The 133,131-nt window shown below is 36.7% G+C and overlaps 11 protein-coding genes across 21 annotated transcripts in view; 5 read left to right on the top strand and 6 right to left on the bottom strand.

The window, feature by feature from the left end:
- Positions 1 to 8,222, bottom strand: part of LOC106660604 (hemicentin-1-like) — a 17,168-nt gene extending 8,946 nt beyond the window's left edge. For both annotated transcript variants that reach the window (XM_014383666.2, XM_014383667.2), the window contains exons 1-3: positions 7,565 to 8,222; positions 6,092 to 6,217; positions 1,546 to 1,727 (exon numbers count right to left, since the gene is read on the bottom strand). In XM_014383666.2, coding sequence (XP_014239152.1) covers positions 1,546 to 1,727; positions 6,092 to 6,185 — 276 coding nt within the window. In that variant the 5' untranslated portion in view covers positions 6,186 to 6,217; positions 7,565 to 8,222. The remainder of the gene's footprint in view (positions 1 to 1,545; positions 1,728 to 6,091; positions 6,218 to 7,564) is intronic.
- Positions 3,634 to 5,934, top strand: LOC106660602. The gene is made up of 4 exons (XM_014383662.2): positions 3,634 to 4,199; positions 4,269 to 4,538; positions 4,615 to 4,911; positions 5,421 to 5,934. Exons 1-4 carry the CDS (start codon positions 3,924 to 3,926, stop codon positions 5,817 to 5,819), a joined length of 1,242 nt encoding a protein of 413 aa, XP_014239148.1. The 5' UTR covers positions 3,634 to 3,923; the 3' UTR covers positions 5,820 to 5,934.
- An 11,764-nt stretch (positions 8,223 to 19,986) lies between the features above and the next one.
- On the top strand, positions 19,987 to 27,340 carry LOC106660601 (neuroendocrine convertase 1-like). 2 transcript variants are annotated; one of them, XM_014383661.2, is made up of 14 exons: positions 19,990 to 20,739; positions 20,808 to 21,006; positions 22,782 to 22,886; positions 22,980 to 23,150; positions 23,790 to 23,954; positions 24,027 to 24,362; positions 24,430 to 24,642; positions 24,830 to 24,930; positions 25,006 to 25,071; positions 25,142 to 25,294; positions 25,602 to 25,780; positions 26,188 to 26,321; positions 26,447 to 26,581; positions 26,704 to 27,340. In XM_014383661.2, the coding sequence occupies exons 1-14, from the start codon at positions 20,732 to 20,734 to the stop codon at positions 26,803 to 26,805; spliced, it is 2,067 nt and encodes a 688-aa protein (XP_014239147.1). In that variant the 5' UTR covers positions 19,990 to 20,731; the 3' UTR covers positions 26,806 to 27,340. The 2 variants fall into 2 exon arrangements, with proteins under 2 accessions (XP_023314045.1, XP_014239147.1); XM_023458277.1 differs by lacking the exon at positions 26,704 to 27,340 and having other exon boundaries at positions 19,987 to 20,739; positions 26,451 to 26,575.
- A 122-nt stretch (positions 27,341 to 27,462) lies between these two features.
- On the bottom strand, positions 27,463 to 31,944 carry LOC106660445 (chondroitin sulfate synthase 1). The gene is made up of 5 exons (XM_014383413.2): positions 30,215 to 31,944; positions 29,973 to 30,113; positions 29,206 to 29,320; positions 28,784 to 29,116; positions 27,463 to 28,712 (listed from the first exon to the last, which is right to left on the bottom strand). Exons 1-5 carry the CDS (start codon positions 31,010 to 31,012, stop codon positions 27,796 to 27,798), a joined length of 2,304 nt encoding a protein of 767 aa, XP_014238899.1. The 5' UTR covers positions 31,013 to 31,944; the 3' UTR covers positions 27,463 to 27,795.
- Positions 31,945 to 34,177: 2,233 nt separating this feature from the next.
- LOC106648009 (heterogeneous nuclear ribonucleoprotein 27C) lies at positions 34,178 to 50,276 on the top strand. 3 transcript variants are annotated; one of them, XM_014364624.2, is made up of 8 exons: positions 37,538 to 37,858; positions 38,466 to 38,673; positions 38,748 to 38,934; positions 39,906 to 39,988; positions 40,401 to 40,788; positions 41,319 to 41,522; positions 42,281 to 42,436; positions 50,009 to 50,276. In XM_014364624.2, exons 1-8 carry the CDS (start codon positions 37,821 to 37,823, stop codon positions 50,212 to 50,214), a joined length of 1,470 nt encoding a protein of 489 aa, XP_014220110.1. In that variant the 5' UTR covers positions 37,538 to 37,820; the 3' UTR covers positions 50,215 to 50,276. The 3 variants fall into 3 exon arrangements, with proteins under 3 accessions (XP_014220108.1, XP_014220110.1, XP_014220109.1); XM_014364622.2 differs by lacking the exons at positions 37,538 to 37,858; positions 41,319 to 41,522 and adding an exon at positions 34,178 to 34,380; XM_014364623.2 differs by lacking the exon at positions 41,319 to 41,522 and having other exon boundaries at positions 37,548 to 37,858.
- Positions 50,277 to 50,530: 254 nt separating this feature from the next.
- On the bottom strand, positions 50,531 to 53,123 carry LOC106660280 (serine/threonine-protein phosphatase 6 regulatory ankyrin repeat subunit C-like). The gene is made up of 6 exons (XM_014383212.2): positions 53,036 to 53,123; positions 52,371 to 52,443; positions 52,176 to 52,303; positions 51,824 to 51,922; positions 50,889 to 51,734; positions 50,531 to 50,819 (listed from the first exon to the last, which is right to left on the bottom strand). Exons 2-6 carry the CDS (start codon positions 52,390 to 52,392, stop codon positions 50,607 to 50,609), a joined length of 1,308 nt encoding a protein of 435 aa, XP_014238698.1. The 5' UTR covers positions 52,393 to 52,443; positions 53,036 to 53,123; the 3' UTR covers positions 50,531 to 50,606.
- A 235-nt stretch (positions 53,124 to 53,358) lies between these two features.
- On the bottom strand, positions 53,359 to 61,686 carry LOC106648080 (tetratricopeptide repeat protein 14). 6 transcript variants are annotated; one of them, XM_014364756.2, is made up of 14 exons: positions 61,409 to 61,686; positions 61,108 to 61,320; positions 60,912 to 61,036; positions 60,762 to 60,838; positions 60,567 to 60,689; positions 60,263 to 60,477; positions 58,434 to 58,574; positions 58,167 to 58,358; positions 57,231 to 58,092; positions 56,340 to 56,626; positions 56,083 to 56,180; positions 55,716 to 55,839; positions 54,254 to 55,613; positions 53,359 to 53,990 (listed from the first exon to the last, which is right to left on the bottom strand). In XM_014364756.2, the coding sequence occupies exons 2-14, from the start codon at positions 61,269 to 61,271 to the stop codon at positions 53,853 to 53,855; spliced, it is 3,906 nt and encodes a 1,301-aa protein (XP_014220242.1). In that variant the 5' UTR covers positions 61,272 to 61,320; positions 61,409 to 61,686; the 3' UTR covers positions 53,359 to 53,852. The 6 variants fall into 6 exon arrangements, with proteins under 6 accessions (XP_014220242.1, XP_014220243.1, XP_023314032.1 ...); XM_014364757.2 differs by having other exon boundaries at positions 54,254 to 55,610; XM_023458261.1 differs by having other exon boundaries at positions 53,918 to 54,039; positions 61,409 to 61,685.
- A 1,533-nt stretch (positions 61,687 to 63,219) lies between these two features.
- Positions 63,220 to 68,905, top strand: LOC106660458 (tetraspanin-33). Its single transcript, XM_014383427.2, has 5 exons — positions 63,220 to 63,611; positions 63,687 to 63,890; positions 67,540 to 67,713; positions 67,772 to 67,906; positions 68,263 to 68,905. Exons 1-5 carry the CDS (start codon positions 63,525 to 63,527, stop codon positions 68,497 to 68,499), a joined length of 837 nt encoding a protein of 278 aa, XP_014238913.1. The 5' UTR covers positions 63,220 to 63,524; the 3' UTR covers positions 68,500 to 68,905.
- A 4,205-nt stretch (positions 68,906 to 73,110) lies between these two features.
- LOC106648091 (trithorax group protein osa) lies at positions 73,111 to 100,951 on the bottom strand. Its single transcript, XM_014364769.2, has 14 exons — positions 99,973 to 100,951; positions 95,340 to 95,459; positions 93,568 to 93,765; positions 91,193 to 91,325; positions 90,822 to 90,997; positions 87,775 to 87,816; positions 85,981 to 86,178; positions 84,481 to 84,700; positions 84,232 to 84,402; positions 79,074 to 79,233; positions 77,668 to 77,896; positions 77,174 to 77,336; positions 76,304 to 76,596; positions 73,111 to 75,373 (listed from the first exon to the last, which is right to left on the bottom strand). Exons 1-14 carry the CDS (start codon positions 100,564 to 100,566, stop codon positions 73,178 to 73,180), a joined length of 4,893 nt encoding a protein of 1,630 aa, XP_014220255.1. The 5' UTR covers positions 100,567 to 100,951; the 3' UTR covers positions 73,111 to 73,177.
- Positions 100,952 to 102,074: 1,123 nt separating this feature from the next.
- On the top strand, positions 102,075 to 115,974 carry LOC106660389 (alpha-soluble NSF attachment protein). 2 transcript variants are annotated; one of them, XM_014383335.2, is made up of 6 exons: positions 107,240 to 107,421; positions 107,500 to 107,648; positions 112,076 to 112,272; positions 114,558 to 114,823; positions 115,484 to 115,657; positions 115,732 to 115,974. In XM_014383335.2, the coding sequence occupies exons 2-6, from the start codon at positions 107,566 to 107,568 to the stop codon at positions 115,879 to 115,881; spliced, it is 870 nt and encodes a 289-aa protein (XP_014238821.1). In that variant the 5' UTR covers positions 107,240 to 107,421; positions 107,500 to 107,565; the 3' UTR covers positions 115,882 to 115,974. The 2 variants fall into 2 exon arrangements, with proteins under 2 accessions (XP_014238820.1, XP_014238821.1); XM_014383334.2 differs by lacking the exons at positions 107,240 to 107,421; positions 107,500 to 107,648 and adding an exon at positions 102,075 to 102,604.
- Positions 115,975 to 120,111: 4,137 nt separating this feature from the next.
- The window catches only part of LOC106660372 (disks large 1 tumor suppressor protein-like), a 24,549-nt gene continuing 11,529 nt past the window's right edge, over positions 120,112 to 133,131 (bottom strand). Inside the window, exons 9-19 of the mRNA XM_014383312.2 lie at positions 132,757 to 132,970; positions 131,871 to 132,016; positions 131,252 to 131,498; positions 130,398 to 130,494; positions 126,730 to 126,771; positions 126,423 to 126,530; positions 123,269 to 123,418; positions 122,396 to 122,568; positions 121,675 to 121,784; positions 120,748 to 120,839; positions 120,112 to 120,269 (exon numbers count right to left, since the gene is read on the bottom strand). Of these exons, the coding sequence (XP_014238798.1) occupies positions 120,163 to 120,269; positions 120,748 to 120,839; positions 121,675 to 121,784; positions 122,396 to 122,568; positions 123,269 to 123,418; positions 126,423 to 126,530; positions 126,730 to 126,771; positions 130,398 to 130,494; positions 131,252 to 131,498; positions 131,871 to 132,016; positions 132,757 to 132,970 (1,486 nt within the window). The 3' untranslated portion in view covers positions 120,112 to 120,162. The remainder of the gene's footprint in view (positions 120,270 to 120,747; positions 120,840 to 121,674; positions 121,785 to 122,395; positions 122,569 to 123,268; positions 123,419 to 126,422; positions 126,531 to 126,729; positions 126,772 to 130,397; positions 130,495 to 131,251; positions 131,499 to 131,870; positions 132,017 to 132,756; positions 132,971 to 133,131) is intronic.

The following is a 133,131-nucleotide window of genomic DNA, read 5'->3' as shown; positions in this document are numbered from 1 at the left end:
TCGCGAAACTTAATGTACATTTTGCGTAAATTTCTGCATTCCGCACAGTTAATATACACTTCGTACGAACTTTCGTTCATACAACTCGCTAAACTTTGCTTTTTGTAACTTGGAACTTTTTTCCAAGAAATCAAAAAAAAGTTCGTCTCGATACGATGAATATAGACAAAGATAGATAGAAGCATTTGAAAATTGACAACATTTTGATGAAACTTTTTTTTCAATACTTTTGTTGAGTAGTGTAGCATGTCCCGAACAAAAATTGTTTATATGAAAAATCGTAAATATTTATAAAAAACTAAAAAATTACTATAAATTACAATTAATGAATGTCTGATTTGCCTTTTTATTGGTTTTCAGCTTCAATAATAACTTTTTCATAAATATCTTATTTTTGTGACCGATGTAAATTACGCACATGGCTCAATTGGTACCGTTCACGACTCCCACTCTCAAGGACACAGGTTCAAATCCTACCCGCGAACTCTCCCAAAAAAATCTTTAACACAAAAAAATCTTTTAAATGCCTGCGAAGTTTTAATCGCTTATCTAATTCTTCATTAAGCCTACACTGGAAGCTAAGAAATGAATAATTTTTTTTATTATTTATTAATGCTTGAAATGAAAATTAAACTTTCGCGAAACTATCGCGAAAGTTTCGCCAAACTTGCACTACTTGAAGTCACCGAAATCAAAGTTTGGCGAGTCTCATGGCCCAAAGTTCATATGAAGTTTAGATCAACTTGCGGATTTTAAGTTTCGCAAAAGTTTCGCGAAACGTGAATTTTTTTTACGCGGGATACGTATAGCTATGTCAGCTGCACTGCCGTACGAGCTGTACGTTGACGTCGTTATAGCGACGCACTTCTAGTCGAGTCAACGAAATAAGTGCGCAATTAATGCCCTCGCATCGAGACCGAGCGGCGTCGTGGCTGCACCAGTATCGTTATATAGCTCCGAATCGTTACACTCTGTAATTATACGACGACTGCACGAATTCGGATTACGAAAAAAAAAGAGTCGCGGTCAATCGATGGATGAAGACTCCCTTTTGCTTTGCTTGCGTCTGGCTACTATAGCGAGCTCGCAACGCTCGAGCTGCTGTTGCTGCGACCTAGAGACGAGGATCGTGCCGTACACGGGCTTGACTAGATTTTGGATTAAAGAGATGTCTTTAGCGGATCCTTGCGCTCAAACTCATCCGCACCTACTTAATTATGTATACAGAGATGTCGTCGGCCGCCAACTCCAAAGCTAGCCCGCGTTATCATACGCATTAATTAAGTCGCCAATATTAATAGCAATAAGCCGCCGTATGGATTATACGCAAAATCGAGTCGCGAACGTCCCGGCCTGCCTTTAATTAAAGTAGACCGCGCGGCTATATATAAGACGCGTTCGAGTCGGTGGATCTTTGGCTCCGATAGGCGTCGCGGCCCGACTAGTATGAATTCGATAAATCATCGCGAACGGGAGCTGCTCCCGATCGTTAGATGGGATTTCGGCTGCTGCTGCCGAGCCATATAAAACGAGAGAAGTACTTACCGTGCGATCCGCTGGATGCTTAACGTGGCAGCTGAGCTCGGCTGTCTGGCCGACGACCGTCGTGACGTTGCGCGGCGACACGTCGTCGAAGTACGGCTTGTCCCAGGACGATTTGGCTTTGCTGATGCTGCTGCCGGATGCGCTGCTGCCCGACATCACCAGGCTGGCCAGGCTCGAGCCTCCTGTCGCACAACATGCAGATCGCAATTGTTATTATTATAATCGAGCACAGCAGTTTGATTTTTTTTTCTCCCTCGCTTGTATCCCTCTAGCTGCTTATTCTTCGGCTCGTCTTCGTCTAGTCGTTTATACTCGGGAATAGGCGAGGGACGAAGGGAGGGGGAGCGTGCATAGGCTGCGAGAGAAGTTTCCCCGAGTCAATTTAACAACTATGCGCTGCACTCTCTCTCTCTCTCTCTCTCTTGCACTCGGAGGATAATTGCGTGCTTCCCGGTGCGTTTTAGACTTTAGCGTTTAGATCCTTCGGGAGAGTAAGAGACAGACCGAAAGAGGATATCAGCAAACTTTGTCGACCCCAAAAATTTCCAGACTTTGATTTACTTGCCGCGACGCGACGAGCTACTTCCAAAAACTTACATTATTGTAATTTCTCTTTCTCTCTCTCTCTCTCTCCCACGTCCTCTCGCTCGAATGAAAGCAGCCCCCGGCAGCTTCCCAGCAAACTTTTCCGCGCTCGTGTGTGCCTGTGTGTGGGTAAAATAAGGCCGATACAACGGCGTGCGGTCACCTACTCGCATAGACGGGGAAGGCTCTATTTTCCGCAGCGCGAGGCTATCTCTACAGAGGCGGCCGTGTGTCGAAGGCAAGCAAAGTCGTTATCTCGGCCCATCCTCCCCCCTGGCTCGAGCTACGTCCAGCTCCGCGTCCGGTTCTGTCTCAGAAACTATGTCGTGTGTGTGCGCGCCTATACGCTAGCCCATGTATTTAGATATATCGCTGGGGCATTTGTTAGCGCGCGAATTCCCCTCCTCGAAGTTGCGCTCCCGGCGAATTCGGAAGCCAGACGTGCTTTCGGCGCTTTGTTTGCAGGACTTTTAGCACGCGCGCAGCTATACCTCCTGTACACACACACACGGAGAGAAACTCGAGCGGAGCAGTGGTTTGGCAGCCAGCGTACACGGCTTCTATAATCAGACCATTGGATGCCGATTGTCTTTTATCGATCTTTCGACGTCGTACATTCGTGCATTTTACGCTCGAGCGAGTCCGAATCTCGCGGAATCCAAACAAGATCCTACAAAGGAGAATCGAGCTAATCGCCATCGTTCATATAGCCATTCGACGATCATCGCTTGGGTAATTTTTAGCTCGCAGCGTCGTCGGTTGGCGCAATCGCGCGGAGATGAGCCAGCTGGAGATGAGCGTGTAAGAGGGAAAATAATGGAGCTCGAGCATAAGCGACGATAGCGGAGCGATGGCTTATAATGCGTGCGCGCGGGGCCGAGCGCCGAGCGGCCCATTGAGAAAGTTGGCTATCGCAGGTGAAACAAGTTTTCCGCGGTTTATAACAGCGATCGCGCACGGCTCGGCCCGAGAGCTCGAGACTCGATACTCGAGACTCGAGAGCCAGAGCTGCAAGCTAGGAGCTCTTGATGCGGCCGCGTCGCATCCAGCGATATATAGAGCTATACTGTAAGCTACGCAGATATCGTGCTAATCTTGCCTCTATTCAAGCTCGAAACTTTCGTCTCGGCGCGCCACGCCGAGCTTTAAAGCTCAAATTAGCCGATATGAGCGCGATGTACGCCAGTTCCAAAGACGACGTGTCAACTATTCGCAATAACACAGAGTTTTAACGCGCGACGCTCGCCCGGATATATTCTACTACGTGACGATCGTGCGACGAGTCATCCGTTCGAGGCCTTTTGTCAACTAAAAGCGTAAGGCCTTGATCTTCCGGCTGGGAATAATCTATTGCGCAACGCGACGCAACGACAGAAATTATACCTTATGCGCCGTACTCTAGCTGTGACTGCGATAAGCTCCACTCGAGATCGCAATATGCGGAATTCAATCGCCTTTAAATAGATGTTATGGTTGCAATAATAATAAACGACGTCTCGAAGCCGTGTCGTATCGCAGGATGAACGCGGAAAAAGCTCAATTAGCGAGCTGCGAGCTGTGCGAGCCGTGAACGCGGTGCTCAGTGCAGATGCAGCCGTATAGTCACGCGAGCCAACGACTCGGACGCGTATAATAGAAGCAAACGAGCGTCAATGACGAGGCAGTAGCTGCGACGACTCGACGAGCTAGCCGCGCGCACGCGGCAACGATTGCACGCCTCGCACGCTTATACGAGCGCAGTTTTTCATATAAAAGGCCCGGATCGCCACGAAAACAGCTTCACTTCCATCGTCATGTCGTCGGCCGAGCAGGAGGCGAAAAATCTTCTGGCCAAGATCGAGAGGATCGTCGATCGGGCCTTCTGCGAGATGCTCCTGAGGCAGCTCGAGGCCCACGAGGCTCCAATCGAGGTCAAGGCCTTGAGCATCAGGCCGGCCACGAACAAGGGCGACAATTACACCAGCGACATGTTCCGGGTGAGCCTCGAATACGTCAGCGGAGGCCGAGAGAAGAAGACGAGCCTCGTCGTCAAGTCCGAGCCGTTGACCGACGGCATTCACAAGGACATGGTACTTTTTGTCCGTTTAAGCTGATATTCTTCGACACCAAATAGATTAACTCGTAATTTCTCGATACAGATCTCGAGGTCGACGCTCTTCTCCACGGAGATACGCATGATGTCCGACAGCCTGACGAAAATGAACGGCTTCCTCGCTCCGGGCCAGAAGCTCAACGGCCGAGGCTTGTACACGCAAAAGAAGAATCCACCGATGCTGGTGATCGAGGACCTTCAGCCACTGGGCTTTCGCATGGCCGATCGCGAGTCGGGCCTCGACTATCCTCACTGTCTGCTCGCCATCAAAGGATTGGCCCGTTTTCACGCGAGCTCGGTCGCCCTCTGCGAAAAGGTACCGAGTAGGCAGCCGATGATGTTGCAAGCTGCAGTATAGAACAATTCAGTGATGCACTTGTGTCTGCTCGCAGGAGCCCGAGCAAAAGGACTGGTACAGGCGGGGAATATTCGTCAATCAGCCGGACGAGGTGAAGCAGTTCTTTACTCAGGGCGCCCGGTCGCTGGCCCAAGAGGCCGCCAATTGGCCGGAGCTCGACCAGCGGATAGTCGAGAAGATCGGGCGGATCGCCGATGACATCTACGAGCGAGGCAGTGGCGTCTCGGACTGCCGAAGCCACGAATTCAACGTCATCAATCACGGTGACTTCTGGGTCAACAATATGCTCTTCAAGTACGACGCGAATAATCGGCCCATCGGACACATTTTCGTGAGTTGCTCGAGCCACACTTACTCACACTGGTATTATACTCTACGTGTGCACTGATAACGCAGACGGGTAATGCAGCTCTCGAGTCTTGTTCGGTTTGTGCAAGAGAGAGAGAGAGAGAGAGAAAGAAAAAGTTTCGAGATAAAATCTCGCAGTCGATGACGTTCTTTTTTGCTACGTCCGTGTGCCGTCGACGGCGAGATTTCATTTCCAATTCAATGCGTGTCGTTTTCCTCTTTCTCTTGCTCTCTTTCTCTATTTCTCTCTCTCTCTTTCTCTCTCTCTCTCTCTCTGTCTCTTTCTCTTGCGCGCACAATCCCATTCAAGTTGAAAACTCGCAGGCTGCAAGTCGGCTCTCTTTGCCACTGTCGTCGCTGATCTGGAGCGCCGAAAATAATTAAAACTTGCCGACGACTGGGACAATTTGTGCAGCCGATGTAAGAATCGCTCTGATCTTTACTTTTTTTTTGTTGTCTCCAATCGGGGGTCAATGATCGTCCCGCGCTCAGGTGGACTTCCAGCTCAGCCTGTACAGCAGTCCAGCTGTGGATCTGCAGTACTTTTTCAACACGAGCCTGAGCGACGACATGCTGTTGGCCAAGGAGTCGGCCCTACTGGAGGCCTACCTGGCGGAGCTCGAGGCGGTAATGAAGGCGGCGGGTTGCCGGACTCGGGCCCCGAGCATGGCCGAGCTCCAGCGGATGATGCGCGAGCGAGCGACCTACGGCATGGTGGCCGCCTTCACGGTGCTGCCCCTCGTGCTCGTCGAGAAGTCCGAGGTCAAGAGCTTGGACGAGATGATGAGCAGCGACGGCACCTACGACAATCCGGCCTATCGGGGCAAGGCATACCGCAAGGCTATGGTGCGCCGCCTGCCGAAATTTGACCAGCTCGGCTTGCTCGATTGATCGCGCTTGGCCGCACTCTTCGATCCGAGGCCAGCTTATCTTATCACATTTATCGTATGTACACAAGAGATATAGCTATCGATTCGCTGCCTCAATAAACATTTATGAAAATCAAGCTGGCCTTCACGAGTAAATGTGGAATATATAATAAATACGTGGCCGTCTCACCCCATCTAATTTCCTTATAAGATAAATAAGGCAAACGAGCTGTCGTCGTTTCCGGCGCGATTTATGAGTCGGTTTACTCGAGGACGGCTGACGAGGCCACTTACCCGTTCTTTTGTGATTCACGGGCTCGGCGAGTAAGCGTCGCTGTTGCAGTAGCATGAGCACGAGCAAGACGTCGACTAGCACCGTCAAGCCCATTATCCTCGATCCAGTCCCATCGACGGCGATCCCTGCAATCATTATTCGCAGCACAATGCATACAATTAGCTCGACTTGATACTGCGAGGAGGAAAATGCACGTATAGAGATAAGCCGAGGAAAAAGAGTAAATATGGAGGAGCAGTGGCACGGAAAAAGATAACACGTCGAATCGACGGCGCGGCTCTCGCGGATGATTTTTGTTGCTTCTCTCGCGATTCGCCGTGTTATTTTATCTTGGCTGATTCGGGCGCGAACGCGTGATTGCGATTTTCGGTTAACGTACACGTCTGCAATCCTACACGCGCGGAGCTCGAGAAATCGAGCATTAGCCCAGCCACGAGAAAAATCGAATGAAAGTCTCCTTCCAGTCCGTCGCCCGATCGCAAAGCTCCGGCAGATTCGGAGCTGCCTATAGATATATATCCTTTTCTCTCGACGTCCCTTTGACATAAGAAGCCGGAGGCAAAGTAGACGACGAACCTCGTGACACGCGTCAATGAATCACGAAAAAGTTGCAATTTTCATGGCTCGCCTCAAATTATTTTATCTTGTTTTTTTTTTTTTTTTACTTTTTTATAATTGGCCTCGAACTCGTTATACCGAAAAGGTGCGAAAGCATAACGAAGTTAAAGTGTCGCGGAATACTAGGCCAAGAAGTGCCGAAAAGAAACGCAAAGAATAACAAGCGAGGCAGCTGCGCTCTCTTGACTTTTTCTACTGTGTAGCACGTGTGTACGAGTGTACGAGTGTGTGTGTGCATGTATGTTGTCGCGCAGCCAGCGAGCAACTGCATTATGTATGTGCGTTGAAAAGCATCTTTGGCCGCGGTGTCGACAATGCGAATGTAGGCTCTTTCTCGGTCTGCTCGTCCCCCGAAAAAGACGGGGGGCACGCGTGAAAAGAGAGAGGGAGGCAAAAAGCAAAACAAAGGCACGAGGCAGCGCGTGGAAAGCGAGTAACTCGCGTGTCGCTCGATTGAAACGGAAGCTCCGTGGAAAGATTAAAAGCTCGCAAAAAGAGCGAGCATCGAAGCTCGATATCGACAGGTGCGTGGGCACTACGTTTGATTCGTATTGCACTCGTATCGCGTATGTATCGGAGTTGTATAGTTCACACGAGGTGCGCGCTTAGCTCGTGCCGCGGCTCGAATCTCTATCTCTCTGTCGCTCGAGTTGCACATGCATCCATCATCGCAAAGAGAGAGCACGCGTCGAGCTTTTGTTTTGATTGACGCCTGTTATACAGCTGCGGCGGTGCTTTAAAGCTCGTTCGACCGACGGGCCGAGGGTAGTTCTCGATCGCTCAACTATATGTGCAGCTCGTTACAAACGAATACATATACGATATGATAATAATAATAAAAAATTGTCAGTTACCTCGGTCGCAGCTTGGCGGCCTCTTGCAGCTATAATGCACGATGCGGCGGCAATCGCACTCGGCTTCTCGGCTGCTGCTGCTGCTGCTACTCAGCTCGTGCCCGCACGCACGTACATTATCCGAATTGGCGAGTCGAGTCGAGTCGTCGTCGAGAATCGATATCACTCGGCCAAGTACATTGTGCTGTACAAAGAAAAGGAAAAAAGAAATCGCGAGGAAGGGGAAAACTGGTCCACGAGGGGATCGAAGTACGAAAATTAGTCACACGCACGCACGCATCCACTGAGAAAAGAAAGAGAGAGAGAGAGAGAGAGACACTGAGCTAACGCAGACAGGTCGGCTGAGAGCACACGCGCTCGCCGATAAACGCCTACGCAGCGATATTATATCGGAGCTAGGTCACGTTAGAGCGCACATGAATTCAGCGGCTGCACTGCTGCGACTCGTGCCAGCAGCCCCCACAGACACATCTCGTCTATATGTGTATGTATACTACAGTAGGTGCGTGTGCTGCTGTGCGCGAATATACGCTGACCTCGCGGGAGCACAGTCGAAGCGAGAAAAGAGCGATAAGCACCGGCTGGAAGCCAGGCCGAGACTGCACCAGCGGCACTGGCTGCTGGGCTTAAGCTGGAGCTTTCTCTCTCTCTCTCTCTAGCTTGGTACATAGCAGCGGGGGTGGATGGTCCAAATGACTCCCACCTCTCACGTCGTCGCTGCTGCTGCCGCCGCCGCCGCCGCCGCTACCCTCCTACCCCCAACCACCCGCGCAGCCACCCGCTAGCTGCAGCAGCTCTCTCGTACACCCTTCTGCGAGACAACTGCAACTGCTGCACCCTAGCCGAGTCTCAGTTTCCGCGCGCGCGAATTATTAAGCCTTGCGCGCCTCCTCCCGTGCAGCTCCTCTGTATGTACTACCACTACTACTACTCGTTTCTCGAATGAAAACAACACAAAACGAGAGAGAGAGAGAGGAGCGAAAAAAATGCACTGCAGCAGCAGCTCGGTCACGGAAGCGCGTGTATTTTAATGTTCGATCCGCAGCGCGACGAGCTTTTTCCTTTTTTGCCTCTCTCGCTCTTTGCCCTTTCTTTTTTCTTTTGATTTTTGACGCGCCAATGTGGCCCGCCGATGCGCGTTGGATTTTCTCTTTCGCTCTCGCTCACCCTTGCAATTTGCCTCTCCACGTACTTGGCAAATCTCTGCATGTGTATGTATGTACGTACGTACGTACGAACAGATGCTTCGACGGCGCACCGCCAGACACAAGTCGCCTACTAAAATTGAAAAGGCAAGATTGTACATAAGACGACAGCCGAAGGGATCTATACCGTTCGCTACTCCCCGAGTACGACAAAACAATCTTTTTCTCTCTCTCTCTCTCCTTATTTCCTCGGCTTTCCGTATATACAGCTATATAGTTGTATATACGTACTTGTCGTTGACTGCGAGCAGATCTGTAGACCAGCCGCAGCATTACAAAGTACGAGCGAATGGATCTCGAGCTTTCTCTTCCCCCCCCTTCGTATACACGAATCTCTCTCGTTTCTCAGCGTACTGCACATAATTTTCTTTTTCCTCCTCCTCTCTCTCTCTCTTTCTCTAACGGCTTTGAAAATGAAAAGTTGCTAAAAATGTTCTACCTTTAGTTCGAAGGACGCGTCGAGCCGTTAACGTTGTGGAAAATATAATTGGACAGCTCGTGCAGCTGTCTCGTGGAGCTTCGCGACCCGGCGACCGTACTTTATTACAAGCCGCTTCGCCGATGTCCAGTAATGTCCAGTAGTAGTAGTATACACACCGCGTCTTGATTTCGCGCTCTCTATAGCCTCGACTCCCCCGGCCTTTATAGAAATGCCTTTGAGGAAAAGCTCGTGGCTGGCTATCGATCGCGCGGCCAGTCGTTCTGGCCATTTTTACCTCGAAGTATTTTCACCGAGTGCAGTCGCGGTCAGCGTCTACCTGTCAACAGCTAGCCAGCTTCCAACCCGCTCACTCTACTCGTGTACATTAAGTGACAAGTTTCCCTACGGCAAGGCACCTCTAAATTACCCTTCCGATATACGCTATAGCTATGGGAGCTGTGTAGAGCTACTAGCTACTCAGCTACTTTGCAACAGTTACGCCATTTACGCGTACGTGCGGACGAGAGGAGCTCGTTTGTTCCGCCAGATAAGTATCTGATTCGATCGATATTACAGCTTAAATTGTGCTCGAGCTACAGAAGCTCACCCGGGCCTCGCCTGTAATATGTTTATCGCGAGAGAGGCAACTTTCCTTCCTGCAACGCTTCGTCTAAACATTCAAACATTCAAAGCCAGAAGAGAGGGAGAGGGAGGCTGGCTGCTGCCTTCCTCCCTTTCGCCACCCTCCAACACACACATAGACACACATAAACACGTACGAGTTATTAGTTTTTGGAACGATAATTAATTGCTACATACAGAGAAATAGCTTTGAAACATTCAATGAATCGAACGGATTTAATGATCGCTCGAGCGCGCCTTCCGCAATCGACCAATCATCCCGAGCTTTGCAGCTCCTAAGCCGAGGCCAAAAACCTGCGACCCAGTATTTTCCCGCGTAAACCCGCTAAAACGTGCATTTGTTCGCCTTTTTTTGTCTCTTTTCCTGCGCGAACTCCTGAGAGCCAACTTTTCGACTTTGCTGCTTTTTTTTCAACTTCTCTGTTAGTGCGCTATTATTTTGGTTTCTCCGACAAAAGCAAGTAAGATTACAAATTTAAAAGGATGATGTTTAGTCGAGCATTGACGTAATTCTTTCTCGGCTAATATTATACAAAGCAAATTGCACCGGAAACAACTTCATTTACGATACTTACATATCGTTTTATTGACTTTTCCTGAATTCCAAGCTCGCATTCATCGATGTTGTTGGTACTGCTTCGGGTCAATCTCTTGATCCTTGTTGCTTCGACAATAATTCCAATTGAAAGCTCGTGACACAATTGATAAAAGTGCCTTTTATTATGTTGCCGTGTTGCTATGTTGAAGTTTAGATTAAAACTCGACGAAAAATGACGAAAAATCCCTGCGAAATGTTTTAATTGACATTTTCCTCGTCAGAATGTTTCATGCCCCCCGAGAGTAGCAAAGCTATGCGAAACTCTTTGAAATTTTATCCGCGCTGGCGGATTTTTAACGCCGAGTAAAGTTATCCGAGAAGCGAGAGTTCAATTAGCTTATTTGCAAAAAAAAGCACCAGTGCAATAAAGGAGGCGCGCGTCGATCCAAGCAGGTGAAGGCTGGATCATAAAAGCTACTGTTTGCGATACTTTTTCGAGTGTCGAGTGTTGACGTTTCTGAACCATACACGTACAGATAATGAATAGGCTGCTGCTGCGCCGGGGCGAAAGCAAAGCGCATATAGAGAGAGAGAGAGAGAGAGAGCTGCGAAAGAAGCCCGGAGTTTAAGGAGGTAAGCTTCAAAGGATTACGAAATTGAGAGATGAGTCTTGAAGCCTCGCTACTTTGCTGCATGCAAACTCGATTTTCAACGTTCCCCCTTTGCTGCAGCGCGCCCGTCTCTTGTCTTTCTCGCGCGCCTCGCTACCTCACGTTGTCGAGCTGCAGCTGCCAAAGCGCAGGGCTTTTTTTCGCGTTTCCTCATTTTTCAGCTTCGCCTTTCCTCCGATCCAATTATACGATATCGCAACGGTAATTTGGCATTCAGCGATATTGCAACGCGTATACATTCATAAGCGTGTAGAGAGCCAGGCAAAAAGATGCAAGAAAAAGAAATCGTCCGTCCGTGTCTGCGAGCATGTACAAAGTTTGAGAAAGTCGCGGGTAAAGTCAAAGTTTCGCTGCGGCGGATAGAGACAAGAGCCGGGCACGATAATGCTGATGAAATTGTTGAAAGAAAGTACCAAGTTGCCAGATGGAAGGAGAATTCTTAATATCCATAAAAAGACTTTTCCCTCTGCGGCGCGCGGCAGCTGACGATGATGTAATTTCGTGTAATTGGCTTTGGATCCGCGTTTTTGGAAATCAACACAGACTCTCTCGTGTTACCGCGGCGGTATTCTCGAATGGAGAAAATTTCGAGGTCTGTCTGCATATAGTCGAGTTGAATCGCGCACATATTATATTTTCTCTATATTATATTGTTGAGCGCGTCAAAGCATTATGGCCCTGCCTCTGAAATAGTGCAAAGAGCCAACGTCGAACGAGCGAAACGAGCGCACCAGTAATAATTCCACGAGGGAAACGGCTACACGCAACGATGCTCGTATTTACGAGGATCGTTACAGGAATCTCGGGAGCTGCGGGGACGGCCTCCGAGACTCGTCGTTTGAAATCGTCGTCACACCACATCCAGGCTCGAGCACGGATAAGCCACTCTCTGATACTTTGAACTTTATTCCGATGTAAGTACGAGAGCTAGCTGCTGCTCGCTGCAGTTTGCCGCGTCGAGGGCCAAGCTGAAGAAGCCCGGCCGTCCACGTAGTAGCTGCTCTGGCCCATTAATCTTTGCAAAAGGACTGCGCGCGGCCTATTCGCGATTTGCAAATAGCAACAACTCGACGCGAAGCTCAAGTGTACCAGCGAGCTAGTGCAGACGCGTGGAAAACGCCTCGACCCGCCCCTAACGTGTAGCGCTCGTCTGACGCTGCGTCAGCGTATTTCTCCTCGCGGCTAATATATAGCCGAATTGCTGATCGCGACTAATTCTTTTAGTCTATTCTCTTTCGTGCAAACCAGTCAAGCCTCGTGCTGCGTCCGAATTTTCGTGGAAAAATTAGCCCTTCCAACGAGAAACGGAAGCGACGGAGCAAAGATGCCCGTGGAAGCGCTGAATCGAGCAATCGAATATCACAGTTGCAAGCTTCTGTGCCATCTGTGCGATTTTGTCCTTGTGAGCGCGTAAATATGCCAACCACTCGATTCTATGCTGCTCGTGACTTTCTCTCACAGATTCAATGACTTATACATTTTTATGATCAAATTCAGCAATTAAACTGTAACAGGCAAGTAAAAAAGACCCTTGATCTATTTTTATTCATTGGATATCTTTAAAAAGTCCTGTGTCGGGTTCGCGCTTGTTACCTGTCGAAAGAAATTTTGATAAATTGCTTCCATGTATTGAAATATGAATATTTACAAATATCCAAATGTTTATTTCGTCATTTGCCACTTTATGAAAATTGAATCACAATTTCTCATGTTTTCGAAAATAAAATCATATTTCATCTTATTAAATCCAATTGAACAATTGAATGGTATAATACGATTCAATAAACTGAGTTTACAAAAAATTCTTACTATGAAGATTCTTGTATTTTAAAGAACACACGTACGTAATCTGGAAGCCTTTACCCAATGCGAAATATGTGCTGAGGTGCCGAGGCAGAAATTGGCCGGATACTGAACTTGCAATCGTCAAGTGCAAATACATACGCTCTCTACGGAGGGCAACGTCTTCGTTTGGGTACTCGTAGGTAGAGGTAGATAGGACCAACGAACGCACAAGTTGCTCTGTTTACATTAAGAGGAAAATCACAACGACTATTCCGGTGCTTGATTTTTGAGGGTCACCGGTTAGAGGATTCAGTCGGAAGAGGTTCAATAAAACCAGATCATACTCGCAACGTTTGATAAGCATCGCTTTAGCTTATTGCGAGCAATTGTACTTTGCAACTTTGAGGATAGAGAAATGAGATTTCGAGCTGCAGAAACAGCAATTTGCTTTTTTGTTTAGCGTGTAACTATTTAATTTAATTGGCTCTCTTTCTTCTTTTCCAAGGGTACGCGCGTTGAAAATGCTTTGGCGTTGCGAGTATAAATCTTGCTCCAAGAGCAGTGCAGCCCCGCGACCAGTCTATAGTGCGTCTAGTCTTCAAGAATTTCGTCTTCCTACAGCTGCACAAATTCACTGCTTGGAAGGGCTGCTGCAAGCTGCAGCTTAAAGAAAGAGAGCGAGAGTTATACGCGGAAGATAACGAGATATCCGATATCCGTTTCTCTTGCTCCCTCTTGAAGCTACGCACGCCCACAGCGCTACTCTGGTTTCTGATCGAGGTTCTTCTGACTTCCTCACCTCTAATGACGTTGCCATTTTCGAGCGTTAGCTGCATCTAATGAGACGTCGTTGTCGTCGTCGTCGTCGTCGTCGTCGAGCCAGTCAGCTGCGATTTTTCTATTTTTCATTTTCCATTTTCCATTTTCATCCGAGCCCAGAGCTATATGCGCGCGCATCTGTCGATTTTCCTCCTCAGGACAATGACTCACTTTTATTAGTTTTGCGCGCTACTGCGAATTAAAATAAACAAGCGAGTCTAGCGTTGGGGAGCAGCTGCCCCATGCAAAGTCAAACGGACTTTTTTCCCCTCGTCTCTTCGGCTCGCTGCAACTGAATTAAACATTTATTTTATATTTAAGCCCAGGCGTATATAGCCGCCGCGCCGACGGCCGCTGCGTTTTTCTCCTCTGCTTTTTTCGCTGACCTAATAAAATTTTATATACCTTTTTAAAAAGCAATGTGACACATAAATTTAAGCGTGAATCATCTTGAGAATTTTTCTGTGCAGTAGTATATATTTTGATACTTGTATATCGCACAAGCTAAGAGACTCGGGCTGTTTTTTAAAGACGAAAGCAAGCAGCTCCACCACTTGTACTTACACATATACAAAGAAAGAGAAAAAGGAGAAGAGAGAGAAAAGAAAAAAATAAAAGAAGCTCTGCTGTGCAGTCGTGCAAGTGAGTAAGTAAGCGAGAGAAAGAGCGAGATAAAAGTGAGGTTTGCGCGTATCTACTTGTGCGTTTCGCTGACATAATTAGCGATTCGCTGCGCCCTACTTACACACACACACACACACACACACACACACACACACACAGCTATCAACTATACGCCGTTGATATACTTATATAGCTTTTGACTCGAGTCCGATTAATTAGCCTCGAGCCCAGCTGATTTTATCCCCATCGAGGGAGCGAAAAAGTCGTCGTCCTTACCTTCGAGAAAAAAGGGAGAAAGTAGCGGATTTAAATTTTCATCGAATGCTCCAATACGGGGGAGCGAAAGTGATCGAAGCTAACGTGCGCGCGGACAAGCACCGAACAATGCACTATAATAGATACTTATGAGATTCTACAACAGTTTTCAACCAGACGCTTGAAAGTTTTTTCAATCGGAAACAGACATTCACCCTCCCTCTCTCTCTATTTTTATTTTTCCTTAATATTCTTCCACGATGCTGAAAAACATAGCCTGCACGAGGCAAGTACTCACCGGCCGAATCGCATTGCGGAAAGTACGTCCATTGAAGAAAATGTACGCTCCGAGTGGAACATTGTCCTGGAATCGTCGGATGTAAATGCGCATAGCATAGCATCACTCGAGCCGTGCTTAGAAAGGAGGCCAAGTCACGAGCGCAAAAATAATGCCGATTATGTATTATTAATTGCGAGTCGCAGTTTGTCCGCTCGCGAGTCGAGTTAGTGGACGTAATTCTTCCGCATCGAATGCCCCAATTGATTTTGCCACTTTCGATTCTCGCTCGGACTCATTAGTGCTTTTATCGTATACGATTGCATAATATTCATAGGTGTTTGCATTTGGCTAATGGGAAAAGGGCCGCATTGAATCTGGAGACACGGGCTCGGCCATCCGTGGCTTCATCCAAGCTCTGCATCTACGAATGAATCTTGCGGTGGGCGACCGCAACTCGAAGCCGAGCTGAGATTGAAATTGCATCGATAGCTGAGCTGTTTCCATCGACGACTGCTGTGCCTCGAGCTCGTAATTCTCTCGGATAATGTGCAAACTTGTTGAGCATAAAATTTCCGAGTGCAGGCAGCAGCAGCTCTCAGGACGACGACGCACTTTGAAATTCGAGTAAATATTTCCGCCCGGCAAAGACCGTGTGCGGCAGTTGGAACGAATTTTTCCCCCGCCCAAAAAATGCATATTCAAAAATGCAGAATACTTGCGCTGCTAGGACGTGGATGCGTGGTAGTAGACGGGCGGCGCTCGGGCCAGTGCCCGCAGTGGCAACTTTCCAATACATTATACACGCGTCAACTTTTTGGCGGAAACTTTTGCGAAACGACTCGTCTCTGCTGCGAGTGGCCGTTGCGAGCTCTGTCACGTTTTATCCCCTCCCTCCCTCGTATCGACGTCGTTACTCTCCGTATGCAGTGCTTCTTCGTACCTTTACATAAATAATATTGTTCCACGTGTCATTCAACGGGGGCTGGCACAAAAGTTGTAAACATACGTAGACATCAGCTTTACGTACTAGAATAGGGAATTTTCCGAATAAACGAAAAAAGCATAAAAATGAAGTAAAAAATAAAAAAGGAGGCTTAATGCCTCAAAGAGTAAGTAGAATCGAGTTTACGCATACTTGTCTGAGCGCGCGCGCGAGTTTTTCAAAGAGTCATCGCTCAATGGCCTAATGCTCTTTTACTGGCAGCCCAGAGCACGGGGGGAGGTACATCATTGTTAGTAGATAACAGCCGCTGCTCAGCCGAAAAAAAGTAATGCCGTAGACTTTCAAATGGCCATTATAAGAGATATAACTTAGGCCACTCGTGCGCGCACTCGAAAGAAATCGAATATTGCTTTTCTTCTTTACTGCGCTCATCAAGTTTGCGAGGCTCCGGCGACGTGCGCGTCGGCTCGCTCTATCGCGCGAAGCAACGTAGAATGAAGCAACGAGAGACCGAGGCTAATGCATCAAAAGGAGAACGAAACCTATCGATTTGCGAGTCGAGTTATTTTACGCTCGGCAATCGAGCTTTTCTTCGTTGCGAATCAATGGAAACTCCTTGACAAATGTGATACATTTAATTCGAGCTTTTTCTTGTAAGCAAATAAGGAGCTGCGGACTGCGTTAGCTGCGATTCTCGAGCGAGCATCGTTATGACGCGCCGAATTTGGGCAACTGGAAAATTTCTCAAAAGCTCCGAGCGCGAGTTTCGGGGGCACGCATTGAAATTTTCAAATACGAAGGAACGACACGAGCCACTGCTGCGAAAGTATATTTAAGAGATATTTCGGTGATCTAATGGAAAAATAATTATCTCGTCGACGCGTCAAAATAGCGGCTTTCTTTTGCCAGCTGAGCGCAGCTCGTTATTATTTTCACATCGCAGCACCACGCGCACTGCGCATTGTATTGAAGCTTCTTCAATTCGTCTCTCGGCAGCTCTCGAGCGTAGACTCGATGGGAAAAGAAGAAGAAGAAGTGTATCTCTCGCACTCGCGTAAAAATAATTGGCTCCCATTCCTTCGTTCAGTTGCTTCGTTTAACACACTCTACGTACGTCTAGCTTCTTGTTTTTTATTGTCTTGCAAGGTGCACGCCCTGCGCCTCACCTTGGTGCCACTTGCGCTACTACTATACTTATACTATCGTCGTATAGACGTGGCTGGGGCGCGACAAAGACCCAACACACACACAGGCTCGAGCATCTCCTATCTTCTTGCAGCAGAGGCAGAAGAATAGTCTGCGTCTTCGCACTTGATACTGCAGAGCTGCAGGTGTATTATCCAGAGAAAAGCCTCTACGTGGCTGAAATTTCAAATTTTCGACACGTTTCTTATATGTGCGCCGCGGCTCGTGCGCTGTGCGCTCCTCTCTATACCGGATAGATAACGTGGCACTAGCTTCTCTGTCTTACAGCTTTTATGCTTTCAGTCGAGGAAGAAATCTCCGAGTCCATTGAATTTGCCCCCGTGTAGAACAATCAACTTATGTACGTATTTTATTTAAAAAGGCCAAAAGGAACGTGCTTTATGATTCACAGCTATATACGATGGTCAAAAAACTGCAATGCAATCATAACGTATCTGATTTTTTGTCCTCATAAGAGAATACTTCTATTAATAAAAAAACGTGCAACTTTTTCATCGAAAACCAAAATGTTCATTTTTCGTGCTATTACTTGATAAAATTGTAAGCTTTCTTGATTTTTTTTCCTTGTCTCAAAACTATCCCAAATGAGTATATGAACCATTGAATCACGCGTATGAATAATTTAATATTCATCGCAATAGTCAAACATTAGAGATTGAACTAACGTTTACTCATGGCTAATTGAACGCCAATGGCAATTTGAAAATTTTGCTTTACTGCTAAACATACATCCGATGCAGTACTGCTAAACAGGTGTACATCAAACTTCTGGGACTTTTGTGGGTCAGGAATGAAGCGGCCTAAATGAACGAGTTAGAGAAAGGAGATATGATCGTGCAATCAGATTATTCTTGGCACTTTGTACGAAGAGTTGATAGAGCACTAAAAGCAACTCGTGCCAGTGAAGTCGATTTCCGATGGGCGTAAACGCACGAGCATGAAAAGTTTTTCTTTCCGACGAACGAGTATCCATAGTATTTTTTGAACACAGCAGAAGATGCTTCAACGTGGCTATGGCTAGCTCGGAGGAAAAAGACTCTCAAGTTTTGACCAAATTATTATTACTTTCAGTGTTTTTATTGTTATTATTTTGCGTACAACGTGTGTTGAATAAATATATGGTCATGAAATAACGGCTCATTTTTGCTTTGTTCGCAGCATGTATAATAAACACGAAGAAATAATCGTTGGTGTCGCACGAACTTTGAAGCATGATAATTATAACGAAGCTTCACGATATCATTACCTTTTTAAATATTAACGAAGCTTCATATTGCAGCGCTCCGCGAGAGAATGAACGCATCGATTTCATAATGCTTTCTCGGTCAGCGAGGCTACAGCATAATATTGGATTTTCGCGAATTCGCATGCGAGATCAGAGTCCTCTGTAATTGCCTTATTATCCAGCTGCACCAAAGGGGCTGCACAGGGTTCGCGATTTCGATGGGATAGCCCAGGCATCAGTGGGAAATTTTTGATCCTAATTATTTCGTCTTTTTTTCTGTTCCAGACTAGGAATTCCGATTGGTCGTTGCGAAAAGTACTAATGTACTTATATTTTTCTGATAAGTCACACGAATTACCCTATGCACAAACGAAGAGAGATAATGTTCTGCACTGAAGTTAATAAGAAGATAATAATCCTTTAGAAGCCAGAGCTTTTCGATCTTTGAACTTGCGGACTGTACAGTGTGTGCCTCGCTCCATATAATACGCATAAGCGATTGTAGAAGTAAGAGCTTGCAGCGTCAGATGCTCTAAATAGCTCGTTGCCTACACGTGTTTCAGGCGTCGTTGTTGCGCCGCGCCTCCAAACTACTGAACAATAAGCTCATCTTTTTTGCATTGCGAGCTTTTTTCCCATAGAGTATTTAAATACATGTCAGGAGGGGTGCATTCGGATGCTTGGCAGAGCGAAGCTGCTCGGAATATCAACCGGGCGCGTCTAATTGTTGCGATACTTTCGGGCAAGGAGCGCAGCACGTAATCGAAAATTAATACGATATAATGCACGGAGCGAGTCGCGCGCGGATATTCGTGACAATCGGACAAGGCAGTCACCTCCCTGGAAACACGTCCCGGTACTGCAATTAACGCTGATGCAGCCGAGTCGATCTTAGCTGCAGCGGGATTCGTGCAAGCCATGCAATATGTAGCTTCGCTCGCCTCTTTCCAACTGACAATCGCGTTAAGCTCGAGCCATAGTTATTGGATCTAGGACTGCATTTGTAGGAACTTTGCGTAGGTACGCGCGAGCATTAGTGCGCGTGAGGGGCAGAAAGCTCGGGAAATACTGGCGCGTTCGCCGGCAGCTAGCTGCTAGCTCCGAGCCGTGTGCCCGCTATACTGCGAGCTGCTGCTGCTGCACTCGAGTGCAAATTTATACAAATATATACCGATATGCAAATTGCGTTTGCTCGGCGCCGCGCACACGGCTGCCAGCTGACCACTTTTAATTCGAGCCGTGGTCCGTGCCCTATAGTCCGAGCTATATAGCCCGAATGCGGATTGATTATCGCGTGGATTCGGCAGCGAGTTCGCGCGCCCAATTTCTATAAGCGCGCAGGGCCAACGGCGTACCCGGCCATTATCCATATTTACGAATCAATGTGGCGCGCGCGACATACACAACTTGTCGATTTCGCAAGCTCGCCGAGTGCGCGCCTGTAATGCATTATTGATTATTTTTAGTTCGCCAGCTCCTGGCTCGCGCGCGTGCGGATATGCACATCCCTCTCTCTCTCTCTCTCTCTCTCTTTATGTACAGTATAACGTGCACGTAGCGTGCTCGCGGCCGCTAAGCACGATATAAAGCGAGAACGTCGATGCGTTCCGAGCACACAACCATATCGATTTTCTAACGTGTTTTGCAGGCGCCGCCGCCGCCTCGGCCACGTCCGATCGAACGCGAGCTTTTACTACTTATATATCGGCCGAATCGGAGGTGGCTGGCGCGGAGGTGCGCGAAAGAGCAAAAGAAAGAGAGAGAGAGAGAAAGAAGGCGACTCTGTGCACCGAGCGCCGCGCGTCAATGGGCTCGAAACTCGCTAACTGGGTCAATCCTTCAAAAATCGTCCGTGGCTCCGCGGTAAAACGAGCAGCGTACGAATCAATTCGGGATTCGGAGCAGTCGAGCGGAATAGCACCGATGGCAATTTTACGGCCGCGCTACGATCTAACGATATATAATGAATGAATGGATGAATGAAGCCGCAGCTGAATCGCTCGTAGTAAACTATGACGAATCAAAGTGGAGGTATGTACGCACACGATCGTCGTAGTGGAGGGATCTGCATAGGTGCAGGTGTGCGCGACTGTGTGCACGCGACTTACAAGGGTGAGTAACGGAAGAAGGGGGCGGCACAACGGCCAGAGTATAAGCAAGAGAGAATTCGAGGATTCGAGGTCGATCCCCACCTCTTTTACGCCAGTTTAGTCTGGTATATAGCGTGCAGCGTGTAGCTATGTAGTCATACTTATGAATACAGATATATCATGCTACGTGCAGATAGAGAGAGAGAGAGAGCACACGAGGGAGAAAGAAGGAGAGAAAGAGAAAGAGTGAAAGAGAGACTGACATTGTGTGCGAGCCCTATCTCTATCCGCGCGCGCCTTCTATAAAGTATCGAGAGTGCTAAAACGAACGGCTAGTTCGTTCCTGATTGTTGCTCCTCGTACACCTCACCACCTCACCCGCCTCGCCTCGTGCCACTTGCCACTTGCCCAAGGTGAAATAACACCGAGACCAAGAGAAACAACCTAACGCCAACCTTTACTCATGAGCAGGTATTATTTATTCAAACGAACGACGAATCCTTTCGAAAAGCTCATTTTTACCTACCGACCGACTGCAGATTTTCGTCGTCGTCGTCGTCGCATTTGGCCTTGTACTACTGCTGGGTCATTCTGTGTACAGCGACAATCACCTCCTCGTCGTCCTCATCGAACATCCTAAACAACGCCAACAATGACGAATGGGTCGTGCGTCTCGAGGGTGGATCGGAAGTCGCATCTCTTCTGGCTTTACGATCCGGTTACACTCATGTCGGCCCGGTAAGAACCTCATAACTAACAAATTATTTTACAAGTATCCTTTCCCGTGTTTTCCAAAGGCCGTCAAGACCTTATGTTGTATCGGACCCGATTTACCTTTTATTATTTTTTCATTTTTCACCACGATTCATCGATACATCGATAAAGGAGATAAAAGTAAATTCATTACTCGAGCGAAGTTGATAAGGCGCGTGACATATGGCCTCGACTGGTCGCTAGTAATGATCATTATTTACATACAGCTCCTATGGATTTTAATGACCATAAGTTTTAGAGTGAAATTTTCAGCGAAAAGCTTTAGAGTGTCAACTGAATCCGACAGATCGTTTGTCCTTTTATAATATACTTTTTCCTAAATCATACTCTCAATTCACCAGCAGCGTATTTCAAATGCGAGGCGTATTCGAAAAGCAAAAAGTCCATATACATGCGGCGCTTTCGTCCTTCCTTTCTGCTCCCCACTCTCAAATTTTCGCTCTCTCTCTCTCTAATTATTTCCAAGTCTAATCAAGTCAAAATGGGCCAGCAGCACTAGTGTAGTACTGTACGGCGAGCAGCAGCGCAGCAGCAACTACCCACCCAACCCTCCCTCTCTCTCACTTGGCAATGTGAACGATGTATACATATATAAAGTGCAAAGCTCGTCGAGTTAAATTCGGCTGCGATAAGAAGCCGTCCGCGTTGCAATCAGCAACGCAGACTTTTGTCTAGCTGCGCTTATATATAAGTGCATGACAAGATTTGCTCGTTTGTTCGCTGACAAAGTATTATCCTCCACAATTGTTTCGCTAAAAATGTCATCGGTCGTTTCCTCGAGATAAGTAACGATGTATAAGCTAGCCAGACGAGCGAAAGAGGCTGAATAATGATCGAGCAGCGATTTTTCAGTGACGTTTTGCAAGTCCAAAGTTATATGTGTCAGTATTTCCAAAGGCGCCGTTGCCGGCCAAGTATTTACATACGTACACGTTTGGGCTCTGAATCAGCAGTATCTGCACGCGAGCTTTCGCGAATAGAGCCGCACAACGGAGACGTGTGCGTACGTACGTGCGTGCGTGTAGTGTGCATTTGAGAGAGAGAGAGAAGCAAATCTAACTCACGCCAGGCAGAATCTCCCTTGGCTTTGTGTGTACGTTCGGCACTCGAGTAATTGAAATAAACGACGTGACCGACGTTGGCTCGACGCGGCGCACAGCTTCTGCCTCGAGTAACATAATTAACTCGTCTCGACGCATCGCACACGCGCTCCGTGTATTATAGCGCGCAGCAGCAGTTTCTTTTATATACGTCGCTGGCCCGCTCGCGCGATTCCACGTCAAAATAATCCACGTCCGAGCACGTAGCTGCCAGCTACAAAGACTCTATTCCGTACGCGAAGATCCAATCGATATCGAGCAATAAAGTCAACAGCCAGCGAGCCACCGACCAATTACCATTATACCATGCCAAAAAGTCTTCGAGTCTCGATCCGTATGGTTCATAGGTTTGAATACAAAACTTTCTTTACGAGCTGAGATTATGCCATGCGATTGTTTAATTCAAGTAACAGAATTGTAGTAGAAAAAAAAAAGAAAAGATACGCGATTAAGAATTCTGGCTAATTTTTTCACTTTCAGATGATAATAATGTTTTTTTCTATACGACTTGAAATAATGATGAAAATCTTTTGTCCGTAAAAATCAAGCAAATTTACTGTCCATTAAAAATTACACCATAAAAGCTTCACATAAAAAATTGAATGAATATTAATACGATTATTTTGCTATTCGGTGCAGGTACTTGGCTTTAAGGATACTTACCTGTGGAGAGTTAACAACAGCACGAGGTTCCAAAAGCGAGGCTTGCCTTATGCCATGACCGCTTTAAAAAGCCGGGCCAGGGTATGAAAAATTCTGAAAAGGAACGGGCAATCTGCTCGATTATGTCAAGCAGGTAATTCTGATCTGAACTCGCAATTCCGTGTCTCTGTGTAGATCGTCTGGGCCGAGCAACAAAAAGCTCGCTTGCGCCAGAAGCGAGACTATTTGGAGCTGTATATATCCGAAGCAACAGCCGCCGTGTCCGCTGCAGCAGAGACCAATGCGCATCAATCAAAATCGTCACGAGCCTTCAACGATGAGCTCTGGGAGCAGGAATGGTATCTGGTAACGATATAAATTTCTGCGTAGCTTGCAAATGCCTAGTGCATGACTGAACTTGTGTGTGTTGAGTGATTTTTTGTGAGCAGAATATGTGACTGTACAAAATAAGAGACCATTGTCAGGCACCATGTATTAAGTCGGGTGCATTAATAATTTTTATCTTGACCAAGTGGACATTTTATGAGTAACTATGCCTAAACCAATCATATCCAGTCTGGAGTAGGGCGAGGTTATAGTCTACTTTTTATTGTCCATTTTTGATCTGCGGTGAGTCCACCTTTTCGCAAAGCAACCTCAACTCCAAAATTTTATAATACATCAAATTCTGGAGGATTCACTCAAGTACACGATCTTGTTTGAAAAAAGTTTCATTTGCATAATTTCATGAGAAAAATTTATTGATAAGCGCGATTTTTATTAGTAACACCGATTTTATCTTTTGATACTTCTGGATAAGGCAGATCGCTCCTTGAGCCAAACTGCAAACTCACGATTTAAGCTGTTGACGGCTTATATGCGTTATTATGTATGATTGCACGAGTGAGTGAACAAGTATTTACAATAAGAATAGTACTAAGAATCGATCGAAGCGCCAACCAGCCGAATATACACAATGACTTTTCTGTGCACCAATCGCTGCAGCTGGACAGGACTAAAAGCGAAAGAGGAGGCAAACCACTGAAGCGGCCAAGACTCGATCTGAACGTTTTGCCGGTCTATCGGCTCGGCATCACGGGCCGAGGAGTCAAGGTAGCCGTTCTCGACGACGGACTCGAATACACCCACGAGGATCTGCGCTCCAATTACGTAAGATACGCATCGTACAAGTTCTGCCTATTATGGTCGATCGTACATCTATTGCTCGTTATATACGTATAGGAGCCGTCGATAAGCTACGACGTGACGGATCGGGACGAGGACCCGATACCCCGATACGAGGAGCCAGCCAACGGCCACGGGACCAGATGCGCCGGGGAAATAGCCATGGAGGCGGACAACGGCAAGTGCGGAGTCGGCGTCGCTTTCGAGGCCCGCATCGGGGGCATCAAGATGTTGGACGGACAGGTGAACGACCGAGTCGAGGCCGAGTCGCTCGGCTACAGGCCGGACCTCGTGGACATATACACGGCCTCCTGGGGTCCGCCCGACGACGGCAAGAGCCTCGACGCACCCGGCCGTTTGGCCAGCGAGGCCCTGGAGCGAGGCATCCTCGAGGTAGATACAACGAGCTTGCGTATCTCGAGCCTTGAAAACTCGTTGTGTGATTTCTCGTTGGGCGCAGGGGAGACAGGGCCGCGGCAGCATCTACGTATGGGCCTCGGGCAACGGCGGCTCCAAGGCCGACGACTGCAGCTGCGACGGTTACGTGGGTAGCATCTATACCCTGGCCATCGGCTCGGCCAGTCAGGCCGGTACCTTTCCCTGGTACGGCGAGATATGCCCGGCGACCCTGGCCACGACCTACAGCAGCGGCGCCTACCAGGACCAGATGATTGTCGGTCGAGTCCCAATCACTCATCATTATACTCGCTCATGCATTTCTCACGTAGACATCCACGTGCTCATCGTACATCAACTCACCTCATCCATCGCAATCGGTTCATTATATACCATTGTCCGCATAAAGATTGACGAATTTAGCCTAAATCGCACGTCGTGTGCACGTTTGTCCTGTCGCGCAGGCAACGACCGATCTCAAGAACACCTGCACCACTAGTCATACGGGAACCTCGGCCTCCGCACCTCTGGCTGCCGGTATTTTGGCTCTGGCCCTTCAAGCCAAGTGAGTGCAAATCAAATGTTTGGCTAAACGTTTTCCGCGTTTTTTGACATTTACTGGTCGATTCCTTATTATAAGCAAAAATCTCACCTGGAGGGACGTACAGCACCTCGTCGTGTATTCATCGAATTATGCAGCACTTCGGTAGGTATATACTACAGCTATAAGCTTAATTGCTATTTAAGCGCGATTTTCAACGAGTTAATTCATTCAGGCGAAATCCAGGCTGGTTCAAGAATTCCATCGGTTTCTGGTTCAATCCGAGGTTTGGCTTCGGATTGATGGACGCTCACGCGCTCGTACTGGCAAGCTCCAACTGGACCAATGTCCCAGTCAAAACTATCTGCGAAGTTACTTCCGTACCTTTGTAAGTTAAAGACCAATTTTTCAATGAATCTCGATAAATATCTACAGATACTTGTTGTTTATGTCAATTTCACACAATGAGTTACGAATAAATTATTCGTAAAATTTTTATCAACATTCGCACTAAGCGTATCTCAAATTTTCTCAAGTAGTAGTAATTTTTGGAGTATACAATTGCTGAAAATGCAAAATTCGCATAAGCGCGTACAAATATGAATGGCAGCCATTTGTGTAGCATTAAATGTATTATTTATATATGTACGGGGTAGGAGTTTGGACATTTGAAGTGGTCGATTTAATATTCGCAGGATCGCGCGGGAAGTGAGTTACGGCGTGACGCGAAGGGTGCAATTTGAGGTGGTCCAGTGCGGCGGTGGCGGCGGCGGCCCCGCCAACGAAATCCACTACCTCGAGCATGTGCAAGTCGAGACGAACGTCGAATACACGCTTCGCGGAGCTCTTCAGATGCATTTGACGTCACCCACTGGTATGTGCGCTGCATGCAATACGTCCGCATTTACGCTGCGCTTCCACTCGCACCCTGCAATTTTCCTCGATTCTCTTTGCCCTTCCGCCCAATGTTGAACTTATGCTAATCTTTCTCTCTCGCTCTCTTCCCCTTTTTCGGCAATATCTCACTGTCGAAGCCCCGGAGTAAAGCTTGTCTGTCAATTTTTACAATTCCCTAACTTACAAAATCAATATTCTTACAATATTCAACTGTTTTATGAATTGCATTGCAGTCTAAGCTTTCATTTGTTCCTATTTTATATCGTACAATATTAGTTTCCATTATTCATCCGGTTCACTTTATTTTCTCAACTGATCACTGATTTTATTTACAATAAAAAAGAATTCCCCTCTCTCTCTTTCTCTTGCTCTGTTATCTCGCAGGTACGAGCGTTCAACTATTGGGCAGCAGAAAAAACGACAACTCGAGCGAAGGTTTTGTCAAGTGGAAATTCATGTCAGTTGCTACCTGGGGCGAGGAGCCCAAAGGAACTTGGTATTTGGACATCAGCGATACGGTACTACTTTTATATGCAGTCCTCTCCCTTTTTTTTCATATCAATGAAACAATAGCCGACGGATAAGCAAACTTTTAATTCTCTTATTATGCAATCTCTCTCTCTTTTCTCTCGGTCTGATCTAGATAGGACCTAACACGAACAAAGGTACAGTTGGCGCTTCAAAACTAATTTTGCATGGAACAAAAGAGCGACCTGCGTATTTGGGCAAAAGTTTGCGGGACTATGACAGCGTGTACGACCACTCGGATGATAACTCGGTGAGTGCTCCGCTCAGCCAGACTATCAATTAACTTTCAATTGCAAATACTCGACGCAAATTTCGATCGCGTCTCCTCCTGCTCCTCCTTCATATTTTCTGCAATTTTTTTTTTTTTTTCAGAATTACATCATGGACGGAGACGGCACGTTGGAAGAAAGACTCGAGGAGCGAGATAATCGCAGCGAGGAAAACGTACAGCTCGATCAGCCGTTCGTTTTCTGATTGAATCAAGAAAAATTACTTATTACACCTATAACGTATAATCGGGGGTCGGTGCTAAGACAAAGAAAAAAAAATTAAAAATTATAGCCATATTCGAGTATATATATTTTTGAATAATTCAATTGTGCTAAGATACTGCTGCGAAAGGTAGTGGCTTGATTTCCTTCGTTTGAAAACGAGCTGCTTCGTATGCGCCAACTGTTGCGAGTCGTAGAAAGTAATGTTATTTCTGCAGCGCTGCTCGACAGGTAAGGAGTCGAGCGAGCGACTTGAGTTACCAACAATAACAAGAAGCGACATGCTCCTCTTTATCACTGAAATTCGTAAACCCATTGTGTAATTGTATTTAAGTAAATATCCGTGAGAAAATTTATATTTAATTTAAACCCATTACGAGAGTATGAATCGAGTGAAAGAAATAATTATTTCAGTTGATCGAAAGAACTGTCTTGTAAATCTAATATTGAAATATTTATTCTCACATTTTAAAAGTCGAAAAATAAACCATTTTTTTTAATATATGTATAACTGAGGTGCGAAGGAATTGAAAAAATAAAAATTTATTGAAGCATACTCTGATAATTGTACTAAATATATATTCTTTAATATTTAACATTATTTACAAATAATCTAACAAAAAATTAATTTCTGAATACTTGAAGCGGTAACTTTTATAAAAAAAAAACGCACTTGATAAACACAACACCATTATCGAGTCGATAATCACACTCATGACATACACTATTTTGACATAAACATAAACACAATATTATACACGTAAGCATCGTCAAGTGTTTTTGATAAAAGACACCACAATATCACAAATACAATCAGTCGAAGCAAGAAAAAAAAATGTGGAAAAAATCAGCTATAAATATCCGTGATATTTGATCGTAATAGAAGACATTACTAGTGCGTCGAGCAGCGGCGGCGGCACAGGAAAAGTCTTGTTTGGCCGTAGCAGCTGCCTAATGGAATAATGATAGAAGATTAGGCAGCCGCTGGGGCTATGGCGGCCGATGCCACAGAGGCGTTAGCATTAGCCCGAGCCTGAGCTTCGTCTCTTCTGGCCTTGGCAAAGTCTAGGTAGACGGGGTTTCGGTAGATTATCTCGGCCAATTGCGCCGTGCTGGCGTAAGTGTCGGCTCGCGTGCCCTTGCACATGGACAACTGATGGAGCTTGAGGGCCTTGTCGCAGCTGACGCCGTGATAGATGTGCACGAGGCCGCTGTCGGCTCCCCGAAATATCTCCACGTCCGATTTGACCGTTCGGTCGAAGAGATCGACGTCTTCCTTGCCCCAGCCCTCGATGCTGAGATCGAAGCCTCCGACGGCCTCGTAGTCTTGTCGGTACATGGCGGCTATGCCGAAGCCGAAGATGCGCCAGAAGCCCAGCCGATCGTTGAAATCGGTACGGCGGATGCTGCTGAGACTGCTGGTTTCGTTGCCCGCGCCGACCACCGACGGGTCGTACTGGCTGAACACGACCGGATAGTACATCCGCTGGCCTCGTAGGGTGTTTCTACGGATGCGCTCGAGGGACTCGGAGTCGAAGCTGATGTCGACGTCGACGAAGAACATAAGATCTTGGGGTCCGAGCAGCTTGGCGGCTTGATCCAGGGCCCGGGCCCGAGAGAAGCCGTCCTTGCCCGGTACGACGCGGACCCTTTCGTGGCCGTACTCCTCGATCAGTTGCTCGAGCATCGCCCTCTGCAGGTCGGCTTCGCTGCTCGGATACAGAATGACCACGAGAACGGTGAGGTCGGCTTGTCGAGGGTCTCGCAGGCAGACGCGCTCGTAGTTGTTCAAAAATCGGATCATCGCCTCGAGACGACCCGCCACCGGCACGAGAAAGTGAACGACCTTGTGGTCCAGCTCGCTCGTCGGCACATCTCGCCACTCCATTTCTGCAACAGCGAGACAATGAGCATCATCGACTATCGATCGAAGGGAGCTGCTGTCGAGCTCGAAAACTTACCGGTAAAGGTCTGGTGCAGGTACAAGTGGCGTCGAACCGGCAACGTGACCTTGCGACCTCGGTACTTTTTGTAGATGAGCAGCAGATCGAGGACCGTGTCGACGCCTTTGCCGGTGCGCCTGCGGTAGCCGTAGAGGGCCTGGCGCTCCTCGACGAAGCGGCCCCGCTGCCTCGAGCAGGCGTTTATCGACGCCATGACCTCTCGAGTCAGGTCCTCGAGGCCCTCGCGCAGATCGCTGTGCAGGCGTCGCCGGGGATTGGCGTCGCTGAGGCTGTACTCGGAGCGCGATATAAAGTCCCAGTGACCGGTTTCCTTTCTCTCGGCTTTTTTTCCTGCGTATACAGTCGATCGAATGATTCATTTCGCCTTGTTGCGCGTGATTTTACAAAACACGCGATCTTTATAATTATATCATACGTACTGGTTGCAAGCTCCGTTTTCCGATTCGTTGAGTCGGCTGCCAGACTCGTTTGCATTTTCTCGATATCTCGCCGCAAGTCGACTTTTTTCTGCTGCAAATCTTGAATTTTCAGTCCCTGTGAGCAAAGGAAAAACATCGTTGCTATCAAAATGAAAATAAGAAATGGATCGAAGGTCGAAAGCGAAGATAATAAAGACGCCCGATCATTGCGATCGGCTGATTAGTGCAGTTTTAAAGAAAGCAGGTCATTGGACAAACTCATTAGGTTCGTTGTTCTCCCTCCTTTCCTCTCTCTCTCTCTCTCTCTTTCTTTCTCTCGTCGTTCACTCGCAGTCTTTTTTCCCGTACGGCTATATGGCACGGATTAATAGACCAACACTCGTGCGCCGCGCACACTTACATGCCACTAATAAAGTTCATCGAACCGTTAACAAGTTACTCTGCGAAATTTTTTATGTATGCGCGTCTTTCTCTCTTTCTCCTCGATCGAGTATATACGCATACAAATGTATTAATATGTATACTCGTGAGCATCGGTCCGCACGTATAGTCGCCGCAGACACACGCACACTCGCTTGATTCATAATAAACACGATGATGGATATAACCCTCCGATAGGATATCACGCAGTTTAGTCCGAGCGAGGCGCAACTTGACGCGTTATAGCATAATACAAGTATTATATACAAGGTTTATGATTGATACGACCAAGTACATAAGAGATAGAGAGAGAGAGAGTAAGTATATGCATGTATGAGCTGACTGACCCGCATGTAGTTGTGAAGGCGATACATGTGAGGCGGACTCTTGACCGGGTGCAGGCTTATGGCCCGGTGAACCTCTCGGCTTTTGAGACGCCCGGTGAACGCTAGACTGCCGCTGCTGTTGTGATAGAGGATCGATTGCATCTGAAATAGGCATGGATAAAGCGTCGAACATTATTAAAGCTGCTGCTGCTGCTTAGAAAGCTCACTCGGAAAGCCAAAGCTCCGTGCCATTAATTGCATACCTCGTAACTCCAGGTGCAGGAGATGCCGGCGAACTTGCGGACGCATCGGCCCAGCTCGACGTCCTCGTGGGTCGTGTAGAGATTGGCCAGGCAGTACTTGATGTGGGGCACCAGTCGGGCCAGGGTCTCGCGCGATATCAGCACCCCGGGCCCGCCCATGCAGAAGTTCTCGTCGTACTCGAGGGAGAGCAGGCCGAACTCCTCGGAGTTGCCGCGGCCGGCCTGGCCGACGTAGAGGGCGCGCCTCGAGTCGACCGATCTCAGGAGCCGCTCGAGGCGATCGGTCCGCACGTAGAGATCGTCGTCGGCGCGCAGGAACCACTCGTAGCGATTGCCGTACTTGTGCCACATGTGCTGCAGCATGAGGAAGGACTTCTTCTGGGGCGGGTAGCTGTCGTCGACCCGGGGCAGGGCGATCAGGGGCAGCCCGGGACAGTCGCTCGGCACCTTGGACGTCTCGGACGAGTAGAAGCCGATGCGGCCCGGCACCGCCGCACCCCAGGTCTCGAGGACCGCCTTGGCTCGGCTGGCCAGGTACTTCTCGGCCGTCATCACCCCGACGTACAGCAGCTCTCGGTCTCTCGCGTCCGTGTCCGGGGGCCCCTTGTTGGCATCATTGTTGCTGCTGCTGCTGCTTACACCGCCGTAGTAGTGCAGGGTCGACGGAGCGTCGCCGGAGGAGAGACCAGCAGAGACGTTGGTCGGCTGTCGCTGCTGCAGCACGAGCAAACCGATCAGGAGACCGGCGGCCAGGCCGAGGGCTGCGCTGCTCAAGCTGTTGCGTCGCTTCTTGCGCATGCTGGCCGCTGCTAGCTGCTCCGGGGCGAGGCGGCCCTGCTGCTGCTGCTGCTGCTTCCCTCGTGTCGCGTTGGTGGTGGCCTGGCTTGCAGCGCGAGCAGCGACGGACGAGGCATGGCACGGCCCCGACCAGGATCGGCTCGGAGGATGAGGAGGCCCAAGAACGAGAGCTGCAGCCGATGGCCTATGTTGCTCGGCTCCGATACACGACTCCGACAACGACGCGCTATCGTTCGATCCGCCGAAAATAGAATCGCACCGCAGATAAGGTGTATAGAGTAGACGCGCGTCTGCTCGTACGGCTAGCAGCTGCGCGACTGCTATCTCTGCAGCAGTATCGGTAAGAAGCGGCCGCAGCAGTCAACGGTAATCCAAGTTGCGGCAGACGACGCCGCCGTTGCCGTCGCCGCTGCTGCTGCTGCTGCTGCTGCTGCTGCTGCTGCTGTCATGCTCCCCCGTTCGAGTACCAGAGAAATGAACTGCGAGCGATGCGACCGACTTTGTATTTGCTTAGCTGTAATCGACGCTGCTCTGCCCTTGGAACAAAGCGCGTATAACGTGCGCCTCTACTACTGTGCACACATGAGCCGCCGCCGCCGCCACCGCCAGCGTTCCGATTTTGCTTAGGACTCGAGCTCCTATATACTCGAGTGCGTAACTAACAAGATGTAAAAAAAAACTCGGTAGCGTGTATCACTCACTCGTACATCGCGTCGCGCGCTCGTCCGCCTTTCTATAAATACGAGCCCAAGAGTCGAGCACGTTTGCCGACGCTCGAGTAGGAGAGGAGCCGAAGGAGATCTCAAGGCCCATTTAAAGCGAGCATCTGCACGCTCTTGGCTTCCTCCTATACAGCCAACAGGTTCGCCCGTCTTTACTGCTGTATAGCAGCTCCGAAAAAACTCTGTCTCGCTGTTGGCTAGTCGGTGTGCGTATATACGTAAGCGCACGAGTTCACGGATCGACGGCGCGTATGCGATGCGTCGCGAGGGTACAGCGAGACCCTACTACTATATACTCCCATCGCTGCGACAGCCGAGACGAAGAAAACGAGCCAGCAGCAGAAGAAGAAGAGGAGGAGGAGGAAGAACGAGAACGAGTCCACGAACAAGAACATGGACGAGAGTACGAGAAATAATAAGAGAGAAAAAGATGGAGAGCCTATTCTCCTTTCCCTTCCCATCCGCGCGGCCCGCTACGAGAGAATTCCCTGCGAGCTCTATTCAACTGCATGCGATATTCTCTCTCTTACATGTAACATGTGTGTATGCAACGCTACCAGCCTCTTCTCTCTCTCTCACTCTTGTACGTGTATCGCCTCTCCGTACTCGTGTCCCTATGCATAAAGTTCAATATAAGGATATACGATTATGTTGTATGCGCGTATCCTCGAGTACGAGGACGAATTTTCATCCTCTTTTCTTTGTAATTATGTTCATACGCGAAAGGGCTCCTCGTTACGCATGCTTATTTACTTTGGAGTCTTCGATCTTCCGAGCCAAAGAATAATATTTTAATTTTGTCAAGTACCGATGATTTACTCGTCATTCTATCCAAGAGCTTCGTTGTCGAATTTCAACCAGAACGAACCTAATCAAATTTTCGCTCGTGTATATTCCCGCTACCAGCTCCTAATCGCCCAAACTACTGCTTGACTAGTGCTTATATCAGAGTCGATCGATCATATTTTAGACTGATTTAGAAGATACTTTTTTTTCTTCAGATTTTCACTTTATTTTTTTTATAAATAGCTTTTATAAAGGGAGTGACTGAAAATAATAAGACATATACGTTGTCTTTTGTAAGAAAAAATTTAGAATAATATCTAAAAAGGTCAATGGTCAATTGAATATTGGAAATTCAGTTATCACGAAATTTCCATTTTAAAATTTGTTTTAATAATTAATTCTGGTATATGAAAAATTACATGAAAACTTGAGAGAACGCGGCTACATAAAGTTATTACAGTAATATTCAAGAAAATTGAACTTTAAATTAATATTGTAGACGTTATCACAATATAACTCTTATCTTTCGATAAAAACTATCTTTCTTCAATTGAAAATCTTTGTAAAAATGATATCTCCGTTGTAAATCCAGATGTTTATTGCACTTAAAACGTGATAAAATGAAAACCATTTCAAGTTTCGCTGAATCGATAATTGAATGATAACAGATTTACAGAAAACTGCATTGGCTAAATAGTGCTCGTTACATTTAAATGTATAATTAACGCTTTCTTACGACCAAAATCGCGGTAAACAATGTTGTCATTTAATAACTAGACTGACAAATGTTATCAATAAAAAATACAAAATATTATCATTACCATTGCAAATTTAAACGTTATTTAAACAAACACACTTTAAATTAAGTTCAACTTTATCGACAATACAAAAAATTTTACAAGAAATTCGATTTTCTGAAATTTTGAGTTTTCAGAAAGAAATTACTTGTATTTTTTATAAGTTTTGAGACTTTTGTAACTTACGAATCTTTTTATTTGCACATTCAATATGCAATTTTGACGTTCAAAATTTATTTGAGCTTCGGATAAGCCGATTTATTTCCTTCTCTCTTTGAAGAATTATTTATTCAAGTTTTTATTGGCCATCACATTTGACATTTGTGTCTTATCCGCAGGCACAACAGATATAAGATATCTTATAGAGTATTGATTATGAAAGAATAATGTTTACGAATAGGTTAATGAAAACTTTATAAAACTTCTGACAAAAACCTCACTCAGTCATCTAAGAATTATGAAAAAATTTTTCTCACATTAAATAAATAATCTGTATATATAAAGCGAAGTTGGTGTTTGTTTGTTTTTCATGATCTCAAAAACTATTTGTCTGATCAGCTTGAAATTTTTACTATGCATGCATTATACCACTGCGCGGGTTTCTATCATATTAAGACCATTATTTACTTCTTTATTTTTGAGTTCAGAATTTTTTTCGTATTTTATCCCTTCGCGCTTGCTCGCCCCTTGCCCGATCAATTGTTATAAAAAAAAACCAACATTTGTTATTATTATTTACAGGCGATCGAGCGTTCCCTAACACTCACTTATATTCGTATCTTACATGTAAACAATGTCTTTCTACTGGTCTGGACACCTCCGTACCGCTGTTTATGTGTTATTGTTATTGATACCTTGCTCAGCAAAAGTCTACTTTTATCGCTCTCTCTATCGATTTTCTGTGAATGTTTCCAATTTTTGGTTTATAAGTTGTGAAGTTTTTGCGAATTTTGTGAATTTTCGTGTATTTTAATATGCCTCCTAAACGGCAGTCCAAACGTGGGCGAAGCCACGACAAGGTTGCTAGTAATTCTATAAAACATAGTATCGACAAGGATCAAATGTACGTAAGTTTCATTAAAATAAATTTTAAAGTAAAAAATCATGTCAATTTTTTGTAAAATAATGAGAAAATTCTTTTAATAAATAAGAGGGCTGTGCGAGTTCTCGAAAAAACTCGACTCGTCGAGTTCGAGTTTTTTCCTCGAGTTCGAGTTGAGTCGGGAAAATTTGAGTACTCGCGTTTTTGTCGAGTACTCGAGTTTTCCCGACTCGACTCGAACTCGAAAAATCGGATACTCGCACAACCCTAATTAAATAACTTCATAAAATATTAACTTTTCAATATACGCGAAATTTACAAATCGTGAGTCATCTGACCAATCGTGAAGCCGTTAAAGAGCCCTTTTTAATTCAAGACAAGAATCTTTTTAATGACAAATTATGAATATTTTTAACTGCATAAGATCTATTTTAAAACCAATTGGCAATATTTTAATTGAACAGTTCTTGCATTAAAAAAAGAGGTATCAATCTCTAACATTTTTTTGAAAAATATCGATAACGCAACTAGTTCAACTCATTCTTTGTGAGGTGCAACATTCACATAGTTCTGTTTTAATAGATTTATGTTTAGTATAAAACTCGCGAAAGAACGATGAAAGCCATGAAAACATATCGCACGATTTAGGTGCGTTAGCAGTCAAATTAATTAATCGAGCTAGGATCATTAAACAGAAGTTTTGTAAGTCCATTTAGTTGAGTCGAGTTTTTTTTATTGAATTATAGACTTATAAGCATCAGTTGCAATTTCAACAATGTATCAGTCATCTCGTTAAATAAAATGAATCTACATAAAACTGCGCTGAAGAATTAGGAAGAGGAGAGGCCAGCTATAATCGTTACGTACGATTTATGAATACGTCTATACAAACTGTATGGAAATGATTTAGAAATATCGAAACGGAATAAAAGACTGGCTAATAATCGCTGATACGTCAATCGAGTGATGTTTCTCCGAGAAATGAATTTGCACACAGACTACCTGTCTGAGTCAGCTGGAGAGCGATAGCATACGTACTACGTAGTACAATGGTCACTGCTGCTTTTGTCTTTAGAGCTTTGTCAGTGTGATCGCATTACTGCATCATTTGAAGCTTCAAACGCTCATCTGATTTTCTCCCACTGCTCGTGCGAATGCATTGTACCGCGTGCCGATTTTATATTGATATTTAATATAAGTCGATAATACGAAGTGCCGAGAAATGCAAACGTTTGGAATGCATCGTATTTGCTATCAGACCAGATTAATAATTCAACGACTCAACTAAAATGGAATGATAATGATGAACTTGTCTGTATTTTAGACGGAATTAAATGCGGATAGTGTCAATTGAGGGTATATATTTTAGGGTGTCGTGAACGTAGGGTAGTAGAACAAGTCACGCGAATCTCGTCTATAGCAACAAACTTTATTACCTTTGAATGGCTTCAATGTATGATAGATACATGCCACTTGTCTTTGGTAAATTCTTCGGAGTAACATATCCCTGCAATTGGCATAATCCATTGATTACATTTTGTGATCGTTTTCATGTCGTTGATTCAGCTAACAATTTTTAATAAACAGTTGACAAATGAAACATTTATGCGATTTTACAAGTACTAAAGTTTCCTGCTTGTAAGTTCTGGCATGTAGCCGCTTACTGCATACCTAACATACGACTAATTTAAATGCCGGCAATTCACCTATAACTCATGAGATCTTAGCTCCTATTATACCTCTATGTAACGCAGACCGCAGTCAACAGGAGCAGCAAGCATAACCTAAAATTTAAAAAACAAACACAGCTGGGGTCGCTGCGCCCGACTTTACCATCGAAACAATCATTAGACAAGAAACGTGTACACATTTCAATTTATATGTCACGGCGTACCTGATCTCGAAGACAGTTTTTCACTGAATATGGTACATTTTCAACGCAGTGGCACTGGTCAATAGTAAAAGAAAATAATTAAGAGGGTCCTGCGTAGTTGATGACTCAAATGATATGAAAATGCTCCAGATCAAAGTAATTTCAAAACGACCCTCCTCCGAGTTTTGTCGTTGGTCGTTGTTTTATTACGTCGGCCTTAAAGTTCACGTGTCTCGACTTTCGAGTAACCTGTATGTGTACCTATGCTGCTTTGGAATAAAATTGCTGAGCAATGAAATTTGTGACTCGTGTAGTCGATCAAATGGAGCTCTTATCAACAAGCCTCGTTCAGCAGTTCACTCGCCGAGAGTAAAACGCACAAATGATCGAGGATCATCGATAGCATGTCTTTCAGCATATCATAGAATAGGATGGAAGTAGCTCAGACTGCAAAATTACGAAGGTACAGGTGAGGTTGGCCGCGCGCGCGCGTTTACAGCAACGGAAGTGACGCTTTAGCCTCAAATGCAGTGGACTCGTGTGAGTCGTGCGCGCCGCCACACATTTTGCCACGGCAATACATCGAAGTAGCTACATTCGGCAGCAGCGATGACCGTCCAACAACTAACAAGAGTCGCGGACTCCGAACTCCGAAAGTTTACGTGTACACAAATGTGGCGCGCTGGCACATTCGCTACTGTAACGTGCGATGCACATAGCCTCTTACAAGCAAAGACTCGGCGACTCGCGAATCTGATTTCGTATCTGTTTCGGAGTGAGTTTTCATGGTCAATGCTGCAACTCATTCGTCATTCATCGCGTGCAACGAGATAGGCTCGATGAATTATTTAGTGGAGGCGAATTCTGACGATGGCGCGCACAACAGCGAGCGCGGGTAATCGTACACAGTATGGAAGAAGAGAGAGAGAGTGGGCTGAAAGATAGCGCGGGCTCGCAGTCGTGACTCATCTTGCGAGCAACCGGCGATGGCGCCACTTTACGCGTCGTACTCGGTATTATTTCGCCAGTAGAAAACTCGCGAGCGGCACGGCCGATGCCGCCACGAGCCAGACCTAGCACGAGAAACGAAAGACGATGGCGCGCGGTGGAGTCGTTTAAAAATCGAGTCGTCTCGTGCGCCGCCGCCGCCACCACCGCCACCGCTGACGCTCTCGTGCAATGAGCATCGAGCATCTGCTCTCTTTCTCTCTCTGGAGCTTTGGGCCGAGTGCGCGAGCATCTCGGATTCACCGCTACGCGTCGCGTTTCGCGCACTCCTCGTCTCGCTCTCTCTCTCTCTCTCTCGCTCGCTCTGCCTAGCCGCTCTCCACTCTGCCATTAGGTACGAGCTCTCTCTTCGACGACGACGCTATTAGAAGCCAGTCGTCTCGTCCTCGCTTCTCACGGCTGCACGCAACGCTACTCGCAACGCGCTGTCGCCGCCTCAGCACACCCGCAAGCCATCGTTGCTACCTACACCTCTGTTCCTTCAACCGCCAAGTTTTACCCAAAGGAACGCCCTTGCGACGCTGCCGCTGCCGCTGCTACTTTTCACTGCTAATTATTGCAGAGTGACTTTTTGTTGATTATGAGAGTAAAGAACGAAATGGACGACGACGAAAAGGGGTATGTTCACTGTTGCTCTCTCTCTCTCTCTCTCTCTCTCTCGCTCTCTCGCTCGCACACACACACACGCACGCACGTATACACTCACACGCTTGAGCATTTTATCATGTACGCGTTGGCTTGCTCTTGTTAATCGTGCATTCGTTCGATATTGGCGAGCTCGAAATCATTGCATTGTTTATCTCGTGAATATTTAACTTCGGCGGTTATTAGCCAAAAAAGCCAGCCGTACACCACCGATGAACGTATGGCGTGGCACGGATAAAACTTGCCTCTATACGTTTCTTTCTCTCTTTCGCCATCATCTTTGGTTTCTGTTTCCGCTGCCTTGCGCGCCGCCTATGCGCTTCGCCGAGGCTCTCGGCTTTTATGCTCTCTCTCTCTCTCTCGCGCTCTCTCGCTCTTTTTCTCTATCTCTCTCCCTTGCTATCTTGCACGATTCGGGACTTTCGGAGAAAACCGGTTCCCTTGCCGCTGCCGCTCGAGCTACTGATGTTTATTAACGTTTGCTCGCTTCTCATGACTTATTTGATAAATGCCGCAGCTGCTGTCTAATTTATTTTTAAAAATAAACACCGTATAAATTGAAATCTAATGTATTTTGCAGAAAACTCTTTGTCGGAGGTTTGTCATGGGAGACGACCCAAGAAAATTTGCAAAGATACTTCAGCCGCTACGGCGAAGTCATCGACTGCGTTGTCATGAAGAATAGCGAGTCCGGCCGGAGCCGTGGCTTTGGCTTCGTTACCTTCAGTGACCCCTCCAACGTGGGCGTTGTTCTTCAGAATGGCCCTCACCAACTCGATGGTCGCACTGTTCGTATTCGCATCTGTTTACTTTAACCTTACTATTGCCATGTGATTTTAGCACTAATGGCATCTTTTTGCAGATTGATCCAAAACCATGCAATCCCCGCACTCTTCAAAAACCCAAACGAACAGGTGGTTTCCCTAAAGTTTTCCTGGGTGGTTTGCCTAGCAATGTCACAGAAACTGATCTCAGAGGATTCTTTTCAAGATTTGGAAAAGTCATGGAAGTAGTTATCATGTATGATCAGGAAAAGAAAAAATCCAGAGGTGAGTTCATTCAAAAGCTTAAAAGAACTATATTTGCTTGTTAATTGGTTTTTTTATTTTTTCAATTTATACTTTTTGTTTTTTTCAATCATAATATTTATCTTGACAATCATCATGACAATTTTTATTATTAAGGAGAAAACACACTTGTCAGTTTTAAACGTCATTTATTTGTTTTTGAATTATTTTTTCTTCATTACTTGAACTTATATTATGCCTACAATCACCTTATTACATATAGTTTCACACTTGCCTTGGTATAGTTATTTATGTTGATATTCAATTTATGTGTTACCTCAGCCAAAAACAGTACTTGCAGGCCTTAAGCCTAAACATTACTTTATTCCACTTATAAAATCACAAAAAAAACATCATTTGCACCTCAGGAAGTACAAAAGAATGGCAGAAGCTATGTTTTTGTCAAATTACATGCTCTCTTGTACATTCTTTATTTTACTTTCCTAATTATGGAATGTGCTATTTGAATTATTCTAAGTTTTTTCTTTGATATTTTAACTGTAAAGTAAGGCTAACACTAGTGAATAAATGAGTTGCAAATTATGACATAATGTTTAAAAACTATTTGCAACGTGCATTTTTATTAGTGCAATTAATAATTTGCAGCTCATTGATTAAATTTTACTTTCACCATAAAGTTAATATCTTTTGTTCATTCTATTACTTAAATGTAATAATTTAAACTTTAAGTGTATCATAAGGCATAGGTTTAGGCATATTTAATAAGTTTTTGGATTAAGCAACTGTGTACTTTTTAAATCTAAATTTATTCTTAATGAGAAGTGAAATCATATATATTTGATATTATGTATATGTAAGCCAAATTCTCAAAAATATTTGCGAAAACTTTTCTGGTGGTAGTGTCTCAAATTAAAAAAAAAAAAGTGTGTTTGCTTCGAAAAAATACTTTTTTCGACTTTATTCATAAATATTGTGTCACATTTGGATGGCAGGCTTTGGATTCCTCAGCTTCGAGGACGAAGATGCTGTGGACCGCTGCGTTAGTGAACACTTCGTCAACTTGAATGGAAAACAGGTATAGCATATATGTTCGAAACAAATCTAAATTTATGATCTAGTGAATCAAGAACTATAAATGCTTGATTAGTGTTAAGAGAACCAAATGAGAGTACTTATAAGATAAGATATAGTTGATAAAATTAATTTCTAAATTAAGTTATCTTAGTTAAGCTTCAAAAACTTAGAACTAAGATTATAAGTTAATTGGTTTTAGAATAAATTCCCATTTTGTAATAATTGAATCAAATTTAATATTTTTGTGATATTATTATCATAAGTCCAATCTTAATGTTACTAAAATGTTATTTTAAATTTTTTCTGTTTTGTAAAGTTGATATTACTTATCATTTACTCATGCATTTATTTAAACTTACATTCAAATGATCACAATATTTTTGAGTTCTTGTTAATAGATGCGATTTTTTTAGGTTGAAATTAAACGTGCTGAACCCCGTGATTCGTCAAGCAAAATGAATGATTCTCATCCTGGACAATGGGGTCCTCCTCAACAAGGACCACCTATGGGAATGGCTGGTAATATGGGTCCAATGGGAGGACCTAATGGTCAAATGGGAGGCCCAATGATGGGAGGTCCAATGGGACCCCCCGGTAATATGATGCAGCAGTATCAAGGATGGGGTACCAGTCCTCAAACCGGAGGATACGCTAGTTATAGTGCACAGTACAATGCTCAAGGATGGGGTGCACCACCAGGACCACCTCAACAACAACAAATACCACCTCCTCCACCTCATCAGTGGGGAAGTAGTTATAATGTACAACCAGCTGCTGCTAATCAAGCTTATGGTAGCTATGGTATGTAAAAGATTATGTAGCTTTTTATTCTTTCATAATTAGCTAATTCTGTCATTAATTATAAAGTATTTATTAGAAAATTAACAAGCTCAAGGTGTATATTGGTATTTTTAATATAAAAAAATTCATCCCTATTATTATTTTAGTGATAAGAAAAAGTTAACTTCGTAATGACTCAACTCTATGATACCTATCTCTCTTATTATTACTTTTTTCTCTGGCGTTCTGTTTCTCAAAAATGAAATTGAGACATTATTATAGAGATAGCCAATAACTGAAACATTCATCGATTCCCAACTACTTGCTCCTTCTTGAACGTAAAATAACTTGAAACATGACATATTGCAAGAGTTTTCATTGCCCCCCTGAAGAATTTAATACTCGCCGAATGCGCCCATCTACATTAGTCCATTTCAACGAATAAAGATTAAATTGATAGGGGAAAAATTAAATTTTTATCAAAACTGAGATAATTAATAAAAAGTCAATCGGCGGTTTGTGAAGAACTGTTCTGACTGATTATGATGCAGGTGGGCCGACGGCGGCCGCTTCGGGGGGCTACGGACCCGCGGCGGGTACTGGTGGGGCTGCGGGGGGAGGGCCAGGGGCTACTTGGAACTCGTGGAACATGCCACAAAATGGCCCTCCACCAGGTCATTCAAGCCAACCTCCACCCCAGCCCCTTCAACCCAACTCTTCGCAGAACTCCAACTCGAATCCCTCTGGTCCACTTGGTGAGTCTTGAAAGTCTCAATTTCTCAAAAAGTCACTGCAAATGCATACAACATATATCCAACAACACATCCATCTTTCATTCTGTTTTGTCATTTCTCTTCATTTAATTATTGCTGATTTTTCTACACCAATTTACTGATTGGTTGTTCATATATAACTAAGTATGTTGTTCCATGAAAATTCTTTAATTTTTCTAACTTTATTAGTCCACTTGTTGCCATAACAGTCCTCAAGTTTTTCATTTTCAGTTGTTTTGTACTCCTCTATCCTCGAGTGGAAAGATTTTTTCTCATAATTTATTAAGCTTATGAAAGTCACTGTCACTTGGAAAATTGAGTTATTTAAATGTTCATCAAATATGTTATTCAAGTGCATGTTTCTACAGTTATGAAAACGTCTGTTGTTAGAAGTCCATTAGTTAGGCCAGAACCCTGTATTTGTTAGAAATGCGAGGATTATAAATTGTATGTGTGTTCCTACTTTTTTGAGTTAGCAGTTTATGTATTATTTTACTGTTTAATAAATGTTTTAAATAAAAATTATTTATTCTTCGTATATATATCTTATAATTTAATAACATGTCAATGGATGACAGTTTTGAAAAAAAAAAATTTGAAATCTAGGTTTCTCTCAAATTATTTTCTATGTCTTTAGATACTGTAATTTTGAGTTATTTTAAAAATTTTACAACTATTTGAACTGAGCCTATACATCAATAAATTATCCTTCTAGCTTAATTTGTTTATGAATGTTGCAGGAGATATATACTCGAGACAAACCACCGGCTCGGGTGCACCAGGCTCCAGCAGCAGTTCAGCTAAAACACCAGACTATGCCGGTTACACTGGATACAGCAACTACGGCGATACCTCTTATCCTCAGCGTTCTTATGGAGGCGGCGAGAGCAGCCAAGGTGGGTACGCTGCTAGCGCTCCAAAGCCCGGTCAGCAAGGCTTTGATTTTAAAGAATGGCCAACTTCATGACCATTCTAATTTACATCTCAATACGCATCTTGCACATCTGTGTAAGATAAGCGCCTCCGGCTTTACTAAGCCTTGACATTGTGGGTTGTTCTTTTTGACTTCTACTTTTACCACAATTTTCTCTTTATTCATATTTTCGGACCTTCGATTTTAGTGATCGAATTCAGCTATTGAATCAACTGTTTTTCGACGTATTTTATTCATAACACACCCACACTCATAGGATACTTTCTTAAGGGTGTATGGATCTTGTATTCACATTTGTGATTTAATCTCACAGAGCCCAATTGGATCTTAGCGTACTTTTGTCATAATCGCCTATTATCATGTAATTATCGATAAAAAAAAATTAGATAATTAAGCCTCACTAATATTGAAAACAAAAATCATGTGTCAAAGAAAGTAAAATAAGTAGAATACAATATTATAAATATATTTATGTGTATACTCTATAAAAGGCGTAACGATAAAGTAAGTGAAGATAAGCTTTAAACAAAATTGAAGTCAATTGTCATACGAATATTTTAGTTATCATCGAACATTTAGACTGATTAATGTGAAAGTTCGCTAAGATCTCAATCCCAAATCTAAAAATTGACAAGAAAATTCCGAGTTATAAACTTGTAATGAACTTTTCGACTTGACTATGTGCAAATTTCCACTCCCAACTTCAAGTTCTTCTATTGATTTAAAATTTTTGATTACCCATGGTGCAAGCTTTGAGTAAGCCATAGGCGCTGGTACACGAAGGCGTTAAAATTTTTTGTCAGTTCAGAACAGAACTTAAATTGAGTAATAATGTTTTAAGTGTATTCATTTAGTGAAAAATAGAAAAAAAACAGAAAAATATTACAAAACCTCAAAACAGAATTGGTATGAATGCCAATACATTCAAACGTTTTTACACATACAATCTGAGCAAAACAGTGTATCCTATTAGATTTGAAAAGTATGAGATATCAACGTCTATATGTATGGTAGCCTTTTCGTTACTTGAAAGATAAACGAGCTTTTGCTTATGGTATTCTTAGTAAAAAATTTTACTATTACTTAAACAAAAGTTTATTTCTTGAATACTACATAAACACCTACCCATTGTACTTAACTGTACAATAATCCTAAGAATATGATTTTTAATGACCAAATTGTTGCTATTCCTTCATAGGCTCGTGTATCTTTCATTAACACTCAATATATACTAACAGAAAATCGAGATTACTATAAAAAAAACAAAGCGAAATTGATTCATTAAACTGGAGTGTATTATCGATGTATATCTTGAGTCATCCCTTGAACAAATACATTTAAATCGGAAGATAAAAGTGTTATCAACTATAAGTATGCCGAAATACAGAGAGACGGAGTAACAAATAATTGAGAAGATAGTTTGATAAAGAAAGTAAGAGTTAAATAAAAATTGGTGAGAGAGTCAGAAACTTAATGAGGAGAAAATAAATTAGATCTAAATTATAAGGCGACAGGCTCGCAATTATTTTACGACCAACCTACTTACAATCAATTATCACGGCGCTACTAATTCGTAGCAGTTGATATATTAATATAATACAAAAAATCTTAAAAAATCTCAAATGACGAAATGAATTCTTTAGATCGCGAGATTACGTAAGTCAATAATAATATAATAGGCCGATTAATTCTATTCAAATAATTAAGAAATATTAGCGATTCGACAGTATATAGTGTAACATAAAACTTAGAACCTAATTTTGACAACTGTGTATGAGTGTTTGTAAGCCAATTATTGACATCGGAACATGAGTTCCTTCGTGATCTTTTTTTTTAAAATAAGCCTATTTTCGTTTTATCATAATATCGTTGTTTTATTTCTATTTTGTGCTATTATTTATTACATTAGACACGGAAATAAACTAAAAAATTTTTCCTTTTAATGACAATTTTTGTCAACGAACATTTTTTTACATATCATTGCTATTATATTGTATATCATCACACAGTAACAGCTATTTTTACAAAAGTATTTTCTTACTTCGATAATTTATCGAACTTACGTGTACTTGTTTTTTTTTATATAACTGCAATTGGTGATTGTCCTGCAACATCGATGTAACTTTAGAGAAACAAGAAAACGATTAAGATTTATAAAATAGTAAATAAACCTAAGTCATTGTAAGTTGAAATTGATTTTTTATACAGAAGAAAACTATTTGGATGTAAGAAATGAACTGATTTTTTTTAAAATCTTAATATAGATGATAATGATATTTTACCTCGGTTTTTAATAGTTATATAATACTTAAGAAAAACTTTGGATGTAAGCAGCATGATTTTTTATAATAAAAATAATTATAATGAATATTGTCAGATGATCATTGTTATCGTGTAATTTTCTAAGGTTATATTTTTCCAAATCCAAAATGGAATAAATGGACTAAAATGAATTATATAGATCTGCTAGGGAATTATTATTTACTATTACAATGATAACTGTTATTGTAAATTGTTAACTACTGTTACTATATACTGTACTTCATGAACTTTGTAATTTATTATTTGTGCCTTCCGCTTTGAAATAACAATTATAGGAAATAATTTTGGTCTAATGAACTAAATCGATTGTATGATAATGCTAGAGCTAAAAAATCTACCTCTCACATTTTATTTGGATTCTGACTCTCTCACTTGACAATTTACAAACTTAATATACAATGTTTCCTATTTCGAAGGAATTAATTTATCATTTTATCGCAATAAAATCGTTTTTTTTTTATAAATATATTATTTTGTCTTTGTAATTTATTTTTTCAGTTATATCCTCCATGACACGAGATGGCTTTTGAAAGCTTTTATTAAACGCGGTATTCTTAAATGGAACGAATGCATATGAGCTTCGCGGTATTTTTGCGTACCATTAATTATGACAACCTCATTGAAGACATGGGTCTTTTGTTTTATTATATTGAACGAAATGAATGTAATGTCATTTAATTAAATGCTTACTCCTTTCACTCCGGCTCTCAATGTTTTAAATAAATATTAGTTCATACGCATTTAATTACACATATGAAGTGAAAATGAAACAAATTTCAGTGTCCTTGTTGAATTAAGAATTTTCAAATAATCTTTGTACAATGAAAAATTTCTCGTTGATCCGAGAGCATTTTTTTATCATAATAGTATACATGCGTATCAATTTTTAATCATAAGGATTACCACATTAGGGAGATAAAGGGCACAAACAAGAGCAAATATTAAAATAAATAATTTTGACCTAAGCTTTGAGTAACTATGAGTATGAACTAAACAGAATATAAATTAGATTTAAATTTTTGCGACGGAATGATTAAGGGAAAAATTTTATAAGCACACATACACAAGGATTAACGTTATTGAAAAATTATACAAATATATTTATACGAGATATTAAAGAGTAAAAATGTTAGTATTTTTCAATAAATAAAAGTCGGATAATACAACTGAGCATGTTTAAATATTTGTACTAACTGATAAATAAGCGAACTTTTGAAATTTTTTTAAGCGTAATCCTAAGGAATATAATTTTGAACACCTGCACTACTGTATTTTCTGCCTGCATCATAGCGGCTAGCTCTCAAGGTTGTTGACTACTTTACTAAGTTATTAAAGAGTGATCTCTCGTTACTTTACATATAAAATATGCTATTCGATTATTAACATTTCGAATTCTCTCTCTCATACTCAGATTGATATAGGGGTAGAATGTATGTAATAATGTAAAAGAATCAAATTATTTTAAGATTAAACGACACTTTGTTAATTAAATGTACAAAATATATTGCAGGCAAAATTTTTTTACGAAACTAATATTTTAGATTTATGATAAAGTTAAGCTGTATGTATGAGAGAACAGAGAAAGAAGGGAAGAAAACGTCTATCGTTCAAGCTGTGAAAAGTAAAATCGAATTAAACTGTAAAGAATTACTAGTTCGTATTCCACAAGTCATGATATTAAAAACCCGCATGTCTATAGACATCAGATATGAAAGATTTTTTTCGTGTTTTTTAATCAATCTTAATATAAAGTCAATATAAGTGATAAATCAGTCGATCGATCGTTATTACTAATTTTTACGTAAAAAGACCTTAATTAAGAATAAGCCTGATCATTTTATAAACCTTACATTAATAACATAACAATAAAATAAAACAGCTTTTTTGTCAATGTTTGTATATGATGAAGACTTCATGATAAATCTCAAAAGTGAAGATGAAGACTGCTTTTTAGCAACTAATTAAATACTAAAGAAAATTTAACTATTATTATAACTTAATGAAGTATAATAGTCAAGAAGCGTGGTCTGAAATAAATACTAAAAACAGTCCTTTAATGTAAAGAAAGACTAAGTCCAATTATATAAGTTCTAAATAATGACTTGCATAAGCTGCGATGAAAAAACACAAACCATAGCTAGTATAACGAACGAATAAAAAAGATGAGAAATAACGAATTTTACCTTAAATTTTATTCATAACAGATAAAACGACCATTTCGATTAGGATGTATGACGAACGCGCGAAAAATAAACCTAATTTTAAAATATATAAGGTTTTTTCTCAATCGAATACGACGTCAACAATACAGCCAGCCATTGAATATACAAAAATGTCGTTGATATCTCATTCTGATAGACATACCTTTAGAACTCTTTTGCTCATGATTGTATCTCAATTGTTGTGTGGTGACATATAATATTACTCACATGCGTGCGCGCGTGCAAAAACACACTCACTCACACGCACATACACATACATTCACACCCATGCTGAAAAATATTACAGGCGTTATATGCTACGAAGTAATATTCATATGAATAAAGATAACAGATTCATAACGTATGTATTGAAATAAGGCCTCTTTTCTAAATTATATGTAACTTATAAATTTTTCAGTTATATTTATCACTGCTATTACTCTAATACATTTTATTTTTAATTGAACTTCCATATTTTTTGTTTATTCATTCAGTTATTTTATTTTAAACATTATTATTATTATTATTATTACTATTATTATTATTATCATTATCATCATTATTATTATAAGCATAACATGCGAAGGACTATTTTTATAAATTATCTTCTAAGATTTTTTACATGATTTTACAATTTGCACGTCGGGCCCAAATTTTTTTTTCTAATCAACATTTTTGACCATCGATCTCTCGTCCTTGCTGATCTTTTATACGTGCACTGCCATTTACAATTAATAAATTGAGGTTTTCCTTGAACATGCTCAAATTTATTTACGTAGAATTTTTATTCGTTAACGATTCTTTATCAATCAGCATGCTTTAAATTTTTTAATAACTCAAAAGGAATGAATTTTTATTGAATGTATATTTTAGATTTTTTAGCAATAATATGCGTGCGCTGTTGATTCAATATGTTTGATCCAATATATTACATATATCCATTTAGCAATATATCCATTGCTAAGACATCTTGAAATGTTCAATTGGACTTGCGATGTTTAGCAGTAAATACGTTTTCTAATTTTTATCCCGAGAACAGTGACTAGAACCCGCGCAGTCTAAAATTACTATAGCTTTAGAATAAACAGTTTTTAAAGATTAACTACCAAAGTCTAAGATCATTTTTCTAATTAAATCAACAGTTAAATATAACATTTTTTACTTATATGTACCTTTAACAAAAACATTTCCTGAAAAAGTTCAAAGTACTCGGTATTGGTACGCGCACCTCAGTTTAAAATTAATCGTTCTTAATCTTAAAAAATCTTGAATTATGCAAATTAAGGTTTATTCTTATAGTTGAATTTGGAAAAAGTTGTATAAAACAACTAAACCTGGACAAGTCAAAAGTTATCACAAAATAATGAGACTATAATTGAAGAAGTTATTAAATTTTAATAAAAAATACTATTTTGTCTTTTTACGATTTTTTTATTTTTGGTAGAAAAATTAGTATCGTTAAAAATCTATAGGCATCAAACAGAAAGTATATAATAATATTTGAAAAATGAACGACATTTACTGTCGTTTATTGCACATAAGCTTTACGAACGTTGATTAATTTTCAAACGTAAGTAGGTGATAATGTTTGAGCAAAGACAAGATGTAAAAATGTGATTTAAATTCGACTTACTTATTCAAAAGATAAATAATGTATAAAAAATATTAATTTAGAGCTGCCGAAACTTTTCTACCGGAGAGGCTAAAGTAGAGATAAAGATAATTTTTTAGGATATAAACCCACTAAATATTAAGGATGAGAGATGTCGAAAAGAGGCTTGTTTTCTTGGCACACCCCATATGATAGTTGATGTGATTTTTCCCTATTTTTTATTTGAATTTCATAATACGATGTAATTAAATCTATAATAATCTCAATATTGTCAGTGTAACGTTTATTATAAATCTACAAATGTATGAATTGTATACATTTAAATATTCGCATATAAGAACACATGCATGAATCATAAGGGTCCACGAGAGTATTGATTAAAAAAAGGACTCTGCGTTGAGGTGAAACCTTTCGTCATTCTATAATTATAAAAATTTTAATATGTTCTAAGAAAAAGATAGAGATAACATGAAAAGCAAACATTATTTATAAAATATCAAAGAAAGAATTTTACAAGTTTAATCGATACTTAAGCAAACGTATGATGATAATAATAATGATATTTACTTATAATATTATATATATACAAAAATATATATATTAAAAATATATTAAATTAATTGTAGTAATAAAGAATAAAACAATAATAATAATAATAATTAATTAAGTAAAAGAGCTATATAGCATTAATACGTGTGCGTATACTTCCGTATATACGTGTATGTATGTGAGCGTAAACACTCTTTATTAACTGTCGTTGTATGTCACCACTTTGTAACTATTACTTTATTAAATAATAATAGTATATTCAAATTATTAGAAGTATAGTAACAAAATGAACAAGTGGATTATTTATATTAATTATGTGCTATGATAAAATTGATGATGGTGATAACGACGATGACGGTAATAATCGCGGTGATGATGATGATAATTAATATATTATGATTATTATTATTATGATTATTATTATTATTTTTATTAATAATATTATATACAATGATAATAACGACGAATTAAATGTAAGATATTAAAGAAAATGGTGAATCACTTGATGGGTTTTTTATTCAATCCTTTCTTGCAATCCTCATATCCTCGTACGTTAAGCATTAAGTTTAATTTGAAAAAATAATTTAATTTATTTTAAGTCAGTCTCTGTTGCAAGATAAAAGTTGTATTAAGGTATGAGTGTGAGCGATGGATTGAAAGGTGTGGATAAAGACACAGATGAGGAATGTACGGAATTCGCTCGCAATTCAGCTTTATTTTTTCAAAGTGCGCATTGAAAAAGCAAAGCTCGTTGGACGCTCGAATTTCGTCGATTCACATTTGTGTTATCTATGATTTTTTTTATTGATTATCATTTGCCGCTCGTTCGGTCTTTGTTTGTATTCGACAGGATTAGGCGATGGTTCGGGTCCGTCAAACGTGCCACGACAGCAGACGGGGAGCGGTAACTTGCAACTGGTGCGCTGCGGCTCTGCAGAACGGGATTTTGAATCGGCGCAGATCGGCATCGTCGTCAGTCAACCGAGAAATGTTGTCGGTCCCCAAAGAGTACAGCCAGTCAACTCCAACACTTACCACCCGTATCGACGATCTTGAAGGCGAAGCATCCTTTCTTTAATATGTTTTATTTATTCTTTGTTTTATTGACTAGACATTAACGCTAATAATACTTTTATACGATTAAACTGATTAAGACATTATAAACGAAAGTTGAATAGGGTATTTAGTTGGCGTTTATTATTTTATTAAATTGTTTGACACATACTGGTATTGAATCAAGCAGCCTTTTAAACCTTGATTAAAGAACGAGCAACGATTTCTACGTAGATATGAATAAATAGACTCGCAAATTTTTACAGGTTACTTATTACAATCAGCATATATTTAAATTATAACATTTATAAGACTTGAATTTGGTCAATTTTTTAAAATACAAACTATGGAAACTAGATGCCCTGTAGACACATTAAAATGTTGGCGAAGTTGAATCAGTCGTTTTTAGGCGTGGTATAGTCAAGCGAGTAAAGAATGTGGGCAGTTCGCGCCACGATACTAGCCATGTTGGTGAGGCCACGGCCAGTAATCGCCAGCATCCGAGCCCTGGACGAGGACTGCTCCTGTTGCTGCTCGGCCCGAAGCAACGAGCGGCAGACCTGGCCATGACCGCGTTCCTCGGCCAACTCGAGCGGCGTCTGGCCTAGCTGCAAAAAGGACCGAGCGCCGCGTTTGAAAATTAATCTAGCCAAACTATACCTTTAGGCAGAACTCACCTGGTTGCGCAACTTGAGCTCGGCCCCGTGTTGCACGAGCAGCTCGACGGCTTGGAGTTGGCCGCTAGCCGCAGCCAAGTGCAGGGCCGAGTTGGCGGCCTCGAGGCAGCCCGTCCTCAGCTGCTCGGCCAGCTCCGGGCCGGTCCAGAGCTCGCCGCCCAGCAGACACTGGAGTATGACGCAGCAGCCGAGGCTCGCGGCCACGTGCAGCAGCCTGTAGCCCCTGGAGTCGCTCAGCTCGAGCAGCGCCCGCGCCCGCACCGGCCCGAGTCCGTCGCCGCTCAACATCCAGCAGCAGAGCTGGCTGTCCCTGCGCTCGGCCGCGAGCTGCAGCACCGAGCGACCCTGCGAGTCCTGGACCAGCGGATCGGCGCCCAACTCCAGCAGCTGAGCCGCCGCCGAGCGCTGGCCCTGCTGGCAAGCCTCGTGCAGAGCCGTGCGGCCCTGCAGATCGCGCACCTCCAGCACTCGGCGTAGCCCCTCGACGCCCAGCTTTCGGCCGATGCTGCGGATCGGTCCGCTGCGCCCGTGACGCGCCGCGTGGTGGCCAGCCGTGGCACCCTCCACGTCCTGGACGCAGAGCGCCTCCAACATTTCGGCTTGGCTCCCGAGCCGATTCAGTAGATGCAGCACAATTTCTTCCTCGTCTTCGTTTCCTTCTCCTTTTATTTGTCTTTGGTTTTCACTGCTGCTGCTGCTCGAATGGCAACTCGATTGCGCCGCCAACATGAGTAAACTTCGCTGATTCTTGTCCAGAGCCGTGGCTTGGGCTCCGGCCTCCAGCAGAAGCTCCAGCGCCGCCCTTTGACCGTGCAGGGCCGCCATGTGCAAGGGCCGCATTTCGAACTGTCGACGACGCGATTACGTCAATTACGTCAATTACGTCGGCCGATATTGTAAGGGATAAATAGTAAAAATGTTGTGACTCTTCTTACCTTGTCCTTGGCTTCGATGTCGCACTTGGCGTTGATCAACAGCTTCAGTATCTCCGAGTTACCCCGCGAAGCCGCTAGATGAACCGGAGCTCGTCCGTACTACTCAAATAATCAAAAATCTCAAGTAAGCGACTTTAATCGCTTTGAAACCGCACGATCATGGCTCTTTTAATTCATCCTAGGACTTCTGTACATAAAAGAATGAAGTAACACAACTGTTCAAGTTAGGCTGAAATCGAGAGGGTCCCAAGTATCCAATATTTAGCAAATTAAAAAAACTTGAATGCAATTGTGCAAATGAGCCGAAAGGAAGAATTAACGAAATGAAAGGCTGATTCATTTGAAATCTTACGTTGTTACGACAGTCGATGTTGAGAACGTCAGGATCGCTAAGAATTTGGCGAACAACTGCGGCTTCGTTCGAGAGAACCGCTTCGTGCAGGAGCCACTCCTTCCCCATCGCTACGCATCCCGATTTACCTGCAGCAAATGCATTTCGTACTACGTACATGTATAATTTTCTTACGTTTTTTTTGAGACAACTTACTATTCGTATTTTTTTCTGTCATTTCATCACTATATTTTAACGGAGCAGCAAGACATGCAGTAGGAAACTAAAACTTTAATTTAGTTTTAAGCACGAGTCGATATTGTTAGCCGAGAATCTATCACAGCCATCTCCTCATCGATGTCTTTATAGGTCAGATGTTCAAAGTATTTTATACTTTTTTATTTTTGTATTATTATAACATAATTTTGACGACAAAAATCAAAGCTCGAGCTGCTATGAGCGGCACTTCACGGACACATAACTCGAGAGAAAAAAAGTTTTATTTTTAAATTAAGAATAACTAAATAAAATTGTTATGTGACAATCTTTGCTCCCTTATGTTAATTGCGTGCGTGTACTTTCAACGTAAATCTTGAATAATCTGATAATTAGCGATTTGCGCGAATATCTGCAATTTATAAATAACTTATGAGCGTAGGTCAATCAAGAATTTTCCGGATTCACCTGTTCATAAACTTTTTAACAGTATACATGCTGGAGCGGATCAATACATACGAATAGTATATTAGTCTATAGTTTTTTTATTCGATGAAATTTTTCTCAATTTTTCTTAATTTTGTTGACTTGCAATACTAATAAAGAATTGACCTTGTTGAAGAGGTTTTATTTTTTCTACCATAATAAAATAATAATATACTTACAATCATTATACATCTTGAAAACGCTATATTATTTATAAAAATTTGAGGTATAGATCTAAAAATGAATTGGTCGAATATTGCAATGTTGAAATACAAGCTTGCAATACATCCTTAACGACAATCAAACTGATCGAAAGAATCCCGAACTGAAGTGTTAAGCTAAGAAAAAACGACGCATGCCCCGATGAGTTGAAGCTCTCTCCCTCCATCAGGATTAACTCATTAATTATTCGCAGTGTCACCTTTTCGATTCAGGTATAATGTATACAAGTGTACGTAGTATTTGGTGGAATTTTTAATGAAAGTAAACAAATATTTTATTATATATCACTTTTTTATTGTATTCAGATATTTTAATAATTTGAACTTCAGTGGTAATATATTGTTAGAAATTGGAATTCTCAAAATATATCTTTACGTAGGTTGCTTCAAATAAAGTGACAATATTCAAAATATAGAAAACATTAGTTTTTGAAATGTTATATCTAGTTTAGTAAGTTATTAACTATGATTTCTTGAATTTAAATAAAAAATATCGGTAAATTACACTTTAAGAATAGATTACAGAATTATAGAGCAAATATAATAAAATACAAATTTGATGCGTAGTGCATAAGCAAATTACACAAACATTTGAACCTTAATGAAGTCCAGGTAGAGACCAGTCAAGTTTTCTAATAGTCATTATTTTATCGTAAATTATGAACAAACACATTACGATCAATATTTAATGCAAAATCTTGACTCATATGAACAATGAAATTCGTGTTTTCTTAGAAGTGCATGACAAAAGTGAATAATTACTAATTCTATTTTCTTAGGGCGATGTTGGTCTGTACCAAGTCCTTGCTTCAATAGCTCGTTTGATCAAGACGTTTTGGCTGCGCATCTTCATACGCTGCAAAAAAGATTCCTTGTCTTCAGGAGCAATGTCGTCGGCCAAGTTATCCCCTTTCTGGCAACAAACACGAATGATGTTATATCGCCGTTACGTTTGACTGCTTCTGAGCTAAATAAATACGTCAGAAGACAAATACAATCAGTCTGAGGAAAAAGAGGACGAAGAATGGTACTAAACACGCCGCAGCGTGAGCGAGAAGAAGAGAAATAAGGGAAAAATTAAGTATGAATAGAACGTCGACTTCATCAATTAGATTAGTCTTATGTCTCTCTTTCTCACTCAGGCTAGTTGTTGACAAGGTTGTTATAAGAACTGACCTTTGCGCTAGCTTCTTCCGATGCTCCCCAATGTTCGTAGTCATCTTCTTCTTCGGTGGGTTGAGGTGGTTGATTCTGTTCTGGCTGTTTACCATTGGATCTTTCTCGACTTCGATCACGAGATTGTTTTCGATTTCTCGAACCCGAACCTGTGGCGGACCTCGACCTTGATCTATCGCGACGACGATCACGAGATCTTGAACGACTATGCGAGCGTACCGCCGATCCTGACCTCGAACCAGAATGTGATCGAGAACGAGAACGAGATCCACCATCTTCAAGGGTACGATTGATGCGATCCCTTGCTTCGTCAGCCTTGCGCATAGGATCCGGGGAATAGCTGCGTGAGTAGCGTTTGAATCCGTCTCGCCTAAAGTTTGGACGATTATTGTGGAAGTATCGACCACCACGGCTTCGTCCATTGCTGTTGCGATTATCGTATCGATTGTCGAAACGAGAATTGCCTCCACGATTATTGTGGAAATTGCCTCGACGGTTGTCGAATCTATTATCGAATCGTGGATTGCCTCCGCGGTTGTTATGGAAATTGCCACGGCGATTGTCAAATCCTCGACGATTATCAAACGACTGGAAACGTGGTTTGTAATATGTACCTCTTTGGCCGCCAAATTGACGTTGGAATGGCCTGCGCCTAAAGCGATCGTCGCTACGCGAACGTGATCGTGAGCGCGAATAGGATCGCGAGCCACTTCGAGAACGCGAACGGCTACCTCGCGAAAAACTACGTGAGCCAGATCGGCTGTAGCGACGGCCTTCGTAACTTCCGGATCGTCGGTCACCAGAGCGTGATCTTGAACGAGATTGACGATTGGGTGATCTGGCACCCGATCGAGATCGTGACGATCTACTACTAGATCGACTGCGGGATCGGGACCGAGAAACTCTGCGCCCGCTATCCGGTCCGTATGTTTTCGGACGGCGATCTCTAGCAGCTCGTTCTCTATCACTGTCGGATCCAGAGCGCGACATGGTTTTATTCGATTTTGTTGGCTGATCATTTGCTGATCCTATTGGTTGGAACTTGCTGCCAAGAGACGAAAACTTGCTTGGTTCTTTCCCGTACCCTTGATACTTTGAAGAGCTCGTTTGGGGTTGAGGTGTGGGATATTTGACTGGTTGTGGCACCTTGAGCGGCGAATCTTTGTGTCCAATTGAAGGAGGAGTAGGCGCAGACTGTTGATTTCCACGCTTTTCAACAATTTCTCGTTGCATGTGTTTACGTATGTTGACCGATTTTTCTATTGGTATTACTTCATTATCTTCGCTTTCACTATCAATTGCTGTCTTCATTTTTTTTTCTGGTGGTACTTCTTGCCACTTTTGTTGTAACTCACGCCTGCTGAAAAATTGATATGATTGAATAGTCATTCATAATAGTTGGTGACAACTATTATCTAAACAACATTCGTATAATCTTAACTAAATGACCAATCTTACATACCTAGAGGATTGTACAGCTTTCCATTTTGTATTTAAAGCTCCAGATTCCAAGTTGGTACTTTTTGACTCGGAATGACTTAGTTGAGAATCTTGATCAAACAAGTCTGGGAAAGATTTACGTTGATCTGTTGAAGGTAAAAGAAAATTGCTTAGTAAATTCATAATAAATACACCATAAATTTAAATATAGATTTTTGTGACATCCCAATCTAAAGTAACATTTTGCTACTCCCTAATAATTTATAATATTAATTTTTACAGTGATATTCACAAAAAACCATATTTGCATCTATGTAGCGAAGAAAGAAAGTCTTAGAGCATGTGATTATCAATCTCTGCAGAAATCATCAAAAATTCAAAATTTTTACCTTTTCTTGTTAAGGATTGTGATAAGCGTGAATCTCGCTCATGGTATGCTTTGAAAACATCATCTTCTTTGCGCAATGTTTCAGTCAATTTTTCGTTGCTAATAAAATAAAATGTTTCTTGTTAACCACGAAGTTTTCAATATTTAAAATAGTAACAAAAAATCAATTACAATTGAACCAAATTAAAAAAGAATAATTTCTTTTCATATAAGTGAGTTGAACAGTTATGGTTTGTGAATAAAAAATTTAAGTTTTACCTGTTGATGACCGATGTGTCTTTTCCGACTTTGGCATAGTAGGCATTCAGTTTAGATTCGAGTTGTTCTAAATCTGGTAGAGAAGTTTGTAAATCTCGCTCCAGTTTATCCTTCTTGCGTTTTTTACGCTCTTCCTTTTTCTTTTTCTTGCGAAGTTTTTTCTCTTCTTTATCTTTAGCTTTTTTCTCTTTTTTCTTTTTTTTCCCTTTTTTATCTACTTCGGAGTGTTTCTTTTCTTTTTCCTTGTCTCTTTTCCATTTAGCTGTTTCCTCCAAAAATTTTCTTACCTAAAAAAAAACAAAAAATGCAATTACATCATGATGGTTCAATATTTGATTATATAAACTAAAATATTCAATTTTTCCCGATTTATTTTCATTTGGAATAATTGTTATAGGTTTCATTAGTGTACTTTGCTTATTATAATAGCGTTCTCTTACCACGTTGTCCTTTGAGACAACTCATAATTATTAACCCTCATTCTTTACTAATAACAATAAAAAATTTGCCGTAATAATAATATTTTTAGATCATCACTATATAAATAGCTGAATGTAGATGAATGTATTCTGCTAATCATACAACATTGTCATTTTCGGTGTTTTACAACTTGTTTTGATATTTGCCATTAAAGAGAAAAAATCCATTGATCAAATCATATCAGAATCCATATTATCCAAAAAAGGTATATCTTATAGTGTGTGACTGACTCTGTGACAAAGAAAAAGCACAACATTTGACGACAACAGAGAAGTAAAAAAAATTTAATCAAGAAAGGATGAGCTGAATTGTTGAAGTAGAGGCATAGCTGGAACTTAGTTATTACCAAAACCTGGTTTTATTGTAACAAAAAAAAATATTTCACTATTCAAAACCAATAATAAATCGTACCTTTTCTTCATAATCAGAATCATCCTTGGTCTGTTCAAGAAATTTGCGCACTTTGACCTCGTAATCCTCCTTTTCGACTCCAACTCGCGAATGTGAAGTATAAAGTGACGAAGGCACCAACATATCGTGACTTGCAATGGGTGGAGGTAGATGAGTAGGAGGCAAAACTGGAGGTACCATGGTAATATTAGCCATTACTGGTGGTTGAACGTGAGTAGCTGCAACCGCAGGTGGATTGTTGTACTGAGCCATACGTTTCGAAAGAGGAGACAGTGATGAACCATGATCTTTCTTATGTTTTTTTTTGCGACCACTACTTGGTGAACGATCTCTATCTGGTGAGTTTGAGCGTGAACTAGCAGCAGAGGAGCCTGTACTACTACCAGAAGAATCAGAGCTTGACGAGGAGCTAGATGATCCACCGCCACTAGATGAACTTGAACTAGAACTCCAACGCTGGCGTTTTTTCATGCGCTTGCTTCGATCCTTCTTTCGCTTTTTTTTACTACTTCCACCATCTTTTTTAATGTCAAGATCTGGAGCAGGAGGTGGTATGCCTAGAGCTTCACTTTCAAACACTTTGAATGGCTCTAAAACTGAAGGAGGCAGTGAACTTTGCAAATTGGTTTTGCTTTTAATATAATCAATCGAGTTTTTAGCCTCCTCATGATAAGGTGCTATGCCAAGACAATTTTCATAAGCTTTGAGTGCTTCTTCATATTTTTTCTCATCTTCATAACTGCGACCTAAAGCAACCAGTGTTTCAGCCATGTATTTGCGGGCGTTCGCGTGGCCTGGATTCAATTTTAGAGCCGTTTCAAAGTCGTCAATAGCTTTCTTGAAGCTTCCACTATTAGCATACCTAAATTAATAAGATGAAATAAAAATTAACAATTCTGGTCAAATTGCAAACATTCAGAAAATAATAATACTTACAGAGCCCCTCGAGCAACCAGACCCTCCACATTTCGAGGATCAACTGTCAGAGCTTTATTCAAACACTGAAATGCTTCTGTATGACGACCAGCTTTAAAGTGATCTATACCTTCAGCTACACTTCGGAAAGCCCATTTACTTGCTTGTGCCTGACGTAATTCATTAGCATACTCGTTCTGTGGAAATCTATCTCTGTTGAAAATTTTATTAGATATAAATTAAACTTGAACTTTTTTTTTCAATACTCTTTACTAAATAATTATTTACCTCAAAGCTATCATGTTGGAATAATTACTTTGTCCAAGTCCAACCAAGTCGTTTAAATATTTAATATTACTGGGGTTGTTGAAACCTGAACTGTTTTCCATGATCGTTTCATAACTTTGTCCTTTGTTGTCCATTGCTTTTCTGTTAGAGAAAAAAAATTTTTATGTCATTAATACAAGTATTCATCTAAAGATCTTATATCATTATTATTAACTGTAACAATAGATTAAATAGTGGCTGCTTGTGTAACTGTAACTAGTCACAATCTCTTACTTTGACTATGACTACAATTTTATATTCACTATATATCCTATGCAATCAACAACTCAAAGGCCCTTATAACTAGAGGTCAAATTTCATCATTTTTCTTGAGTCACTCTTTGTGTACCTGATTAATTTTGTTCTTATAAGTTTTAATTATAAGGGATGATGATTGAATCACAAATTCCATTGTTAGGAGAATCTTACATAATTAAGTCTATTACTAATCAATGAATCTTTTTTTAGTGATTTTTATGCTTTCTGCACTTAAAGCACTTGAGCTAAAAATAATAAGTAAGTCTCTCCTACTGAATTAAGACAGGATAATCCAAAAATTATTGTTAACAAGCAGCCACCTTTAAGGAACAATTTATAAATACCCATTTTATACACTTTTTTACACCTGAAAATGCTGAAGTTTCAAGTCTCACCTTTCTAATTTTAGCCCTAAATTGTTTATAGTCTGACAATATTTTCTGTTATATATTTAACTGGGAACTTTAAGTTCATTTGTTTTTGTCAAAAGTCATTTTTTTGCAACAAATTATCAAGTACTTAACGTTTAAGTATTACAAGCCACGGCAAAAAGAGATATTTTTTATCATCCTCAAGTTGTTTCATAACAATTCTAATATGACATCATTTGATCATCATTATTTTTTTTCTAATTTTTGTCAAATACAGCTGTAATTTTAAATAAAGCATTAATTAACGTAACAATGACACGAAGTTTTTGAGCTATAAATTACTTGTGGATACAGGATTGATAGTTACCTGGTCTTTTATGAAAAACTTAAATATAGTTCAATAATAGTAAATTGTAAAAATTGACATAAAATGAAAAGAATAAGGAGATAAATTTAAAAGAAAAAGGTTAAAGTAGTTAGTAATGGTATAAAAGTGATTTTAGAAATGATTGTATGAAAGACCAAGTATCTAATTTGAAGCTACATACCTACCATACATAAAGTATAGCTTGATACTCCAATAACAGTATTAGACTATTTGAAATTGTGTGATGTTCATTGATGCTTCAAGTCTAATTTATGTATCACAAATTCAAGTAGATTGTGAATCAATGACAATTACGTCAAACGCTTTTTAAGCATCATACATTTCTCTATGCACTGCAAATTTTTGCAGTTATTAAGTACTGACATTTATTTAACAGACCTTCTGGCACCTGAATTCATAAAAGCTTATAAGAAAAAACCTCTGGTATAAACAATTACTGTCCATTTTTAATATTTTTTTCACGCAAATTTTGAGCTATTTACAACTAAATATATGAAAGAAAGAAAAATAATATTCATCAAATAAGCATGATCTAAGTAATCAACTAATTGTCATTGCTTTGCTTCAATATCTTTGAAGAAAAAAATCAATTAAGAATCTTCAAACAAACTTTTTGAATAAATATAAATTTTCATTTCCTGTTTTTAATTAAAAACAGTAATGGTAAAAATAAAATGATAAATATAGTAACATCATATGATTGTAACTAATAAGCTTATGAGCAGCATTCAATTGTAATTGTTACAAGTTTTATGAAGTACATTTATACTTACTTGTAAGCATCAGGTAGATCTTCAACGCCTATAAGTCCCATTGGTGGATAATGAACTTGTCCTTCACGAGCAGGTACATTCATAACAGCTACAACTCTTTCAGCTTCAACATTTACTTCACCAACAACAACGCAGACCAAATCATTAGCCATATAACCCCGTGTTACTCCTTTTTTGTCAACTGCAGGTACTGTTGCAGTATTTAATATCAAAGCCTAAAAATACAAATAATTATAAACTCATTTAAATTTAACTCAGAATTGAAAACATAATATATATTATCTGCAGATAGATATCAAATCACCTTTACTCCAAGATCGCAAACAACCCTTGGAAAATCACTACAATTGCACAAAACTTTAAGTAACAATCCGGCAGCACTTTTACCCATGACTTGAGCAAAAATTATATCTCCAACAACAAGGCTCTGAAAAACACATGAATAATAAATACAATATAAATAAATTAATGAAAACAGATGAAATATTGATGTACTTACTTCTAAGAAATTTCTAATTCTTTGAGATTTTTCCATTGGAACAAAAGAGTCAAGTCCAGGCATAGTGGCATAGAATTCTGCAAATAAAAGATTGTCAAAGTCTATATACTGTGCAGTTTCAAAATGGGAAAAATAAAAATTAACACATACCTTCATCACCAGGTTGTTGTTTTAAAATATTATCAGCTCTTAACAAATTGGATTTGTCATACAGAGTATCAGCTTTTTTAGCCAAAAACTGCTGTAACTTGAATCTTTTTCCTCTATCACTGAAACTGTAAACACAAGTAAATATTAATTACAATTTTGCAACACTCTTCATTTCAAGAGTAGTTTTCAAAATTACTTGAGTGTTTTCTGACGTTGTTGATATATTTCAAAACTAGGTTCTTTTAAATTCATCATTGGCAATTCAGTTTCATTGCGCTCACTCTCCCAAATTTTTTGCAAAGGTTGACCATGATAATTGAGAGCTTGAGCTATCAATCGTGGATCCATCGTTGGATACATAACCTGAACGCCTCTTTCTGACGAATTTTCAAGTTTTTTCTCAAGGAGTCTAGTAGGAGACGAAACAAAAAATCAGTTTAAAAGTCAATTTTTACGAAAAAAGTCGATTTTTTTGCAAATAAAATGAACTTTTTTACCTGAGCCTTGCTAAAAATGTCTACAAGATGTCGATCCTCTCTGAACAGGCAGAGCCCGACCCAGCTTAATTTGTTTCCGATTCTATTTTGTGCACTATTAAAGTTCTTAAAATGCTCTTAATCATATACAGACCCAATTATAAAAAAGGGACAAGAAAATGTAATCTACTTAAAATTCCATTACATTCGGTAAACATGTAATTATACACTTGCTTCTTGAAAAACTTATCACCTCGCATCGATTTTCATTAAATTCCACTCGTGTACAAAATGGTTGCATTATGCACAGTTCATGGAGTTGTGCCGCGCAACATTATACGGAATTGGCATAAGGCATTGCGGAATTTGGCAATCGGAATAGCGGTGCTGACATCTGCACAAACTACTGTTCTGACTGTTCCAGTTTCACAGAAATTCAACAAAATTTGAAATTATTAGAAGTAAAAGTATTGTAAATTAGAATTCAATTGCTATTGAACATGATATTTTAAAAACACAGTCTTCACTAGTATTACATTACTGATTTGTATGGAGGAAGGTCTCTCATTATTAATTATCCGCAAGACCAAAACCTTCCTTATCACTCGACCCATATACAATTATAAATGTTATAATGGAATATTTAGCATTTAGCAAATAGTAAATTACGCATCGGAGGCAGGAGGTTGTCTATATCTCAAGAGTGAAAGTTTACTATACCGCTTTGGTTGGTACTTTATTTTTTGTAATTGAATGCGGAAAGTGCTACTTTCGCGCACGGCTGGCGATCTTAAAATCGACTTTCCGCACGTTGCAATGAAAATTAGTGTACGCAACTGGGGTAATTGTCAATCTTGCACTCGTATCAATGCCACCCTCGCTACACTCGGGCTTCAAACTTGACACTCGTGCAGATCGACAACCTCCCGCTCCCGTTGCGTAATCTACGATTTAAGATTACAAGCCGTGCGCGAAAGTAACTTTTTCAGTACGCAGTAATCAAAAGATTGGTTTGTGTTTGAACATTTTTTTATAGTCGGGCATAAATTCACATTTATGGCACTCTTTTCGATGGCATAAGTCGCATTTTCTGGCATTGCTTCGTTTGCATCACATTCGCTGCACTCGGGCACTAATCTACGCCGCGCGTGCCAAAAAATGTTACTAATGGCATTTCGTAAATTACTATATTGGTCATGGTTTTACGTTTCATCGTGCTATTTATACCCCTTGTATCATACAATCACAATTTTTCCAATTGTTCGATTGGGATTGTAATAAAAATAATAATAATGAAAGTTTAAAATGATTTTTAAAAATAAATAACACTCGCTTACGATAATTTGAACCCATATTTGGGCTAATTGTTCATTTGCACAAGTTTTGAGTCACTACAGTATCTGTAGTTAAGAATTCAAGAATCAAGAAACCATATTAAATTTATGTTATCGATATGATAAATGATTATAATAGTTTTAATGTAGATAATGAATGTGATTTTTATGCATAATTAATAATTATGTTAAACAAAGCATTACGTAACCTAAATCAATTTAAACATTTTTTACCGTATTTTAATAAGGATAACATTTTATTAGAGCTTTATTTGATAAGTTTTTGACAATTTTAATTTTTTTGATTTTTTTTTCAAATCAATGTGTATATTATTAGTTTTGATGCATCCACAAAGGTTCATGTTTTATAGTTTAAAATTGGAAGAAACAACGACATTTGAATTTGCCGCTACGTTTATCTCGAATAGTTGGTAACTCGACGCAAATTTCAGTAAAACTCTTATCTTCGTATGTGTTTATAAAGCGAGATACACTCAATCGAGTGACAAACACCAAATCCCTATTATATTTGTTGTTTGTAAAGTTCATTATTCGTGGGTTGTGAACACGCTACATTTATATAGCTCATCAGTTTCATGCATACATTTAATGATTTGATCCTATAGTAGTTCAAATAATAAGCAAAATGTTCGGATTTACAACCTGAACATTTTTTTTGTAACAACAGTTGAATTCAACAATTTTGCCAAAGTGTGCATTTTGTAAATATGAACTTGCATCAATTAAGGGTTATAATTTTCTCATAATTAATTAAGAACATTAAAGACCTCAAAATCGCTGCCATGAATAGCCGAAGAAGAGCAAGTAATTTCACTTATGTGAGCCCCTGTGTTAAATACATGATTTTCATGTTAAACTTCATATTTTGGGTGAGAATGTAATTTTTAATAAACAAAATTGCAAGTCTCATAAATATTAATTTTTTTCTGAATTTTCTTAATCAGCTTTTTGGTGGTTTATTAATTGGAGTTGGCCTTTATGCTTTTGTTGACAAATGGCATATGACTGGATCTGTGAGAGTTGAAAATGTTTATGATATTGTTCTAAACATATCTCTTGTCATGATCATAGCAGGAGCTGTGGTTTTTGTCGTTAGTTTTGCTGGATTTGTTGGTGCTCTGCGAGAAAATACCTGTCTTTTGAAGTTTGTAAGTACATACTAGTTTTTATCAATTTGGGTGTTCAATGTTGTTTAAGAAATTTATTAATAGTGTATTACTGTTTAGCTATTAATATTTTATTACATTAATAATATATTTTTAGTTTAATATTCTTGCCTTGAAAAAAAATATGGTCTAGTACATTTTGAAAAGTTTGTTTAATGTAGCCATATATTAATTAAAAATATTGTCTTTAAGTGTATAGGACGATACAACCCATCTAGGTAAAAATAGATTAATGTTTATGTTTGTGCATGATAATTGGAATTTTTAAATTAGAATTAGTTTGATTTTTATAAGGTCATGCCAAAGAAATGAAGATTTAAATATTTCAAATCATTTTAGTTTCATGATTAATTGAAATCAAAAATTTCTCTAAAAAGATCTAAAATATAGAACGAGTGTTAGCGAGTGAAGATAAAGCACTGGTATAATAATATTAACAGATTACTACATAATAAGTAATTTAGACAGTTCAGTTTAATCTTTTTTGTGTCTAATTTTATTGAAAATTTTTCAACAATATAATAAAATTCTGAAAAAATTTTGCTGGAAAAGGTGCTTCAGCATAGTAGTTTTCTGTTACAGAATTTAGTTATGGCTTCCTCTTAGATGAAGCTCTGTGATAGGCTTGAAAACAAAATTTCGAACCAGGCATTGTAGGAAAATGTTGTTAAAATTTTTTGTAAATAGTTTGAATTTCCACAAAACGTCCGTATGTCTGCTTTGTCAGCCACAAGGCCTTTTGGAACTCAAAATACAATGTGCTCTCAGCAGACTGTTTTTTTAACAGTTTCATTTGAAGATTTAAAATTAATTCATCAATAATAAATGTTAAGTTAGTTTATATCAATGGTCATTCATAAAAGTAGCATTTTTTATGAGAAAGCTCTTTGCCAATGAATTGGCCATGGTTTTATTTATCATACTCTATTACAAAAAATGTTATAGCTGTGGTAAAAAATACTATATTTTATGTAACAGAAAACCATCATAGTGTGACCTTTCCTTTTCAGCTGTAGGTTTTCTCTCGGTGTATTTTTTATTGTCTGCAACAAAAGTTAAAATAATTGAGTAAAAAAGGAGAGAGCACATCGTCGAATGAGCATTTTATATTCCGGTTATAGATGAGCTATTCTCAGATCCTAATTAGAGATAGGCGCATCACACAGCTTTGCGAATGAAGGCTGATCTCATGCATAATTGAAGACGGTCCGATTGCAATTTGGCTCATCTTAGACTTTGAAATAATTTGGGTATAACAGGGATTTGCTCTGTGTTGATGCTACGAACAGATTCACCTAACATATAACTGAAACCAACCAGCTCATACAGTATTTTTGATCATAGATTATGCAATCTGAAGTAATCGAAGAGACCGGACCCTTTACATTTTTTTTAATAAACCATCGTTAATTAACCGAAATGACCCATGTTATGACATTTCTTGGATTTTTAGATATTCAATCCACCCAAGTCGACTCTTTTAACTTTTATTATGCAATATTGTATGATTAAGAATCACAAAAGCTACTTTTAAATTTGTACTTGAAATATTTAAAAACATTTTTTAAATTATAATAAAAATATAAGTCGAGTTCCAAAAATAAGGCGTATCCGTTTTTGTACAAAAAAAAAGTATAAGGCATGGCATATTTTGGGTAGAACACGGTATAAAGCAAAAAAAAAAACTTCAGAGCACATGTGATTATCAGACGAGGCTTTCCAGTTTTTCGCTCGCGAAGTGTGTAATCTCTTATTTCTTTTTTCATCCTAGATCGTTAACTACACGGCCTCGCTAAGTTTGTAAAGATACTTTTTTGAGCTAGAACGACGATGGACGTAAGAAGGGTACACCCTATAACTAGTGACATTAAGGAGTTGGACATCTCAACGAAACCACTTTTAAATTTTACTTCAGTTAGTAATTACCCATACACAATTGGTTCACATCTTCATCTGCTATAACTATAAATTCTTCATTCACCAAATGGAAATGAAGAGTTTAGAGGCAGCTTTTAAAGGCATCATATGCAAATAATTTACCCTCGCCCATAAATCTATTAGTCCCTCTTAGTCATTAGATTGACATGAGTCCAAGAATAGGTAGAGACCAATATCAGTATCTATAATCTTCAGTCATCAGTCCCCAAGATTTGTCAATGGTACCCCAGTTCTACATCAACCCATAGTAATAGTAAATTGGGAGACTATCTTTTTTTGCTTTTTATAAAATCTTTTTCTTGTACCAACCACCTCAACAACAAGAACTCAAAATGTAGACACAGCGAAGCAAAGGTTCCCCTTGTACTACCCCGTACATTATCATTAATAACACAAAGGTGAAACGGACAAACCTTTTCCTACATTGTAGTTACGTTTTCAGCAAGTGAAATGCTGTGAAAACCACACATTACACAGAGAAAACCTAGTGTATAGATTGACTCGTCTGATGAATGTATCTTTGCGTCTTGTGCAGTGCAGGAGTACCGTGTGAGATAATTAAATCGACATTTTTAAAATTATTTAAAATTGTTTAAAATTATTTAAAATTATTTAAAATTACTTAAAATTATTTAAAATTATTATAAAAAAAAATTAATGGACATTTTTTTCAACACTTTATGCGGCCAATGTATTTTTGGAGAAAATGGGATAAAAAAAATATACGAGTAACTAATTCTAATGTAAAATTTAATGCCCTTTCAGAATCTGAGCTCAGATTTTCGAAAAAATGATCAGGTCGAAAGTTGCACTTGATTTTATAAAAAAAAAAATAATTATGAAAGAAAAATTTTTTTTATTTTTCGATTTTCCAAATGGAAACCATTTGAAATTTCAGAGGTTTCGTGCAAATATAGTGTCCTCGATACCTAAACTAAAAGTTGATGGGGTTTAAATTGAAAAAAATAAAGCTCAAACAGAAAAAATGGCGGTCGAAACACGAAAAAATGAATGAAAACTTCTAGAATTTCTCTCAAAAACGATGGACTTGAGAAAAAAATGTATTTTTTAACTTTATTTTTTTCAATTTAAACCCCACTAACTTTTAGTTTAGGTATCGAAGACCATTCCAAATGGTTTCCTTTTGGAAAATCGAAAAATAAAAAAAAATTTTCTTTTATAATTACGTTTTTTTTTTTCATAAAATCAAGCGTAACTTTTGACCTGATCATTTTTTCGAAAATCTGAGCTCAGATTCTGAAAGGGCATTAAATTCTACAGAACTAGTTACTAGTATATTTTTTTTACTCCAATTTTTCCCAAAAATACAGTGGTCGAATAAAGTGTCGAAAAAACGTCCTCTTGGGATTTGATGGATTAATATTCCATTTTATTTAATTATGAATGATTATATCTTGTGTAACAAAACAAATGGATTTAAACTAGGCGTTTTTATATTAGAAAATACTGTTACCTTACTTTCGTATTTCTTTTTATAATTTATAATAAAATATGCTCTTAGTGGTATAGTTCAGTTAATTAATTTTTTTGATTTTTTCCTAAAATAATTATATGAAGATTGACATATGTTACAGTGAAGCTTACGTTTTTTTAATTATGAAAATGAATATAATTTAATTTTAGTTCTTAATTAAGGTAGAATTTTACGTAACGCTATTATTTGTTTTTACAGTATTCTCTATGTCTGCTGATTTTCTTTCTTCTGGAAATGGGAGTAGCAATTGTGGGATTTGTATTTCCACATTCATTGCAATCAATATTGGAGGAATCATTTACCGATAAAATCATACAAACTTATAGAGATGATCCAGATTTACAAAATTTCATTGATTTTGGACAGAAGAAAGTATGATTATGTGACATATAATGATAGACATGATATTTCATTTGTTTTTTATTTTCAGTTCAAATGTTGCGGATTAAGTCAAGGTGGTTATATGGATTGGAGTAAAAATGAATACTTCAATTGCTCTAGCTTACTTAGTACAGAACGTTGCGGAGTACCCTTTTCTTGCTGTATCAATGCGACTAATATTGCCGTAAGTATTTTAAAAAAATATAAAATATAATTTTTTACGAGCTTATTAGAAAAGTATTAAATAGAAAAACTGTCGTGAAGTTAATTTATCAACCTCATTAAATTGTAAAAATTGGTAGCTTTGATGGTCCCCATAAAGTAAAACTTCAACTTTTTATTTTCTGTTCTTACTGTTCTTAAAACATGAATAATTAAATCATTTTTAACTATCTTAAATTATTTCATAAATTTATTTTTTTTAGTAATATTTATTGAGTTTGCTTACTCAAATTTTCCATGAATAAATTTTTTATCGTTCTAAATTTAATTTATAAAAACTATAGAAATTGATGTTTATTATATGGTTCTGTTATACAGAGTGGCCTTGTCAACAATATGTGTGGATACAGCATTCAAAATACTCCTGTTTCAGAAGCAAGTAAAAAAGTATGGACGAGTGGATGCATTGAAATAGTTCGAGCTTGGGCCGAACGAAATTTATATACAATTGCCGGTATTGCTTTAGGGATTGCTTTGAGCCAATTATTTGTGATTTACCTTGCCAAAACTTTAGAGGGTCAAATTGAGTTACAAAAATCTCGATGGCATTCTTGAGAAAGATTAAAATACTAGATGAAATAATTCATTGATTTTGTAATCTCCAAAAGATTGTGTAGTCGTTGCAAACTTATATTTTTAATATTTACACATTTTGTATTTTTTTTTTAAAAATTTTATATTTCATAAATACAATTATTTTATATGAGTGAAACTATTCGATAATTGTTATAAGTATGTGACATTTAGTTTAAAATAATTTGAGATCATTTCTTCTTGAAATATGAGGTATTATACTGTTAATTAAATTAATAGAACGCAGTAGCTCACTTTTGACCTTGACTTCTTGTCAAGAATAATCTACATTTTTAGCCTTGTCTGACTGGATAAATAATGACTGTAAAAAATTTTTCCAAATAAATTAATTTTACATTAATCTTAAATAAAAAAGTCTGATGCAAACCTAAATACTCTTGCTTTTGAATACATCCATTATAATACTCATGCAAACACTGCGACTCAAATAACTGAAATAAAAATATAAAAAACAGATTGTTTTACAGAACTCTTTCTAAAATTTATTCCATAAATATGACTGATAAGAATATAACTATTTAGATGCTTCCTTTATTTTAAAAATTGATGAAAAAACAAATCATTTAATTTTTAGTTAAAGCGGCATCGAAAGACCATTCAATGTGATAATAAAAACGTTTACACTCGTTTTTCTTTTTATCACAGAATTCTTTAAACATTTAATGGATTCAATTGTTGTCGAGCCACGTTGAAAATAAAAACGTCATTAGATCACCGGTACTTAAGAAAAAAAATACAATGAAAAGTGTTATGAAATAAACCTATTGGTAAAATGCCGCAAAAAACACTTCACATCAAATCGCCGAAAAATACTCACCTCATCAAAATGTATAGGAAATTCCATGATGTTTCGATGAGGTGAGTTTTGAAGTGAAACTTCTATACGCGCGTTGGATATGTTTTTCTCCGCGTTTCGATGAAATGTGTTTTTTTTATAACACCGGCGAGACTTTTTCTACAGTCGTCACTACTGGTCCCTTTACTGATTTGCCTTGAGAAAAACCAATAAGGTCTCATTTACTTACGCCGCGACAGCTTAGTTTTCCTCCACCCAAATCAGTAAAGTGACCAATAGTAACGAATGTGAAAAGCCCTACAATTCGCCTTGATATAACACCATGACACATCGAATGACATTTCTATTAAAACGTAATAACTTTTGAAATAGAAGTTGGTAAGGATAAAAAATTGTTATAAAAATGTGTAGTCATTTTCGACTTGACAAGCATGTTCTGGATATTAAAAAAAGTTGTCATCAATTTGAAGCCAGAAAATAGTGTCTTCATGAAAATAATAAATCTTATGCAATAGTACGACGAAAAATGTCTTTTTTCGCACATTTTTTAGTGCGCAAAAAGCGTTTTTGGACACTTGTGTGCGGTAAAATGCCTCATTTCGACACTGGTGTGCGGTAAAATGCCTCATGGCCGGCACTCGTGTCTTTTTCCGCACACTCGAGCCCAAAAACGCCTTTTGGGCTCTTGTTACATAAATAACTATTAATGGTGCACAAACAAAACTCAAACGTAAAACAATTGTTATTGAATCTTCATAGAATCCTTGTTAAAAAAAGTCAGCTTACGCATAAGCTGATTTTTTCAGAAACGATGAAAATCATTTATCTTCCTATAAAATTTAACAAAAGACGAGAAGTTAACTTGAGATAAACGGAACAGTCGTGGAGCGCTGTACGACTTATTGGGACACTAGTACAGAAACCATTTATAAATAAAATTGTTAAAATGTTCACTTGAAAGTAATTTAAAAGTATCAATTTACATTAATTTAATCTTATTATGACACTACGTTGATTAAATGTGTCTGAAAAGGGCGTTACTGTAACGTTCGAAAAATTAGTACAGATGAAATTTACGATATGATTTCTAGTTTCTATTACATTTTCCAGTTCGTATATTTTTTGAACGACTGAGACTTTGAGTACTTCGTTATGATTGCTTATTTATAAATAAATAAATACACTAAATTAAGTAAATTTGTTTTTAAAGATATAGCTTATGTAATAATAAGATTATTTTAATGTTCTATGAATTTTTAAAGTAGATACGTAAGTTAGAAAAACCATTGCTACGAAATCGTTCTAAAACTGGGTCGTTTATCTTGCGATAATGCCAGTCAGATTAGGTTCAAAAAAGTTTCAAAGAGAAACTGACGTACGTATCCGTTTTGATCTGAATTTTCATTAATTATTTAATTCTATTTTTGATGAATTTGATAATATGAATAATATTTAAGTGTGTATTTAACCTGAAGTCCATGCAATTAAGTCAGCATTTCGTAATGAAAATCACAATTATATGCAAGAGCTTTAATGAAGTTGGAACATGTAATTACAGTAAAAATATTAACAGATCAAGTGTGAATAAATACATTGGTAAATCATGACATAAGTATTCAAATATAATCCTAAAAAAATATTTATATTTATATAACTAAAATGACTGAAATGAATGTAATATGAAATCTAATCAGCATCATGTGTTGGCTATTTATTAGTAAAATAAAAGAAATAGATGATGTGTGGTCTTTTTTAAAAAAGATTAGTACGCTAATTGCAGGAACACTCACTTATTCTAAATATTTATCTAATATGTAATTTACTTAATACCAATATAATCAAAGAATTGTCACGGCGATTACTGTTAGAATTCTATTCTTCAGATGAGAATACTAAATTGTATGAAAATGATTTTCAGAAATCAATTCAAAAATTGAATACAAGTGTGCAGTCTCCTAGTAAGCGAGCATGACGCAATAATGTTGAGTATTTTATTATCAATCCCTTGAAAAAATTCCATGTAAAAATAAAACGGGCGAGCGCGATATAGAAATGTAAACTTTTTAGAGACAGTCTTTAATTGTGCGATCTGTAATTGGCATGTTCTCTAAGGTGCCAAAAGTCTGCTTGCTTTCTCATTTTAATTAGTTCTGTCATTGGTATCATTCTATGGTAATCGCTGGTTTGCCACATTATAATCGTAATCTTTCCCAGTTGAAAAAAATTGCGTGGATTTCTACATGGATTATCCACGCAGATTCCGTGTGGAAAGTACGTGGATTCTACAAGGAAAGTGCATTGATTCCATGTGGAATCTGCGTGGATCATTTTTGTAAAAATCTGCCAAGATTTTTCGATTATTCCTTGAAAAAGGATACGAACATGGAATTAAGTTTTTAAGAGATAACCGAAAAATCTTGGCAGATTTCTACAAAAATGATCCACACAGATTCCACATGGAATAAATGCACTTTCCTTGTAGAATTCACGTACTTTCCACGTGGAATCTGCGTGGATAATCCACGTAGAAATCTACGCAATTTTTTTCAACTGGGTTGTTTTCTATAATTTTGATGTTCTTTAGTAACGGTGCGCTCACACTACAAAGGGCCTTTTCGTTTATTGAGATGTAATGTAAGAGCAACAGGGGGTGAATATAATGGCAGCGTACTAGATTCCGAACTCTTGTACTAAAAGCATGGGACCATTCATAAGGAAGGTCATATTTGCTAGGGTGTTAGTTCCCGAATTTGAAAAATTCCATTTCCCTATACGAACATCGTTACATACCCATAAAAAAAAAGGTTTTAATAGTTTTAGGTCATAAACAATTCCTTTAGATACTGTTTTCCGTTACCTAATAAATATGATTCCAAATCTTTTTTATACTTCATATAATCAATTCCAAAATTGTTATGTATTAATTGGAAAGCTTCAGCTCATCGTGATATCTAAACCTTGAATTTCATGTCATGAAAAAAATTTTTAATTGATCATAGGCTCACGTATGTAGAATGGACATTTCAGAAGAGAAATATAAACCCGATTTTTTATTACAGATTTGAAACGAGCGAAAACTTTTATATTTTAGTGTGCCTTTTTATATTTTTTTCAAGGAAATGTTATTCTAACGAAATGTTCCGCCCTTTTCAAATCTGCTATAAAAAGTAGGGATAATTTTGGCTAGTACTTCTATAATATTCCCAACCCAGAGACATAATTCCTGAAGAAGTTTTAGCCAGGGCCTACTGCGCGCGAATTAGGAATCAAAAACTCATTCTCAATGCAATGATAGCGCTAACACATTATCCAACTACTAATCACTTGGCGTTTATATTGATGATATAAACTGATCATCTCTTATATAAGAGAAATTATTTTTATAAACAATTTTTTCTCCTTTAGGTGATCATTACTATTATTATGGATTAATAATTATTTTTTGATACTTGACTCTGTTTATATTTTTTATTCTATATTTTAAGTCTTACAGTACAGTTGAAAACACCGTCGGAAAAAAATTAAAAGAAAATGCGTGAGTAGTACTGCTCACTCAGCTTATTTTAATTTATAAGGAATTCTTACCTTGTTTCTGGAATGATATCGTAAAATTACTTTATAGAAAACTTATAATGTATCAATTTTCTTATAATGTTAATTTTATAAAAGCAGATTAAAGTTTTAAAGTTTATTCCATTACAATTTAATTCAAATTGATCTTACAAAATGATATTTTTTAATTTTTTGTATTTAATACAAATTTATGATTACATTGTTTAAAATCTAAAATATATATATGTGGTTTGTAAATTAATTAAGATATTTTAATTTTATTTAATATATCTAAGTCATTCGAGAACATTGGAAAAGAACTCGTGCGATAATAGCTGCAACTTGCTGATCTAATATTTGGCTCATCACAAGAGCAAGCAAACGAGTTTCATGTTGGAAAAGTAACGGTCTATTATCAGGATGTTTAGAAAGATTCAAAAGCGTACCAGCTGCTCTACGCAACATATCTAAACTTGTGCCCATAGATTCTGGATTTTCTCGAAGAGCTGCTATGCCGTGTTGATTAGCTACATTTAGGGCAGTATTTTCAGCTTGTTCAATAAATGACACCAATAAACCTATACATGGTGTTTGTAGAGCTATAGTTCGAGTAACTCCACTATCAGCAGATGATAGGAAATATAGTAAATTAACACTGAATTCTCTCAAAACTTGCTCTTCACTTCTGCATAAAAAGCGTGATAGAACACAGCATAATTTTTGAAGTCGAGAAAATGGTGGAGTAGCTACAACGAGATCTACATTGCTGTCAGTAACACATAATTTACATAGAGCTTCAAGAGCTAATCTTTGAGGAGACAAAGTTGAATTATTATTGACAGTTGGAAATGGATCTTGTCCATGAGCAGCTGGGCAAATTGACCAATGTAAAAGACCATCTAAAATTGGTCGTGAAACTTCTTCTGGATAGAGGCTTAAATCTAAGTATCCAGCAATATTTGATGCTATAACTAAAAAGTTTTCACGAATGTGGCACAAAAAATCCCACCACCATTCATTTCCTATTTGTAAGCTGCTACATGAGTCTGTAAAATCAGCATCTTCTTCGCGATCGTAATTGCGCGTTTTTTGAATTCTAATAGGGTGATCATGATGAAGCAATAATAATTTACCAAACATGCTCAAAAATGTAATATTTTTAGCGAATTCCATTTCATTTCCAGGAATGAAAGATAAATTTCGAAGAATCGTGGAAAGACACACACATCTTCGAGCTATTTTATCTTGAAGTTCAGAAACGAGGTATAAACTCGCTTCGTCTTTCGAGTAACTTTCGTCTTCATAATCATTAAGCTGCTTGCGTTTGAGAGTACCTGCTGGATCTCGTATATTTAAATTTAATTGTGATTCACTTTTGTTTGAAGAACTTTCATTGGAGACTTCGACATCCGAATCACGAAGGTTCTTTATTTCTTCGCAATCTTTTTTATTTGATTGAGTTTCAGACTTCGGAGTTTGACCAATGTTATCCGGCGAGGAGTCATTCGTTTTTTCAACTTGTTTTTCTGAGTCTTGGGATTCAGAATTTTTTTCGTTTGAATTTTCATCTTCCAATTTAATCGAAGTAGATTCAGTTGGCTTCAGTGGAGTTTTGGTAATTCTAAAAAGAACTTGATTCAAGTTTTTCATTTTCTTTTTCTTATTTTCTTGAGTATTTTTCAATTCTTCACTTGTTATTTCAGACACTTTTGAAGATGATCCACTTTGAACTGATGGGTTTTCAATAGTTTTATGTATTTCTTCATGATTATTGTTACTTGAACCATTTAATTTTAGTTTTGTATCCACATTCGATTGTTTACCATATTCTGAATATTCTTTTGAATGACGATTTTTCATTTGAGCTTCGAAAAATGTTATAATGTAATTGATGGAATTAGTATCAATATGCCAAGGCTCAGCATCAGCATCGTATGCTTGATGATCCCATAACCTTTGTGAATCTGATATAAATATATCGTCATTCCTCGGTATAATTTTAACAGGTTTTCCTTTGCGAGACAACAATGAATAATTAGTTGAAGAAATTATTTTCATACTTCTGTCAAGATCATCAGGCGCGGAAACTATACCAAGATCAATTATAGATTTGCATAAGTCTGTTTCTGTATTTGAACAATTTGTTTGATCTTCTTCGTTTTCAAACATGTCAGATAAAGATCGAGAAAAGTGTTCCAATAAAATGTCTAATAGTCCAGGTAAACTAGATAGACCAAAATACTGTACTGATGAATCATCAAATAATAAAACGTTGAGAACGTCTAGAGCCCAACAACTCTCAGCTAATAAACCAGATCGTAAAGCCATCATGATTCTCCATGCTTCAACGGGAGGTATATCACTTCGTAATAATTTCCTCCTTTTATAAGATAAAGGTGTAACTGATTCAACACTCTCAATGGGAAATGCTACTTCTCTTTTTGTTAAAGATTGATGATTGTTTTGCGGGCCCATCCCAAATTGATTCTGAAACAAATGTGCCATGAATGTAAGTTAATGCCAATTTTTATTTTTACTTTAACAGTTTTTCTTTTTTTAATCAAATACTCGAATGAATTTACTAATAATTAAAATTCAAAATCCATGAAATAATATTTGATAAGTGTAAAAAAGTGTATGTTACAACGGTATCTTTAAATAGCCTAGAAGGCGTAAAAAATCTTAGAGTACTCTCTTTTTTTAATTATTGAAAAGAGTACTTTATGCGTCGGTTAATGGATCATAAGTGTGAGCTTAGCATAATACAATAAAGTTTCGTACGATACTCGTGCCATGGGGAACACTTTTCGGCCCAGTTATTAGGCTCACTGCCCATGGGTCATAAACTACACGGGGCCAAAAAGTGTTACTTATGACACTTGTATCCTAAATTACTATTATAGTCTTCTAAACTAAAAATCGCAACTTTTCCGCTAGTTTTAGGCTCTTGGGCTAAACTGGCATTTGGCTCGAGTTGCAACCCCTCGTTTTGCTGAAAAAGCTTATTCACACCCGTATCATAATAGTACTTTACGATACTAGTGGCATAAGTAACAATGTAATTAAAATTATCCCTCATACCAAAAGCCGATGAAGATATTTCACATAAAAAATACTGATGCAATGTAAAAAGGAAAACTTTCAAATATTTTTTTTCAAGGATTCTACTGAATATTTTTTAAAAGTAACATGAATGCTTTGATTTGATTGTATTCTAGAAATTGACGCTGTGATTTAAAAGAATATCCACCAGGGATATAAGATTGTTGAAGTTTTTTATTTTCAACATGACTTTAGTATATCTTTGAAATACACTTTTTTCTCACGAAGAAGATGTATAGCTCTTCTTGAATGTATGTTCAATTCATCGTCTTACTACGAAAAACTTTCAGTTAAAGAAATATACTTTAATTTTACCTGATTCATATTAGATGATGTATATAGAGATGGTGATGGAGCACATCGGTTATCCCAAAGAGGTGGAGAATGCAAAGAACTTATACTTTGAGATAAAGAACGAATATTCTGTTGATTGTTCCATGAATATTGAGAATTAGAATTAATCGCTGGTGAAATTGTAGACATAGTAACAATTTGAGTTGGTGGAACTTGTTGATGTGGAGGATTTGATTGTAGTTGAGTTTGAGTGTTTGGGTATTGCATTCTCACACTCGAACCGGAATTAAATTGATTATTTCCTCCAGGCCACCCTAAAAACAATTGCAATTGGGTAAAATAATAATTAGGCATGCATATGATATTCAAACGTGTTCACTAATAAATTAATCCACCCACACTCTCTCATGTAGACTCTACATTGTAGAGTTGTTTTTTAGTGTTTTTATCGGGACTCTACTAAAAAAATAAATCTAGCCGCGGGATTTTCCCGATTTTTCTTGGCAAGTCTAAACTTTATAACGAATATGTAATTTGTCTTATATAATGCGGTGACAATCTATTTAAAAAATTGGTGTAATGCAATTTCATGAAATTTTTAAAATAATACGATGGGCTTGAAGTATTAATTAAAAATCGAATTTTTGGTAAATGTGGCAAAATTAAGGTGCTGAGGATTGGTTGAAGAATATGCAAAATTTTCGTAAGAACTAATTAGAATTTTCTGTATCGCTAATCACAATTTCCATATTTGATTTTTCATGTGTGGCGATTAGTTGAACACCGGAATTCAGTAGAAAAAAAGTTGAATAAATTCTATAGTTTTTGTCAATTTGAAACGCCAATTGGACCTATAATTTTTAATTATTGTTTTAATTATTAATTTATTACCTGTATATGATGATCTGGGTTGGGTGTAAATTGGATATTGTTGATCTTTCACAAAGTCGGGATGTCGACGAGGGGTTTGTGGACCCAAAGCAGGTGGTGGCATATTTTTATTAACTCCTGCAGGATTTGCAAATATTGAGCTTCCCAAATTAGAATTGTAAGTCTGAAATAAATTTGAAAAAAGACATTACTTTATCATTGAGCCGTGCTAATTGAATGACAGAAAATTGATGATCGATGATTATTTAGTTTAATGACAAAATTAGGAAAGTAATTCAATGACTTATTAATATTAATTATTATTTTAGCGAACTCTAAAACTCAAAGATTCTTTTCGACCAAAATATTTTGTCTAATAATGAAGCGAGTCGCAGATACTTGTCGACTAATCTGGTGAAAATGACTTCACGTGCTTTTTTTAAAAGGGAGAGAGATAGGATTAACAAAAAAAACCTATTAAGGAAAGAAACTTTTATGTTTAAGTCGCTTTTTACCTGATCAGCTCTATAATAATCTTGAGAACTCGTAAATGGACCTCCTTGCGTTGGTTGTATTTGAGATGTAGATTGAGGTGGTGCAACAGAGTGAGGTATAGCACTATTGTGCGGTTGCACACCAGGAGAATAAGCATTTCTTACATTATGCTGTTGATTGCCTCCATAGCGATTGAATATGTCTTGACTTGTCGAACTATTAGTAGATGTACTACTTACGTTGTAATTTCTAGAAAAAAATTGCAATGTTATTGAAGCAGAAAAAGATTTTGAGTAGAAAGCTTAAATGGTTATTATACTTTAATCAAGTTATTGAATTAAAATAAATTTTATTGTATAGAATTGCCATTTTCAAGGTGAATTTAATGAATTATGTGCTGATCTGGTCAAATGTTGAGGTCCAAGTCAAGCTAAAAAAGTGCTCTTCTGGAAGTAGTTTCTCAACGATCTTTAAATATACACCGTGCATCTTTGGCATGAGCTCTGAACTTTGAAGCGGTTGAGCGTAAAAAATTTTATGAAAAATGTTTAGTCAGAATAAGATTTTAACAGAATCAAGTAACTACATCGGTCTTTCGACGAATGCCAGAGAGTCTGGTCTGTATCAAGAAAAGAGAAATAAACAACTGATTAAATAATAACTGGTTTAAGACTGCGGAAAGACGGTAAGATGAACGATCATCTCATGTAGTTCTGGTCAGGGCATTGATGCTTTAGATATAATTTATTCGGTATTGGTGACCTTGTAGTCTACTTATGCGGCCCAATAGAAGAAGGAAATGTTGAATACATATGGTATTAATGACCGAGATTTATGCGCGAGTGCAAATCTTTCAAACGTAGCTGGGTAGTGACTATCACCGGGGACGGTGGATTAGGGTGAGCTCAACTGAACTCAACTTTGGCGGTGGTGAGTTGTTTTGTTTCCACTGTTACAGAACTAAAGCTTGAAAGTATACTGGATAAATTAACTAGAAGATGGGTGCACTTTACATACAAAAATAGTGGTCGGTCTATTGATGATAAAGGAAGAACATCGTTTCTTATAAGGCAAAATGTACCGCAGTTGAGTTAACACTGAGCTACGACAATATTGAGTGAAATTGAAGGAAATCTAGGTATTAAAGTTCGGGTTTTTAGACTCTTTCATATACTAACGCTTTCCATTTCACACAAAAAGAAAGTTCTATTTCAATCTATTTCATCTGAATTTCCAGTCAAATCAAGCTCAATTTTCTACCTTGAAATCCAGCGATTTTTTTTAAACAGGATATCTTTTTACGCGAATCAAAAGTTAAACTTAAATCAATAATTTACAGTGTAAATTTAAATTGTGGTACGTCAAAATTCATTAAAAAATGGAGAAAAAAATCATTTTATTAAACACCAAACATTAATTTTATTACCTTTCTAAATCTGTTGAATATGAAGAATAATGTGGTCGAGATGAGTATGGTTGAATAAATTCGTTTTGTTGCGAAGCAGCGACATTTTGTGAGCGAATATACTGGTCTTGAGAGTAATTAGTAAACGCTGGTGGATTAGCATACGGTTGTTGTTGAATAACTAAAACGATGAAAAGAACATGAAGATCCAGATTATTTTTAATAACTTCTTATATTTTAAAAATAATTTTTATAACGCTATCTTTGCGTTAGTAAGCATTTCTAATTTCTAGATTTTTAGGAATTAAAAAAAACAGGCTAGAGCAGGTGTACCATACTTTAAAAATACTTTCTGATCGTACGATAAATTTAATAAAATCTCAACTTCGTATTATAACGAGCATAGAAACAGCAAGTTAATATTTTGATTTTCAGACGCATAACGATAAAAAAATTTTGACTCGTAGTTTTGTTCACGTATTTAACTCTAATAGTGGGCTTCGACCTAAAATTACAAAAAACATAAAAATTTAATCACTACCAATGGATTGACTGTGCAGGAACTTTACAAAAACGTGTTTGAAAAAAAATGTTATCCAATTTCTGATATTTTTGTAAATTTCAAGAAAAAAATTTTACTAATATAGAATGGAGGCATAAGTCAATATGAATAAAGAAAAGTAATAATCTATTTGAATGTTAGTTTTAATGCAGTTTCTGCATTATTTGTAAAAAAGAAACTCTATACTCTAATATTGGATTCAAATATTACGTTACATGAGCTTGTAGTGTCAAAAATATCCTACTCTTGGCGAAAATTGTTAAAAAACTGGTACGCAGATTTTCACAAGAATTAACGATTTTTATTTGTTGTGTAAAAGTGAGAAATTTAAGGAGGTACCTCCGTCGAAGAACGGAATCGAACTAAATTACGTAAACATGATCATTTTTATAATAGAAAGGCACTGTTAAAATTTGGTGCAAATTCACTACTTAGTTGAAGAGACATCAGTAAAACATTTTTACATTGTTTATCATGCAAATGACGATAATTTTGTATATTTCATAGCATAACTCATAATTTTTCAGACGAATTTGCGTGAAATTTTTTGAGCTCTTCAATAAACTATCACAGTACCTAGTGTTAAAGTTTTGTAAGCTTTTACCGCTTAAATACTGTTCAATTAATTGAAAACTATTAATAAATGAACATTCTAGTGACATTCAGTGTAAATCTCGGGCGACGGTAAAAGAGCGAATCAATATAGCTAATCAATATAGTACGCGAACAACGAGCAGACGCGCCTGCCTAGGGACCATTTAGTTAGGTTAGTACCGTTACTTTCAACACACGAGCAACTGTGAAAACTTGACTAGCGTAGTACTCAGAGGTACCTCCTTAAGCCTAATCCGATCTTTTCACCCACGTTTCTACAAATCCACGCTCTCGAACGACAGTAAATAGCAAATTACTTAAGTGAAGATCAGGAAAAAAATACCCGTTCATAGTATACTTTGAATATGGGGCCATGTACACCAGTGGACTTAGATACTCGGACATTGAAGATCAACAATCGATTATTCGATTCTCCGATCACACGTGAACTGAGTCACGCGCATATAATTCCGCGAGGTACAACTAGCAATCGAAATCGATTGTTGACTTTCGATGTTCTAGTATCTAATTCCGCGGGTGTGAATTTCACGTCAAGTCTCCAGCGCTGTGTCCTCTCGGCATTATTAGGCTAAATCGCTCAATTTCTAACTCGTCAGGAAAGCTTGAAATGCATTCAGAAAAAATATAAAATATGATTTAGATGGAAAAGTAACTCAATTTTCCGTTTACATAATTAGATTTTCAAAAATTTTCCATTTTCCCGAATAAACATGACAAATAATTTTAAATTCAAATATCTGAAAAATTCGATTTTTAAGATTTTTTTAAATAGTCTATATCTAAAGAGGAGGCAATGTTACATCGAAGCAGCTTTTTTTAGAAGACAATTTGGTGATTTCTCGAGATATTTCTCGATAAATATGAGAAGTAAGGACCGATTCGCTAACTACATTGTTTTGCTTCCTCATAGAGGAAGCTCTGTGATAGGCTCGAAAACGAGATTTTGAACCAGACCTCGTAGGACAATTTGGTTTATATATTTTATAACAAACGTCTGTGTGTGTGTGTGTGTGTGTGTGTTTTTTTTTTTTTTTTTTTTTTTTTTTTTTTTTTTTTTTTTTTTTTTTTTTTTTTTTTTTTTTTTTTTTTTTTTTTTTTTTTTTTTTTTTTTTTTTTTTTTTTTTTTTTTTTTTTTTTTTTTTTTTTTTTTTTTTTTTTTTTTTTTTTTTTTTTTTTTTTTTTTTTTTTTTTTTTTTTTTTTTTTTTTTTTTTTTTTTTTTTTTTTTTTTTTTTTTTTTTTTTTTTTTTTTTTTTTTTTTTTTTTTTTTTTTTTTTTTTTTTTTTTTTTTTTTTTTTTTTTTTTTTTTTTTTTTTTTTTTTTTTTTTTTTTTTTTTTTTTTTTTTTTTTTTTTTTTTTTTTTTTTTTTTTTTTTTTTTTTTTTTTTTTTTTTTTTTTTTTTTTTTTTTTTTTTTTTTTTTTTTTTTTTTTTTTTTTTTTTTTTTTTTTTTTTTTTTTTTTTTTTTTTTTTTTTTTTTTTTTTTTTTTTTTTTTTTTTTTTTTTTTTTTTTTTTTTTTTTTTTTTTTTTTTTTTTTTTTTTTTTTTTTTTTTTTTTTTTTTTTTTTTTTTTTTTTTTTTTTTTTTTTTTTTTTTTTTTTTTTTTTTTTTTTTTTTTTTTTTTTTTTTTTTTTTTTTTTTTTTTTTTTTTTTTTTTTTTTTTTTTTTTTTTTTTTTTTTTTTTTTTTTTTTTTTTTTTTTTTTTTTTTTTTTTTTTTTTTTTTTTTTTTTTTTTTTTTTTTTTTTCTACTCCACCCCATTCGGACACTCACCGGTATCCGCCGTTAGGCATTGCTTCGGTGAGGCCGGGGTTAGTTGAGCATTTCTGCTACTCCTGTTAGTCGTTGTTTTCCATACATCCCCCATCCGTCGCATAGTGATATGCGACGATTAGGGGTTCAGGGACTCATCTTTATCTTCTTGGTGAACCTCCGATCCTGCACGATGCCGTCGGCGATTGTCGTATCCCCTTTTTCAGAGCCGTCTGCGTGGTCACGCATTGCTGGCATCTCCTCCTGAGTTGGGCCTCTCTTCTTAGGACTCGCTGTCAAGTGCCATCTTGTGAGTGTGGTTCTCGCTTCTGCAGCCGATGGCAAGTCCGCCGCTTTGCTCTGTCGGCTACATCTTGTGAGTGTGGTTCTCGCTTTCCGGCGCTACCCTGTGAGTGCTCCTCCTTTTTCTGTTGTCGTCTTGTGAGTGTGGTTCACGCTTCAGGCGCCATCTGTGCTCCAGCAGAGCCTTGGCTCTCACATCCGGCGCCCTCTTGTGTGTGTGGTTCTCGCTTCCGACTTCATCATGGGAGTGGTGTGCTCCATCTATTGCCAGCCTTGTGAGTCCTCGCCTCGGGCTCCTACTTATGGTTTTCCTATCGCTTCCAGCTCGCACAGTGATCGGGGTTTTTTACCGCTTCGGAGGCTGATGACATAGCCCGGGTCTTCTTTTTGAGTGGTACCCGCTCCACCTCAGGCACAGGCTCGACCACACCAGGCGAAAAAACGAACCTCGAAAATTCGTCCGGTGGGGATCGAACCCACGCCCTACGGCGTACCTTGTATCAGCAGGCAAGAACTATACCCACTGAGCCAAGGAGGCCGATTTTGTGTGTGTGTGTGTGTGTGTGTGTGTGTACGTCTGGTGGTCTGGAACCAGTGTAACTTTTGAACGGAGACACGCAGCGCGAAGTTCTTCGGCTTGTTTTGAAGGATTTGTGTTTCGTAAGAAGCGTCATTATTTTAGGATCCACCGAGTAGTTAAAGAGTTATGCTTCATTGTATAGGGATGAAAAATGGTTTTTTTGAAAAAAATTTTTTTTCGATTTTTTTTCATGTATAAATGAAGGAATTTTTATATTTTTTTTACGGTAGAATGGAAGCAGAGCAGTCAAACTTGAATTTAAGACAAAAAAAAAATAGAAATTCACCGAATATTTTTAAAATTAACGACGAGTTTTTATTTTCTCGGCCTTTTGGCTAACATAGAAATGTCCTGATGGTCCTGATGGTCCTGATGGTCGTGATCTACTGGTAGTTAGGACACCAGACAGTGAATCAAAATTTAAAAATACGAATTTTCACGTTAATTACCGATGCCTTTTATTAATATTATTTTTTATGAGGAAGCTCTTTGCCAATAAATTGGCAGCGGTTTTTATTATGTTATAAACATCAATGATTTCACTTTTTCGATCGATCTAGTTAAGAATTTGGCGATTTTGCCTAATAATACTGCGTCGGTCCGCACATCGCCTCGTCGCATCAGGCCACTAGTGTACTACAACACCAAGCGCACCGGAGCTCTCACCAAACCATTCACCCACACCGCATCACGCATTTTTTTCCACTCTTCCGTTCGAAATCACCCTTGCTAACCCCGCCTCATCATATAAAAAACTCATCTTCAATCATCTTTTCGCACTCGACAAGAACGACTGGCAAGCCCGCTGTACCACTGAAAATCTCACCCTCATTCCACCCTCACTCACCAACATACTGTCCTTCACTCCGTCATGAAACAAAATCTCTTATCACCTCGCCTCATCAAAAACAATGCATGTGCATAAATGAAAACCATCGCACCTACTATACTGTACTACTCTACTGTACTATGTCTATGTATATACTATCACTACTGCACCTATATCTCACAAACTGTTCTCTGCTTGTAAAATATTTTTGCTATGCAACTTTTGTAAATAATGCTTCATACTGGGCCACATGGGGTTCTACCCCACGGTCCGTCTTCAAATAAAACTTCAATTCAATTCAATTCAATTCGGTGCAGCGCTGTATAATTTACGTGAAATGGTTTTATTGTATCAGATGAAAATCAAAGCTGAGAAGTTTTTGAAATTATATGCTCTCGAATGTTTTTTTTAATCACCAATACAATAATGTAACTATTAATTGTTCTAAAAGGATATAAACTATAGCATCAAATTGTGGTAAATTAATTATATTAATAATATAAGATGTTAATAAAGTTACAAATAAGAAAATGATTGAGTTACCGTGGTGAGAAGATGCACTGCTTTGGCTTGGTGGTCTTGGAGAGTGTGGATTATAATCAGTAGATGAAGCAGCAGTGGAATTACCAGTATAACTATTTTGAAAATTAGCAAAAGCATCCAGAGAAGAGTTTGAGTTACCAGCTGGGTACGAATCTTGAGAATTTGAAGATCCTAAAACGAAGATATAAAAAGGTTTGAAAAAAGGAAGATAAAAATAATAAAAAGTATTTAATTTCGTAAATTACTTACCAGGTGATGGAATTGAAGAAGTTGTTTTTGAACCTTTCTTTTTAGTGCCAGCTTCAACTTGATTAATTATAGGCTGCGGATCAACACCTCCGCGATCAAAGTGGCATTCATAAGCGAGTAGATGTTTGGTGTAATGTTTTCGCAACGTATAAGCGGCGCTGCTGCTTGCACCTATTCCCAAGAGACCTGCTATATCTTTCCATGTTTTATTTTTCGTTACCTTAAAGTAAAATAGTTTACTTAATGACAATTCATCTGTATTGCAAACAAAAATTTTTTTTCAAAATAATACTTTTATTTATAATCAAGTTAGTAGAGCTTTTTTAAACAATTAAGGTAGTTGGATAATCATCATAACAATAGTACACTTTAGAATAGTTTCGGCATTCGCAACCTTTAAGCGGGTTAGGAGGCGAACATAAGCCAAAATACCATGATTTTATACTTTGATCGTTAAGTACTTCTTTAGAAAGCACGAATACCTATATTTTTAATGCACCAATCGAAAGGTGATGACTTTATTTTTCTAATGGATAGTTTTTTATTCCCCTCGTAACATAATTGAGCAAGTTATAGTAATTTCATGCTCAAATTGACAGCCTCCCATGATAGCCGTGTTAAAATATCAATTTTCGGATTGAAAATCCGGGAAAACTAGCATGATGACCTGGACTGAAATTTTAAGGGTTAATCGGGGATGACTTAATGAACAACCATCCAAAGTTTCAGCCCGATCGTAACACATCCAACCACCTTAAAAGACTAATTCATTGGATAAAAATGTTTTTAAATTTTATTTTTTTAACACAGTTCTGGTTTACAAGCATTAGGAATAAGAATTATTTACGGGTAAAGTTTGAAAAACTGCTTCGTAACCCAAAATCATCACTTAGAGGATAGGGGATATATGGCTAAAATAGATAAATGATGAACTAAGTGCTTAAGAAAAGGCATAGACCCGTAGCAATGTTTAGCAAAATTTCTGAGGGGATGCCTGGTTGTAGAATCATATACTCAGATACCCGAACAAGAGGTAAAAACTAGCGGCAAAGTGGCGATTTTTAGGTTGGGGTACTATAAATAACTTATTCTAATGAACCTTTAACAAAACTCTAAAAATTCGGAAGAAAAATGCATTCGAAATTTCGGGGAATATTTTTAAAACTGACATTGTGTGCAGTCTAAGGTAAATTTTCATCCGTTGGTGAATACTATGTTTTAAATTCGAAAATGTTTACTACTCTTTGAAACCTTTATTATTTAATATTATAGAATCACGAGATGTCTTAAAAAAGGATTGAAATTGAGAACAACCAGGTAAAAAAGAAGGAAATGGTCTCTAATTGTACTTATCAATATCTAGACAAGATAATCTAATACTATTATAAACATATAATGCAAAAAATTAATAAATTGAAACTAGAAAAACGGACTCTCTTTTCATGGGGGTTCTTTACATCATTTTAAAATCATTTAGAAATAAATAAAGTTTTTTATTACCTTACACACTTCTATGAAACCACCTCTTTCTTTAACGTAAATATACAAGCGGAACAAATCTAAAGGATTCTTAGATATAGTTGGGCAGCTTGTAATAGGTGTTCGGCGTTCTTCCATGAAACTGATTAGTTTATCGAGCCAGGCTCGGCGTTCAACTGAATCATCCATCTCATAAAGTTTTGATAAACTATCTGCTTTCTGAAAAATTAATAAAAAATTTAAAATGATAAAACACAATGCCAATCATGAGTGGTAAATTATTTTTTATTTACTAGTTATTATCTTAAACACGATTAAATCATGAAATTGATACACAGTGCATTTTAAGACATTGAAAATAACTTGCAATGTATGACGAATAAAAGCAATAGTATGACGAAAAATGTCTTTTTTCTAACATTTGTTAGTGCGCAAAAAGCGTTTTTGGACACTTGTGTGCGGTAAAATGCCTCATTTTGGACACGGGTGTGCGGTAAAACGCCTCATTTAAATGAAAGTATTTTTCGCTTACTATTGCATAAAATTTTGTATGCAACGCGTGCCCAGCTTTTAGCGCACAGTGCCATCGAAAAGTGTCCCCTTAACACGAGTATCTTACTTCATTTTATAGCACTGTGCCAAGATCACATTTATGACACGCTTTTCGGCGGCATAAGTCGCACTTTACGACACCGCATCGTTCGCATCACACTCCCTGCCCTCGAGCTCTAAACTACACCGTGCCGTACAGTGTTACTTACAGCCCTTGTATTGTAAAGAAAAAATAGCATGGTTTTAAAGAAAATAGTCACTGTGATATTTAGACCTGCACTTATTCATTTGAGTGCACGTAAAGTAAATATTTATTGCAGATAATTAGGAAAATATCAAAAGAGTACAGGCATTTATCGCTATTAAGGGTTGCTGATCCTATAAGACACAAAGTATTGAGAGGGGACAAACTGGTGTTTCCAGTTGCAGTTTAAAAATGGTTCAAATAATCCAAAAATTTAAAACTTTTTTTTATGATCCCAAAATATGTTCATACTACATCTGAATAGCCAAGAAAAACTCTTTCCTAATATCCAAGTTGTGTTATTTTTTTTAATAATACTTCACATTGTGATATGAATTGACAAGTTAAATGGTTCTAATATGATTTATTGAATAATTTTATTCTGTGAGGTCTCTAAATCGTTGAAAAATTACCCACTTTTACTAAAATGGAGCAGAATTTGGATATACATTTGTGCTTCTCTTCCAAGTGTCTTAACAAGTATTTAGTAATTATAAAATATTGGCCCTCTAGGAACATACATTGGAAAAGCCTCTACACGCTAGGACGAACCTGCAGAGCCAAGGGACCCGTGTGACCCGACAGGGTGCGTAGAGCAAGGACTTTTTTAGATTAACTGAAAATCAGTTGTTAAATTATATACCATGGTCATGGACATGTTTTTTCTGCAGAAAGCCACTTAATAGTACTTTACGATACTAGTGGCATAAGTAACACTTTTTGGCACGACGTAGTTTAGGGCCCGAGCGCAGCGAGGATTACATTATTTAATTGGAGAATTTAAAATATTAAATATTAAAAAGAATTTAATAAAGTTGTTATTTTTCATAAGATTCCGTCATTCACTAGACACGTCGCGTAGAGAACGCAATTGTAAGTAGAACAGCTACACTCGCTTGAGCCTTCTTAAAGTATTTAAGTCAGGTATACATTAGTGTGATCATGAAATGAAGTATTTCAATAAGTTCCATTCAAATAATTTTTACTTATATTAAAGTACTTCAATCATATTAGATTACCTTAGATCGGTATGGGTCCTGAGTAACATGGCTGCTGTACATCTGAAATAAAAAATAAAAGTATCATTATGTGGATGTAGTAATAATAACACTTACTACATTATTTATGGTTAAACTATAGAGTCCGCTTATTGTAATCACAATGGGATCAATCGTTTTGATTTCTATAACCGGCTAATCTATTTGAGCGAAGGTTAACATTTCGTCAAAATGTAATGAAAATAAATAAAAAACGATATTTTTTCTCTAAAGTAATCGAGAAAACCATCTGTGACTTTCAAATTTCACAGTTATTTATCAAGATTTTTAAGGAATAATTCACAATATTACACGGTTAGTTTTGAGCCATCGCGTATGATACAGCATTGCTATGAATTTGGAGCGCAGCACACGATGAGCATATCCCCGCAGAACACACTTCAGGTAAAATTGCAAAAAATTAATTGTGTGATCACATTGAATGTTTCAGTGAATTTTTTTTTAATTCTTTAAAAAAAATTACAGTTTGGTAGCAGAGTATTCAAGGATTCTGAAAAAATGTATTTCTATGCAATTCATCTATAATAGTTTTGGATTAATAGACTTCTTAAACTAAGATTTTTTCAAATTGATATTGAGTGAAGATTGAGGGATTCTCATAATTTCGTGGCAACACTGCTCACTAATTTCTTTTTCAGATTCTCATGTCAAACCTTTAATGACTGAAATAATTATTTTTGGTTTTAATTCATTATTTTCTAATGTGATCTATAAACAACAGTTTATACCTTCAAGATTTATCAATAGTAAACGCATTTTTTAACAATGAAAAATATTGCTTTATGGAACTTTAGAGAAAGTATTCTCAAAAATGACGGATTTATAGCCGCCTATAGGCTTTTTACGACATACCATACATATTGAAAAGGAATTTGGCAATAAATATTATTATTATACATTTAGACCCGATTGACAAACTATATTTTAACTCATTAACGCCGAGACGGACAGAATTTTTTTCTCTATTGTAGTCTGCAATTAAATCATCTTATCGGAACGAGAAAAATTTTTGAGTACTCATTATCTATGTAAAATTTAATGTACTTTTTGAATATGGGTTTATAATTAACCTCTGATAAATATTAAAAAAGTTATAAACAATTTACTGCGAAAAAACACGATTTTGAAGCTCGAAAAACAACTTTGATTCAAATTTTTTTTATGAAAGAGACTTGAACTGTAACCAATAATACCTAAAATTGTGGAAGTCCTAACTTTTTCGTTTGTGTACAATTTATTTAATAAAATTTGAGTTAAGTAAAGGGTTGAATTATCATCGTTTGATGTGTTCGACTCTTGATTAAGATAAAATATATATAAAATCGTGAGTTTTCCAAGAGGATGCCAAAGTAGCATCTAGCTATCGCGATTTAAAAAACAACTTGTATCAACAGCATTGGTAAAATATACTTGTTGACAGGTTGATGCAAGGAGGTACCGCGTCCATTGCCGTATTATTTAATAAATGAAAAAAAAAAGTGGAATAATGACCTACAGTTTAAAGTACTGTAGGTGGGATTTGAATTTTCAATAACTTTTTTTTCTAATGTTGCTCGTTGGCGAACAAAAAAGTACATTTTTTGGAACATTTTTTGGTAAATTTCTTGGGAAAAGTGTATTTTTTGGAGTCTACCATTTTGAATATTCAAATTCCACCTAAAGTATTTTAAACTATAGGTCATTACTAGAAATCTATCTGCGCGCTACGCGCGCATGGAACTCTTATGAGTATGTAATTTAATATATGGAAGTATTTTGAAAATAATAATCAAGATATTATTAACTACAGAGGGCGTATATAGATGACACTAAAATATTTCTTGTACTTACATGAAGTTGGCTTTAAGAGGGTTCAATTCGATCTATAATCGCAATGGCTCTTTTATATATTAGATTAGATTAGATTCTACAATTTTAGGTATTATTGGACACAGTTCAAGTCTCTTTCATAAAAAAAATTTGAATCAAAGTTTTTTTTCAAGATTCAAAATCGTGTTTTTTCGCAGTAAATTGTTTATAACTTTTTTAATATTTATCAGAGATTAATTATAAACCCATATTCAAAAAGTACATTAAAATTACATAGAACATGAGTACTCAAAAATTTTTCTCGCGCCGATAAGATGATTTAATTGCAGACTACAATAGAGAAAAAAATTCTGTCCGTCTCGGCTTAATGGGTTAAGAACGAGTCTCTCAAACATTTATTTATTTTCAATTATATTAAGGAGGCTCGATCGAAAACTTAATTCATTTACCATCCTCGTGAAATTTTAACACATGATAGTTATTGTGGTAACAAATTCATTGATAAAAAAAAAATTAGGAAAAAGGCTCACGGAAATAGCTGTATCTCAGTACAGAATCAACATTTTGTAATTTTGAATAATGCAGTGGAAAGGGGAGGAAATATCCTACTCAAAATTTCAATAAAAAAATTTTAAGCTTAAGGTGTATATAAGCCCGGATGAAGCCCGAAAAAATTATTTTGTGATTACGGTGAGTGAAAGGAAAGTTTTACAATCTTAATCTTAATAATCTCGACGAAAAGTGAGAGGTTCGCTTCTCGGCCTGATTTTTCATAACATCCAAAATCAATGAATGGATAGAAACTCATTGTTGTTTGATACAAAAAAAGCTTATTTAGACTGTCGTTTGAAAAAATTGTTTATCGTGAAAGTCTCTCAAACGTACTATGTAAGCGCATAATACACGAAAACCACGATCTACCGTTTTTTTATTATGATCAATATTTAACCATCTTAAGGGAGATTTGAAGCCAGCATAAAAATCGAATTGCTATTCTATTTTAGAAAATTCTGCTAAATTTTTTTCTAAAAAGATCTGATACCCTGTATTTTGAAGCTTTGAAAGGTTAACATTGACCAAACATTTGAAAAGAGGGGATTACAAATTTGATTTTAACGATGGCTTCGGCATCTTCCTGATATTAAATTGGTTTTCATGAAGATATAAAATGGAATATAAATATAAAATGGAGTACTTACTGGACTCGCCGGAGGCCTTGGCCAATTCGGATTATGAATATCTGAATACTCTTCGTGCATAGTATTAATACCAGCTGGTGTAGAAGCGACTGTACTTTGAGGTGGGCATGGGTGGTTATGAAACATTATCAAATCTTTCCGAGATTTAGGTGTATAAGGAGATTCTTCAGTAGACACTAAAAAATAAACAACACATTTTTATATTATTTTCTGATATTTCTTAAAATATTTAATTTTCAATGAAATAAACAATTCTAAAAAACCATTTTTATGAAATAAATATAAAAATAGTATAAAATTATTGGGCAATCATTTTCATACGGTCAATATAAATATACCGAATATTTAAGAACTAAATTCTATAAACTTACCGACAGCTGGAGACATCGATCTAGACCCTGTAGAACCTGTTGGAGATGGAGTAGGTCTCATTGTTTGTGAATTAGGAGTTGTTGGGCCAGCTGGACCACTTGAACTATCATTACTATTTTGACCAGATAATTCCTGTATTGTAAAATAGTTGTTTAGTTTATATTACTTCTAATTAGCTTCACATATGCATTCATTGAATCTTACGACACAAAAAGGAGAATTATAAAAACTTATTTAATTTTTTATATCATTGCATGGCTTAAGTTCACATTTAAGGCACGCTTTGTTGTGACTTAAGCTGCTCATTATTGCACCGCGACGCTAGCATGAGCACCTTATGTCTCGCCAAAGGGGGCCTAAACGTGAACTGGGGAGATTACGATATCTGTGGCACCGCAAGATTATGATGAATTCCAACAGAGGACACTAAAACTCGATAAAATTAGATTATAAAATATTTAAACGCTTCACCAGATTACATGTACCACTTTTTGTGCTTTGGATTCACCCCAAATTTACACCATGTTAATTTCATGTAAAGAATACCTATGACATAAATGTTTCCCTTTGATGTGAGAATGGAAGGCGTTAGGTAAGTAAGGTGAGAGGCGAAAAGCGGGTGCAAGGGCGCGGCCCCTGCTGGGGGGTAAGGGGGGGGGGGGGGCGACGCCCCCTCCCACTGCCAAAAAATACCATCATGGACGATAAAAAAGAACATAGTCGAAAATCAATTAATTGAAAATTCAATTTCCATTTTTCAAAATAAGTTTTTACGTCAATTGTAAAATTAAAAAAATTAAAAATCGTTCTCATGAAAATCTGCATCTGATTTTATATATTACGTATCATTTACGTTTATCTACGATTCCCTCAAGACACGATATGTTTATAGGATGTCCTACCACAAAATCCGTTTTCAGGATAACCTAACATTCAATCAAGGCATGATCCATTCATAGGATAATAAAATAAAAATACTGCAACTAGTATGCACAAAAAAAGGTTTTAGCGTCCCCTGTTGGAATTGATCATAACAACGCGGTGCCACGGATATCGAAATCGTGTCCGTGAACTTATAGTGCTATAATAGTATAATATAACATGTGTATAATGTACTGTTTTGTAGCACTTTGCAAAATTCACATTTATGCCCCCTTTTCCGAGTTATAAGTCGCACTTTCTGGTACCGTGGAGTGAGGTTAGCACACGAGCGCAGCGAGTGTGACAGGAACGACGCGGTGCCAGAATGTGCGACTTACATCACAGAAAAGCGCGTCATAAATGTGAACTTATTTTTTTATGCAGTGCTATAAAAAAGTATACGATACTTGTGACTCAAGTAGCCTATTCTGAACATGGACCTAGCACCCTCGCTAAGCTTGGGCGATAACTAAGTTAGGCCAGTTAGACAAAGAACGCAATAACCAAATCATAATAGAAAAAAAAATTGAAATTAATTTACACAATCGATCTAATAATCGATTTCTTTTTTACAAAATTTTTTTTTAAATTAATCACAAATGCAAAGTAAAAATATACAAGGTCACTTTTTCTTTACGAATCTATCAGAATTGGGATCTTTTCCAAGGAAAGTACTTAAATGGCATCTTGAATTGTCTGAGTTAAAAGCGAATCGACTGTAAAATGGATAATCATGAGAAAAAGGTTTGAAATGGTTTATTTTTATTTGTTACGATATTTTTTAGCATCGAAGGTTTGCCGAAGTAGTGATATCCGATACAAGTTCCATAAGAAAAACTTTTTGCATGCCATATTTTGGGCCTGAGCGCAACGAGGATCTTAATAGCTGGTCCAAAAAGTGTCCTCTATCGTACGAGTATTGTACGCGATTTTTCCGATTCATAAGTTACAATTTCTGGCATCGCCAAAAGAGCGCTAATAACGAGGTATATGCGAATAGATCTTGGCAATGGAGGCATAAATGTGAACTTAGCACAGTGCTATTAAATTACATACAACGATCGTGCCTAAAAAGACACTTTCTGGTGTGGCTATTTGGATATTCGCTGCACTCGTGTCCTACATCGCGCTGGGCCATGAAGTATTACTTATGGTACTATTATTGTGAAGTATTATTATTTTCGAATACTTTATCCACAATAATAGAAGTATACATCAGTTCTATCAAGTCCTTGGAATATACAATTTTCCGGGTACGTTTAAACTAGACTATCAAGTAATATGTTTTTCAGTATTCATTTGAGGTAGGGGTGTATATATTATGAAAATCTACATTTTTAGTGCTCAATCGTTAAAAAACGAAACTACTGCATAAATTTCAAGTGTTATAACAGAGTAATGTATACATCAATATCGATGTTAAATTATCAATGAAAAATTGAAAATTTTTAACCTGTTGTTGACTGGATGGCTGGGGAGATGATGGTGGCGGAGCTGGTGATCGAGACATGGATCGTTGAGGAGAATTAGAAGTTGATGCTATAGAATTAGCCATAGGCCCCTGTATACTTGGGTTACTTCCTTGGTTCCAAGTTCTTTGCTCTTGAAACAAGTTTGTAGAAGGTCCAGAGTTTAAATTGTACGTGTTAACCTAAAAATATATATAAATTAGGCATCGTATGATTTATCTTTAATTGAAAATAGTTTATTTACGAAGTATATTTGAATGATGTATTGTATACTATCAAACGTTAAGAAATTAAGAAAATTGTCTGGTAAAATTTTGAAAAATTTTCATAAATTAAAACTAAAAAAGGAAACGAAATTCTATCCATGTTGAAAACAAAACTTCCGATTGTAATAAGTGCAATACAAAATCGATGAAATTTATTCCGAAGTTGTAAGTTATCTTCACCAAAAGATAAATAGAAATATTGAAGAGCTTGAGAAAATTTCAATTAGGATATAAAAAAAAAATATGTGAATTTCTTTGTCAACTTGAACCTTTTGGTCAGCAATTAAAGAAGGCAAGTTCCTAATCTCTGAGACATTTTTACGCTTGAAAAAATTAAGAGGGCAAGATATTGTCACGTCTCATTAATTCAATCTCCGTTGCATCAATTGGTTAGACCGGGTGGCAGTGACGTAGCTGGTAATTAGCTATTTAAAATATACAACAGGTTTAATGTGAGTTATACCGACGAGTTGGGTTCCTCACATTTTTACGTGGCATACAGATATGGCTGTTTCAATGAGGTCGACAAGTTTCTTGAGTTTGGGCAGGATTCCAATTGCCTCGAAGATAGGCAAGGGTTCGCTGCTCCACATTTCTCTGAGGTAAGAAAAGGGAAGTCAAATCACTGCTAAGAAACGGTGTTACCCGAATTTGGCCGATGCAGAAGGGATGACACCTCAGCACATTATTTGTCAGAGATACGAGAATAATGGTTTGATGGATAAGAAATGTTGTACACCGCTATGAGTGGCTCTGTCTTGTAGCCACATACGCCACTTTTCATTTTTTAAGAGCACGAATCCAAATTTAGTCAATGCGGAGGGATCTAAACTCCTCTGTACATTATTTTCCAGATATACCAGTACGATGACTAGCAGTTATTCTTCAAGATGTGCAAAGGTAAACAAATGACGTTGCAAGTTCATGCCCGAGAGAATTGTGGTCGAACACCGCTGCATTGGGTCGGATGTTGTCTATGTATTTTAAAATCGTGTTGCTAATTTGTCTAACGTCGTTTTCTCCACTGAGAGTCACTTTAACGGGCACATTAAATCATACATGTGTAAGGTATTAAGAAAAAAGTAATGTAATTGGGATTTCATATGTACGTTTTTTACTATAAAAAAAATTCAATTTCGATTTATATGGCTATTTTTGAATTTCAGCTTGAAACAGTCGTCTGTCTCGTTAAGGGTGCACATTTTCCATTTTATTTAAACCCGAGCATTGGATACAAATAAGCTACCTATTGTGAAATTCCAAAGGTTTACATTAATCAATTGGGTTATAAGTAGTCTTATTTTGTTCGACAGACCTTGTTGAAAAATTAATACCATGCATAAAAAATGGATCAAGTAAAAGTAAGTATTAAATATGTATCAAGTTCTTCGTTTTTACATGTGTTTTTAAAAAAAAAATCAATGAAACTATAATCCTTTATTTCATTTATTTTTCTGATAAAAAATTCAAAGGTGATATTTAAAACTAACCTGGTGATGACTATACGGCGCATGTGGTCTAATTGGAGCAGAAAAGCGTTGATTAAATCCTGGATAAGATGACGAAGTAGGTGAACTGGTAACACCCTGATTATGCAACCTCGGCGAGCTCTGTTTCAACAAAAAATTTAAATAAAATAAAGATATCGAAAAGAATTTTGTTTTAAAATAGAAAACTTAATCGGTAGTGTAAAACAAAATTCTTATATTTTGTTCAAAAATACATATTGATTTGATTTAAAACCTCAAGTGCCTGACATATGATGACTGATCTAAAACTAGGGGCGCCACGGGTCTAACTTATAAAAAAGAGATGGACCTAAAAGTGAAGCCAATCTATTCGGCCTCTGATTGGTCGACTGACTTTTGACTCGAGTCGAAACGTAATAAAGTGACATCTACGGTCAAAATAGCAACTTTTTCGAAACTGACTGAAAGATGTACGCGCGCGAAGCGCGCCTGAAAGTCTTTATAACCTCAAAAAACGAGTGAAAAAATTAACACGCGCGGAGCGCGTTTGAAACATACTAGTAACGTAAATAGCCAATGTCCAATAAGGGTTACCGACATAATATTTCCGCGCGATACAATCTCCGCAACAAAATCTCCGGTGACAAAATCTCTGGAGTCAAAATATCACAAAATAACCCAAAATAACCCAAAATAACCCAGTAAAGCAATAAAATAATATTTATGGATACCTAAAAAACATTAAAAAATTTTAAAAAATGCGGCGGTGTTTGGTGTCGCCGGAGATTTTGTCAGCGAATATTTTGTCGCACTCCCGTAAAACATTATATAAGCACAAATAGTCTATACTAATAGAAAGGGAGATGAGCAGTACATTGATAGAATTATAGTACTGATATAAGTTTGTCAAACACAGCGGAACACTGCTGCAGTACACAAACAACAGAAGCAGTGAGTGGCGGCAGCCGTTGCGGTGGTTGAAACTTAGAGCGCACTGAAAAACGGCCACGAATGTGAAGTAAGTTTACAGTTTGAACGGCTCTAATTGAGTTTGTAAATAAAAATAATAAATTATATTTTTGTATAATGAATTTTAATTTTAACTTAAAACATAAGGTATGAAAATTAAAAATATGATGATGCGTTTGCTCGCACAACTATCAATTTCATATCATCTAAGATCCATGATATCTTATAATTGTTACTAAAAATTACAGGAATAATTTGAATGAAACGGATTCAAGGCTCAAATTATTAATTAAGATATCACTGAAACGTAAAAAGAAAGGTGGTACGCTACTCTTAAGAGAGAAAAAACTAAAGTTGAGTTTAAAATTCTAGGATTCTGCTTCGCCGGTTTTTTGAAAAATCGAGCTAGCTCAGGAATTATTAAATAAATTTTGAGTTTAAAAAACGCATCGTACAAAATCAGCGATGCTTGCGAATTTTTAAAATCTGAAAGTGACGTTGGAAAGGTGAGACAAAAACCTATCAGAAAAACGAATGCAATTTTTTTCATAAGTGATTGTACTCGGCCGTTTCTTAGAAGAAACAAATAAACTTATTCGGTTTTTCGTTTTTTAATAAAAACTGGCGATCGAAAAGTCATTTTTTTGTATGCAAATAATTTTAAAGTATACAATAATGTGTACCATTTGATTTGTCAGAAAAAATCCTAAATTTTGGCAGTATCAAAAAATTTTTAGATTTTTTTCTGTTCATTTGCTGTACCTTCGAAAATGAATTTTGCGCAATTCACGAAAAGAAAATATCGAAAAAGTGCATATTTTGCAATTTTATCGCATTCCTAGGTCAAAACTAACTACGGCGATCGATTCTGCACATAAAATTACGTAAGATAACGTCTTGTCAATGTAGATTTTACTTTAGAGCAAAGTTAGAAATCTATAATATGTCTATCGAGACCGGTTCCCGTCACTTTTCGGACTTCGTAGGTATGTAAAGACTTATACATTAAGAATTTGCAAGTATCCAGGCGATACTTAAATATCGATGCCAAAGTGGTCCGGTCTAAGGGGTTTTAACACAACAGCATCCGTGTTATAAGTGCACTAACTGAACCCCTACTTTAATGACTGGATTACCGAGGTAGTATGAGTAGCCTCCTTTTTTCGGATGTTCAAATGCTAGTGCTGATAAGAAGCGGCCACCGCCCACGCTTAGTCTGGACCGGGTAAAACGACATCGATGACGCACCGCTATGTGCGGATAAGTTTGCGAAGATCGGAGATTTCTAGGAAGAAGTGGACGGAAGACCGGAGGCAATTGCACGACTGGAGCAATTTTTCTGTCCCTGTCATTCTTCGTTATGAAAATATTATACCTATTGTCGATTTTATGATATTGGTAGAATTTTCTGTAGACAGATTTGAAATAAAAATTTGATGTTTGTAATTGAGCAAAAGAAAAAAAATTAGCCAGACAAACAGCCGAAAAAAGATTTTGCTTTACTTTCAGATATTCAATCATGAGCCTATATTTACTTTTTTAGTGTTGATGGTATAACTGATGGCTAAGGCAGAAGTTATACGAAAATAGGCTTATTTGGTGACTTTTTGCTTTTTCGCCTTTTATTGACGTTTCTTGGATATTTTTTGATATTCTCAGAGTTTTTCCGGACGTTAGCCTTTAAGGCTCATTACGAAAATGTAGAAGAACACATTCTGAGGACTGTGTGAATCATTTGGAAAATGTCCAGCAAAAAAGCTCTCTAGTAGTTTTTACCCTATGTCATTCTAGGAATTTATGAGATATTTATAATTAGCATGAATTTCTTAGCCAAAATTGCCAAGAAACTCTTATCTGAATTGGCCATTTTGTTTTATGTCATTTGATTTGTATTTTTAATGTTTTAATTCCAAAGTAAGAAAGTTATTTCCGAATATGATAAAGGAGAGCATAAATGTTTTATCATTTAGGGTCAATTGCTGCAATTGGTCAAAAATTTCTATACCTTATAGCATACAAAGTAATTGTACAACTAACAAGTAATGACTTTAATGTCAATTTAAGTAATGACTTAATTATACAAAATTAAAAATGCAGCAAGATATTCAAAAACAGGCTGAATTAATTACTAGTTCATTATTAAACGGAGAAAGAATTTAAAAAAAATCTGGTTCATTTTTCTTTCTCTCGCTGTATCTTGTGAAAATCTTATTTTCACACTCTAGAAAATAGCTATTCAGATGGGAAATATCCTGCTTTTTTAAATCTTAAATACTTACAAAATGCTAACAACGAAGTTATGAGCTAAAGTTAAGCCTCCTTTGAGCTCTTAATTAATGTAAAAGTGGATTAAATTAAATGTTCAAATAGTTGTGTACTATCATATTAGGTAAGACAATAATTTACTTATAAATTTATGTAGCAGATAACATTAAAATAAATTCTAATAAGTAGGTAGTGCAGCAAATTATTAGCAATTTGAACTTGAGGGTACTCAGTAATCTAGAATCCATTCTATCTCTCATTTTATGTTCATAATAAAAATTATTAATTTTATATGTCTGAGGACCATTTATATTCACTTAAATAATTAGTTTTAGTGTTTTTACAATTAATTAATGGTAGAAAAGCAAGATTCTATTGCCAAATATATATATATATATATATATATATAAAAAAAAAATAGACCATTTAACACGTTCAAACCCAACTAATAATGATTGAAATTTTCATTTTAAGCTTAAATTATTAATTAAGGATTCAGTCAACAATTAAGAACAAAATAAATTATTAAAAGACAAAACATACATGTTTCAGGTTATTCAATAAGTATTATCAAAAGCAGAATTTGCCAAGTATACATCTTGACAAATAATGAATTTGGTAAAAGAGGGTGTTTATTTGTTGTGTAAAACAACTCATAATATTGTGTTAGTATATGCTACACATATACATACATGGATTATTCTAATTCCTAATAAATTCTTCATTACAGAGGAAAAAAACATTTATTCTAGGGGTTTTAATGATGTTTTCCTAACAATAGATTTTAATATTAAAAATAAAATAATGTTTATTATCATGATTTAAGAAATCTTGTTATAATTTTAAAAAGTAGTTGGTATTAAAACTTTTAATAGACATTATTTCATTTATGTCATGACATTGAAAACAAATCTATCATAATTAAACTGTTAATAATTTTTTACATTCTTAACTAAAAATTCATATAGTTAATTATTTATCAAAGTTTGCAGGACAGAAGCAGCCACACATTACACATGTTAAAATTAATATGATCCATTTTAATTTCAATAATAAAGATATCTTAAATCGCAATATCAAACATTATTTGATTGTTAGCATTGAATGTCATAATGTTTTATCCACTAATTTTTTAAAATAAATGTTTCACATCAAAAATTCTACCATGATTTGAGTCTTTGGGTTATTTTTGTTATCAAAGTCATACTTTTTAGTATTTGGTTAACAAAAGTTTAAGTAAGACAGTATATACTTAGCTAATTTTTGAGAACATAAATCAATTGCTTATGTTTGGTTTTAAAAATCAAGTTATTTTCTTTTTAAAATTTATTTCAAACAAGTAAATTTAAAGCTATTGATATTTTCATTAGACTGAGTATATATAAATTAATATTTTATTATTAATAATATAAATTTGTACCGTTTGAGGTGGTCTCTGACAAGGTTGAGAGTATAAAGACGATACTGTTGTGGGTCTTTGAACAGCCCATGGTTGCTGATAAGATTCTGGACCCAGAGTTGATGAATAGTTACTATGAATTCTGTGAACAGGACTCGATGACTGTAATAACTGATTCAATGTAGGTGTTGGTCCAGGGGTTTGGGCCATACCCTGTCCTGGTATCATCCTTGACTGTCCAGGAAAAGGTAAAGGAACAGAAGGATGCCCATGTCTAGGTTCCATCTTAGGAATATTATAATTTTCCTCTATATCATTGTTTCGAGTTCTGTCATTTTCAGATAATTGTCGATTATGAAATGATTCAGTTGATTTATTAACTGCATACTCTGACGGTTTTTTATTGAATTCATTATTTTTTGAAACATATTCTTCTGAATATTCTGTATGTATTTGATTGGAAAATGAGTTATTAGACCTAATGGGTAAATCTTGAGAATCTGGTTTGTCAATAATATCTTGTTGTGGTGTGCCAGGATTTTGGTGAATATCTCTTGAAGATTGTACATCACATGATGGATTAACATTCACATCTTCAGCATGAAACTGACTCATGGTGAAATAAATTCACACCAATGAATAAAGTCAATTTCAAAATCAAGTATGATGGAAAAACTGTATAAAATATTTCAAATCACTACATAAACAGAGGTAATGACTTCTTTGCAGAGTTTGATAAACTTTTTAAGAATTCTACATTAGCTGTCATCAATATGGATTAAAAGTGTTCAGTAAGGAAATAAGGCGTTGAAAACGTATTTTTCTTTATATTTTCTTGCTATATACATTTACATGTACAATGATTAGCTCTTATCAACAGTATAAACTATTTTAATAGCTAAAATGGTTTATATGCAATGATTTATAATCTATCCGCACATTTACTCAATATTAATATTAAAACTTAAGGGTCAAAACACCAATGAGCGTAATGTAATAATAAAGAAATACGTACTTCCATTTTATTTAATACCTTTAATTAAAAAATTCTGAATCAATGATTGACTTATCAAAAATGAAAAATCTTAAGTTGTTTAAGAAACAGTTTTTTTGAACATTAATATTAACTAGGTGTTGGCATTTCAGAAGGTATATTTGAGATCTTTCAAGTCATTCTACAGTTGAAAGGGCGTCATTATGCCTCGGAGCCCCACGCCTAAACATAAGGGACACTCCACATAAAATTTTAGAACACTACCGTCTCATATATCGTCAACTGTATGTACACCGCCAACTAAAGAAACGCATTTTACATCGTGAACGATCTAGATCATCGAAAATTTCTTTAAAATTTTTTATATTGGCATTGCAGTCGATGGCATATGAGGAGTGCTCCTAAACTGGCATTGATTTTGAATAAAAAAATGTATAAAAATAAATACAAATGTACGAAAATGACAAATTAACGACCGTTTTTTATCAAACGTTTCCAACAGCAACGCAACCTTGCCAACTATAAAAGAGCGCCTTTATAAATCAGGTCATAGTATTGCTAGATAAATTAAAGTACAATTGTTAAATGTATGCCTAAAATTGAAAATTAAAAACTGAAAATCTATGTACTTTGTTTAAAATTGTTATTAAATTTCAACTTATTTTGATACATTTTTTTCTGATGTACATAAGTTACTATAGTTACTATAAATTAACGTTATTACTATTATTTAAGTATCATCATGGCTAATATTATTATTATTAATTAGGTAAATATACGCGATAAGATTTTTTCATAACCGATCGTTAGAATAAAATTTATTCTAGTTTAAAATTTTAACTAAAAAAAAATTCATAATTTAATAAAATCATGTTGATTAAATTCCAAAATTTTTTAAATTATAATACAAATTCCAATCATGACGTTACATAAATCTCTTCAAAAATCCTATTCGTGTGCAAAGCTGTGTGAAAAAATAGGCCGCGTAGCGTTCAAGACAGTCAGATTATTAAAGAGCATATTGTGACTGTCCCTTACAAACTTGGTCTACCTTTTTACACAACTCTCTTCGTGTGGTTCGGCGTAAGATTCCACGTTTCATGATAGTCCTTCAGTTCACAAGTTGATCAACCGATGTCGCTTCTCTATTATTGATCCGCAAAAGCCTGATTCCAACTTGTTACTGACGAACAATATAATCAAGTTGCATTTTGCAATCAATCAAGTAATAGTTGTAGACAGAACAAAGTGTGTGAGTGTGGACTTTCTGTGACGAAGTACACATCAATAGTGTTCCATACTTATCGTCAGCTTTCGTGATAAATACTCAATCGAGAGACAAAATAAGTTACATATGATAAGTCAATTTGATTACAGATTGTCATAATCAGTAATTTTATCTTTATCAATCTCATAAAACTTCAGCTCATCAAAAATTACGTATCAATCTCAAACTAAGCAAGTTTGATTCTGAATGTTTTTCGTTTCTATCAAACTCTTAAAAAAGTAGCATAGAAGTCAAGTTGTATATTGTGGTTTTACTTGAAGTAATTTATATTAACATAAAATGGCTGATAACGAGCAAAAAGCTGCCCAGCTAGTTGCAGAAGCTGAAAAAAAATTGAATACTTCAAAGAGTTTTTTCGGTGGTTTGTTTGGGTATGTATTTATATTAATATGCATTTTAAAAAAGTTTTGTACAATATTGTGCCAAAAAATTATTTAATAATCTCTTATGTGTCATAATTTCAAAGTAAACATTTTAAACCTTTCCTCAGAATATGTGGCATATATTTGATATCCTGATTCTAACAATTTATCATTATTTTATTAGTAACTATTAAGTGATTCTTTAATCACTTTGAAATTTCTATACATCATTGCAATATTCAAAAATCAGTTGAAGTAGTTTTAATTAATAATTCATTTTATCAGTTATAGTTTGATTCATTATTTTAGTAGTTAATTTAATCATTGATTTTAAGTGAAACTAACCAGAGTAAATTGGTGGAAAAACTGAGATTTACTGGCAGATTTTTTGCGATTTCTCATGAAAGTTTTTTGAAGAAAATTTACAAAAATTAAAATTGTTCAAATAAATGTGTTTATTGGGTTTTATAAAAAATATATTTAGTTCAAATGTCAGAATATGACTTAAGAAATTTTTATTTTTACTTTGATTAGTATTCGCCGCTAAATAACGTAATCAAAATAGCTTTTTTCAATCAGCATTGCACTGATAAATTGTTATTATAAACTGCTATACTCATCTTGTTAACTTTTTGTTGATTAATAACTGATTAGTTCAACCTAGACTAAGGCAATAATAAACTAAATTCATGGTAGATTATTTGAAGTAAATAGTAAAAAGTATAAAATACATCAAATAGATTTGTTATTTCAATCTACTCATCAACCCTCCATTACTTTTTGTGATATTTTATTTTACTAACAAAAATTTTCCATAAAGCTTAATTTGCTCTACTTATCAAATATCGTAGCTGTTTTTATTAACATATTTTTTTATTACAAAATAAACTTTAAAGTGACAATTGATTACTATTTTATTATTGTGTTAATGCAACTCTAAAAAATTGAACTAATATGTTTAATTAAAATATGAAATACTCAAATATATATCCTAAACTCTTTTCTAGCCAAACGTTTAATCCAGTAATTTTCTCTTACATTACTTAGGTATACTTAGTCTAAAAAATTGATTTTCCAGGTATTTTCTCATGTAAGATACTATTTGGCATCTAAATACTAGTAGCTAAACTAGTGTGTCACAGTCCTTGCAGGCCTAAAAGCTATCCCATTATTAACATATATAGTTTCAGTTTTGTTACTATCACATTATCAGGAAGACATTTTCAAACTCGCATGATAATAGCATTTTAGTATTTTATGCTTGATTATGATTGAATTGTATTTGTAGCATTTTTTTTGTTGTATATTTTAACCTATCCAAAGTCAAAAATACCAGTTGCAAGATGATACCTCTAATATTAATTTTAAGTTCCTTACGATTTAATAATATTCAGAAAGCCTAAAATATATTTCTATATAATAATGATTATGAGAAATTTTAACTTTATGATTGATGAATAATTATTAATGTCTTTTTATTTTATTGAAATAACAGAAATATTTTAATCTTAGCTGAGATTATTTGGGAGTCAAAAAATTAGATTTTCATTCTTGTCTTCTGAAACTTCTGCTAAATGTTCTTTTTAAAAAAACTCACTGGTGACCTTTACTGAAGTGTTTTTAACAGGTCTATCCTCTCAGTCGTTTTTAAAAAATTGATTTTTTTCTTCATGCATTTTCGAAGTGCTTATATACTTTTAATAATCTCCTCCTAAACTTTGGTACAAAAAATATACGTCAGTCCAGATCAGGATTGAGCGTAAGTTACGCAAAATAACGTTTTTCAGTGCCTTGTTGAAGAAATTTTGAAATTGACTGAACCAAATCTCACCAAATTTTTACCAGATACTCGTGATAACTATAGCTATAGCGCCTATAAAGCTTTTTTCGTTTTGTTTTGATCTAAAAAAATGTTAAAGACAAAAACGTTAAAAAAACATGATTTTTAGTAACTTTTCGAAATATTTTTGCAACCAAAAATCGTTCCATTCGCGGTGTGCACGTAGATGGAGGGAATAGCAGCGCTGGCGTCAATTTTAACATGTGCTCTTATGGAAATGACTTCCAAGTATGCCAGCGGCACTCACCGAACTAAATTTTTCCTAATGAGAAATAATATGGGAAATGCTTCCAAAGTGGAAGCGCCACGGTTGATGCACAGGGCCAATATGCGCTATAGTAATAGTCATAAAGAGTGTCCAATGAAAATTTAGTGAAAATAAGTCCTGTAGATTTCGAAATTTCATTTATAGGCTACACCTCTCTTATTTTTTCGACTAGACGTTTCATTCTGAAAAATTCACAGGTATGAATAAAACTTCAGCTTATCACAGAGCTTTCTCTATGAGGAAGCAACAAATTTTTTGTTTAGTTCGAAAGTTTATTTATTGAGTGTATCACTTTCCATATCTATTTTCATAATTTGAGTCACGAAAAAAATTATTAAAATTAACTATTTTTTCGCTCCACCCACAGGGTAAACCCCTTAAGGGCACCATAACGCTCTTTAAAGGAATGTTCAATGGAAGTTTAGTTTTAGTAAATTGGATTAAAATAGTAGTTTTCGATACAAGGGCCATAAGTAACACTTTTTGGCACGGCGTAGTTTAGGGCCCGAGCGGAGCCAGGGTCCTAATAGCTGGGCCGAAAAGTGTCCCCTATGGTCCGAGTATCGAACAACATTTTATAGTACTGTGCATGCCCCCTTTTCCGAGTCATGAGTCGCACTTCTGGTAGCGCGAAGTGAGGTTAGCGCTCGAGCGTATGTGAGTGTGATGGGAACGCAGCGGTGCCAGAATGTGCGACTTATGCCACAGAAAAGCGTGCCATAAATGTGAACCTATTCCACACAGTGCTATAATAGTACTTTATGAAACGGGTACGGATATGCTTTTTCAGCGAAACGAGGGGTTGCAGCACGAGCCGAAGGCGAGGGCTGTAACGAGTTTCGTTGGAAAAGCATATCCATATCAGTTGCATACAATATTTTATGGTACAAAAGCCTAAAAGTAGCGGCGAAGTTGCGATTTTTAGGTTAGCGTGCCATAAATTTTATTTTTGGGCTGACTTCGTTATTCCCTTAAGTTTGAGCAAATATAGTCTCAAAAATTCTATAATTTTCTATTAAATTATTTTGTAAAGTTGTCTCTAATCGAGAGAAAAAATTACTAACGTTTTAGAAAACTTCAATGAAAAAGGAGTTGTTTGGATGGTCATTATATAGAATTTGGATGAACTAACCCCCCTTAATGTTAGTACATGCTTATACTCATTCGAACAAATAACTGATTTTTGTTTAGGTTTAAAATTATAAAGAAAAAACTAGCAATTTTTGCAGTTTTTAACTATAAAAATTCATATCATTAATATCTAACTTTTGAAACCTTGGCAAAGAAATTCCATAAAGCTTTTAAAATTAGGGATATTGCCAACGAGTAAAGGAATCCATTTATAGGGCATTTCACGTCAACTCTCCCAGTGCCGCACAGCGCAGCATTATTAAGTCGAGTCGCTAAATTTGTAACTCGCTGTAAAAGTATCTAAATGCAACTAGAAGAAAAAAGTAACTCACCATTTCGATGGTAGATTACCTCAGTTTTTCGATGGTGAGGTTAGATTTCCCGAAATTTTCTGTTTCACCCGGAAACATTGCTGGAAAAACTTGAAAGTCGCTTATCTCGAAAACTTCATTTTTAAGATTTTTCTAAATAGTCTAGATCGAAAGATCAGGAAATTTCCAATCGATATAGACAATTTCCAGAGAGGCGTTTTTTGATTTTAAAGAAGAAAAAACGTGTCTTTTTCGAGGTTTTTGCATGCCCGGCCGGCGCCGCGCGCGCTAAAACCACGTTTTTTCTTCTTTCTCTCGCTATATCTCGTTAAAATAAAAAAACGCCTCTCTAAAAATTGTTTATATCCATGAGAAATTTCCTGATCTTTCGATCTAGACTATTTGAAAAATCTTAAAAATGAAGTTTTCGAGACAAGCGACTTTCAAGTTCTTCTAGCAATGTTTCCGGGTGAAACGAAAAATTTTGGGAAATCTGACCTCCCCATCGAAAAACTGAGGTAATTTTCCATCGAAATGATGGGTTACTTTTTTCTTCTAGTTGCATTTAGGTACTTTTATAGCGAGTTATAAATTTAGCGATTCGACTAAATAATGCCGCGCTGTACGTCACTGGGAGAGTTGACGTGAAATGCCACTTATGGATTTTCATACTACGGCAATAGTGCGATGCATTAATAAGTAAGATTATAATAGTTTACTGATGTTTTGTGTACTGTTGTTGTGAGAATTGGTGTGGTACTCGTCCACTAATACTGAATGAAAATCTCATTTTTTATCGTATTTAGCGGTCTTTTTTTTTGGCCTTTTCTTCGACTCTCAATCTTATTATGACTGAGTAAGTGAAGGAGGACATCTTTGACCATCTATTTCCTCTCCAAATGAAAAACATATGACATGTATCCTTCCCTGCAGAAGAACAGGCCAGGCATGAGTCATTCATTCTTGGTTCGACATAGATATTGACTAACGCAACCGTAAAACTGTGAGCTATGTGACCAAAAGTTAAGAGAGGTTAAAGTTTATTTCTCCAAATTTCCTCTTAACCCATGTGATAATGTTTGGGATGAGTCAATGCCTTCGCCGACCCTTTGTCAAGCGGTTCCATTGGATCTGCTGATTCTCTGTTTTTTTGTCTTACATTAAAGCTTCGAACGTTTGTCAATGATCATCTCTAGCGGTCATGTGATGGTCACAACATAACAGTTTCGTCATGCTACGAAAATGGACGGGCTTGTCGATGCATTGACGCTGCCTGGTAAAGTTTAAGTTGATTACGCTAAAGTATAGTTTGCGTCCACCACCATGTAAATCATGCATATCCGTTCTGCGGCAGCTCGTCGCCTCTCGGGAAAACGACCAGCCAAGCAGGCGTTGTAAACACCGAAATACCAGATGGTTTATGCCTTCAACGCTAATTTTAGAAATGCTTCTGCAACGCCATCTGTACTTGACGGAATTTCTCTTACTTGATAATAGTGACAGGTGAATGAATTATCTCCTTGTTGGTGTTCATCCTTGCTTCATAATACTTTTTTAACTTCTTAATCTCATTACCCAAACGCTTCAGATCTTCAGTTCATGCGCACACCTAACTTCCATTTACTCAGAAAAATGTTGACTATCTACGTCGATCCACCCGTCTATAAAGGCTGCTGACATAATTTCAATAAATAGAAAAAATTTCTGAAGATATTGCCAGTCAGAAAGCAACGATCTCGAATTTAGAAAATCACTTTGAGCTAGTTCATTTCGTCTAAATCGAGTGTTCCACCCTAAACAAGGTATTAAGGGTACAAAGGTGGCTTGAAATTGAATACATTTTATTCAATCGTAGGAAAGTACTTTTCCTTTTGTTTCGAGGCATTTTTTTAAATTCCAAAATATTCACTTTTTACTAATTTACAACCATTTCTCTGAGTCGTTCGTATACTTTATTTTGCATTTTACGTTTTTCAAAATCCTTCTCCTTTTTCGTAATAAACAAAACAAAACGTTGAAACTACAGCACCAGAGTCGCATAATCTTCTTCAGAACATGAATGCTCATTAGGGTATTCTTTATTTCCCAAGCTAGTTCTTATGTATTCTCCCATAATTTTGTCCAAAGTTTTCACCACAAAAACAAGTCTTCACAACTTTATATCGTCGCCCCAGCGCAGGAAGGTATCTATTTCCAAGCTGTAGCAAGAAGGATACTTACTCACACGCAGAGGCAAAAAGGTATCTAACTCGAGCGCAGCGGCAAAAAGGTATCTAATTCCAGCGAGAAGCAAATAAGTAGCTTATTCAAACGAAGTGGCAAGAAAGTTTTGACGCGCTGAATTTAAGTTGGCAACGCAGCCGTAAATGATAAAATTTTGTTTTGTATTAGAGCAAAAAAGAGGAAAAACATTTGAGCTAGAGTAATGATTTTCATCCATTTCCAATGCGAGCAAACAAATCAATCTCGCCGCGATTTCGACTCAATATGCCTCTTATGGAGAACTTTGTATGTTTTGAGAGGAAAGTAGAAGTTATCGGCTTTACATAACTTTGAATTAAATGTTGAATGTTGAATTTTGAAACAAAATTTTATCATTTACGGCTGCGTTGCCAACCTAAATTCGGTGCGTCAAAACTTTCTTGCCACTTCGTTTGAATAAGCTACTTTTTTGCTTCTCGCTCGAATTAGATACCTTTTTGCCTCTGCGCTCGTGTAAGTATCCTTCTTGCTACAGCTTGGAAATAGATACCTTCCTGCGCTGGGGCGACGATATGGCCCAAATCAATCGCTTTCTATCCCTAAAAGCCTTGAAATTCCCATTTAAATAAAATGAGAAAAAATCGTTTTTTCATACCAGCAGCCCGAAAGTGACTACTTCTCGACTGCTTCGCAAACCAGGAAGAGCAATTTTCGGGTCACTGGGTATTAAAAACAACATACAGGCTTAAGTCGCGAAAAAAGAAAGCCCCAGAGCACGTGTTAATCGGCCTCTGCCACTAATTACACCTACTCTGGGACTTTTCTATTTTTCACGGCCTAGGGCAGTAATAAACTATTTAGCAAATGAGTTTCCGAATGAATATTGATCGTTCTGTATATGTAGAAAGTATTTGTAAAGTTTGGCTGCAAGTAGTGGAAAAATGTTTTCAGTCAATCTATTCATCATTTTCACATTTTAAATAGAGGATCTCAAGTGATTCACATATATCTTCTACGAGAATGGTGTATCTAAAAGTTATGCTAAATGGTATTTTCAAAGTAAAATTTTAGACAATTTTTGAATCTAGCATCAGATTTAAAAAAAGGACGGTTCAAAAGTTTTACACTTTATCAAAAAAAGGGTTTTTCAGAAAAATTAAGATCTTCGGTTTTAAGTGTATAAATAAGAACATATTGACCATAAAAATTTCAACAATTGACCACCAAACTATACAAATACTTTTTAAATGCATTGGACAATAACTTTTCTGAGTTACAAACATATTAATCATTCTAGGTGAATTCGAGAACTCGAATAGGCATCGATTGATTTGGGTCTTATAAAGTATTTGAAACTTGTTTTTTATGTGAAACCGGTGAAAAACTTTAGAAAAATGCATAAGAACAAGTTTGGGAAATAACGATCACCCTAATGGTTATGTTTAGGACCGTATGCCAGGTGATGAAACCCATGAGTTGCTTTAAATTAGTCGATTTATGATGGAGATAATAATATAAAATAAACGTAAAACGAAAAAAATGTGCTCGAGTGTTGGTGTAGTTATCTTTTTGTCCAATCAACTCATCCGAGGTTCTAGATATGGGTAAATCTGCTGACTCGGTAGCTTTCATTCAACTCAATAATGTGGATAAACAGTCATTTTAATATTGTATATAGCCTTTTTTATATTGGATGAGCACACTAGAAACTAAATTACCACTGAATTTTATGACACAAGCTCTATTTTTCCTGAAAAAATCGGGCCGATTGGCGATAGCATGTTGCGGATATCATAGGATTTGGTAATAACTTTTGAATTAATATGCAAACTTGAAAAGCTTTACCGCCAGCCGGTATGATTTTTTCTGGAAAAGTAGGGCTTTGATTGTAGAATCCAATGGTAGATATAACCATTCATGTTCTGAAAAATCCGAACAGTTCGCTCCGAATGTTACGCCAAAGAAAAATTTTCACGCAAAGTATACGAAAAAAATCAAGGAAATGACTACATCTCACTAAAAATAAACATTAAAATTTCATAAAATGCTAATGAAAGGTGAAATGAAATGCTCTCCAATAACTGAAAAAAAATGTTTTTGATTTCATTTAACCCTTGAGCCCTTTATCTTGTTTGAGAGTTTCATTTCCATTCTCAGGAGAGAAATGGACTATTTTATTTTAACAAGAGCTACCAGGATTTTATATTAAACTAATACTATGCCTCGGTTTAGCATTAAACAGTAATATTTTGTACAAACTGTTACTGCTGCTTCTGCTTAAACCTACATATAAACCTTGAACTCAAAAAGATTTTACTGAATTTTTTATTAGTATTTTTCCTTCCCTTTCTATTTTTAAGAACTCCAAAATCTTGATTTTGAACTAAAATACTGCTTTTTTGGTGAGATTTTTTCGTATACTTTAAGCGTTTTTTCTTCCTTTGCATTTTCTGAAAAGTTACATTTTTGATGACCTATACCTTAGAGGGTACCGATTGTGCATCAGCATGAGGGTCGTGTTCTTCAGAACATCAATGCTTACGAACACATGCACTTTAGGAATGATCGAACACGTAGAGTTCTCTACGTGTATAGTGAAGCCCCCTTTTTTTCATTTTACGTTATTTGCCGAAATTCAAACAATAAAAATACTGTTTAAAAGAGACTTATGGGTTTGATCACTCCTAAAGTGCTTGTGTCCGCACTTAAAAGAAGTATACATGGTGCTGAAACTCAGTTGGTAATCTCTGAAAATGATGACAGTGAATCAAAAACATAACTTAAATTTAACTTAATATGCAAATGAAAAAAAAATTTAACAGATAAAGTATATGAACAAAGCTCATGGGAAAAGCTGTATCTCAGTGCAAAATCAACATTTTAAAGTTCTTAAGAACGGAAAGGGAAGGAAAAATACTACTCAAAAATCTAATCAAAAAATGTTGAGTTTATTATTATGATTTCGCTCTGTCAAAATAAAATTTTAATTTATGTTGGGATGAAACAATAGTTATTTATGTAACAAGTGCCCAAAAGGCGTTTTTAGGCACGAGTGTGCGGAAAAAGACACGAGTGCTGGCTATGCCGGGCACGAGTGGGTGTTTTTTCCGCACACTGTGCGCAAAAAGCTGGGCACGTGTTGCATACAAAATTTTATGCAATAGTACGACGAAAAATACGTTCATTTGAATAAGGCGTTTTACCGCACACCCGTGTCTAAAATGAGGCATTTTACCGTACACCAGTGTCGAAATGAGGCATTTTACCGCACACTAGTGTCCAAAAACTCTTTTTGCGAACTAAAAAATGTGCGAAAAAAGACATTTTTCGTCGTACTATTGCATAAAATTTTGTATGCAACACGTGCCCAGCTTTTTGCGCACAGTGTGCGGAAAAAACACCCACTCGTGCCCGGCATAGCCAGCACTCGTGTCTTTTTCCGCACACTCGTGCCTAAAAACGCCTTTTGGGCACTTGTTACATAAATAACTATTATGCAATAGTAGGCGAAAAATACGTTTACTTAAATAAGGCGTTTTACCGCACACCCGTGTCCAAAATGGGGCATTTTACCGCACACAAGTGTCCTAAAACGCTTTTTGCGCATTAAAAAATGTGTGAAAAAAGACATTTTATGCAATAGTATGGCGAAAGAAGTTGAGTTTTATTTCAAAGATTTTTAAAGAATTATGATTATTAATACTATGCTTATTCTCATACTTTTGTAGGGGATCATCTAAAGTTGAAGAAGCAGTTGAGTCATATCAACGAGCAGCTAATTTGTATAAAATGGCAAAAAATTGGAACAACGCAGGAAACGCTTTTTGTCAAGCTGCTAACTTGAATATAAAAATGGGAGGCAAGCATGATGCTGCCACAAATTACATCGATGCTGCTAATTGTTTCAAAAAATCTGATACAGCAGGTATAATTACAAATATTTTATATTTTTCATTGAATAATACCCTAAATAAAGACGAGGTTTGGTTTTTAATAATAGAATTTAAATTCTAGATATTAATTTTTATTCTTTTATATTTTTATTGCATGCGAGATTAGAATTATTGAAATAAAGAAAATAACATTATGATAGCTTGAAAAACTATCGTAGAAAAGATCAAATTCTAAATGAATTCAACAGGTATTTGTCCTAAATAGTCAATCTCAGTAATAAACTCGGTGCGGCTCCGGTTGTGATATATATGGGTCATATAAAAGAGTTGATTGTACAAAAATGAAATTGAAACAAAGTATGTACTCTTGAAGAGTACATTAAAAATGAAAATCCTGCATTTCATCCCTCTAGGTTCATCCCTCTTGGATCTTTAAGGGTTTGAAGTTGAATTTTCATTTTTCAAATTGTTTTCTGCTTTTTCCGGGTAGATATAAAAAAATTGTTAAAACATGATTTTTGATATAAAATTTAATGAAGAAAATGTCAAATAATAAATGTGTTCGTCTCCAGTGATTAGGCCAATATTGTATTATGTTCATCGATACATCAAAACACAGCTTTTGAAAAATTTTGATCATCGGTTGAAAATCAGAGATAATTCTTCAGCTGACGAAAGACCTTAAAACATGGTTTTTCTCTATTTTACGTGATTATAGGTCTTTTGTCAGCTGAAGAATTAACTCTGATTTTCAACTGATGACCGAAATTTATCAGAAGTTGTATTTTGATGTATCAATGAACATATTAAAATATTGGCCTAATCGCTGGAGACAAACAAATTTATTTTTTGATATTTACACTTTATTACATTTTTAATGGGTTTTAAGGTTATGATTTTTGACAACAAATCTGAATGCCTCATCAACATACTTTGTTTCAATTTCATTCTTTGAACTATCAACTCTTATGATATGACCCATACATGGGGCATTTCACGTCAAGTCTCCAGCGGTGCGCGCGAGCGACCTTATTTAGCCAAATTGCTCAATTTGTAACTCGTCAGAAAAGCATCTAAATGCACCTAGAAAAAATATGAGCCACATGATTTCGATGGAATATTACCTCAGCTTTTCGTTGATGAAGTCAGATTTCCAAAAAATGTCCATTTTCCTCAAGAAAATTGCCGGAAAACCTTCCAAGTCGAATATCTCAAAAACGGCATTTTTAAGATTTTTAATAGTTTCAGTCGAAAGCTGAGAAAATTTCCTATCGATATGCAAATTTTCAAAGAGTGGTATTGATTATTACTTAGTGAAATACAGCGACGAACGTGTAAAAATGTGAGATTTGGCGCCGCGCAGGGTACTGCGCGCCGAAATAGCTGCCGCACGAGCCGAAAAGTCGCCTTTTTACACGTTCGTCGCTGTATTTCACGAAGTAATCTCTTTGAAAATTTGCATATCGATAGGAAATTTCCTCAGCTTTCGATAGAGACTATTTAGAAAAATCTGAAAAATGCCGTTTTTGAGATATTCAACTTTGAAGGTTTTCCGGCAATTTTCTCGAGGAAAATGGAAAATTTTTGGAAATCTGACCCCCACCATCGGAAAGCTGAGGTAATTTTTTCTAGGTGCATTTAGATGCTTTTCTGACGAGTTACAAATTGAGCAATTCGGCTTAATAAGGCTGCTCGCGCGCATCGTTGGAGATTGACGTGAAATACCCCACATATGTATATTATCATTGTTGTTATGGTTGTCTCACACCATACCCGTTCGTCACGTAAATAGTCCCAAAATATACAAATAAAGGTAATCTAGCACATCGTATCCAAGTTTTTTCACAGTGATAATACCAGTACTTACAAGGAAATCAGTTTTAGTACCCGAAGAGGATATACTTACAATTTTCAAAACATTTTATATAAAGGACATATTTATTCTTACAATTCCATTTAAAAAGTCTGGTTCTTCAATTGCTTTGTTTAGTTAGTCTTTCAAGTAGTTCCATGTATAAAGTCACATCTCTGCTACCCAGTGATACTCACATTTCTTTCTGGGTGTCATGATTGAATAGCTTTAGGGCGATATTTATACGCTCCGCAACAAAATTATCAAATACTTCCATCTCTGTCAATTTTGATCGTAAATTCAAAATATTCTACAATTTGCGGTGAAACCACCGCAAAGTCAATATGCTCCCTGACAACTACACATACGAACTTATTTTGTAATCGTTTTAACGGGAGAAGAACCTATAAAACAATGTCATCAATTAAATCTAGTTCCTACAATTGGCTTTTAATTAATTTTCAGAATCGGTCACTTGTTTTCTGAAAGCTATAGAAATATATACTGATATGGGCCGTTTTACCATGGCGGCTAAACACCACCAAAGTATTGCAGAAATCTATGAAAATGAAGCTGTAGATTTAGAGAGAGCTGTTCAAAATTATGAGCAAGCAGCCGATTATTTCAGAGGTGAAGAGAGTAATTCATCCGCTAACAAGTGCTTGTTAAAAGTAGCACAGTATACAGCCCAGTTAGAAAATTATGAAAAAGCAATTCAAATTTATGAACAGGTAAGCTAATTATTTAATACTATTAATTGCCATTTATCATAAAATAACCCTCATCATTGTGTGGCGTAAGTTCACATTTATATCACGTTTTTTGTGGTATAATTTTCACTTTTTGGAATCGCATCGTTTGCATGCGAGTTCGCTCTCTTTTATTCGTTACCGAAAAAATATCGCTCATAATACTAATTTAATATTGTGCATGTAAATAGATTGTACATAATAAAATGGTAAATAGAGAAAAAATTTTAATGACACTCGGATCAAAATCTTAAAAATGTTTCGAATAAGATAATATCTATAAGTCATTTGGTTTTTGTCAACGGAATAGCAAATAAGCTTTCAAAAAAACTTTTAAACCAATTAAATACATTTTCAAAATCAAAAGTTATTGGAAAATAATAGCTAAAAACGGTTGCTAAGTCTCGGTGATTACGTGTATCAATAAGACGGTCAATACAGAAAACCCGATTCCCTACTACATCGATTTTTCAAGAGCGCTCGAGCTACCTCAATGTTGAAGTAGTAGATATTTCGTACTCTTTAGTCATCATTTCATCGTTAAAATAATCAGCCCTTTTTTCCTTTTTAATTATATTGATTTAAATAGTAATGCAATCAAATTATAATCGTTTATGCAATTACATGATTTTTAAATTTCAGGTAGCAATGGGCTCACTTGAAAGCTCTCTTTTGAAGTACAGCGCTAAAGAATATTTTTTGAGAGCATCTTTGTGTCATTTATGTGTAGATGTTTTAAATGCTCAACACGCTTTAGAAAGATACAAAGAACAATGTCCGGCATTTCAAGATTCAAGGGAATATAAATTTATTAAAGTTAGTTCGAAATTATTGATTTCAATCAATTCATTTCTGAATGAAATAAAATGATGAAAATAATTTTTTTTCAGACTCTGATCGAGAATTTGGAAGAACAAAATTTAGAAGGATATACCGAGGCAGTTAAGGAATACGATTCAATATCACGTTTAGATCAGTGGTACACGACAATGTTATTGCGAATAAAAAAACAAATCAACGAGAATCCTGATTTACGCTAATTTGAAATATATGGTTACGCATTGTGTAGTTCGAAATTATCTTATAATATTAAGCAACAACTTTGTTGGAAATAAATCCTCACTTACATTAGATACGTTATTTAACTTTTAAATATTTTCAGAATATTGATAGTATTTGAAAGACTAAAATACTAATGAGTTATTTTTCTGCAGCAAGAAATTTTAAACAAAAAAATGTTTTAAACCAATTATGCCATGAATTTTTGTTAAATAGTACTACGACATATCATTTAATTTAAGGTGCGGGGGTTAGAATATATACGTTGGATAATGAGAAAAATAAAAAACATGTTAGCTTATAGTAAATTGAATTTATCATTAAATTATAATAAATAGCTATATCAATAATTATTCTAAAACAATCCAAAAATTTTCAGCTCAAATGACAAAAAATATGCTTCTTACAATAATGCAATGTGTTAAATTTTAACAGATTGGTCAAGTAGATTTTGATTTACAGTGGTTATCGTATTTTTTCCATTGTATGACAAAATTTGCTGTGGCAACTTATTTTTCGTTATTTATGGCTGAAATTTTCACTAAATATTTTTAGAATAACTATTTATCGTGTGTATAGTTTAAAGATAATTAAAATTTACTAAATGTTCAAAAAACAGTTATTATTATATTGCAAAAATGCAGTGAAGATCTCCTCCCTCCCTTTCTAAGGGCAAATTAAAATACTAACAAAGAGAATTAAGAAAAACCTATAATAAAACTCTTGAATTATGACAGAAGCTATCTTATGTAACATGTATGTATCTCTGCAAACGATTTCCAATGAACTGGGTAGAAATGGAAAATTAAGCGGACTCTTAGGTTTTCATTAATTTATTAAACGTTTTTTTGCTAAATTTAAATATCGGTACGATACTGCATTGCAGTTGAGTATGAAAACAATGTTGTGACGAGAGTTTGAATGGAGTTGATTGTGTAGAAGACATGACAATGGCCAAGTGTGGATCTCGGTATCAATCAATAGATCGATTAAACGATTGAACTTTAAATATCATAATATTTTGCTTTCATATATAAAGCTTTATATCCAACAAATAAATCACGGGGCTTAAATTTTTTAACTTTTACACTTCCTACATTAGTCTGTCAACACTCTATTGTACGAGTATCATATTCAATTTTGTACCACTGCGGGGCATAAATGTAAATTTAGCAAATAAAATTTAGTACGATAGGAGACACTTTCCAGCATGGCTATTAAGGCCGATGAAAGTGCGACTTATGCCATTGAAAAGTTCGCCGAAAATATGAACTTTCGCCACGCAGGGAAAAATGACGAAATCTTTTAAAGACAGGCATAACAGACTTTTTTAAAACTCCACTTGAAATTACTTTGTTCGGTTAGATAGATAAAAATCAATAAATATATTCTTATAATAATTATAGACCTTCAACTAATAGCATTCAATACATTTGAGCTACCTGTCGTAGTATTCCAAGTTTTATGTTTTTGACTTCTAGAGTTTTCTCGAATGCGATATTGAAAAAGTCTGCGATGCTTGTTCTCAAAAAAATTTTTTTTTATTTCTACAGCTTCTAAAAATTAAAAAGTCAAGCCCCTTTTGAGCCTTTAACCAGCATAATCTTTTTTCTCACTTCTGTATTACAGTCTTCAAACTCCGAACAAAATAAGATATCGGACACACCATCGTACAAATGAAAATATTCTGATGTTTTTTATACCTGCAAATGGCATCATGAGAAAGATCTAGATTTGAAATGATAAAAATCACGACCGAAGTTAATTAGTTATGATTCTTAAACTAAAAGAGTAGAAACATAGGGAGCGCTTGTTATGAAACGCAGAGGCTGAACCCCAAATGAGTACATTCAGTGCGGTAAAAAAATGAGTTCAGTAGCGGCGAATAAGATTATATAGTAATGATACATAAAATCACGAGGTTAGGTACTATAATAGGCCTATGCAAAAAAACACAGCCCACTTCTCTGCGCAACGCCTGTGCCCAAAGGACATTTAGTGTACTCTCAACGATTCAGTCACTATGACGTGATTGGGCAAATTAGCTATTCGCTAAATTTAGTCATTGCGTTTTTACACTCTCTTTCTCTGTCTCTGCCTCTCTCTCTCTGCACTAACATATCGTCGCCTCAGCGCAGGAAGGTATCTATTTCCAAGCTGTAGCAAGAAGGATACTTACTCGCGCGCAGAGGCAAAAAGGTATCTATTTCGAGCGAGAAGCAAAAAAGTAGCTTATTCAAACGAAGTCGCAAGAAAGTTTTGGCTCGCTGAATTTAGGTTGTCAACGCAGCCGTAAATTATAAAATTTTGTTTCAACATTCAACATTCAACATTTAATTCAAAGCTATGTAAAGCCGATAACTTCTACTTTCCTTTCATAACATACAAAGTTATCCATAAGTGGCAAATTGAGTCGAAATCACGGTGAGATTGATTTGTTTGCTCGCATTTCAAATATATGAAACTCATTAAACTAGCTCAAATGTTTTTCCTCTTTTTTGCTCTAATACAAAACAAAATTTTATCATTTACGGCTGCGTTGCCAACCTAAATTCAGCGCGTCAAAACTTTCTTGCCACTTCGTTTGAATAAGCTACTTATTTGCTTCTCGCTGGAATTAGATACCTTTTTGCCGCTGCGCTTGAGTTAGATACCTTTTTGCCTGTACGCGCGAGTAAGTATCCTTCTTGCTACAGAATTGGAATAGATACCTTCCTGCGCTGGGGCGACGATATATCAGTAAACTGATTGCTTATAAATAATAATTATCAAAATTATAAAAATTTTTAAATTCTTATAAACAAAATAAAATTTTGGCAGTTATGGAGATATAATATATATTATTTGGTATTCATTTATAACTCAATAATATAAGATAAATCATATTTATAGCACTCTAACTTAAAAATCGCAACTTTGCTGCTAGTTTTACTCTTGTGCTATAAAATATTGTATGTAATTAGTGTAAATAGTAAATAAGCTTTTCCAGCAAATCTCGGTACAGCACTAGCCTCGCTCCAACTCGTGTTAAAAACCCTCGTTTTAACATGAGCATATCCACACCCGTTGTATAATATACTATTATGAATAATATTTAGCTATATTACCGTAATAATGGTGTAATATATTATAATTGCATAAAAGACTTGATCTAAAAACCACAAATACTTTTATCCTTGAAAAAATGTACATTACGGGCTTGTTTGAAATAAAAATTCGTCAGCTGTTGCTCGTGCTGACAATAACATTCAATAGCATCAGAGGCCTTTCTTTTTATACTGATATTCTCATATAAGATTGCTGTGATGCTTCTTATGCTATAAAAATTTCATTTGTCGTGAAAAAAAGGAAAATTTTATAACTTTAAGTCATTATCGTAATTTTACTTCATATGTAGCGACAGGCTAAGTAATCATAAAATAACATACCCCTATAAGTATAGCAACTACAAGAACTATGGAAAATGATAACACGACCAGAGATGTAACATACACAGTAAAAAGAGTAATAATACACATTGAAAAATTCATTAATTCTCGCCTCGAGAATTGCTACCTCGCAGAAATTAGTGGAAAAAGAAAGAGGCTCTCTACAATTATCACGAGCAGACCAAACACTGAAAGTCACGACAGTTAAAGAATAATGAAAGTCTCAGTGTTTTTTTTCATCCCCTTACTCAATCATATGGGCTTCCACCGCTACTATCGTTTAGATATTGCTTCGGTGAGGACCTAGGTATAATAATAAGCATTTTTGCTACAACAGTATTATTTGTCGTTTTCCTACATCCCTTACCAATGCATAGTTATATACAATATTTCAAGTCACCAGATCAAGGAGAGCTGTATATGTATTTAAGTGACATAAATACATGATAGGAGCGAGACGAATCACCAAGCCTAGAATTCCCCAGATGAGAAGGATCCTTTCCTAACATTTGTCAAAAAAGAATAAAGAGTATGTACAAGGTAAAATTTAAAAACAGAAGATAAGTTAGTTATCAAGCCAAGAACGCGTTTTTCTATTGTAACCTTCTTCTTGTGATTAAGCATAGTTTTCTTTTGACTTTTTGTGATCGAGTCGTGTTTAGTATAACTATTAATAGCGCCTTTCTTTGCAGTTTTTCTTTGAGTGTTATTTTCAGTGAAGTTTATTGACATGTTTTATAATTCATTTAAAAGGATTTAATTTCTGGCCATTAAACAATATTATAAGGTCTAGATAATTTTATTTCATTTTCCAAAAAATAAATCCACTTCTCTTTACAAACTCAATTTCGTTGGAATAAAAGCGATATCGTCAGGTTGCGTGAAAATACTCTTTTTAACTTTTTCAAAAATATCTTCGTATGTTTCTCCATCAATGATTCCTGTAAACATAAATTACTTTGTTAAACGGTTGGAAGAGATAATTAATCATTATCGTTCATTAATACGAATTATAAAAAGGGCATTTAATTTTTGAGCAATCATTTTTAGTTAAGTAACTTTTCGATAGTTATATCCAATCGAAAAATCAAAAATAACATAACAGTACATTATGATACGAGTGCATATAAGAAAAAATTTTTGGCACGGAGTAGTTTAGAGCCCGAGCGTAGGGAGGTTTTTAATTTAAGATGATCATACCATATCTGGCCTATGATATTATCACAGCTTTGAGAGGGATGATGGTTTTTTAAGATTATTAATGTCTTCTATTCATTTCAAATGGAAAAGAATAGAAAGTGAATGACTCCAATATCGAAATGGAGCGTATCACCACTGCTTTTATTGACATAATAGATCGTTGCACGCACTCTACTATATGATATTTAATAAATAACATTTGGTAGATTCATGTTTTACCTGTTAAATACTCGACATAATTACGTTCCATTTCAATGATGCGCTGGTATTGATAGTTTGCTGTCTCATCATTCATAGTTTGGTTCATTTTCCTATAAAAATGTTTATAAACGTTTATAATTTTCAAAAATTTCTACTCATATTTAAAAGATTCGAAAAAAATCGAAAAATTCTTTGACTTTTTAAAATAAGAATCGTTGAGAGGATACTGAGAAAATGTGTTAATAAAATCCTATTTTGAAAAATGAAAAGAAAATTTTTTGATAAAATTCCATTAGTGATGGACCCATTGGTAATGGACCGCAAAGTGATGCCACTTTAAACGGCTTTTGATTGGTCTGGGCACTTTTGACTCAACTCGAAGTAAGGTAGAGTAAAATCTGCGATCGAAATAGAAACCTTTTCAAAGCGTTACACTGACCGGTCAAAATAGCTAAATCACTCGACTTTCACTTCGCTCGTTAAGAATCAAACGTGATCCAGAAAGATTATTATATAATTTTCATGTGTTTTTTCCTCAATTTTTTAATGGATTAAACTCAAAAATACGAGATAAAAAGTGCTATAATTTTTATAGTAAGGCTACAATCGATTTTTTAAAAACTAGATCAAAAGTTCTCGTGATTCTTAATTTAGAAATCATCACTAAAAAGAAGGTCAAAAACATGAAAAAAAATCATTTTCTTTTATTTACCGGATGAAAAATTTCTTTTTTCCGAAAATAAATAGCATGGTTTAAATTTTCGGTAGAAAAAACGTCGGAATCATGTATTTGCGGAACAAGGAAGGTACTGACTTGTCAGATAATTTTACCGTTGAATGGGCGTTTCATCCCCTTTAAGCAAGTTGAAAACTTTAATCTTAATGCTAGTAATAGTCTTTTAAAAAAAAATGTTTCTTTAATCATATTTCTAAATATTTACTCACTTGATTATATCTGGTGATTTCAACTTTATAAGTAAAATGATCGGGTAAAAATGAGTTGAGTACAACCTTTTTATGGCATTTTCACTCACATCCAAGATACAATGCTTGTTCTGAAAAGTTGAAGTATTTCTTTAGTATATGGGTCAAAATTTTCTTCCGTACATAATTCACTGTTTTTTATGCATTTTTGGTATGTTATAGAAATAGCAAAAGAATCCCAAAGCCAAAATTTTATACTCGTAGATAGCTTCTAACCCCACCCTCCATATGAACGTATATTTTCTATCGATCCGATTCTGAAGCTATTTTTGATTTAAAAAATTGGAAAAAATTCATGAAAGTACATTTGAACAATCCTAACAACTTTAAATTTTTTCAGATTTTTTAGATGCTTCAAGATTTCAGATAGTGCCATTGAAAATTTATATACGGGGATTGGATGGTAAATAGATTTTTTGGGAAATAGAAATTTTCTTTCAAAATTTATATTTTTAGCGGCTTTTTTATTCGACTGTTACACTGGGTTCACATCGATTCTGTCCGATGGAACGCCGGAATTTCTTATACTTAAACACGTTCTACCACTCTATTGGACCAGACAGAATCGATGTTAACCCAGTGTACATGCAGGAATCCCACGAAATAACATCAATTGGTTCATCAATTTTATTTAGAATACATTCTGTGAGCTATCAAATTGAAAAATTCGAAATTCTCTTACCCGGCTAGCAACAGCTGCTATGGAAGAAATGGAAGTTCCATACAAATTTCCATTGTATTGACCAGCTTCTATAAATAAATGATTTTTTATATCATTTTCCATTATTTCTCTTGAATGGACAAAGTGATAATCATGGCCATCTACTTCATCAGGTTTTTTTGGACGGGTTGTATCTGAAACCATAATGATAAAACCATAATGATTAACCATAATGCCAAATTACAATTGGGAAATGTGTTATGTGGAGATTTTTTTATGTCAAGATGCTGCAAGAGTAAAAATCGAATGAGAATGATTCAAAACATTAGAGAAGGCACACGGGGATCAGTCGACGGTCTTAGGCATGTCGAGAATTTGCAGCATTTTGAAGGAGCTAATCAAGTTGCAACAAGAAATGGTTATAAAAGAAAATTTGAGCGAGGGCTATCCTGATAATGATAAAGCATTGTCGCTCAAACAAGTCGATGGGCGCTACATTTCTGCATGTAAAATTAGATCAATGTTTTGTTTGCGGCTTGTCAAGTATTTAGATTGACCCCCATTGATCAGTCGTGGATCTTCCACCCATATTTGACAAAACGTGATCACCGTGATGTCAAATGCAACGTTTATAAATAACCTCTTTTTTCGACAACAGCCATAGTCACATAGCTAGTAGACAACAGTAAATTTTGGTTTTTTACTTGTATGATGGTGGATATGGGTTCAGAAAGCAACACGAGGTCCTGAACTGAAATTTTATCGAGAGATAAACGACGTAACGATACAAGTCTGAGTAAATCAAATTTGGACCCTCTTTGGTTTTATAACTTAACTAATGAATTTTGTTCTATAACTTAACTGAAAAATGAAGAAAATCAAATGATTACTTACGTGGAATACAGCTCTCAAACTTTTCTGGATATTCGGATATAAGATCATCGTTTATTTGATCTTTTATGGGTCCTAGAATTATTATCGGTCTCCTTTGTTTTAAAGGAATTTCGATGACTTCCAAATATGGAATAATTTCATCGTCACTGCCTAAAAATAATAAATATTTTATAACATTAACTCCTTCGTAAATAGTAATGTTTGTGTAAAGTACCAATTTTATTTCTGTCTTTACTGTAATTATGTGCATTTTTGAGTTTGTGTGAGTGTTTTGATAGGTATTTCATTGCGTTAAGCAAACAAAATATTTACATAATTGGTAGTAACAATTCATCGAGTTATTGATCTTAACGTGGGTTGACAAAAAGTCCTACATGCTGGACTCTACACTAGCATCCGTCGCTAGGAATTACTTCGGTCTGGCAGGGTCTCCAATTTTCTCGTCCACTGTATAATAATATCTCAAAAGACAAAATGTGGCTTCCTGAACCCTTAAATCGCCGTATATTACTATATAAATAAGCGGAGATATTGGAGACCCTACATTCCCAACATCCCCGCCCATTTTATAGTAATATACGGCGATTTAAGGGTTCAGGAAGCCACATTTTCTGAATGATGACACTACAATAATTGCACTATGTTATAATGGATCGGCTCCCGTTCGCTGCGCTTGATCACTGTCTCGTGAGTGTGGTTCTTATTGCTCAGCACCATCATATAAGAGTGGTTCTCGTGACACTGAATTTGGGAGCTCCCAGACACGAATTCTCATAATTCAGCCGTGGTCCTATAGTTTATAGTGGGATACTAAATGAATGGACAAAAACTCACTCTAACTGATATGTTCCTAATAGGGATTAAACTCGCGCATTAACCCATTAACGCGCAAAAGTGCCATTTTGTGCACGAATTTTCCATTGTAAAAAAATTATACATAAAGTTAAAATATTTTCTTGAAAATCCATACCCTGGGGTTTTTGGGTATGTTCTTTCAGAATCTGGTGTTATTTTTGCGATAAATAAAAATTATCATCGTTTATTTTGCAATTAAAAATAAAAAACGTAATTTTTTGACGTTAAATTTTCTTTCAAAGTCAATTTTCTACCTTGTCCTGCCTTCGGAGGATTCCCACAACACCAGCAATCGTGCATTCTTTCTCTGAACCTTCAAAAAACGCGCTGCCGCGATTTCTATCTAGCCCCTATATTTCTAAAATGGCAAATTTACACCGAGTAGTGATATAAAAATAGGCAGCGCTTTTTTTGAAGGTTCAGAGAAAGAATGCACGATTGCTGGTGTTGTGAGAATCCTCCGAAGGCAGGACAAGGTAGAAAATCGACTTTGAAAAAAAATTTAAAGTCAAAAAATTACATTTTTTATTTTTAATTGCAAAATAAACGATGATAATTTTTATTTATCGCAAAAAACACCACATTCTGAAAGGACATACCCAAAAACCACTGGGTATGGATTTTCAAGAATAGTTATTTTTGGAACCAGTGCCCAAAAGGCGTTTTTGGGCACGAGTGTGTGTTTATTGCGCACACTGTGCGCAAAAAGCTGGGCACGTGTTGCATACAAAACTTTATGCAATAGAAGGCGAAAAATACGTTCATTTAAATGAGGCGTTTTACCGCACACCCGTGTCCAAAAACGCTTTTGCGCACTAAAAAATATGCGAAAAAATACATTTCTCGGCATACTATTGCATAATAGTTATTTATGTAACAAGTGCCCAAAAGGCGTTTTTGGGCACGAGTGTGCGGAAAAAGACACGAGTGCCGGTTATGCTGGCACGAGTGGGTGTTTTTTCCGCACACTGTGCGCAAAAAGCTGGGCACGTGTTGCATAAAAAATTTTTTAACACTGCGTGCGCGAAACACGGGTTTTCTAACCTTAAAGCGTCAGAAAACCCTAGTTTCTCGCAAGCAGAGTTAAAAAATATCGTTTGCAACTAGTCCGCGAGGAAGTTGACTCATCCAGGAGTCTTTGCACCCTCGCTACGCTCGGGTGAAAACAACTCCTGGATGAGTCAACTGCTTCGCGCACTTGTTACAAAATATACTATTATGCAATAGGAGACGAAAAATACTTTCATTTAAATGAGGCGTTTTACCGCACACCCGTGTCCAAAATGAGGCATTTTACCGCACACAAGTGTCCAAAAACGCTTTTTGCGCACTAAAAAATGTGCTAAAAAAGACATGGCCGGCACTCGTGTCTTTTTTTCGCACACTCGTGCCCAAAAACGCCTTTTGGGCACTTGTTACATAAATAACTATTATAGCACTGTGTGGCATAGGTTCACATTTATGGCACGCTTTTCTGTGGCATAAGTCGCACATTCTGGCACAGGCGTTCGCATCACACTCGGTGCGCTCGTGCGCTAACCTCACTTTGCGCTACCAGAAGTGCGACTCATGACTCGGAAAAGGGGGCATAAATGTGAACTTAGCACAATGCTATGAAGTGTTGTACGATACTCGTGTCATGGGGACACTTTTCGGCCCAGCTATTAGGACCCTCGCTGCGCTCGGGCCCTAAACTACGCTGGGCCAAAAAGTGTTACCTTCCCAGTGGTATAATGAATGTATGGTAACAATTTCAAAACGATCGGACGGGTAGTTTTTGAGAACATAAAATACAAACAGACGTTGTTTCTGCTTTATATATATAGATGTAAAGAAAACTTAGTTTCTTTAATGTATAATTGAGGCGCTGTATCAGTTGTGCGCGCCTCATATAAGTTTGTAAATATTATTTGAGTATGAGTGTGTAAGACGAATGAGTCTGAATTGTCAGTTGTACACATGTGTTTAAAGAGAGTGGTCAATTAGCTTTAATTGTCGTTTCTCGTATTTCAGGTAAGAGAGGTTTATAATTGTAAATATAGTTTTAAGAATTCTTAATAAACCTCCACTCGTATTTCAGAAACAAAATTTAGTTAATTGCTCACACACCCCTCCCCTCTCATAGTGGATCTCACTCGTGTCTTATATAGATTTACTAAAGAATTATTGCATATACTTTCGGATATGTTCTTAAAATTGCTGGAAGAGCTAACTCTGCTCAAAACAATAAACATTTACGGATAATGACCCAAATATTATTGGAAAGTGTTTTTTTGAGTAAAATTTTTTTAATACTCACTTAAACGTTGTACCATTTCTCCTTCATTCTCTTTTTCAACGTATACTAGTGTGAGTTCGTCCATGTACGGTAATTCAACTCGATATAAAATTTCCTTATCGCAAGAATCTAGAAAAAAAGGATGTAAATATTATTTGCATTAAAAAAATAGCGACCAGAGAAATATGAAAAATTATCACTTTCCTAAATTGTACAAATTACACTTAAAGTTTGAGAATTTTTCACGCATTCACATGCCTAATTAATGAATAACAAGACGTTCACATAAAAAAAAAAGTTCAGCACGAATTGAAATACTTTTACTGACCTTTACTTTCTGTACCATCTGCAGTGTAACACGAAACTAGGGCTGTAAAAGAAATTTAAAGTTAACTTTTTAATAGAATTATACGGTAATTGAAAACTACACAAGCACAAACAGAGCTCAGCAATTAGTTGATTTTATGTTTCTGAGATCGCTGAACCAGAATCGAACGTCTTTTTTTTTGGTTTTTTAGATTTTCATGGTTTCCTAGGTCATTTTTATTGGAAAATTAAACAAAGTGAAAAATCTTATTATCATACGAGTGGCCCGAAAATAACTACTTCCCGGCCGCTGCACAAAACGGGAAGAGCTATTTTCGGGCCACGGTGTATGAAAAATAATAGACAGGCCTAAGCTGCGAAAACAAAAAGCCTCAGAGCACGTGTTTATTGGCCTCGGCCGCTAATTACACGTACCCTGAGACTTATCTATTTTTCGCGGCCTAGGGCAGTAATATACTAGTTTAAATAAGCCTTATGGTTATTTATCAAGGTCATTTTAAAGGTGCATTAGCTACAAATGAAGATCTATATATTAGCTTATATTTTTCGGAAAAATCGAAATTTAGTTTTCAATTATATCCAGTAGAATTTTTCGAATAGAACTAGAAAAATGTGTTTGATAAGTAAGAAAATTTTCATTATAGTATTCTCAAAAACCTGAATATGCATTTTTCAGATTTTTTTACCATTTTTCTTAATCTGACCTTCAAATAACCTTGAAAATGAAAAAACTTTGTAAAACTGACGTCGGATTCTGTTTCAGCAACTCTACTATACCTGCTCAATGAGATTGTAGTTTTTTTTGTGTCTGTGTTATCAAGGCGACAAAATAGTGTTTCGAACTGATGACTAACATTTCGATGTATATGGCCGATGTAAAATGGCCATATACATCGAAATAGTTGGAATTCTTCAAATGATAGTAAAATATGTTCGCCATATTCCTAAGTGACCAAGAAAAACTTTTACCCACGCTCAAAATTCTAATTATATTAATTTTTTTCTAATACTTAACATTGTAATAACAATCATTTACCACGCAAATTTTACGCGAGTTTTTGATAAATTGTGACTGATGTCAGAATCACGGCGCAAATGATTTAAATCACAATGTGAGTATATTATTTAAAAAGCAATATACTAAGGATTTTTGAGTTTGGGTAAGAGTTTTTCTTTATCAATTAAGTGTAGTACCAACATATTTTACTATCATAAAAAAATTTTCTGCTATTTTGATTTAATTAAACATTTAACCAAATTTTTGTGATTATTGAAAAGTAGCTAAACGTATTATTTTTAGAGTTCCTAAGATGTGAAAAAAATTTATCTTTGGTTCACGGAGACTAATTCTATTGTAACAGCAAAATCGAGTTCACTTCTAACAAGTGAAATTTCTCCTTGTGACAGGGAGAATCTCCACTAGCCAATGAGCTGTTTTGCGCGCGGCAAATTTTTGTTAAGTTTCAACAAGTTGACTTCTGTGAGCTCCGTCAGTACGGTACCTTCTCAAAGTAGCTGTGGATTAGAATTTTTACCACGTGGATGAAATTATATAAATAATAGTAAAAGAGCTTCTATCATGTCATGGCACCAGAAGTCGTTGATGTATTGGATAAGTGCTGATTATCTTACAGAAATGTTGTACTCTTAATTAGAACAATTGAAAATGCCTTGCAGATTGATATTGAGTCAATTATATTAAATAAAACATCTTACCATTAAGTTCGGAAGCAGCTCAGACCAGAAAAAGCAGAAAAATTGAAAAAAAGATTCAAACAAGTTCAATTCCCGTATATAGTAATTCACAGGGTTGGATAACTTATAAGTGATCAACTCACATGTAATAAAATTGACTTATTGCCTATTTTAGTAAGTTCAGAAAATTGAATAAAAATAATCGATGTTCCTGGTTTAGAAGATCAGAGAGCATTTATAATTTTAACCCATTAACTATCAAAATGCTGTCCCTTACAAAAATTTCCTATAGGATCTCGCGAAATTCCTACAGGAGTCCTATAGGATTCCAATAGGAATTTCGCGGGATCCTATTGGAAATTTTTATAAGGGGTTTTTTTTTGTTTGTTTTTGCAGCGATTTTTTTCGTCGTTTCAGGCCTTAAAAAATTTTTGCATGGACTTATTTGGATGTGAGATTTAATGCTCTTTCAGAAATTGAGCTCAAAATTTTGATTTTTTGCGAAACAAAAAAGTTATAGTTATTTAAACCAAAAAAGGTTTTGCAAAAAATCAAGTTTTCAATTTTTTTGCCATGTTACCGTTAAGGAATCAAGATATAAATATGATCAGGGGTGATCACGACTATCAAAGTATCTCAGGGAATTTTTATGGAATTTTCGAACTACTTTTTCAAACAAAATGGCGGCCAAATCGAAAAAAGTTCTCATAAAACATAGCTCATTTTTTTACTCGAAAACTATTGACTTTAGAGAAAAAGCTTACAAACAAAAGTCTTAGAATTGATCAAGGATAGATAGAAGGATATATTTTATGAGAACTTTTTACAATTTGGCCGCCATTTTGTTTGAAAAAGTGGTTCGAAAATTCCATAAAAATTCCCTGAGATACTTTTTAAATCGAAATAGGTCCATGCAAAATTTTTTTAAGGCCTAAAACTACAAAAAAATCGCTGCGAAAACGAACAAAAAGAAACAGAATTTTGATCGTTAATGTGTTAAATGCAGTCTATGCTGCATTAATTGATAGGGAATTGCTTGATTAATTCAGGCAGTATGTGTCGATACAACGAAAGCATCTTTATAGGATACAAAGGTGGAGCAGCCATACCTTTAGAAGAAATGATGAGTAAAAATTTATTGTATTTGGCTTACAGACGTCATGTTTTGGAAATAATACTTGATATGTTGCTTTCTCGGACCAAATAATCCTTTTTTCCAGAAATTTCGGGTTTCTTGGGGCAAGATAACCGAATTTCCCGCTAAAAATGGTTTGGATGAACATGAACTACAACTAAAACTTGAAATTCCTGGCACAAAAACGTTCATCATGAACCAGTTGGAAAATCATCAGTCCAGAAATGATTATGAAGAATTATTAGAGCTTTCTTCAATGTTTTTAGGGGTATAGAATAATTTTCAATTTCATTTACCTGATGGAAATCACCATGCTTGTTGGAATTTTAATGTTTGGGAAATAACGGACACCCTAATATGTATACATACACGAACGCTCACATATTTATATAAATGTGAAAGGTCGAATAACTGTTACAACGCGATATTGGATTCATCATGATTACATCACAACGGCAAGATTATCGTACTGAAATCCAGAACGGTAATTGACAGTATTAATTCATTCATTCATTGGCAAGTAGTAATTTTCACTTGTCCCAAGTGAATTAATTTCTGCTGTCACAACAGAACTAGTCACCTTGAGTCAAGAGTTTTTTTCAGTGTAATAATTTTTAATTTGTTAAATATATATGTGCATCAGAAGAAACAATAACAAGAGTAAAATTTTGTTTATATTCGTCCAAGGAAATCGAATTGTATGCATTTCGTTGTTTTGCTAAGCAAATGAGCGCTTTGTTTTTCTCGATTCTCTTAGTCTCGGTTATTATCATTTTTAGAAAAAATTCTACACGAGAGAAATAAATTTACTAATAGATTATAAATGATGTAATACCTACATTGCTCATTTTCTACCACATCTTCGACTTTTTCTTTGTTTTTCATGAATGGAAATCTTCTGCTAAATGTATAATTTTTTTTCTTTTTATCTTGAAGCTGAAATTTACATGTAAAATAATGAATGAAATTTATCAGTTTTTACCATTTTAATTGTTATAGTATATTATACAACGTGTGTGGATATGCTTTTTCTGCGAAACGAGAGGTTTTAACACGAGTCGAAGGCTAGTGCTGTAACGAGTTTTGTTGGAAAAGCTTATTCACACTAGTTGCATACAATATTTTATAGTACAAGAGCTTAATTTTAGAGATTTTTAGGTTTGAATGATATAAAATGATAGGCGTATCAGATGATGAATCAAGTTAAAGTAGGATAATTTTGGCTCGCATTCGCTGCTATAAAAGGGATACAAAAAGTAAGATTTACGAACATTTTCCATGAAAGCTCATTCTTTAGTATTTTGCAATAAAAATTGATCGGCAAACTCTTGAAAACCCCATATATTTTCATTGGCAACTGAGTCTACATGCATTTTTGAGTTGGAAATTGTATAGGAAATTGTGAAAACGTTTCACAACCGTGCAAATTTTGAAAAAGGAACGTTATTGAGCTACGGCAATGTTGCTAATATATTAGTCGAACAATTTCTGGGAAAGCTTTTATGTTGCTGTTTCAATGTATGAAATAAAAAAAATTTACGTTTTTTAGTTCCAGTTGTAGTTACCAGAAAAACGTGTCTTTTTTATGGAATTTTCAGCCAGAAATATAAGTAAAGATTGTCCGCAAACTAACACTTGTGATTTTTAGTCATAAAAATTCAAAGCATAGCGCTATAAACAGATAAAAACTGACCTTGTCAATCTGTGTGCTTGTGCTTTCTTCAAATTTTACGCATCTTTCTTTTGCCCTTTGTTTTCTTTCCCAACGTTTTTTTCCTGGTATGATACCAATTCCAATAGAACTTAAAGGTTGTACTTTTTTTGCCTGCCACCATTCTTCATCGCTTGCATTAATGACAAATAGAATATCACCAAAATGAAAATGTAATCCTTGGTTCGGTAAATCATCATCTTTTTCTGGATCATAATCGAAAAGACATCTAAAAATGAATTGTTTTTAATGTATAATAAGTCGTATTATGCAACAATTTGGTAATTTTTTATTTTTAATTCTTTCATGGTGACGTTGGCCATTAAAAGGTTTATTTGAGGCTCATCGTCTTACCACAAAATTTTTGGAAAAGTTTTGAAAACTAGTCAGTAAATTAACTAAATGATGAATAATGATTTGAATAATGATTTCCTACTTGATAATTATTTTCCAAAAAACTCTCTTAAAATTTATTAATTGATACCAGACATTTTTGATATTTTTTAGGTTTAATTTTTGATTTTTAAAAAATTTTAAAACAGATTAATTTTGTTATAGTATGAAAAATTCATGAACTTATAAATTATTGTATTATACTTACTTTACAAGCATTTTTTTTACATCATTGAGTTTTCGTGATACCTTCATGGTAGGTGTTGCAAGCGATTTCATTTGGCATAAATTACGTTTAATTTCATCATAATGAGCAATATCGTGTTCTGTTGACATTCTAATTTCATCACATCCCTACAGATACAAAAATAGTGTAAAATTTAATCAAATTATTGTAACATTTTAGGTAATATCTGGAACTACTTCAATCAAAAATACTTGAAATTCTTATTTAGTATTAGGGTGTTCTACTCTCTTTTTCTCTCTGTCTTTCTTTTTCTGTTAGTTTAGAGCAACTCTATATCAATTGTACCCGTCACGACGCGCGCTGAGTGGCATTTCGAAAAAAATATGAAATATTTTGCATAACTGAAACTGGAAGAAATGATTGAAATAATTTAAAAAAAATTCAATTTACTACATAACCTCACGCCAAGACGCTGTCATCAACAAACGTATAACAAAGGAAATATAAGTTTCTTTCTTATAAAAGAGAACTTGAGCACAGTGCTATAATAGTTATTTATGCAACAAGTGCCCTAAAGGCGTTTTTGCGCACAGTGTATGCACGAGTATGAGCTGGCGTCAGTCAGTTCGAGTGCATGACAAATACGACATGAGTGCCAGCCACACCGGCACGAGTTTTGGACACTGGCGTGCGGTAAAATGCCTCGTTTAAAAAGGAAGTATTTTTTGCTTACTATTGCATAAAATTTTGTATGCAACACGTGCCCAGCTTTTTGCGCACAGTGAGCGGAAAAAAACCCACTCGTGTCGAAATGGCCGGCACTCGTGTCCTTTTCCGCACACTCGTCCCCAAAAACGCCTTTTGGGCACTTGTTGCAAAAATAACTATTTAAGTGCTTTTAACTTACTTTTAGATAATTTGCTGCATCTTCATGAGATATTCCTTTAAAGTCTTTTTCATTAACTATTATAATTTGATCGCCTACTTTTAGTTTCCCGTCGGTCCAAGCAGGTCCATCTTTTAAGATAGAGGAAACAAATATTCCTTCATTATTTTCTCCTCCAATTATATTGAAACCAAACCCATGTACGTTTCTTTTCAAATAGATTTCATTGTTTTTACTGCAACATGTTTAAAAGTACGATATATTTGAAAAATCGGTATAGTCAAATTGTAATATATGCAAATATTAAAAAAAAGAAGTATTGTTTCGATTCTTTTAAGAAGGTTTCCGTGTGAATTTCTTAAGAAAAATATATATATCAATATCAATCGATTTTGA

The sequence above is a fragment of the Trichogramma pretiosum genome, unplaced genomic scaffold (assembly GCF_000599845.2).
Source record: "Trichogramma pretiosum strain Unisexual culture from Peru unplaced genomic scaffold, Tpre_2.0 scaffold51, whole genome shotgun sequence".
In the NCBI taxonomy this organism is placed as follows: Eukaryota; Metazoa; Arthropoda; class Insecta; order Hymenoptera; family Trichogrammatidae; genus Trichogramma; species Trichogramma pretiosum.
The sequence above is the reverse complement of the archived record's forward strand: the minus strand, read 5'-3'. Positions and strand labels throughout refer to the sequence as shown.

Excerpts from the sequence above, each read along its gene's own strand:
- LOC106648009 (XM_014364624.2), top strand. The coding sequence starts at position 37,821 with ATGAGAGTAAAGAACGAAATGGACGACGACGAAAAGGG. Across the intron at positions 40,789-41,318 it reads TCAAGCTTATGGTAGCTATG|GTGGGCCGACGGCGGCCGCT; the intron begins GTATGTAAAAGA and ends ATTATGATGCAG. Across the intron at positions 42,437-50,008 it reads AGGCGGCGAGAGCAGCCAAG|GATTAGGCGATGGTTCGGGT; the intron begins GTGGGTACGCTG and ends TGTATTCGACAG.
- LOC106660280 (XM_014383212.2), bottom strand. The coding sequence starts at position 52,392 with ATGACAGAAAAAAATACGAATA. Across the intron at positions 52,304-52,370 it reads GACAGAAAAAAATACGAATA|GTAAATCGGGATGCGTAGCG; the intron begins GTAAGTTGTCTC and ends CATTTGCTGCAG. Across the intron at positions 50,820-50,888 it reads AGCTCAAGTTGCGCAACCAG|CTAGGCCAGACGCCGCTCGA; the intron begins GTGAGTTCTGCC and ends TCCTTTTTGCAG.
- LOC106660602 (XM_014383662.2), top strand. The coding sequence starts at position 3,924 with ATGTCGTCGGCCGAGCAGGAGGCGAAAAATCTTCTGGCCAAGATCGAG. Across the intron at positions 4,200-4,268 it reads ACGGCATTCACAAGGACATG|ATCTCGAGGTCGACGCTCTT; the intron begins GTACTTTTTGTC and ends TTCTCGATACAG. Across the intron at positions 4,912-5,420 it reads GGCCCATCGGACACATTTTC|GTGGACTTCCAGCTCAGCCT; the intron begins GTGAGTTGCTCG and ends TCCCGCGCTCAG.
- LOC106660601 (XM_014383661.2), top strand. Across the intron at positions 24,643-24,829 it reads CCTACCAGGACCAGATGATT|GCAACGACCGATCTCAAGAA; the intron begins GTCGGTCGAGTC and ends CCTGTCGCGCAG. Across the intron at positions 26,582-26,703 it reads ACCACTCGGATGATAACTCG|AATTACATCATGGACGGAGA; the intron begins GTGAGTGCTCCG and ends TTTTTTTTTCAG.
- LOC106648091 (XM_014364769.2), bottom strand. The coding sequence starts at position 100,566 with ATGAGTCAGTTTCATGCTGAAGATGTGAATGTTAATCCATCATGTGAT. Across the intron at positions 79,234-84,231 it reads CAGTGCATCTTCTCACCACG|TTATTCAACAACAACCGTAT; the intron begins GTAACTCAATCA and ends TCATCGTTTTAG. Across the intron at positions 77,337-77,667 it reads ATTATTATAGAGCTGATCAG|ACTTACAATTCTAATTTGGG; the intron begins GTAAAAAGCGAC and ends AATTTATTTCAG.
- LOC106660445 (XM_014383413.2), bottom strand. The coding sequence starts at position 31,012 with ATGCGCAAGAAGCGACGCAACAGCTTGAGCAGCGCAGCCCTCGGCCTG. Across the intron at positions 30,114-30,214 it reads CCTGCACCTGGAGTTACGAG|ATGCAATCGATCCTCTATCA; the intron begins GTATGCAATTAA and ends TGCCTATTTCAG. Across the intron at positions 28,713-28,783 it reads CCTGCACCAGACCTTTACCG|AAATGGAGTGGCGAGATGTG; the intron begins GTAAGTTTTCGA and ends TCGCTGTTGCAG.
- LOC106648080 (XM_014364756.2), bottom strand. The coding sequence starts at position 61,271 with ATGTATCCAACGATGGATCCACGATTGATAGCTCAAGCTCTCAATTAT. Across the intron at positions 60,839-60,911 it reads ACAACAACCTGGTGATGAAG|AATTCTATGCCACTATGCCT; the intron begins GTATGTGTTAAT and ends TTTTATTTGCAG. Across the intron at positions 58,093-58,166 it reads CTGGTTGCTCGAGGGGCTCT|GTATGCTAATAGTGGAAGCT; the intron begins GTAAGTATTATT and ends TTATTAATTTAG.
- LOC106660389 (XM_014383334.2), top strand. The coding sequence starts at position 102,513 with ATGGCTGATAACGAGCAAAAAGCTGCCCAGCTAGTTGCAGAAGCTGAA. Across the intron at positions 112,273-114,557 it reads CAAAAAATCTGATACAGCAG|AATCGGTCACTTGTTTTCTG; the intron begins GTATAATTACAA and ends ATTAATTTTCAG. Across the intron at positions 114,824-115,483 it reads CAATTCAAATTTATGAACAG|GTAGCAATGGGCTCACTTGA; the intron begins GTAAGCTAATTA and ends TTTAAATTTCAG.
- LOC106660458 (XM_014383427.2), top strand. The coding sequence starts at position 63,525 with ATGAATAGCCGAAGAAGAGCAAGTAATTTCACTTATGTGAGCCCCTGT. Across the intron at positions 63,891-67,539 it reads ATACCTGTCTTTTGAAGTTT|TATTCTCTATGTCTGCTGAT; the intron begins GTAAGTACATAC and ends TTGTTTTTACAG. Across the intron at positions 67,714-67,771 it reads TTGATTTTGGACAGAAGAAA|TTCAAATGTTGCGGATTAAG; the intron begins GTATGATTATGT and ends TTTTATTTTCAG.